The sequence below is a fragment of the Plectropomus leopardus genome, chromosome 21 (genome assembly GCF_026936395.1).
Source record: "Plectropomus leopardus strain MGB_pleo_1.0 chromosome 21, ASM2693639v1, whole genome shotgun sequence".
Taxonomy (NCBI): Eukaryota; Metazoa; Chordata; class Actinopteri; order Perciformes; family Serranidae; genus Plectropomus; species Plectropomus leopardus.
In genome coordinates this window covers 3,553,273-3,697,451 of record NC_142196.1, presented here as the reverse complement: position 1 = coordinate 3,697,451, position 144,179 = coordinate 3,553,273, and the positions used below count along the sequence as shown (strand labels likewise).

Sequence of the window (144,179 nt, the reverse complement as noted above, 5' to 3'; positions counted from 1 at the left end):
AGAGCTGGGTTACAATCAAGGAGCCTTGTTAACTCTTTATTGCTGTATGGAGGCTGCACTTTCTCTCTGGCTCATAAACTCCTACAATCGGACACACAAAATATTATAAATTAAGTGAGGACATATAACTACTGCAGATGCTTCCATACATGGCATTGCATGGTTCTATGTAAAAAATGACATGAATTATATGGCCTTCACAGACACCAAATCTCAACTGATCACCTGTGCGTTTTTTTTGAGCCATCAGCCTAGCACTATCGTCACTGACGTACTGTTCTGGCCTGTTCTCATTCTGCAGTCCGCAAATACCGCTGCTTTGACAGTGCTTTTAGCATACAATCCCAACACCAAAAGCCACTTTTTTCGTTTGCATGATACACCCCTGGACGACATCAGCTGAGAATGTGGCTGAACAGAACCAGTCGCCACCTGCCATGGCAGCATGATATGCAGATAGGTATTATTATTATTATTAAAAATTACTCTGAGACAGTCCTCTTAGTTTGAGTTATATTTTATCAAAATGACTATTGAAATAGATCCATATATTCACACCTTAAACTGGACTATCTGGTTTTTATTTTACGTTCTCATTTTAGGCCAACATACTCACACTTCTTTAGCACAAAGTTTTTAACAAGCTTTTGCTTGTTTTTTATTTGTTCTAGCATGGTCTCACTGCACCAGTTTTTTAAAGTGATCTCTATTTTGCTCAGGCAATGATTCATTCCAGATTGTGTCAGTGAACTGTTACAGAGACTTTGAGGTTGATAGGGTTGTTTAAGGTTTCACACTAAATAATCCTTGTTTTTATTTATGTCATTTACCTCATTATTATGTGCTTAAAAGTGCAGACATTAAAATGGTGACACCACTTTCTAATAAAGCTGCCTTTATAAAGGGTTTGACCTCTGACCTTTGATTAAAGAGCAGCAGAGCATCTGGACCAAAATGTGTTTATGAAAACTTATTGACATTTACACTGCAGACTTAATGAATAGTTATGACTAACTTATTCTGTTGGCCTTTAGACAGTGAAAACAAAAAGAAAACTGTGACTGCTGATGAATGTCTTGATATAAGTGAAAACTTCAGAACCTTTGTTTATCATCAGCATGAGAGAACTGTTGAAGTCCAGCAATCCAGATGACTTTTGCATATATAGACTCTAAATGAACTATAAAGCATTAGTAAGTTATTTATTTATCATAAGTTCAATTATTAGTTACATCTTATACCTCTACAATGGAGGGGAGTGGGACTGATTACCCAGGGCCTCAATGGCTTTTGTTTACATTTAATATTACTGTTGTGTTTCTTATTGTTATTATCGTTATAAGTCATTATTATTATTATTATTATTATTATTATTATTATTATTATTGTTATTGATATTTTTATTATTGCTAAGTAATTGGTGCCATAAATGAATTAAAATTCACTGAATAATCAGTTGAGAGTGAACCTTGTTTAAAAAATTAGTGGAAACTCTGAGGCCCCTCATAGCCATCACAAAAGGTGCAAAATAGTTTATTCTGCCCCTACACAAGGATTTGTCTCTTAATGCAGCTAGATCCAAGTGAATAACTGCTTCTGCTGCTGGATGACCAACATACACTATCAGAAAGTCTGTGACCTGGCTGCCATGATGAATAAAGTGCAACCAAGCACCACCCACCGTCTACACCAGTTTTCTCATTTTACAGCTAAACAGTACACTTTTCAGAGCCATATTTTAGAGTATTGTTAAGCCACTTCTATAGATCATGCTCTACGTGTCTTTGGATGCGGCAACAGTGATGTCAACACAAGCACATGGTGGGATTATGCTGCATGTGGTTATGGTTACGAAACAAAAGCACATGGCAACCAACAGGAATTTCAGTGAATGCACATGCTGGCGCAGATGGCTGCAGGTGTAATATAACACTGCAAACTGTTTCTATCTGCCTGTGTTCTCATCTGATGCTGCAGAGCCATGTTTTATGTGCACATGAAGGGTGGCTTTTGGCATTGCAAATTTACGCCAAAGGCACTGTGGAAGTGGCAGTATTTTTTGAGTTTGAAATGAGAATGGGCTGGTAAAGGTATACATTCTTTTCACAGATTATCTGTCTCAATTAGCGCTATGCGAATATAGTGACAGTTTAGTTGAATAAATTATGAATAAAAGTTATGAACTTGGCTGACAGGTTTAAGCTCATGATTATTACTTGTTAAATGTGGAATAAACAGTTTATTAGTGACTGCCCTAATAACCATACAGACTGTGTATGGTTGGTGGCTCAATGCTTGAAAAAGGAAAAACAAATAAACAAACAAAAAAAAAATGTATCAAGAGAGAAAGAGCAGGGGATATAGGACCCTTAATTTGCTGCTACACCCCTTCCTATGAACACTTAATAACAGCAGTATAGTACCATTAAGTCTACAACTAAGATACATACATATTTACAGTAAATGACCAATAATATAACTCTTGTTATCATTCTTAGTACTTAACTGTGTCACTGAAACTCACTCATCCACTATTCTCAATCACCGTCTCAGAAGAGTCCAACCAGATGATAATTAATCTCCTCAGTTGGCTTCAAAATACATTTGATTTCATTACATCTTCTCGCCTTCTGCTACATGTTGCTCCATATTATTTGATTAAACACACAGAGCTAAGGCCTTGGGTTTACGCATCAAACTGACAAAAAATATAGTGGGCTTGCTGAAATCCACCATGGTGAGACAGGTAATTAGCATTAACTAAGAAATTGTGTCATGATTTCCATGCTGCTATTAATTACCCCGTCGCATGCGTTAGCTGGGAGCAACATAATGCCCGAATGTGTCCCTCTAACTTTGCTGAAGAGATTATTTATCATCATGGGTTGTAATTATGCCTGGGGCTTGGTGCATTCAAATGGATTTGCTGTGGAGCTGATATCATAAATGTTTGATGAGATGTTTTCATTGATGTGTGACTGGCTTTGCATTATAGCCAGAGAGAGGCTTACAGGTTTCCCCTCATCACTGATAGTGTTTGCCTCAGTCATTGTCGATAAGATCAAGGAGCGGCAGAGCGGGCTTTGCACAATGCACTGATTCCACACAAATATCTCATTTGTCAAAGGTCAGCTGTGTGAAACAAGTTGAGAGCAATTACCGTCTACAACCCTGCATTCAATCAAACGGGCCTCATGGGTCATTAAAGTGCTGCTATGACAGAAAACATTGTGTCCTTTTGTGTCCTCAGGTTTGTCCCAAGTTAAGTCAATTTAAATTCTATCGGACAAATCACAAATCTGCCATCTGTGAAAAATAAACTAATTTTTATATGCCGTCCTTTGATTTAGAAGAAAGCTTTATAAAAGGATGACCAGACATGCAATACGTGTTGCACATGGAGTAGATATGGGCAGCAGTAGAAAAACTGCAATATAGTATAACTGATAATGCAAACATCACTGACATAGTAACATTTGCTCTTAAGTGGCTCATACAGGTGATTAAAAGGTCCCATAATATGCTCATTTTCAGGTTCATATGAATTTTGGGTTTCTACTTGAAAATTCTTACATGCTTTAATGTTCAAAAAACACATTATTTTCCTCATATTAAATGCCAGAATATACCTTTAATCACCCACCCAAATTCCCATTCTGCTCATATTGGTCAGTGGCTCCAGGTCTTCCACATCTGCGCTCACTGTGTCTTTGCATCATCATTGCAGCTGAGAAATGACTGTAACAGCACTGTAGCTGCACTTTTTTTTTTACGTTTATATGTAGTATAGTTGTTGTTGGTCTTTTTCTGGAGTTTTTCCTTGGGTGATGTGAGGGTCTAAGGGCAGAGGGATGTCGTACACTGTAAAGCCCTCTGAGGCAAATCATGTTTTGTGATAATGGACTCTATAAATAAAATTGACTTGATTGACTTGACTTGTGACATCACAACTTTACATAAGTCCGAACAGCTTTTTTAAAAGGTACAGTCTCTATATACGGACTGTGTGCATTTCTGTGTGGATTGTGTGTTTTGATACTTTTGCAGTATTTATATAGCACCTACTTTGTAATAAAAAAAAGACATGGAATCTGACTTTTTAAAATATGGGACCTTTAGAAGAATTTTGCACTTTTTGTCCCCTTCCACTTAGAATTTTCTCCCAAGCAAGACTGAATCAAGAGGCACTCCTGGGAATAGGATAAGAAGTATTAAAATGGCTATCAAACATATTATCTAAACAGAGTAAAGAATAAGATTTAATTAATACAATAAAGACCAGAACAGATTGGTCTCACCTTTATTGTATGATTATATGATATGATTAATATTTTGTTTTGTCTGAAATTATTTTAATGTATTATCTAATTTTACCAGCTTTCTTAGATTTATTCATCTTTTCTATTTATTGTGTAACTATTGATTTTGATGATTTTGACTGATGATTCATTGATTCATTCATATATTTCTATGTATTCATTTAATCATTTATATGACAAACTGACTGACTGACTTGTTGAATGAATGTGATTCACCAGAACAGAGTTTTAATGTTGAAGTCACCTCTTAGACACTATTACCGTAATGCCTCTCAAATACAGGAACCGCTAAACAAGCTGGCAGCTCATTAGGCCATCTTTTACGGAGTGGAGGCTGGCTTGACTGCAGTAAGAAAACACTTACATTTTAGCCAATTTTCCAACACTGCTGATGGATAGCTGACTCCAGTGAGCATAGGTATATATAAAACAGCCAGAAACGTAACTGAGCTGTGTGCATCATTAATGAATATCCTCTGAAAACACGTCTGTTGTGTTGTGATTTGCAGTGCATTCTCCAAATGCTGCACATGTGTCTTCAAATTGCTGAAGAGATTTTTGTTATTTGTTTGTGTTTTGTCTATTTGCAGCGCAGTTGCTCCTGTTATCCACAGTACTATAACCAAATTCACAATATCAAGTAAATGTCCAGGTGTTTGGAGTTTAAATATAAGAAGTTTGCAGTCACTTTTCAAAACTAACTATTTTACAACTTTTTTCAGTTTTTTACAACAACAGAGAGTGTGTCTATTCCAAAAGTATGTATTTTAACATATCAAAACAAAACAAAACACACAATAACCTAAATTGAAAGATTAAGAAAGGACTGTGTGTGTGCGTGTGTGTCCGTGCATACGTGTGTGTGTACAAGTGTGAGAGAAAGTGAGAGAGAAGCGCTGCAAGACAAAGACAATGACAAGATTGCTGTCACATGAAAGAATGTGTATGCCTCTATATGAATTAAGAGCACAAGCATGAACATACGTGTGAGGTCTGAACACTACAGCTTTTAGCTTCCGCTTGATATATTACTGTGTTGACGGCCAAAGGAATATTCAGCTGATCTGTGTAGGATAATAGTGCAGGGTTAGTTTGCATGCACGACCCCCCACCTTTGAAACGCAAACATGAACTGTGAAATAGAGAGGAGACTTTTCTGCTGCTCCGTGCAGCGCAGAGGTGAGGAAGAGATCAGAGGAGGGGCCGACAGGTCCTCCTGCAGCAGTGACCTTCCTCTGTGGAGAGTCCAGACAGAAGAGAGGAGAGGAGAGGGAGCTGTGGTTTTGTTTGGCAGGGTTCCACACATAGGTGTGAAAAATGGGGTGTGGAAAACTGAATTCTTTCAGGCAAAGGTTTCCATTTCACAATAAAAGTCCATTTCACACGAATAAAAAAGGGCTCCCAACAGTGATCAAGACCTGTTGCACAAGTCATCTACACAATGTCCGAGATTCGCCAAAGGGGAAAAGCACTTAACTTAATTAATTGCACTTTATTATTGCTTGGCACCCAACCGCAAGTAACCTGTTTTTTCTTTTTTTTCTGACCTTTTTAAAACCCAATATTTAGAGAAGAATCGATGAGGTCATTGTCATGAAGTATCAAGGTGATAAAATATTGTTAAGTCTTCTTTTTAACTGTTACAGAGGACCTCAGGTCTCTAGGACCTCACATCAGACATAAGTGTTAGTTAAGAATTTCCAATTAAGAAAACGATATAAAGCAAATTGGCTTGATTCCTTTAAAAAACAGGGGAATAAGGCAATGAGCAACAAAAGAAGAAATGACAAATTAATAAATAATCATAAAAATAATAATAGTAATTCATAGAAATTCTTTGAAAAGTTTGAGGACATAATAAAAAAAGAAAGAAAATTTAAAAAGAAAAGAAGAAATAAGAAGAAATATTCTTGAAAGGCATCTGAAAGCAGCAAAAGAAAGTGATTTTGCACCAGGTTTCAAAGAGTTAAATTACTTTCAATTAAAATATTTACCAAAATCATCATGAAATGATGAAATGATGAAAATACAGTTTGACGAAAAACTAATATTTCGTTGCAAAAATAAATAGAGAGACGAAAAGTGAGAAGTGATTTTGCATGACAGTTTACAAAGTTCATGGTTGCTAGAAAATGTTTACAATCCAACAGCCACCTAAGGTCAGACTCTGTCTCAGAAAACATCCTCCTTCATAACATCCAACATTGTTAGAGCACCTATAATGGAAAATATTCTCTCATCCATCTCTGTGACTGTCACATCCCCTTGACCGTCCAAGTCATGGACGAGCTGTGGTAACATATTTTCATTTTTGCAGGCCCCTTAACACCACCACTCTCTCCTCTTACTCTTTGGTGACTTTGAAACAATGACACTTGCCTGCAAATGGAGCAGAACAGGAAGCCTTTCTATAGCAATTTGAGGGTGATTCAGTTAATGATCAAACTCGAATGTAAACCTACTTACATATAAGTGGTTAGTTCTATCAAGCAGTTCACAATAATCTAGTGCAGTAAAGTGCTGATTCTGTCTTGGGAATTCATACGAGTGTGTCTCAACTGAGAGGTTTAGGAGAGAATATGGATCAGAAGAAGTCAAGCTACATCCAGGTGCCACCAAGCACAAGAAGAAACAGGATCACAAATCCTCCTTTGTACAATAAAAAAACACACAAGAGACAATATTCACAGATACACATCACACAGAAGAGAAAAGAGATGTTATGAGAGCACATGATGGAAGAAGAGTTATGACCAATGGTGCTGCGTGACTTCCCCTTGAGGTGGGGCTAAGGCACTACAGGTAGCTGTGTACTTTTTAAAAATCTGTATTTATATTTTAAACATTAGAACACAAGTGGTTCCATCTGACTGCTTAACAAACTGATGCCACCCGACAACATATCATGCCACTGCAATAGGTGGCTTTTCGAGTCAGCATCCTACACCAAAATCACTGATAAAATGGCAGTTTTTGTTGCCTTTGGAAACCCCTTAGGTTCACAAAATTCACTAAGATACTACAGACATTTTTCTGTTAACTTTAGTCGCATTGCTACAAGCTGGTCTGATCAGCAACAAGCCAGCAGGTGCACTTCTGGTGGCTGACCAGCCTGGTCAAGTAGCCTTCTGCAGTGCTGCCAGGTTAGTTCAAAACATTATTATTAACCATGAGAATATGCATTCAAAATTATCAACCAAAACAAGCCCATTTTTACTTACATAATCCATCCTTAAGCTGCGCAAATGCACATCAAATTGCCCAATCTGGCAGTGTTTCTTGGGCATAAAATGTTCTCCCCGAGATAGTTTTGGTGTGTACTGTCAGCCAATCAGAGGCCGCCAGCAAAATCCAAAAATACTCAAGAGACAAACCAGAATTATCCTTTAATTGATTGAAACTTTGCAGAGAGTGGCAAGACATATGCAGTCAGTAGAGAATAATGATGCAGGATGTAAAACGTTTCAGTGGGAGATCACCACTGGAAACCAAAATATTAAACAGAGTGGGACATCAGGACACTAAGAGGGCCCATGAATTTTTCATGCAACGTACTGGGGTCCTTTTATACCTAAACATATTGCTCAGAGCACACATGCCTCGTTCCCCTGATGGTGATGATGACCCACATGATAATCTATCAGTGTCTGCTCTGCAGCTTAGCCATAGATCCAGGAAACATTCCACATGCAATAAAAGCCTCTCATTGTAAAGGTCATCTCGCTTTGCTACCACACTGATTGCTTAAGTGATCTGAGTTGCTATGCAAAGCCATGCCAAACATGCTGAGATGCTGGATGCTCTTGACAGAAAGAGATGTGTACAAGCATTTCTTATTTAGAGTTAGACAAAAACAACTGTAAGTCAGTGCCCTTGTTGTCTGAAATGACAAGTGTGGAGATGCTCAGTTAAATATGGGTTAGCTAATCCAGCATTCTATCCATGAATGTAGTATAGGTGGCACTGTGGTAGAATTTTAATCAAATTCTAGTTCTTTTTCTCATGAGCCAGTTACTATTTCAATCACAGCTGTATTATCATGTGTTTCTCTTTATTTATTTATTTATTTTTTGTGTACAAAATGCTGTGCAAACATTCCATTGGAAGTTTGCTGTTGGAATTCCAAGTGGGGATTTGTAAATTCTCAGTGTTCAAAAGCAACTCAGTCACCTGATGAAAATTGTTAATTACAATGTATGTTCCATTTTCTTGTTTCATACATATGATAAACATTTCTGAATTGATGTAGTATATGAGCTGACTTTGACATTGCTATGTGGAGCACCATGTTTTTATCTGAAGTCGTCACATATCGCCGCTTCATCAGTGGACTTTTACATCTACATAATATGCACAAGGCATCCTTCTGTGTCTACTGTTGATTGTTTGACAAAAGCACATCATTAGTTTTAGAAGAAAAAAAAAGTTTGACTCAACCTTCATACGGTAGGCAAACATCAGGCTTGTAGGTGAAAGTCTGGGGTTTGGTGGACCCAACAGCCACCCCTTACACCCTTATATCATGCCCTCACCTGCAGCATTTCAACCTGATGCCCTAAAATGGCGTATGCCCACAAGGATGACCTGATGCCACCTATCCGTGTATCATACTGCCACATACAGGTGCCATCCAGCTGACTGGTGGCATATCATAACAACGCACAAGGTTCTATCTGGCTGTGTTATAGACCGATGCCACCTGGTGGTGTATCATGCTGCCATAAAAGGTGACTTTTGGCTGTGGTGTCATGATGCCAAAGTCCCCGAAAGAGCAGTGGTATCTGACTACTTTGGAATGAGAACAGGCTGGGTGGAGGGGATGGTAGATGGAATAACACAAAAGCCAAATGCCTACCCAACTGCAAACCATTGTTTGCAACCAACGAACAACACAAACAGTTGTGATTAGTGAGGCCCCGCTGCATTTCTTGCCCAGATAATGGTGCAAGAAGTGACTGTTTTTTACTGAGACTTGCTGCTTTGCCGGTGGGGATTGTGCCCCTATAACCAAGTTTTATTAGCCAAAATATGATCTTTTTTCTGTTAGAATGTAAAGTTTCAACATTTCTTCTACATAATAACATGTAAATCTAACTTATCCGTGATTTGCAGAAACATACAATGCCAATATTTTCTCCTGCAATTTGGCTGTCAAAAAACATTATTGCTGGACTATCTCAACTCTCTCAAAAAATATATTTTCTAACAATGAGTCAAAAGACCATGTATAAGTGAAAAAGTGTTTCCCGTAGTGATGAATCCACAAGGTTTTCAGCAGTATTAGCAGCTGTTTTCAGGGAGAAAGCTCACTGCACACTACCTCCCCAACACCAAACAGCAGCAGGTGATTACTAGCTGGTGATCATGGTGGAGCTTTTAGAAACTAAAGAGGAGGTGGACACAAACACAACTCAAATGAATGTTGGTCTTTTCTGCTGAAAGTGTATGTAAATTACACCGTGGTCCCATGTCCACCATAATACCTATAAGCTGATGATGCTGGGATTTACATTTTGTGATTCTTGTAGAACTGACTCCTTTGGCAAATAAAATAAATTTAATGGTGCTTTATATTTTGTACTGGCTTCAGTTGCTGCTGGTTATCAATTTTCTCATCATGGACATAGTGCTGTTAGTCATGTTCCCGCATCTAATCAGACTTTAGTTTATTTTTTAGCTGTTGTTAATGATTGTGACACAGAATGAACTCAAACCCAAATGCATGACGCACAAACTTTGAGAGCAGTGTTCAAGTTTGTGTTGGCTTTTTTCCAAAAACAGTGGTTAAACCAGAAAAGGCAGACTTAACCAGGCAGGGGGCAGGCAAAGCCTTAAACGTCCAGGGGGCAGGCGAAGGTTCAGGCAGGCAGGATCAGGCAAACAGAGAAATAATGCTTGAAAGCCAGAGTGAATGCAAACTGGCAATCGAGCAAAGACTGAATGGATGTGGGCTGGTATATATGCTGCAGGTCTAATTGGGGAACAGGGAGCAGGTATGTTGTTGTGTATGTTGGTGCCGGAAAGTGTGGTGATGGGAACAGTGGGAAAGGGGTTACTGCAGGACCAGGGAAAAAGGAAGGATTTGAAATGACATGGAGAGTCAGGATGTGGCAGAGAAACAGAGTAAACAACAGACTGAATAACTAGGAGCTGGATGGAGTTGTGACAGCTGTTAGGTTTTATTGCCATCATACCACCTCATGTGAGGAAGGGCAGTGGGGTTGTGGAGTGAGTACAGCAATTGAACTGTTGGAGTTCTATGTTGCCTGCAAGCACTGACTCTGTCAAAGTGAACCCTACCAACTAACAGTTTGCACAGCAGATTGACAGTGGTTTGAAGCTCTTGTTAAAGGAACAGTGTATTTAAAATGATCTACTGCATCTGGTCTTATCATATTATCATTTTTAAATAGAGCCACCTTTTCTGGAAAAATACATTTCTGCTTCTTAACCTTTTGAAACCTGGGTTGCCATCAGTTTTCTTGTTGTGCATTCAGGCACCTTTCACAAGCTATTTGAATTTTTATAACCTGAGGAAATTGGTATAAAAATCATGAATGTCCCACAAATTATACAAAAATAATTTAAAAAATGTTACAAAAAAATAAAATAAAATATAGAAAATGTATTCATGGATAATTTTTCATTTTCAGCACTTATTTATGGTATTTTCATGTTTAATTTTTGATTATTTTCAGGTAATGTTTTTGTAACTTTTTTCTATATATTTATTTATTTTTGTGTTAATTTTTGGGTCATATATTGGTCAACTTCTTGTTTCTCAGGTTTAAAAGGGAGCAAATACATCCTTCCTAGAGCTATGGCTCCTATGATGTAAACCTAAGGATATCCATTTAACTGAGAGTATATTTGGGGTAAAATGCAGCTGGAGTACTGTCTGAGAGGCTTATCTCTTATGTGCAGAGGCGTGGTAGTAAAACTGCTAACCACTGAGTGATGTCAAGGGCTGATTTTCACACTCGCAGAGACAGCAGACACGACAGAACTCTCTTTGAGTAGGTTGCAATGGTTGTTTGGAGCCAGCAGTGAAGCAGATGGTAGCAATGCAAACTTTTGAACATTCAAGTGCAATGAAGGTGCCTTAATGAGTTATTATGACATGGTAGTGTTCTTTGTTCCACTACAGAGACATACGATATTCTATATTTTTCGATAAATCTCATGAAATGACTCACTCAACCAGGAATGTATCATCCAGCAAGTATTGTGAGTGTATCAAAGCCTGTTATATCTTCTTTTCTCTGTACCATAGTGCTTCATTTTTGTCAAAACAAATCAGACAGCAATGACTGACACTTTCTATCATTACCATAAACACACACATACACACACACACATACACACACACTTCAGATTATTTGGAACCAATCTCACGTACCAACACGTTCTCATCCCAAATCGTCACATGTTGACACTTTGCAGTGGACTTGCATGTCTACATTTTATACTCTAGGTATCCTTCTGTGTCCGCTGTTTATATTCTAGGACGCTGCTTCTGTGATGTCAACAAATGCACGTGGTGGGATTACATGGCATGTGGTTATGTTTAGACAACATGAGCACATGGCAACCAATGCTAAAACTTCAACAAAAGCACATGTTGGCATGAATGATTAGGATCACACTACAAGAGCATGGATAGTTATGATTACAGGAGTATAGTTAATATAACCTAACAATACTCTATTTAGGCTATTTCTCTGTTGTTTTAAACATGACAGCTGCACAGTCTGCAGCTCTCAAATTTTGAACTTGATGCAGATGATTAAAACACCGTAATCAAGAACTGAATTTAGGTCTGACTGTGTTCTTTAGCCTTGTAAAAGATAGACATTAATCACTTTAGTTTTCGGACAAATCAAAGTTAAATTAATTTTACTGGTTTAATATTTGTGATTAATAACAACTGACTAACATATCAGCTGTAATATACCAGCAGTGTAAAAACAGACTTCAGCAAATCAGAACTAAGCATATAAACACAACCCATATTGGTAACTGTATGGTATGATATGAAGGAATTACACCACATTTGCAAGTAACATCATCCTGATTTAAAAACATAATTGAACTGTTAATGTTTAATGCTAACTGTGATTTTATAATAGCTTCTTGTAGAGTCACTGTGGACAAGAACACTACAGACACATTCAGTAGTTCAGTGAGAGCAGCAGAGGCCTTGAGAATAAAATTAAACAATATTCTTGCTGAGATTTTCTGATAAACGATGGGTTCCCATGTAAAGTAGAAAAAATGCAGCCAGATGCATACATTAGGTGCTAATGAAACTGCACAGCCTTGTTCAGTGGTATTTATGTAATTTTATGTTTCAAAAAGGTAGATAAGTGCATTTCTAAGTTTTTTCTTCTCAGATGACAATCTGTATTACTCATAAACTGACACTGATTATAAAGTGATGCTGCTCTAAGATGTTTTGAAAGGAGCTTCTCAGGTGATTTCAAGCCAAAACTCGGAACATGAACTGCTCCTCACCGGGTCAGCTCTGCAGCATAAGTTACTGTGGTGATCTACGAGAGAGCCCCCTTTTTAGGACCGAAAAACTCTGGCTTTTCGTTTCAACATACCTTACTAAAAGACTAATCACGCTTAGGCAGGCTTAGCTAGGCAGGCAGGCTATGTCTTACAGCATCCATCATTCCCTCCACCTCTTGATGACAAAGTCCGCTCATATACTGTTGATGATATGCTGCGTTGATGATCCTCAAACGTGCAAATGTTACCTATCCCTGGTTTGCAGAAGGCCATCAAATACTGCCACTTTGTCAGTGATTTTGGCATGAGACACTGATGCCAAAAGATACCTTTCTTGGTGGTATGATACGCTGCTGAGTAACATCAGTTTGTGATGGCGCTGGACAGAACCTTTCACAGTGCTATGATACTCCATTGGTCGGCTTGATGACACAGCAATATGGTATGCAGACGAATGGCATCAGTTGAAAATGCGAACTGACGGAAGCTGTCTCATCCAGCCACATTGATATGTTCGTGTGATATGCCACTAGATGGAATCAGGTTGAAACGCTGCCAGTAACAACCGTAAAATAAGGAGAGTCCCTGTAGGACGCGGGAGCCTGGTGTTTACTACCAGTATGAATGTAGAGCCAAAGCATACTTTATTTTAAACCTTACCACCTGTGCCTTTGTTGCCTAATCCTAACCATGTGCTTTTGTTGACAGACCTGTTTGTTGCGGCATCCCGGAATGTAAAGAGCAGACACAGGAGGATACTTACAGCGTAATATGTAGATGTGAAAGTCCATCGACAAAACAGCTATTTGTGACAACAAATAGACAACACAATGTCATGTAACACCTAGTTTTGTTGTTTGTTGGTCTCAAACTGTTGTCAGCAGTTATCTAATGTTTAGCCACCTCCTGATATCAAAGTCAGCTCATATACTGTACAAGGAATCAGAAGTATATCATGTCAGGAAAACTGATGATTCTATGTATGAAACGTAAAAATGTTTCACATCTTTGGTGTACAGAAATGTACAGAGCCAGCATTTTCTTCAGGACACTGGGTTGCCCTGCTGCTTCTGATAATCATGAGAGCACCAAACGTCTATTAATCCACAGCTGAAAATAATCCCTGACAAATGCACTATACCACTGCAGTGACCGGCTGATTAGGAGAATCAGTCTTTTGTTTCAATGAAACTATAATTTCGTGAGGTGCTTTTAAAGATTTACCTCTTCAATATTGTTCAAAGCGTGCTTTGTTGTTTGATTGACAGGTGTCAGCCTGTTGCTGTCAGTCTTGATGGCAATTTATCCCATCAAAACTTTCTTCACAAACTTGCGGCTAACATCCCGTGGAACCATGGCTTCAAAGATCAGACAGAGCATGTTTTGCAGGTTGTTGCATCTTTCTGTTTCTATTATTGTTGCTAGGCAACCACGCAATAACCCAAGCTTATTTGTTATTTTAGTATGAGGTAAACTCCCAGATCTGTACTTTAAAATCTTCATTAAAAGATGGACAGGTGGGGGCGTCCGGTGGCTGAGTGGATGAAGCAGGTGCCCTGTGAATAAAGGCGGTGTCCTTGCTGCAGCGGCCTTGGGTTTGGTTCCTGCTTGAGGCCCTTTGCTGCATTTCATTCCCCCTCTCTCCCCCTTTCACGCTACTGATCTGTCCTGTCTAATAAAAGCTAAATTGCCAAAAAATAATCTTTAAAAAAAAAATTAGTAGGTGGAGGCACTTGCTCCGGCTCTGATTGAGTACTGGCTCAGATAGTAAGTTGGACACAGCAACACAGAGATCCGAGTGAGACCCTCAGAAAAAGGACTAATCACAGCCCTGAAGGCTGGTCCAGGAGCCTTGCCTGGTTGATGGTTTAAGGCTTATTTTAGGATGAGTCAGGGACAGTTTGACAATCTGCTGTCAATCGTCTGGCCTAATTATGGTTGGTAAAACATTAGAAAGTAGTTGAGGCGACAATTTGTCAGCTTGCCTTGGGCAAGAGTTAAAATGAGCGCACATCCTTTTTGACAGAAATCTTTTCCATTTTAACCCACACCATAATCTGTTTCCCAAATCTATCCAAGAAAGGGTTTTCTCTCCCAAAGCTCTGAAGGCAAACTTCTCCCAACAGTAAAGTGAGCTAATGTGGGCTGAGTACAGCCATGAACTGTTAGGGTGAGTCCATTATGACATCATCAAATATATCTGCTCTGTCAGTGCGTTCAGCCAATGAGCCACCTTCAGCGTCCACCTGGAACATGGCTGGACGGCGCTGAGAACACGGCTGGACAGAATCGGTGGTGCTGTTATTATATACTGGTGGATGGCCAGACGGCACCCGGCACATCCCTATGATACGCAATAGGTGCTGTCACTTGAGGAAGTGGCAGGATGGAACTGGGTGTGTGCGCATGAAACACAGAAAGATGTCTTTAGATTGAACCACTGACGGTAATTACTTAATTTAAGGGGTGCAAGAGCCCATATACGATGTGCAGGAAGGGTGGTGGATGGGTCCCACAAACAACTGACTTTCATGCTGGAGTACATCATGTTCTCATTCCAACTCTTCACATGACTGTTAGTGACCCTCCACTTTGACTTATGACATTTTAGGCATATGCCTGCGTCAGCTGTTAACACTCTGGGATACCGTTACAGTGATGTCAACATGGTGGGATGAAGCAGCATGGTCCTTATGTTTACATAACAGTGCTGACTGTCAGGATGGTTAGGATTAGCTACCAAAGTCACAGACGGTTAGGTCTAGGCAAAAGAGGTACACGGTAAGGTGTAGAGAAACAAAACGCACACATCAACATGGGAAGCAAACTCTGGACTCCAGCGCAAAAATAAGTTGTTTGTGGGACCCATCCGACTCGCCAGCCCTTCGTCCAATTGCACTCTTTCTATTATGTGGTAACCGGCAGTGTTTCATGTACATATGAGCGGTTCCATCAGGCCAAGTTCTCAAATAATGGCACCCATGCCTGTTGTATGTGGACGTGCACGGTGCCGAGCACATCCGCCTATTGTGTCCGAATGTGTTCTAATCTGATGCCATCCAGTTGTATTCTGGCTGGATGCGGAAGGTGTGCTTTTGGCGCCACACACGTACGACGAAAGCACTGACAGAGCGGAGTCATTTGACAAGTTGGGAGTGAGAACAGACAGGTTAAAACATGTCCTGTCTGATCAGGGCCTGCAGGCTGTGGTTGACTAAAGGAAACCACAAGTTCAATCCCCTGTGCCTCAGTGGTGTTTTGTAGCTGACCCTGACCTCTGACCTTCCAGAAAGACAAAAACAGTATGTTCCCACAGGGACCAATAAAGAAAAAAGGTTCCATTAAAAGTTCATTGGCTTTTATCCTGTATTACCCCCCCCCAGCTCAACGCGTTCTTTCAGAGATGACATTCTCCATGCATCAAAGGTAAAAAGATACTACAGGCTCATCTCACAGACCTCTCACACTGCTCAAACACCAAAGCTGCATCATCCTGACATAAGGCTGCTGCAGGAAGGATGTGACACTGAGCTCAGAGGTTGACGATGATAAGACCAACTGAGACCCAACCTCCTTTAAAAAAAAGATAAGAGCAGTGAGGCACAAAATAAGCAGTACAGGTAAATTCTGATGAACTTTAATTGTGAGTTAATACCTTCTTGGTGTACCCAATGCACCAGAGATACTCAACTTGCTTTGGGGCCACTTTCACAAAATGCCAGGAGGCCAGGGGCCAATCACAGCAGCCCCATATATGTCTCTGGGACATGTCTAGGATTTTAGAACATTTCCTGGATTTTAGGACATTTTTCAGATTTAGGCAGTTTTAGGATTTTTCAGATTTTAAAGCATTCACTGGATTTAAAAACATTTAAAGGATTATAGGACATTTCTAGGATTATAGGACATCTTGCAGATTTCAGGACATTTATCAGATTTTTGGATATTTGTAGTATTTTGGGATGTTTGTAGGATTTAAAGGATTTTAGGACCTTTCTTGGATTTTAGGACATTTCTCAGATTTTAGAACATTTCTCATTTTACAACGTTTCTTGGATTTTACAACGTTTCTTGGATTTTACAACGTTTCTGGGATTCTATGATGTTTCTAGGAATTTTGGACATAATGCGGATTTTAGGACATTTCTCAGTTTGTAGGATGTTTGTAGGATTTTGGGATGTTTGTGGATTTAAAGATCGTTTCTAGGATTTTAGGACCTTTCTCAGATTTTGGGAAATTTCTCAGATTTGAGGGTGTTTCTAGGATGCTGGGACATATTGTGGATTTCAGGACATTTGTCAGATTTTAGGATGTTTGTAGGATTTAAGCACATTTGTAGGATTTTAGGATGTTTCTAGGATTATAGAACATTTCTTGTTTTATGCACTCTAGCACCTTATATGCACTAAAAGTACAAAAACAATCCATAATGTGAATCTCCAAATTTTTTAATTTGAATTAGAGCATGATTTAGGGCCAGCTGGCACCCTACAGGGGGGCCAGCTTTGGCCTGCGGGCCATAAATTGAGTATCACTGCAATACACAGTAGTGTTGTAGATATTACTCGCTATGTACTACTATATGGGCTTTTGGGGGGGCTTTGGCTCTTATTGGTATGCTTGTTGTTCTCCACAACCAGATACTATAACCATGAAAGCTTGGGAAGCAAGATAACGAGAGATGAGACAGTTTGGTAGAAAGCATTATTATTGTGGCAGTCACATTAATGAACATTACTGAATGCACAGGCAATTAATTACTGCTTGCATCATCACCCTGGAAAAAGTGTTTAATTATTTTTTGATGCACTCTGTTGCACTCAGCGAGCTTCGTGGAGTGTGCTCAGGCTGACAAAATGGATGCTGGCAGGGAACCAGCTAAACTGTGGTTTCACTGCCTAATGGCTATTGTACTGGCAGGGCAGATGGTATTTCTTGACAGTGGAGATGCACTGAGGTCTGCTGCAGCAGAGGTGACACTGCTTCGTTTTAAAGGCTTTTTTTTTTCTTGTCCTAATGATCAATGTCTGCAGCAGCTGAACAGGGCAGCTCAACACACCGAAACATATCACACTGCAGATGTGGATGTTCTTTCTCAAACTGAAGAACAAGTCTGAACAGGAAAGTAGCCAGGATTTTAGACAAACTGAAGTCCAAGTTCCCTCGACTTCCAGGGAGACACAAAAAGTGATTAAAATGTATTATTCATCCAGTTAATTGGAAATATTGTCTGCAAATTTTTATTTTGCACCATGAAGGTTAACAAGACTGAAGGTTTCTACACACTGACAGGAAAGAAAGAGATGCTGAATCCTTTATTTTTTTTATTCCTCTTTTAAAATTACACTCTCACAAATCACCATGTAGAATAATTCCCATGATCTGCCACTGCTATGGCCTAACCCCTAACCCCTAACCCTAACCGGTCAGAACGTGACACGAAAGCCACTTTGTTAGGAATGGATAATACTGTTGGGTTCATATACCTACCCTGAAAGTTTAGGGAAGCATCGAGTTCATGGTTAAAATAAACCAACTACTGACTGGGGGTAAAACAGAGCCGAAAGAAAATGTTGGCATTCTGTTTCTACAAACCACTGAATACATTGGTACCTTTCATATGTATCCTATCAACGTTTCTAAAGTGACAGTATATGAACTGACTTTGTCATCGGGAGGTGAAGGGGATGGTGGATGGCGTGTCATCTAAGTGAGACACCTGCTGAGCTGCTGTCTGTTTGAGACCAACAAACAAGAAAAGTGGTTGTTTTTTAGCAAATCATTACTGCATCTCCAAGGGCCCTTTAGCCACCACCACGTTTTTTAGCGACCCGTTGTGTTTCCTTAGCTCATTGTCACTTTGAAGTCGTCAAATAGCTCCACTCTGTCTGACAAACATGACGCCAAAAGCTACCTTCCATTTCCTGCTGGAGTGCTGGATGGCACTGGGCGTGTCTACATGCAACACGTACGGGCGGCATCACTTGAGAATGCAGCTGAATAAAAACAGTCACGTGGGCATGAAACACTAGAGGACAACATCAGGTTATAATGCTGCCGGTAACCAAGTAATATGAGGAGTGTGAGTGTGTGTGGGGAGGTGGTGGATGGTCCCACAAATGACTTACTTTCGTGTGGGAATCTGGAGTTTGCCTACCATGTTTTTTTTTCTACACCTTACCATTTGCCTCTTTTGCCTAAACCTGTGTTTGACTTTGTTGTCTAATCCTAACCATCATGAAAGTCCTGTTGGTCGCAATGTGCTGTTTTCTACAACTCGCTATGTGCTTCTTTAGCCAAAACCTTACCATCTGTGCCTCTTTTGCCTAATCCTTAACATGTGCTTTTGTGGCCTAAACATAACTTTGTGCTTTTGTAGCGTAATCCCACCATGTGCTTTTGTTGACAACAGAGTGTCAATAGCGGCGTCAACAGCAGATGCAGAAGGATACTTAAGAGTGTAATACATAGACATGGTAGTCCAGTGATCAAGCAGCAATATGTGACGACATGGGATGAGAACATGTAGGTTTCCTGCGGCTTCTCACACCCACTGCGTTTACTTTCTCAAAGTATTCTTGCAGAGAAATCTACTAATTTGTGGGACATTTTTTAAGTTGCTCACTGAATGTTTTCCCTTTTTTTTAATCAAACCAGTTTCAAAGGGTTCAATGGGTTAATCTGGCCCTGGGTTTTGTGGATTTGTAACTTGTCGCTATTTTCCGTCTTTGCTCATGACAGACAAGAGTGATAATTCATAGCAGCTGCTGGAGGTCCTTGTCAGCGAGCTAAACGTCAATATATGTCATATTTAGGCGTGTTGAACAAACAACAGATGCAGTTATTTTTCTTTAATTTTTGAAAAAACAACAGATTTAAAGAAAACAGAAGGATGGAAGCAGAGGGACGGAGCTGAGGAACAGTAACTAGATCGTGTGTTAGAGCCCTGATGTGACACACAGTGGCTCCAGTCTGCTTTGGCGCTTTGTTTGCTCAGAATCCAACACTGAGTCATAGTTTTAATCAAACAAGTCTGACATGCTGTATCAGAGTACCGGCATACAAGATCACATTAACATGTGACGGTTGAGCAGAGGCTCTCTTGTTTTCACAGCAGGGCTCCACATCTGTCAGGAATTTCTCGGTTTTTTTTTAGAAAATGAAAAGATTTTTTATTTTGAATGATTATAAATTATTAGCCTGGAGGAGATTAACGGCTGATTAAATGAGTCATTATGTGCCAAAACTTGATGGAAAAAATCCTTCATTATTGAAATTATTTTGCTCTATGGTCAATTTGACAACAATTATGCAAAAAACTAACAAACTAACAAATAAACCTCAAATAAATATTGTAATAACTTTTAATTAAACAACAATGCACCACATTGGTGTCAAAAGTAATCAGGCAAACCTTCAAATATTTCTACCGACATGTTACAAGACTTCAAGACTTTTCTTCTTAATTCAATAAACTCCTCAGCACTTACTGAGGAGTACTGAGGTTCTCTCTCATTTTTATTTAACATTTGAAAACTTTCAGGTACAGATTTATTTTTGACTTTATGCAGGATTGCCACTTTTTTAGAAAATCAAAAAGGGTCAAATGTAGTAAATATATGAATAATCAGGAAAAATTGTTTTTGAAAAATAATAACAATGTTTTGAAGTTTGTTTCAACACCATGGTCCCTTCTGCTGAAGCATGACTTTTCTATGATAGAGAAGTTGTGTGGGGTTTGGAATGAATGCAGCAAACCGCGAAAGGATCCCCACAAACAGCATACGCTGAGCAGCCAGTCAGACCAGAGGGGAGAAATTAAACTGAAACAACAGACGAAGAGAGGGAGGAGAGCTGGCATCAGGGTGAGACTGACCTGACTTGGATCGAGAGCTGTTCCTCTACCAAGCCTTCTTCTGACTAATGTCCAGTTGCAGGAGAATAAACTGGATGAGATGTCATTGAGGCTCACTCAGCAACGGGAGATCAGAGACTGCTCTGCACACATCTTCATAGAGACATGGTTAACCCCTAACATCCTGGATCAAGCTGTTGCACTGGATGGGCAGACCTTTTTGGAAGCCATAAGGACACAAGACTCTAATGCATATTCAAAAAATGCACCTTGAATTGAATGATGCCATCAGCAGCAAAATGCTGAAAGAACTGGATGGAACCTTCATAGCAGCTGCTGATTTTAATCAAAAAATCAAACAAGTAATTTATAAATCTACCTTCTACCTTCTATCTACCCTAAATAGAGTTTTGAACAGAGCCATGGTGATTTTTTTTTTCCAGACCACTTTTCCATTCCTCTAATAGCTAAAAGAGTTAATATAAGTTTAAAATATTCCGATCATAATGAGTACTACCACCTAAGATATCTAAATAAGTTAACCCTTTATTACCTGGTCTGATATCAGCTTTGTTGTGCAGACAAAGCCACCTTTCACAAGCATTTAAAACGTATGGAATCAGAGAGAACTGGTGGTTTGATTTTGTTTGAAAACATGGAAAAAAGGGCAATGAGCAGCTTGGCAGAAAATGTTCTGGAAATTAACAATAACATTAATAAATTACAAGTTATGGGCCATTTCTTGTTAAGCTGATGATTGCCTTCTTACCATATGTTTGAAAGAAATCAAGTCATTTTGCCCTGGTTTCAAAGGGTTAACATGTAGTTCAAAGCATTTGTAGAAGAAGCTATAGGAAGCGCAAATATTTTGCTGTAGATCTAACCTTCTGATTCAAATGGAATATTTCATTACAAGCTTTAAAAATAAGAATCAAAACCGTAATGTCAGTTTTATGTTGAATTTTTATATAGTATGTGAATATGTGATTCATATGTGAGGTCAATAAATTAATAATCTGTGTTGACATGAGAAATGATGTAATGCATCTTCAATGAGAATTATTTAAAGACAAAGGGATCCGTATAAAATATGCCTCTTTTTTGTTATTTGCACACAAAAAAAAAGAGAAAAAATGTCTAACAATGTTTTGTCTACAATATATCTGTGGAAATTAAAATATATTAAAAGAAGATCAGGTACACTATGGATGAATCAGGTAAGTGAAAATTAGGATTTGTTTTCCTTTTTTTAAGGAAAATATATTATTTGCAATGCTGTTTCATCTTTTCTCTCCAGGAGTGCGATTGCATGATGGTTGATTTTCTTTGGTCTTAATGGAAAAGCTTAACCTTTAGCACCCACATATAGCTTTGCATGACAGCCTGTCACACCAAAAATCAAATTGTTTTACAATCCACATCTACTGCAAAGTTTCACATGAACATTGTGGACTTCATCTTTCAAATGTCACCATCGCTGTGCTTGTATATGCTGAGGAGTCAAACTGATTCCAAGGTGACTCTTAAAGTGTCCTCATCACATTGTGACATGCCAGCCCTCTGAGCACAAGGAACCACCGGCTATCACATGTCACCATCTGACTTCTCTGCCCAGATGACTTTGACATGGCAAGAACCACAGTGCTGGCTTCACTTACACACGCAGAGCATGACCTGACAAAGATTTAAAGGGGACAGTTCAGGGGTTGTTGTGTATTGTGGGATTTAATGGATTATTTGCAAGTTTAATCAAAAGGCAAAAAGCAATAATTCTGATCAAATATAAATACTTAACCCCTCACATTCAAATTACAGTTGAGCAGGCTTTGTATACCCGAGGAGAACTTTGGTCAACTTTCCCCTTTGTTGTTATCCTTACATATGCAATGTGCTAGGCTCATTTTGTAAAAAGAAAATATTTTGGAGATGGTTAAATAATGTGGCCAGGTCAAAGAACTCGACCAATTGGTGTCACAATATTCATGGAAATATTTTATTATATAAGGCTTAGAGGGCCCCAGGGATGACGTTTTTCTTTTGGCCAACCCGGAAACTAACGTCTCCCCTCGTGGTATTACAGTAAAACCAGTATTACTGTAGGACAGAATTTTTTAAAAAGTGAACCAATCCATTTACTCTTTGAAACTTGAGTGAACTGGTTTAACTTATATGAGAAAGATGGGGAGAAGGTCATGAGCAACAACAACAACAACGACATGGCCCGAAAAATGGCAAAGAAAGGAAAAAAATTGCAAGAAAAATTACCAGAAAATAAAAAAGTTAAAATAAAAAAATAAGAAAATGAACAAGAAACCACTGAAAATGGAAAAAAGTATTTTCAATATTTTTTTTGTATTTTCTGTTAAATAATTCTAAATACCTTTTTTTCTAATTATAAATATAGTTTTCTGGAATTTTTCCCCCTATTCTTAGGGGTATGATCTTCTCATAGTTCTTCCCTCTTTTTAAAAATAGATCATTAATGTAAGGTCATTTTCTTGTTTACCAATGTCTTGCAGATTTGCTCATTGCTTTTTTCCCCAATGTTTTTTGAAAGAAATCAAACCAATTTGGGTTCTAAGGGTCAAAGCTTGTCAAAATAATCTGGATGCAATGGTCAATGGATGTCAGTCCAGGTTTCAGAGGGTTAATATGTTGATCATGTCAATGCCATGTCTTAATGCAGAATCCTTTCTTTCATGCCTTTTCACTTTGTCCTCATTCCTTGTCACTTCTCCACTGTCCCCTATCAAAATAAAGGCTGAAAATGCCTTCCCAAACAAACTTTAAATAGAATTACTGCACTGATGATTGCTACAATTTATCATAAGGAAGTGGAAAACTATTGAACACTATTCCCCGACATAAAACACATTTCAGAAATTAGGGAGCTACTTGCAGTGGAAGAAAAAAGACTGGTGTTGCAATAACTCTGGCAACAGCTCACAGAAAATCTTATTAAAAAATACTTGCAATATGAACAGTCTGTAATCCTGGTGATTTGTTTGTGTTGTTTATGTTTTCCAGTTTTAAACTGTTTATAGCTTTCTGGAATTCCAGCTCAGTTTACACCAGTATGAGTACATTGCTCCACGCCTGTGTGTCATTTCAGCAAATGATTGTGTCGTAGAAAATTATTATTTTATACTACTGAATGACGTAATCATGAGTAATTGTAATTGTATGTATCCGTGATTCATCCATGGTCATGTTTCAGAGTCCTTCACTGTCTGCATGCAGGCATGTAAAGAGGCTCCAGATGTCTGAATGACAAGATACTGCAAGAGCAAAATGTGGTAGATGTTAAGACTACAATGAAAGACAAATCTGTACTGTTTAACCCCTTAAAACCTGGATTGACATCACTTTTCTCTTTCTGCATTCAGACACCTTTCAGAAGTATTTAAACATTTGAAGCAAATTAGATTAATATCTTCTAAAAACATAGGAAAAGGGGAAATAAGCAACTCGGTAAGGAAGATTGGAAGATTGCAAAAATTGGTAGATTTGGAGAAATATTTTTAAAAAGCTTGGGAATATTTTGCCGAGAGCTAGATTTCTGATGATCACAGTCAAATATTTAAGATTATTTAAAAATATTATTTTCCAGAATATTTGTTTTATATCATGAATTTACTGTGAACCAGCTGATGGCTGGGACAAATAGTTAAAAAAAAAAAATTACATACAGCTCAGAAAAAATAATACGAGCCACTCAGTCACCTACCAGGGAAAAGTGCAATTTTTAAAATGCAAGACTTCGTTAGGGTAATGATCCTTTTCTTTTGAAGCCATAAATCAGTGGAATACCAACAGAGATAATAACATGCACCAAGTTTTAAAAGCTTTTCATATTTGACAAAACGATGGGTACTATGGCAGCAAACCTGCACACATTTGTGAATTAATGTGTGTGTGTGTGTGTGGCTGGGGTTCAGGATTTGGGATTGCACAGCATCGCACATATAATTAAAAAAAAAAAATGTATTTCAAATTTTGCACATATTTGTAAATGTTGGGGGGGGGGGGGGGAAACTGGTTTTAGGATGTGGGAATGACTGTGCCCTGATAATTTTATAGCTGCAATGTTGCACAAATTTGAGATTTTTCATGATTATGTGGGGTGGGATATGGGGATAATAATGTTTGTAATGTTTGTCCTTTACTCAATCAAATTCTGTCATTAATGTATTTGTTTTTCGGACAGAAAAATCAGCTTTTCTGAAACCTGGTACAATGCATCTTCTTGTTTTATATGTTTTATTGTGCACTGTCTCTGTCTAAATAAAATTACATCACATCGCATCCAGCTGACTTTAGAGCAGTCACTTTAACACCTCAGCCCACACACACTTTAGCTGATGGGAGAGAAAAGTGCTCCTCCCAAAAGGATGATCCCTGATTGGTCTCTGAATTAATTAAGAGCAGATATTAGGAGAAGCACAAGTTGTGCCCATTGCGACAAAAAGGGCAAAGTGTTCTCAGTGTGCCCGGGAGACTAATAATATTCCAGCAGGATCTCTTCTATCTTAATGACTCGGGACATGCTATACCTGCCCTGCACTTGCCGGGTCGCTGCTCCACCCCCCCCCGCCACCACCACATCCACCACAACCTCCACCCCCTCCCTGTATGCTCCTATCTAATGCTACAATATTGTTTTATAGCCTCTCAGACGAGTGACTGCATAAGCACTCAAGAGTTGGACACACCCACACTAAATACGCACACTTAGAAAAAAGATATAATGTAAAGGGGAAGTTTTCTCTTGTGCTTGTCTCTGTTTTTTAAGGCCTGAAAAACATCTGTGATTAAAAAAAAAAAGAAAAAACAAAAAAGTCCCGCACAGGAAACAAATTGTAACATTCTGCGCTCATAATAAATATTTCAGAATAAAGACTGCATGTAAAAGATGCATTCCTTTGTTTTTGGATGCAAAGATTCGCGCATGTTTGTATCAAGCGGTCAAGGTGACAGCGAGGGGCCGGGTGAGGACTAGATTTGCAGAGGTGTGGAGTGTGTGGATGCCACAGTGATCCACTAGACTGACGTCTCTCCGGTAGCGCAGACGAAGACCGCAGCCCGGTTATTTTACAGACTTCAGTACAGCCAAGCAGTCGACAGTCTCTCCCGCAGAGACACAGAGAGGGGAAGAAGAAGAAGAAGGGGTAAAAAAAAGAGAACTTCAGAAACGACAAGCTGTAGTTTTGCAGCATGTTCAACCTTCGGCAATCTCCGTTTAAACACACTCGCCCAGCAACTGTTTGATTTTGCTGGTGTGTTGGCAATTTTGGGAAACCTTCGCCTTTTTATCCCCCGTTCGGCTGATGTGAAAACCCCCTCTTATATTGGAATGATGTGGACCTCTCATGATACTGTTGGATTTGTTTTCTTAGCCGGATTTTGCGTGCAATTTGGATTCTCCTTTGAAGGTAAGACATGCAGATTTTTCTATCTCGGTGTCATCGTGTCGAGCTTGCTGCCCTGCATGGTGGAAGCAGCCTCGGTGGGAGAAAGTGTTAAAAGTGCGCAGTGTTTCCAGAAATGCAAAGGAGGCTTTTTGGAGGATAAAATGTTTAAAGCGAGATGTGTTGTTTAAAAACAAAAGCCCAGAAATGGGGGGAAAGCGATGGAAGATGAAGAAGGTCGCGTTTTTTACACCGCGATGACGAAAAAAATGCAACTGGTGATTGTTTGAAATCAAGTCATTTCACATCGCGTGCAAGAGAACCGGACGGCTGATTTTTTTCTCTCATATTCTCTCATGCCAGAAATAGATTGGCCATTATAGAAGTAGAACTTCTTTTTTAGGGAGCATAAAAAGTGAGCGAACGGCCGGTGATTTCAGCACCACGGACAGCTGCAGCATGCGGCTGTCCGTGGTGCTGAAATCCTGAAATCCTGCCCTGCTCCATGACTGTGATTCTCACTTTCAAACTGCCTCTGTGATCTTCTTTCTCCATCTATCCGCATTCCAAAATCACTAAGTGCGCACAAACCTTTAGATGATCTTAACTGGACTGTGCGTGTAATTAAAATGAAGGTTTCGTGTGAAAGTTTGCATGCATCGTCGCCACCACTCTCCTTTAGGCGAAATTCCCTTTTTAGCGTCCCCCAAACCAAACTCCTTTATTATTTATTCTGTTTTTCCCTTTTTATGCTCCTTTGTGTTGCCTCATTCTGATACAATCAAGTTTAGTATATCATATTATCGCGGATACAGAGAGCCCCAAAAACGGCCACACACACACACACACACACACACACACACACAAAAAAAAACTCCCCTAAAAATACCCCCCCCCCCCCGCTCGTAATTAAGTGTCTGAATAATGTAGCGATGGTGCAACTGTGCGTTATGTAAATTCCCAATGAAGACGCTTCGGTATCTGTGACTGGGGGGGAGGGGGGGGGGGCGCCATCTCCTTCAATTAAAACAAGAACGCACCTTTATCAAGCGCACAGCTGCTGCGGCCGCAACTCTCACGACTGCGCTCACAAGCAGACCGTTTAAGTGATTAATTCATGGGTATTTCTTTGCGTGCACAAATCACACAACTGTCCCCCCATCATATCATATCTCCCTCCCTCCCTCCCTCTCTACTCCTTGCTCCCTTCTTTTTGTCATCTGCAGGTCGCTTCACGGATCTGCCCTCCAACATGACGGTTAAAGAGGGACAAAACATAGAAATGGCGTGCGCTTTCCAGAGCGGAACCGCGTCGGTGTATTTGGAGATCCAGTGGTGGTTCGTGAAAGCGCCGGAACCCACTGACAGCGAGGAGGAGGTCGATGCTGAAGAGGTACAAGGGATCTTTTTTTCCTTCTTTCTTTAACACCCCCCTCCCATTTCCCATCACAAGCTAAGCGAGTTATGGTTAAAGCACACCCACTCATAAAGGAAATAAGGCCATCCAACAAGTATCCGCGCTATTACGCGCCTTATGTCATCAGCGGCGTGCTGGTGGTGCAGCCCTGAAGACAGAGCCAGGCGCTCATGGTGGAACTTTTTATTGACCTATTTTCTAACGAGGCACGGCGTGTAATGACCTTCAAATATCTTAAGCTACTGCCCTGAAGTCATCCAAAAAACTTAAGTGAAAAGTTAATATCCCCTTAGATTCCCATCATAACAGAGGCAGATCGAGTTTATTAAGAACTTATTATCAAGGCTTTTAACCATTTGGAACGTGAGCAAATTGGCTAGATTTCTTCCAAAAACATGGGCAAAAGGCAATGAGTAATGAAAGAATAAATTACCCAATAATTAGCAAGAAATTATGAAAAAAAGTACAAGAACAATACCTGAAAATTTGTTAAAAAAGAAAAAAAGAAAGAAAACATGGAGATCACCTGAAAAGTATTTTTGACAAGTGTTTAAAAATTAAAAAGAAATATATATATATATATATATATATATATATATATATACAGTATATATATAAATGTGTAACAATTGTAATTATTATATTTTCCCTAGCCTTTTCCCTCTTTCCCTAGACACTTTTGATATTTTTTCCTTATTTTTTTTTTCTTTTTTCCCTAGACACTTACCTTTGGCTTAATAAAATAAATCTTTAAAATCCACCAATTTCTTGCAATTTGTTGAATATTTTTTACCAAGTTGCTCATTGCTTTTTTCCCCATGTTTGTTGTTTTTAATTGCACGTTTTGTTTAGTGTTCAGAGGTTTAAAAACTTGTAAAAGGCACCTAAAAGCAGGACTAGAAAAGTGATGTTAATCCCTGTCTCAAAGGGTTAGGGTCAATTCTATCTAAAATCTGGATAGTCAACTTCTATTTTCATATTTGATTTGATATTTTTTGGCTTCAGTCCACTCAAACAGTTCAATTAATCCCCCTATACACTGAAAGGAGAAATCCCATCAAGAGAAAGAAATATGAACATTAATCAAGGACTACTGTGAGCTCGTTCTGGATATTAATTACATGATAAATGAAGTAAATGAGCCCGGCTATTCACGAATGGGGAAAAAAAAGTGTATGAATCAATACAGCCAAAGCATATTCTTGTATATTGCCTCATTAAACAGTGCATTGGAAGCGCTTTGGCATTTTTTGTTATGTATTGCCGTTGCATTACTGCCTGCTATGACAGCCTCCCTCGGCCCAAATAATGATGGGCTGCTTTAGTGGATGACAGTGTGTTTGCTGCATTCAAATGGATGGAAATGACTCGCTTATGTATTGTGTGGCAGGTAACTGCATGTCAAGATTCGGAAGGGTTGGTGTATTGTCATGACAGACATCAAACAGTGCTCTTTCTATTTCAGTGACAAAGAGGCAGTGAGATGTGTGTGTGTGTGTGTGTGTGTGTGTGTGTGTGTGTGCATTACAGGGGGTTGGTTCGATATCCATGTGGCTTTAATTATTGTTCCATTGTTGCCCGGCTTTCATAGTGGCGTCGGCCAGGCTTTGATGTGGGTTTGATCCCACGTGACTCTTGGATGTTGGGCTGAAGTGGGCTATTGATGCAGACATCTCATTGTTACCCACATTTCTTATCATGGAAGGCCGTTTGAAATGAAAGCCGCTGCGTGAGTGAGTGTGTGTGTGTGTGTGTTTGTCCTGCAGTGTTGCAGTTTGAATGGGAACAGAGTCAAGACTGTGTCAGAGATGCTGCTTGGGAAGCAGCTGGTCTCCTGGAAATTTAGAGGAAATGAGCGCCGTGTCTTCGAATGTAAATACGTATGCAAATATAAGCTGCGTGCACGAGAAGTTAGGGGTTGTTGGGTGGTTGAAAGGATGACATGAAAAGAGAGACGTGGAGAACACAGACACTGAAATAGAGCTGCAGAAGGAAAGTAGAAGTCGGGCGGATGGGTGGGTGGATACTTTGTCTTCAACTCTCAGCGACCCAGGATCAGTTCTCAACTTTACAAATGAATATACTGTGAAATTTGATCTATTTTTGGCCTCAGCTCCAATTTTTCTTATTCAACTTTATCTCTTTTGACTGTTTTATTTAAAGCTTTTCAGTCATATCACAAAGACAAAAACATCAAAAACTGACATCCTGGCATCTACCCATACTGAGCTAAAGTATATCCACAGCCTAAAACAGGATATCTGCAGAGAAGTTATCATCTCTTTGTTTTATTTCACACATGGGTCCATAGTATTGTCTGTGGGAGCATAATTTATGGGTGTACCCAGAATCCCTGCAGTATTCATGGAGTAGAAACTGGACAGCAATGTAAAAATGACCATGTAGACAATGAAAAATGTACTACACACCCATACATTAATGTTAAACAGGTTATTAAGTTTCTTTAAAAACATAAATGAACATTATTGATCACTTTTCAAATGTGGTACCCAGTAGGTGAGAAATGGATTCTGTATATATATAAAAAAAACATTACATTTTTTCAGCTATGTCGTATCTACTCTTTTCCAGGGTACTTAATTCAGTCAACCACTATTTAAAACATGATGAGTTTTTATTCCAAAGTTTTAGAGTTCAATAATTAGCTCCAACCTTTAAAAAAATACAGTCTGCTCATTTTGGTGACTAACCATGGGTTACATTTTTTGGATCTGGGGTGTAGGTTGAAAATTGAGAATTCTCTGAAAAGAATACTTCAACATTTGTTTATTGCTTAATTTTTGTGTTTCACCTTGAATTTGTGAACAAAACTTGTTTTTCTTGTATCCCTCCATAGTGAATGAAGAATCCAAAAAAGGTGATCGTTCTTCATTAATTGAGGTCATTGGGGACCATCTGTTTATTCACACAACTCGCACAGTTTAATCCAAGTCTCATGTTTCTAGCTGTATCCTCAGTGCTTCCCAAAAAACATTACATTGTGAAACAATTTTACCTGTGAGTAGCTTTTGTTGGATTCTCCATTCACCTTGTAGGCATGTGAGAAAAACAAACTATTTACCAGTGAAAGTATTTAACGATGTAGCATTTTAACATATGCATGTGTTTGGGAAGCACTGAGGATACAACTGGATAAATGAGACTTGAATTATAGTGTATGAGTTGTGTGAGTTAATGGATGGTCCCCAATGAGTTGTTTGCCTTTTTTGGGATTCTCTGTTCACCTTTTAGGCATGTGCGAAAAAGATTTCTTTACTAATTTATTGTTTAGCGAACACAGAATGCAAAAAAGCCAAGCATTCTGAAAGAATTGAATGGAATTGGGGACCAATCCATTTTACAAATTGTCACACAACTCATAAAATACAATCTAAGTTTTGTATATCCAGGTGTATCCTCAGAGCTACCCAAAAACATGCGTTTGTTAAAACGCTACATATTTCGACTTTTTTGGATTCTCCGTTAACCTTGGAGGCATGTGAGAAAAACAAAGTTTCCTTCCCTTATACAATACTCAGCGAATGAGGAATCTTTGTTCATTGAAGGGAACAAAAAGGTTTTTTTCAATAATTAAATTGTAAAACACAATAAATAAGTGATCACCAAATGGTGACTTTGCAGGTGAAGTATTCCTTTAATTGATAATACTGAACAATTTCTACATGATATATAAATAAGAAACACTCCATGATCAGTTTGTGATGTTGTGCATGAAATCCAATTTGTATTGGAGGAAAATCATGTTCATGTAGTAATGTTTGTCCTCACGTGTGCTCTGGACATGGATTAGTGAAAGGAAGCAAAAAATACAAACAAACAAACAAGTCAATAGAGAAGGCTGCTGTTTGGCTCCGGCTTCCACAACAAGTGGTAAATGATTCTCCTCTCAGATTATGAATGACACGCTGCCAGTTCATAATTATGCACAAACACAGAGAGACAGAGACAACATATTCACACCTCCATGACAAAGAGGATTCATGTCGCTGACGGGATTTTGCTACACTTGTGATGTTGTTGATTCAAGTCATAGAGTAAAGATACACAGAGAGGAGGCGAGTGATGGCGGAGAATGAGTGTGAGCTGATCATCTGCTGTTACAGAACACGAGCAGATTGCTGTGGAAGCAACAGGCCATCACTCTATATGGCATTTTAGTACAAGTACAAAACGAGGCAGCGTGGGGCGTGATAACACATAATTATGTTGTACTATTTGATATTCTATTGCATGCTCTGGGACTTGTTTTTATGTGTAAAATATCCCACAAAGGCTGGTGTGTTTTTAAATTGTACTGTAACTTTCTTTCTTTTAAATATTCATTAGTAGCATGTTTTGATTCTTGTTTGTTTTTATCTCTATTGTCTTTTTCACCACTCAGAGCTTGCACAAAAGGAGTTGCTATGTAGGCCACCTGTACTGCTTGTCTGTACATGTACAAATGGCAAAATAAACTTCTTGAATCTTGAAAAGATAGCCCTCAAAATATATAGAAGAATACAATGCTGAGTTTAAAATTTTAAAGAAATACCTTGTATATCAATTAATCACTCCGTGTTACATTGATTTTTTTGAAGAAATTTTTCTAGCATGCCTCAATGGTGAACGAAGATTCCAAAAAGGGAGAAAATTCTTGATGAATAGAAATACGGTACGTGTTTAAAAACAGCAAAACTACAATTAAACCTCCATTTGTTAAATCTCACACTACTCATGCAGTATAATCCAAGTCTCTTTTATCCAGTTTTATGCTCAGTACTTAACAAAAAGACTCTGCCTTGTTCAAAGGGGAAACTGAACTGAAACTGAAACTTATTTATGCTCTCTTCAGACTCCATTGGCAAAAACAATAATTTTACCTTGCTGAAAATGGGAGCTGCTGGTCTACGGCTGCCTTGATCTGTATATAGTTTGTGTTATTGAGAGAATTTGTTGAATCCAAACTAATCCCAAAGTCACACACTAACACAAACAAAATTCCGATTGAGGCAGTGGTAGACCAGCAGCTCCTGTGTTCAGTGAAGTAAAATTATTGTTTTTGTCAGTGGAGTCTGGCTATGAAGAGAGCATAGATAATGCTGCCTTCATGTGCTTCTTGGAAATGACATATTTACTATATTAACAAGGTATGAGCATATGAAAGGCCCTCCTAAGTCATAATTACAAGTGGGAAATTGGGAAATTTTAATGATACCAGAGTTGAAGTTTGCATGTTGTTTCAGGGCGGCAGAAATGGCAGAAATCATGGAAATAGTGTCAACAATTGATGATAAGAAAAATTGTATTTAATTATTTTGTTCATAGTAGCTATCATTTATCTTTAGTGGTTGCACATTTTAATATATGCACCTATTAGCTGTAGCAAGCAAGCAAACTTTGAACTATAAAGCATGCCAGGTGAGTATACTAACATTGATGACAATGTTAAGTCAGCCAGCTAATGTTAACATTACAGCAATTTTTTTTCCTGATTTTTAGATTTTTCATTTACCACGGAGGCATGCAAAAAAACCCCAAAAAAACATGGGGTTAGGTCTTGATATGTAAATATGGAGGGCATATGCAGAATACACGTTGAAATCCACTGTCCGAGATGACAGAACTACAGTTAGAGGTGTAGTGTGTCGTACTGATGCAGCAGAGTCATGTCTCGGAACATCCAGCATGCTGTCCTGCGGCTGCGGCTACAGTGGGCCAGTAATGTGCCACTGGCTACCATATAGTCTTATTGTGCTATTGAATTACACCAACATACAGATTACACAGAACTCCCCACTGCTTATGTACTGTATTTGTAAATGACAAAAATACCAAAGATAATTAGGAATTAGTCATTACACTGAATAGGTTTTTCATAGTTTATTTATAGCTCATGTACTACAAGCATGGATTTTATAACTAATTTTGTCATAGTTTGCTACTATGTCCTAATCCTTCAAAACAAACATTAAATCATTTATTGTTTTAATTTTGTAGTATTGTTGTAATCTCTCTCTCTCTCTCTCTCTCTCTCTCTCTCTCTCTCTCTATATATATATATATATATATATATATATATATGTATATATATATATATACACTGCTTTTTCTGTGCTATTTTAATCCTGCTCTGTGAGGCCCTTGGGGCTGCATGATTGTATGAAAGGTGCTATACCTTTAAATTGCTGAGGAGAATCTCTGCACACCTCAGTCTATAAACAAAGTGAAAAACTCCTGCACACTATCCCATCTACTGCTGACATGTACTAAATGTCAAGCAGACCTTCATCAGGTATGATGGCAGTATCAAAACTTCACATATATACAAACATTTTGAGGCAGTCTATGTTTGTACATATGTAGAAAAGTGTTGATGCTGCCATCATACCTGATAAAAGTCTGCTATACCGATTTTTTTTTTCATTCAATAAACATGTCAAGTGGAACAGTGTGTAGGAGTTTCTCTCTATGAAAGGTGTTATATAAAAAAAGCTTGATCTGATTTATTTAAAAGAACAGTGATTTCATATGCAGCAAATAGAAGCATTTTTGATTTAGTCTCAGTTCTCTCTTGGCGATCTGAATTACTCACAAGGTTGATTCCTGCGCGACATATTGTTTGACGGCCTACTTTCTATGGGCCCCTTCACCCCATGGGCCCCAGTACAACCGCCCTGCCTGCACTGTCTATATTTACACCCCTGATGCTGTCCATTCTTTTTGGATACTCTCCATCTGTTTTTGGTAACCTCCTGGAAAGCAGCCATCCAGGTTAAATTATGCATTTCATAACAATTAAAACATGTCACACTCCTCTTGTTTAATATCTCAGGTTGCATAATATATTATTGGCTATTTTGCTTTCACTGGGCTGATCAAATCCATTACTAGTTATTTCACTTATATATCAGTGGTGTCCAGCCTTTTTAGTTTGTGACCCCTTGAAGTGAAGCAGTGTGTACTGACATCCCAAACTCTGTCTCCCAAAAATTACATGACTAAAATGTGTTGCCAGAATTATTTTGAAAGGAACTCAATTGCTGCCTGCTAATATGTCAACTTGTAACATTCATTTAACAGTCAGGAGATCTTGATCTGGGCGAAATATTGATTTAGTAAACACTTAATATCTTGTGCATAGAGATATTTTTGATTTTCTTATAATTCAACCAGGACTCTCCCCAAACTTAATCTGCTGTGAGTGCCTATCTGCACTTTAGCTGTGTACAGATGTCACCTCAGGGAGACAGAGCTGACCTCTCATCACAGGGGCCTAATGCTGATTTGAGTGTTTTGGACTGATTCTCCCCTTTGGTCTGAAAATAGTTAGAAACTGAAAAGATACTCAAAGATGAAAAAAAGTGAATACAAGTCAGAAAAAAGAGCACAAATGTGTGCACACTTTAAAAAGTAATATAAGGAACCTATCACCGTCGCCTAATTAAATGCATGGCTGCAGGATAAAAATTCAAATGTATTGATCTAGACAAAACCTTTTAATTTGCAAACATCATTTTGATGAGTTGTTATGACATAAACATGTTGACAATTACATCAACTTAGTAATGTGAAAATTGAATGTGAAATTTAAACTCAAATTTGTGTGTTAATTGTTTTAAAACCAAATTTAATTTGTAGTAAGCCAATAAAATAGGCTTGGGAATTCAACTTCTCCACCTTCAGTTCAGGATTTGAAATCCCCTCCCCTGACCACTAAAAATGCCTGGAGAAAGTCAAAGACAAAATCAGACTGTCTTAGGAACCTGCAGGCCAATAACATATGACACAAAAGACATTTCTTGCTTAAAAACTTGTTTTGCTGTCAGTTATTAAGTTGACGATACTTAAAAATGCCTTTGATTGTAGAGGAGAAGCTAATTCCCTTAACTCAATGAAGTGAGCTCATTGGATGTGATTTAATTTCCAGTCCACATAATTCAAAAAGATTGATGCAAACTGTTGTTTTTGTCATTTTTTAACCAAATAGTTTGATTTTAGAGTGTAGGAGAGCAGTATTAAACACATTGGGCCAGAACTGACTCTTTTATTCTGTCTCAATCGTGTTTAATTCTGTTATTAGTACTATTATTTCTGTTTACTGCTAACATTCTTTGAACTGTATTTCCTCTAATTAGTATTGGTTGTGTATTTTTGTTTTGACACCCAACCTGCATCTGCTTTGCCCTGCTTTGCCTTGTTTGTCAAAACACTTTGTAAACTCTGCTTTTAAAGGTGCTATATAAATAAAGTTAATATTATTATTATTATATTGGGGGGAATCCAAGGTCACCATAAAACACACGACGGTCACATCTCTTCCTCGTGTTAATACTTGGAATGGATAACTCGACCCACATCAGTGTTTTTTCTATTTATTTATTTTAATGTTGTAAAATCATGATAAAAACATGTCTGACTTTTTTTTGTAATGACACATTTTTTTTAAACTTTTGTCAATCATCATTATTATTTTTTTTAATTTATTTTTTGGCTTCCATATTCTTTTAGCTTAGTTGTGCAGATTTTAGGCATATGAAGCATTTCAAGAAACTCTAAATAACATCACTATGAGCAAAAATACAGTGCAGAGGGTTAAAATAAGATAAGAAAAAGCAAAAAGTTTTCTGACCCTTGCTGTGACCCACTGCAGAGAATGACTTTAGAGACCCCCCCCAATATGTTACAAATCATGTCTGAAGGGGAGCTCATGTCTTATTAAGAGGAGCCAAGCTCCCCATGGTCTGCTGTGTTCGATTTTCTGTCAAACTATCATGTGAGTGTAACACAGTTTAACGGCTGACTTGAAGTCAGTGATGATAAACTGAAAAGTGATGATGATGTAAATCACCCATTGAGGCCAGATCATCACCATGACCCAATCTAACTACCACACATCAATCACATCTGTGGCTACAAGTCTGAGGTGAAAAAATAATGCATGCTCACCGGTGGAAGCCATAAAATACACCATCACTAAATACCCCGAGGCTGTGGATTTGTGCTTTGCTTCTTTGACCTCCATCATGGAATAAGAAAGCATAGGAAGAAACAGAATACTGCCTCCTGGGTAATTATAATAACTGAAGGCTATGCCGCACATGGTGGACAAAAAGCCTCATTTCCATGTTTTTCAATTTAAAAATACATTAGTCAATTCCCCTTTTGGTTTCAAACCCTAAATCCCTCTTATTCTGGAGAGGTGGATTCTTCCCGGGGTTTGATCTCTCTTTTTTTATCCAGTTAATCCGACCACTATTGTTTGTCATAAGATCAATTTATTGAGTCAATCTTTACAACCCTGTCCACTGGTAATTCTATTTGGTGTGGGATTATGTTTGCATAGAAGGAAACAAAAGGAGGAGAGCTGAGTTTTATCTTGGAAGGTAACTGTTCTGATCCTTTCAGCCAGCGCTCAGCGAGTTTGCCGTATTTATATTCCCAGCTAGAATAAATACATAAAAAATAAAAACAGCTTAGAATCAATTTAATGCCTCTTGCGAGTGGAGGGAAATCTTTGCATATCTGGAGTATCAGAGGAGATACACCTTGACAGTATGAATTTTCGCAGGTGGATCAAGCAAAAGCACAAAGAATCAGAGATGCTGCCGGAGACCCAACGCGTATGTGCACTCTTTAAAAATTCATACTGCATTTCATTCCTCAAATACCGCCCGGGGTGCATAAATGGCTTGGCTGCCGGATTCAAACCAGGATTTACCTGACCTGAGATATGTTAAAAGATGTGTCTGTAAAAAGTGAGATGAATTAAGAGAAGGTAAGCGGACATGATGCTAGGCTGCCTTCGGCCATGCCCGCCAGTGAAAACAGGGATCAGCTGCGGCCTTCGGTCAGAATACAAACGACCATTACATAAAACATCTGTCGGCGCACTTTGACCAAAAATGCACTCAAGCCACTGCGAGCTTTACCTCTCTTAACAAGTGAGTTTATAAATCCAGTGGGTGTAACAGCAAGGAAGCATAAAATCCATTGGCTGCCGTGCTCTCTGAGTGACCTTACTGTCTGCCTCTCCGCCCCTCCATCACTGCCTGACTGCAGCCCGTGCATCCTACTCCGACACTCTCGCTGAGATAACTGCATCAGGAGTCAATACGATGCACCAGGCAGCCACGGTCCCCCCGGTAACTGCTCTCATCAGCCACGTCGCCCCCATATGTGCACGCACGTCCATAATGATTGTAATGGTTTCCAAAAGGTTTGCAGTGAACACGAGTTCTCCACAGGAGGCTGCTGTTTGTGTGTGAGCACGCACCGGCACATGAAAGAGCCTGCTGCTTTCATTTTCGACTAGTGGACTGTGGACTGTTCGCTGTCAGGCTCCACTATAGTCATCAGTCATGGAAGAAAGGCTTCCTTGAAATCACTGAAAGCTGCTGCATTACTGCATTGTGCTGCTGGAACACTGGCCTCATGTTGCACTGCACCACTGTCACACTCTCAACTTTTCTGTCTCAAAGAAGGAAAAAAATCAACTCTTTTGTTCACACCTTACTAATATGAGTGCAAGTAACTCTACTGCACACTCTTATGGCCTTTATTTCAATCAGCTTAACCTTTGTGATGGCTCAAAGTCCAAGTCACACCTCCAGATCAGCCAAGTCTATAGCGGAGATACACAATTTGCTTTGGTCAAGGGCCACTTTTGTAAAATGACAGGAGGCAAAGGGGGACAGTCGCAGCAGCCCCATGCTTGTTTGTAGGATTTTAGATGTTTCAGGGACTTAAGGACATTTGCAAGATTTTAGGATGTTTTTAGAATTTAACAACATTTCCAGGATTTTTAAGATGTTTCTTGGATTTAAAGACATTTCTGGGATTTAAGGATATTTCGGAGATTTAAGGACATTTCTGGGATTTAAGGAGATTTCTGAGATTTTAGGACATTTAGGAGTTTAGGAAATTTCTAGGATCTCAGGATCTTTATAAGAATTTAGGACATTTGTAGGATTTTAAGACGTTTCTAGTATTTTAGGACATTTTTAGGATTTGAGGAGGTTTCTGGGATTTTAGGATGTTGTTCAGATTTTTCTCGGATTTCAGAACTTCTTCCACCTAGGAGGGAGGCATATCTGTGCCTAGGTAGTCATCAGTTTTTATGATAAAGAAGATGTTTGCACATTTATGTCCAGAACACACTGCCTGTTTGAGTGAGCTCATTCGCTGAACTGCTGCAGCTTGCAGGCTTGCGGTGTTCACGCAGCCAAAGTTGTTGCTGTAGTGCTCCTGCAGAGCTGCCTGCTTCTATAACTACTGTATTTCCACAATTAAAAGCTGATACTCCACTACTTTAGGGAGCCATGCAAGCCACTGCATTGTCAACAACATGACACTGCAAATATTTCATAATAAAAAGACTTTTGTTCACTAATAAAGGGATTCTGTCAACAGAAGCATTGTAAGAGGACTTTTATTTTGAAATGGAGACAGGTAAGGTTCAGTTTAAAAGTTATACTTACATGCTTTTATGTCTGTGACGATAAATACATTCAAACTGCAACGAAAGGCAGTATAATGTAAATATGATAATCAAATCACGATTTTTACTGTCCATTTTTGCCGAGAACCATGCATGTCACGCAAAAAAAAGTAGTCGAGACTCCGAAACTCTAGATGTGTCACAGCGGAGCAGCAGCAGAGCTGTGCTAAAGCAGCGCTGCTAACACAAGCAGTGCTTACCAGGTTATAGATTTATGCATTGTTTCACTTAATGTTGAAAGGAAGAAATGAAAAACAATGAAATGGGATATTCATCAGAATTGTTCCTCTTGCCTCTGAACCTTGAGTACTGTGGACAGGCTGGTGCAAGCATTTTACTGATGGCTGACAAGGACTGAAGATTACAGACTAAGGAGACACAATGTTTTTATTAGCGGTGGGACTGAGGAATAAAGGTCAAAACATTTGAACTAAATGGATTGATTATCGATATTGATGTGAGCAGTACAGGGCTGTCCCGTTCCCTACTAAAGAACACATTACATGTTTACAGATGTGCTAAATTAGCTAAAAAAAACCAATTGGTAAAGAAACAAATGTGTTTTTTGTAAAACTTAGTAGCTCATGTTGAGTGGCAGGCTAATTTCTGGCTGTGTAAATATTTTTTTAACCTTCAAACAGAGGGAAATGGTGCATTTGTTTGGGACTATTTTTTAGTGGTGAATGAACCCACATAGGATGCACTGGCGCAGACGTTACCAAATGGCGGTGCACAGTGCGGACCCAGACCAGGGAACAGTTTCTCATAAACGGATGAGAATAGGTAATAATCTTCATGGGGTGTTGTTTTTTTACGATGGAGGAGAGTGGGCGCAGCTAATCCAGTTACTACAGCAATATCTTCACTTAATTGGATTGCTTACTGTGTGTAGACAGTTTTCTAGAGAAAATAACAGCATGAGAGAGATGTCAGAGAGATGACAGCATGAAGCATGAAGCAACTGACTTGCTACTTTCTGGCCACAGACTGTTTTCTTGGGTCGTATGTAGTGCTACCAAAGTAGCACTACATACCTTGAACACTTTTGGATTGAAGTACAGCTGTGAGTCAGCTTTCTCCACTATAAACATTGTAAAAAAAACCAAAGGCCATTCCAGGCTTACCAACAAGCACCTACTCATGAATGAGAATGGTACTTCATTGATGCCACAGTTCAAACTACCAGCAGGGCAGCCACAAGACTACTTCTATCTCCAGGAAAGGAAGCAAAAAACATACAAAAATGTTAGGGAGATTCTGTCTTGTTTCATTTTACTTGAAATGTCAGCAGAAAGTTCCATTCAAGTGATATTCAAACGTTGTGCAGCACTTTAATGTTGCAGCTGGTAAAACTGAGGTAATATTTATGTACTTCATGTATTGCTGTTTCTTAATCCATAATAATACATTCTCGTGTGTTAATTGATTTATATTTTCACATGATGATCTTAAATCTGCAAAGTATCTTACCAAGCTGCAACCTCCAGAGCTGGAAAAACAAAGTCAATGCAGAAGTGTCCCACACTGCAGTTTCTCTAACAGCCACTTGAGGCTGGCTCCAAAATAGAGTCAATCCCCATAGACCACCGTGTTAAAATGTCTAACTTTACAGCAGAAATAAACATGTTTAAAGCCAGGTACAAAAACTGTTTTTGGTCTTCGTAGCTAATTTTCCCATTTATGACAACCATACAGGGAGAGATTTTTACCTTTTTGGCTCCAAAAAAACAAGCTGGTGATGGTCAAAATGTCAAAGTCAAGGCTTCAGACTGGGAGTCAACAAACCAATGGGTGACGTCAACAACACAATCTGATCCCAACTCATCAAATTTTGCCATTTGGTCAGTGTTGTTTAAGTCTACATGTGACCAGCTAACTATCCTCCTGCATCTGTAGTTTATGTGTTATGATGGCATGTCAGTTTGTGCCTGTTAAGGCATTGTGTCTTTTCAAAATAAACTTCTGTTTTTACACAGGAAATGGACAGTTTCTGCTCACTTAATGCAGTCTTTTTCAAAAATAAACTTACAATGGTAAAACAACTTGTAACAACTTCCATTTTTATTTTCTTTTGCAACAAATGTACTTGGCTATGTTTAGAATAAAAGTTTTGGTTTTGCTGAACACACACACACACACACACACACACACACACACACACACACATATATATAAATATATATATATATATATGTGGGAAGAGAACAGCAGGCTCCAAGGTGGACCTATCCAACTCACCTCCCACCCACTCTATGTGGACTTTCCAGCTCCTTATATTATGTTGCTACCAGCATTGTTTCACCTGGTGTTGTCCTGCAGTGTATCACACGGCTGCAACAGATGCTGTCAGGCTAACCAACAGTGTATCATACGACCATACAAGGTGGCTCTGGCATTGTCGGATGCCTAAATCACTGACTAAGTGGCGGTTGTTAATGAGCTGGCACAGCTGACCACTAGATGCCACCAAATCTGCCTAAATCTTACACATTGACCATATGTCAATGATTTTATCTGACAGATTTCAGGGTAAGCTACAACTTTAGACAGTATGGAGTTTAAACCATGGGAAATTTTGCAACTGGACTTCTTTGAATTGTATTCCCTTTTTTCTAGTGTTTGGAGCAGCAGGTAGGTGCATGTGGGATTGAGTCATGGTAATAAAGAAGCATTTGACTCAGTGCAACAGTGGCTCATTGATGTATTTTTAATAGGTTTTGGACAACAATGGAGCTCCATGAGGCAGAGGAAGAATATATATCAGGTTTTGGATACACAGTTCTTGGTAGTAGGATGCATTCTTTTTTGGTTTGGGCTTTGTCATGGTCAATAAGTGACTAAACCAAAGAAAAAAAGTATATATTTATATATAATGAAATGTGCCAAGGTGCTCTGGTTAGAGGGCATTTATTCTCTCACGATGGCGATGGAGGGTTGCGGAACATGATTGACTGCTCCTGTGTCAAAGAGAATGACAGACAGAGCTCTGTCAGCTGACTCTGCAATATTTCAGGGAAAAAAAACACATCATTACTTGGCCATATTGATAAATGTCTTCTTTTCTCTTCTTTGAAAAGCAAAGCTCTAGAATGACTCATTGGACCATCACACAACACAAACATAATGCGTTTTGAAATGTGAAGGTCACAGGGAGGATTTTTTTACTCTTTCAAGGATTTTATTTGTGTTTGGATTTGCACATTTTTAATTTGGAGCGCCTTTTATGGTATTATGGGACTCCTCCAATCCTGTAATTTGGGTACTTTTTGCTCTACACCATGGCCTGAAATCACATAAAGATGTGCTTTTCAGTGTTATTAATAGGTTAAACATTAAAATATTTTGCATGCTATTTGTCTTTGGTCTATTTCTGCATTTCATATCTGTCTTTTCTTTGACTTCTCCTTCCAATCATGCCAGAAAAGCCCTGGTGTGACTTTAAATGACTGTTATTAGATCCAGGGTAGTTTCAGCCATGTTGCACCCACTCACGTACTGTGGAGGAATGAGATGATGGAGGGAAAGATGAAGGGACGGGCAGATGGAAAAAACATATGGGAGGTGTGATGCAATAAGGATACAGGATGCCTTTGGGGAAATATCTGGAAGAGATTCATACATGCATGCAAAACAAATCCTCATTTACTGTCCCGTGTGGATCTACACAGCTCTGTATATTGGCAAGGCTGCATGACATGATCATTGGAGACTCACAAGGCAGGGACTTGCTGTTTCATTGAAGCGAGCTATCCATGCTCCTTTTCGATAATGAGGGGAGGAGAGCTATCAGAAACAGGGCGTCTTACATTGTAATCGTATCGTGTTACCCGTCAGCTGCCAAGATCCTACATTTTAAGCAAAATGTGTATTTTATTACTTGAACAAATTAATTCCCTAAATGTTTAATTTTTTTTTTTTTTTTAAGATTTCAGAATTAAACATTTCATGATTCTGCAGTGCTTTCAAAACACACATAATATCCATGTAATACTCTTGTGATTCTGTTCTTGGCCCAGTCTCAAGTATTCAGTGTCTGTGGACAGGTCCACTATGAGTAATTTCTCACTTTATAATTATGTGAGTAAAACTGTGTAGCACTTTCAAAACCAGGGTTACAAACTCCTTCACAGTTACAGAAAGAAGTAAAGTAATTGACTCAATAAATAAATACACATGCAAACATTTACCAAACAAAAAAGGGCAAGGAATAATCGTTTATGCCTTTAAGAATTAATAGATTTTGTCATGAGATTTAAAACACTAAAATATAACCCCTGATGTTAGCATGAAGCTACATGTAGCGGTGTACCTGCAGGTGAGTGACTTTGGATAGTCGCATCTTCTCCCAATAATCACCAAAAACAAATAAATCAGAAATAAATAAACTTATCTGGGCATGTCCCACCTGGAATATGATCTAAAATCGGAGGGAAATTATCACAGGAGCCAAGACTATATGTCTCCCTGACATTAGCATATAGCTCATGATCTCATGATTAAAGCAGAATTATACATTGGCAACAAGATTCCATGTTTCCTTGTAAGAGAAAACAATTTGAGGAAATCTGTCAGGATCTGATGTCATCTTAAAGCAAAGGTAGAAAATATGTTGCAAACATAACATTCAGAATGGTTTTATGCCTGAAGTATCTTTCCTCGCAGGGATTACTTTTACATGTAATCATTTTCTGAATCTTTGACCACCTTTAATGTGACATTGTAACATTATTTATATGACAGAAAATAGGTACAAGGTAGATTTATTAGTCATTTTTAAAAGGTAGTGTAAAAAAAACAAAATTAAAATGTGTTCTCAAATCCTGCTACATCTTTTGTAGGAACAAGTAGGGACTACTGTACCCGTGAGGAAGCACCAACTTACTGCTGTTTGCTGGAGCCAAGTTGTGCAGTGCCTTAGAAGTAATCAGAAGGGTTTTAAATTCAATTCTATATTTAACAGGAACAATGTGGAAAAAAAGCCAGCACCGGGGTAATCTGAGAACACTGTGGCCTGGGGTCTTTGTTTGTAATTGTGCAGCAGAATTTTTAGCTAATTGTAGATGCGCTATGGCTCCTTGGCTTAAAGAAGAATACAATAGTACATTACAATAGTTGAGACAAAATAATTCATGATTTGTTCAAGCTGTTGGAAATAGAAGAAGGGACACTATTTGGATAACGTCAGGGAACCTAAGTGCTGCCTGTTGACGTCATAGATCTAATTCGATAACAATAAAACATTTTTGTGATGAAACATGTGGGCACTAATGTCATTAACACAACTACAATTTAAGCAAATGACCACTCACACTGTAACTGCATCATCCACTATCTGGATTTTATCCACATATATTGTCAAATTGTGTTGAATATTCTTAACTTGTACATGTTATGCCTTTTTATCTTAATGTTATTTCTCGTAACCGTTGTACATACTTTATCTTCATATTTATTATGATTATGATTATGATTATGATTATTATTGTTATTATTATTATTATTATGGTACTCCTTTAAACATCAGGCAAGAGGATACCAATGAAAACTAGCTTCCCAGCTAACTTTGGTGTATTTCTATTTCTTTAAATGTGGATTTATGTACATTGTCCCTTCTTAAATTAATAAATTAAGAATTAAAAAGGTTCTAAAAAGAAAGAGCACACCAGTTGATTTATGCCTGAAAAGAAGGCCTAAAACTAGCCTGGTTTAGGCCAATCTGGACTTAACATTTAAAGGTGTGAGGAAACCTCATTTGCAGAGCACTAATTTCCTTCTTTCCTGCCACATTAGTCATTGTTTGACCCCTAAGATTTATCTTTTAAACACATATGTCCACCAGCTGGTGTCTTATTTTGTGTGTTTGGTGATGAGCAGGTACAGCAGGTTTATCAGAGCTTTAAACTGACAGCTGGATTACTAAAACAGCACGCTTAAAACATCATGCAGAGCTGAGAGGAGCTTGGAGTTGTAGTGTTATAAGCTCCATTGTAAATATAAGAAATATTAATTAGTATGCCTTTACAGGAACACTAGGTGGGTTTCCATTACAGATTTGCAGAAAACTATTATTTGCAATTGAAGGCGACATAGTCGTGTTATATGAGTGATAATGGAAAGACACGCCCCTTATATGTGGAAGCGACCACATATGAGGGATTTCTGGGAGGTGATAGTCCACGATTTAACAAACAATTATGGATTCAAAACTTCTAGGTGATCTGCTGAACTTTTGAAGAATAATGTGACGCAATAACAGCTCTTGTAGCTTCTGCTGCATCATCAGGGAGCCAGTTCATACAGACAAGCACATAGCCATAGCTTGATGTGACCTAGAAAAGCCCAAAAGCCCATTGCAGTTTTACGATATATGGCTTTTTTCGAATCACCTGAAATACTGCTAGTTGCCTCCAATATATCCCACACACTGGACCTTTATTGTCCTCAGAAAAAAATAAAAAACTAAATCATTGTGAACTGTTCAAAATTCAGTTTGAGATCAAAATTTTTGCATGCTTTTGTCTCCTTATGCTTACAAGCAATCACTTGACAAAGTTCCTCTTTTGTTTATTTTATACAAACTATATTCCTTAAGTCTTTAAACCTGAGCAAATTGGCTTAATTTTTTTTCAAAAACACAGGAAAAAGGCAATGAGCAACTTCAAAAAGAAATGACCAAAGATTTATTAAGAAATATTAAGAAAAATTAGGAGAAAAAAAACTAATAAAGATTGAAGAAAAAACAATACAAGCAAGGAATTGACTTGAGCAAAATCTGCTGAATAAATACTGTAATGTAATTTCCAATATATAATTATGATAATTATACAAATAGTTTAATGAACATTTTCCCCAATCGATTAATTTCTTACAATTTGCAGGACATCTTGCCAGGTTGCTCATTGCTTTTCCACCCATGTTTTTTTTTTCAATGTCGTCAAACCATTTGCATAGCCTTTATTCATTTAAATACTTGTGAAAGGTGTCTGAACACCACACAAGAAAAGTGATGTTGATCCACTTTTCAGAGTTAAGCTGTTTATCTTTTTTCCCCTTTAAAATAAACTGGTTGGCACCTATTTTGAACATCAAAAGTAAAAGCTTTTACAATCATCGCTGAAACAACCAACATCGATGTTCAAATGTCAAGAACTTCAAACCACGGCAAAGCCAAACCTCTCAACCCCACTTTTCCACGCACATTATTGATCCTAAATGGAAAGAATCCACACCAATCACTGCTGCTCTCACAGGACTATGTTTTTTTTTCTCCTACAGCAAATATATTTACCAACAGCTTTCCCATAATCCACCATATTCCTTTTGGTGCTTTAATCAGCGGCAGATAATGACCAGTGATGGCAGAAAAAGAGCTTATATACATCACAGTGGGACAGGAAATTAAACATGGATTAGGGAGATGGTTTATCCTTGCTGTTTGATAGCAGAGGCAGATTAGAATACATGCGTAATGATGGAGGTGTTAAGGTTGGCTGTGACTTTAACACCATGGAAATCAGCTTATATCCACTGACTATTTTTCCTCACATTGATCTGAATGCAAAAGCTCTATTTTATATCTTTTATTGCTGATATGGCAGCAAGGATTAGGTTGGAAATAGGACCTGCTGCCGCCTGATGTGATGCTTGGATTCAGTCAAAATATCTTCACTTTCACAGTGGTTTATTAGCAGCATTTTCAACCCCCACTCTGGCTCAAAAGCAATCCATCAACCTCTGTGGTACACATAAATATGAAAAAAAAGAAGTTTTAAAATGCTTTTTCTGTACGTCCTGAGCTGCAAACACGTCTTCTCTCCTATCGGACACAGACTTGTTATTTTCTTGCCAAAGCGTGGCATCATATTTGTTCTCCGTGTACACAAGGGTGGAGAATCCACTGTCACAGATGCGTGGTCGTAAACAGCAAAGTCACTTTATTGCTTTTGATGTCAGCCCCAGTAACCGTCGCAGCAGCCGATCTACAGCCAGACAAGGAAGACACGGGAGGGAGGGCTGGATCTCATATCTGCCTTTCTCTAACAGCCACTACAGATAATTCAATCAACCGATCCTTTGCTGTCACTGTTCTTCTTGACCCCTCTGTTACACTGTCACCAAAAGGAAACTGAATCCATTTGGTGTCACAACAGCAGTTGTCAGACTCAGAGAAGTACTTTTCAAATTGAATCAGAGGCTCCTCCACATGCCTGCAGATGATGCCTTTGATGCCAGCCCTGTTGGGGACTCTCCCATTGGCGGAAATGGTGCCAAGTTGCAGCCATTTGCTTGCTGTTACTCTGTGCTGGGCTAACTGGTACAAAGATACACTGTTTTGCTTATTGCACAATCCCTTTTCAGTATGTGTTTACAAAAAATATTTTTTTAAAATTTTTTATCTTTTAAACTTAATTTTCAAATAACTTTTTGGACAAAAGTTGACATGAGCAGCATTATATATGTAAACGGCAGTGGTGTAATAGCACTTAAGTATTGTCGGGGGGTATATGTAGTTTACTAGAGTTTTTATATCTCTGTCAACTTTCTTTTTTCCTAAATAAAAAGTATACTTTTACTCCACTACCAAGCATCTTAGTTACTTACTACAGAATAGGGAAGGAAGGGACAGATGGATGGAGGAGGAAAAGCTGGACTGTGCTTTTTAAATCTTTTTAAACTGTGAAAAACTGTTATGTATGCTCCATTTTTATGGTAGTGTACATGATGAGACAAAATACAATTTATAGTAATGAGAATTTTGACAGCTTACCTTTTTTTAATTACCAGCAGTTACTTGCACTTTTACTTTGATTAAAATTACATTTAGTGCTTAAGTACAATTAATATCAGATACCTACAGACTTTTAAGGTAAATTTATTTATATAGCATATTTCGTTTGCAAATACAACCCAAGTGCTTTACAGATTAGTGAAGTCAAAGTTCACTGTAGGCCAACCCCAAAGCATGCCCCAAAGTGCTGTACAAATAGTTATTTTAATTGGATGGACAGACTCAAATAAATTACATGTGTACAGAACAGATTCAAGTAACATTTTAATAAGTTACTTTAACTGTGACCAAAGCTAGTGTTTGGAAAGAAATATGTACTTGTTAAAATATATTGCTTAAGTTTTGTGCAAATCTGTAATGGAAACCTGCCTATTAACAGTTGTTTTAAAGTTTGCCTGTAGCCATTTCCGTGTGACGGCGTTCTTGTTGGCAGCCAAGAGCATTTAATTGCGGTATTCATTTATCAACCCAGTCACCACAAGAAAATGTTGGTATTGTATGTTTCTGCATACCATGAATGCATAACATTTGCACTTTTATACCTATATCAATATTTCAAAAGTGACATAGTATATGAGCTGACTGTCATTGAGAGCTGGAGGGGAGGGTGGATTGGCACCTAGGTGAGGTGCCAGCAAAGCTGCAGACCACTGTTCGAGACAACAAAACAGGCAAAATCACTGCAAACGTAATATAAATATTTCAGTTGGTATTGAAATGGTTGAATCCACATTTCTTTTTTGTGAAATTTGTTTAGGAAATAGATTAGTAGAGAAGGAGAAAGAACAGGTGACACCCAGACAGAAAAAAAGGAATTGCATGAAAAGATATTTTTTGATGTATATATTTTAATCACATTTCACACATAATTTGTATGGTGTCTTCATATCTGTTTCTATGATGGTTGTATCGATGTTAACATATAGAGTATATTGGATAATCTTTAAACTTTTTTTTACTAAATGATGTCATTCTATTAATATTGAGTTCAGAAAGTTTTTGTTCAGAAGTGCTGCTTCATCTTGGTGAAATCAGTTCCAACAGATCTTGCAGCTTGATGCTCATTAAACTCATTAAGAGCTCAATCAATCTTAGCCATACCTGTTGTCACAGTAAGCTTAATTCATACAGGGATGCTTTTAATCAACACTTGCTCTGTTGATGTTTTTTCCTCAGCTATTTTTTTAATGATAAAATATCAGCATAAACAAGAAGTTACTCAGTGTCTTCGCTTGGAGCAAAAATAATGACTCTAATGACTGAATTTTTACAGAAAATCTTTCTTCAGTTGTGTAATCCGTCACCATGAGAATTAAGTCCATATTATTTCTATCTACGCAAGTCAACATCACTGCAGAATAATGCATCACATAGTTTTCAAATTAATCTGTGCTTAAAATGTAATTTAAATACAATGTGGATTAAAAAAAAACAACTATCAATGTTCAAAGTAATAGATAACAAAACTTGAATAAGTTTCAAGAGTCTGCTAACTGACATTTTTTAATGATCCTAAACTGAATGGAAATCAATGGTTGTCTGAAACACCTTTAAATTATGAAAAAAAGGGTCCGTAACAATGTTAAGTATTTGCTATAGTGCTGTGGAAAGTTTTCAAGGGCAGGTGTTTCTCTCTTTTTCATATTTTGTATCTCATGCAGATACAAGAAGATGCAAATGATGCAAAAACACAGATTATAGTGTCACATTTTCTACTGATCAACAGTTGATGGCGTTAATTTACTGAGAAAAACAGCAGTGTGCCAGTTCAGGCAGGAAGGAAGAAGTCTGCTTGCCAGAATAAAATTAATCTTAACAGTGCAGGTTTCAGAATATCAAACCAAAAACAACCAAAGCTTTTCAAGTCTTTTTGGAGAAACCCATTCAACATGCTTGTTAGTCCCGGATAAAATTCCATCATGCAATGTTGTGCAATCATACAATGTAGTAAATTATATGATGACAGAATTTTGCTTTTTTTTTTTTTTTTCTCAGCAATGGAAGGGATAAAAAAAAGCACCTTATAAATGAATCTCATCACTGGAGAATTTTCAGGGTTATATCAGCAAAGGGGACAGTGCTTCAGAAAAATGAATGAATTAAGAAATAAATGAAAATAATAATTAATTATAATAATCACTTTATTTATACAGCACGACGCATGTATAAATACATTATGTTCAACACAAAGTACTGAACATAAAAGAACATAAAACATCTGTGATATAAAAACATAAAAATAAAATAATAATAAAGAAGTACACAGTAAAAGAAAAAAAAAATTCTTCCATGTGGGAAACACTGATATTCACTGTTTAGTTCACATAAATATTGCATGTAGACAATGATTGATGATTGTCAGTTTGGTATATGTGGCACTCTGGGAGCAGCATTGGTTGTACTCTGACAGCAGCAGGAAGGAAGGAGCTGCAGGATCTCTCCTTCACACACTGAAGCACCCTGTCACTGAAGGAGCTGCCCAGTGCTGTCAGAGTGTCCTGCATGGGCTGGGACATGTTCTCCATCAGTCATGAGAGCTTAGCCATCACTCTGCTTTCTCCCACCTCCTCCATCAGATCGAGGGGGCATCCCAGGACAGAGCTGGCCTTCTTAACCAGTCTATTAAATCTCTTTCTGTCAGCTGCAGCCCCAGCAGACCACTCCAAACAAGATGGCAGATGATGAGTCAAAAAAAAAAACAAGGTCCTCAGGAGTTTCCACTGCACTCCAAAACACCTGAGTCTCAGAGTCTACAGAGCATTTGTGTTGTCTACCCTTTAAGTTTATTGTTCAGAGGAAAAAAATTGCCCATTTTTTGGGGCCACTAAGCCACAGGAAACATGGTAATGGGTCCCTAAAAGACATACACTTTCAGGGGCAGAACAGCCACTGGAAACACGGTGATGTGTCCCAAAAAGGCTACTGGAAAAACAGCCACAGGTCAGTGAACAGCACCTACTTTAAGAGGCTGAACAGTCACTGAAAACACAGCAACTTATCCCTAAAAAAGCTGCTGGACAAATAGCAACATGTTGCAAAAAAACCCTCCAAAAACACAAAACAAGACATCCATTATTGGGGTGGCAAAACGCCACAGGAAACACTGCCACATGTCTATAAAAACATCCCAATTTTGGGGGCTGAATAGCCACAGAAAATGTAGTGACTGGTCCCTAAAAACACCCACTTATGGGCAGTAAAAAGTCACAGGAAACAGGTCCCCATAAAAAGTGAAAATCAGCAAAGGGTTCCCAAAAAATCTCCTTGGAAAACAGCAACAGGTTATCAAAAAACACCCGTGTTTGGGGGCTAAACAGTTGCAAGACAAACAGTGACAGGGTCCTCAAAAAGCTGCTGGTAAAACAGCCAAGGGTTACTGATAAACAACACAACTGGTGCCAGAAAAATCAGCTGGAAACACAGAAATGAGGCTTTAAATCATAACCATTTGTTGGTCTCCATCAGTAGTCTGCAACTTCGCAGGTATCTCACCTAGCTGACATGCTATCCCCTCCACCTTTTGATTACTAAGTCAGCTCATATGCTACGTCATTTTATAAATGTTAATATGATATGAGCAAGTGTTGAAAACATACAATGCGACTTGGCTGGCTGGCACACAAAGCCCTGTGTCACTTCTCTCTATGCTGTGTTTGCAAGTTTGCCTTTCCTGGGAAGAAGAAGGGATGGCATGCCCTACTCTTTCTATGACTGGCCACTGCACAATGTCATCATTGATTGGGTTTAGGCAAGTGGAGTTTGACTGGTTAGGGTAAGAGTGCCAATAAGCCTATCAGAGGCAGAGTAAATGTGCAATAATTGGTGCAATAATTACAGCAATTATTCAACTGAGCAATATTGAGTATCCTAATTTATTCCCACCAACACCACTCTTGAATGCATTTAACATCACACACATACATATTTCTTAGTCAAATTTCTACCGTGTATCTGTTGTTTTTGTACACTGTGGAATAATGCACATATTTTTATATTTCTAAAACTCTCCATACTAGTTGCAATGTGTGCATCATATATTTTGAAATTCTATATTTTTTCACACTTCTAAATATTATAATATAAATAAAATACTAAAATAATTGTAACATTTTTGAATACTGGTGAGAGATTACAGCACAAGGCACATTTTTTTTTATATTTATTTATTTTTTGCCCCTTATTTCAGGCGGCATGGTGGCGTCGTGGTTAGCACTGTTGCCTCACACCAAGAGGGTCCCTGGTTTGAAATCTGGTTAGAACGGGAATCGGTCCATGGGCAGGGGCCCTTCTGTGCGGAGTTTGCATGTTCTCCCTGTGTCTGCGTGGGTTCTCTCCGGGGTCTCCGGCTTCCTCCCACATTCCAAAGACATGCAGGTCAGGTTAAATTGCCCTTAGGTGTGATTGTGAGTGTGAAAGGCTGTCTGTCTATATGTGTTGGCCCTGCGATAGTCTGGCGACCTGTCCAGGGTGTACCCAGACAGCTGGTGACAGCTGGGATTGGCTCCAGCAGGACAAACGGGTTACGAAGGACGTGGACAAATGGTTACGGAAAATGAATGAATGAATGCCCGTTATTTCTACTTTAAATTTTTCTATACGTGGCATAGCACCAATTGTAATAAATCACAATTTTCACCCAGGGTTTCCGATTCTGATTTTAGAAAAAGTCCATCGCTATACTGGGAAATGTAAATTTGTTTGCTGTTGTCCCTGTATGTTCAGGCAGAGACTGAAGAGAACTGTTGCAGATTCAGGTTGCAGTCAGCTGAGTTGTGCCTGCAGTCTGCAGTGTGGAGAGTGAAGAGGAAGGGAGCCATCTCCATGGGTGCATGTCATCCTCTTTATTTCTCCATTCCTATGCAACACCCTACTGTCAGAGAATGTCGCAAGAACAACATGAACTGAGTTCTATGTGTTTCATATTTGTTTTCTCTCTTCTGTGTTTAAAGAGGTTTTGAAACTCCAGCTGGAAGTTAGAGGGCAGGACGACCTACCATAAGGAAGACAGCATTGCTTTTAGTCATAATGCTCGCAGGCTATTGCCAGTTGGAGAGCAGAGGATGATTTGTTTCAGCTAACAGGACTCGTGGCCCATAATGCTTTCCCCTGAGGAGCTTAGATCTAATGTAGAGGACTTTTATTGGCTCTCATGATTAATTTTTCTAATTGCTTCCAGTCCCCTTATTCACCTATCGTCAGTGAGATAGAGATAATTACATGTCCACTGCCAGAATTTAAATATGTGCTGTAATTTTTTCTTTTTTAATTTAGTAGAAAGAACTACTTTTAATAGCATCTCCACATTTCATATGTATAGTCCTAAAAAAAATTAGCCACAGCTGCCGAATTACAGTGAAAAGATGCAAGAAATCTTTGCCCAGCCAAAACAAAATTTATAATTTTCTTTGACTTTGATTGGATAAGTTGGACACACGGACAAAAGACAGCAAGTGACTGTAGAAAGAAGCAGTATGCATATGTTTTTTCCACCGATATATATCTGGGTAATGCAATAAGACTTTTAAAGATTAAAAAACAAAAACAAACAGTGCATAACCACATGTGACAAGATGAGGTCATTACAAAAATTAACAGTAGCAGGGCTGGATTAACCCACCAGGGGAGCCAGGCTAAAAACAAAAAAAAGCAACTGTCAGCCTCTATTGACTGTGTACTTTCATCCACTCTGCATTCTCAGCGTGTATATCAGAATACAAATACATTATTCAGATATGAAGAGATAATGCACTCTGAACAGCATTCAAATGTATGCAGTCATTTTCATTTTTTGGCACGAGTGGTTGTATTTTGCAAATCATACCTCAGGCAAATCTGAAGACTACAATCAGCAGGACTCAGTGTTTCCTGTGAATGTGAAATGTCCACGAGTATAAGCCCATAAATTAGCTTGACATTTTTATTTTTAAGCTGGTCTTTATTACTTCAGATCTTATCTCACCAGAAGAGACTTTTACTGCAGTTCAAACCATAATGAAACACCTGGAAAACACATGGAATTTTCTCAATCTCATCACATTTTTTTCAGCCCTGGGAAAAGTCATTAAATTTATGGAATTTGTAAAACTGATTGAAAGTTTTGGAAAAGTCATGGAATTTTGCTGCATGTAATGAAATTGTTACAGTAATCTTCAGTGGCTAACCGTCCATGTAAGGCAACATTATGACATTCATTTTCTGTGGCTGGCAGTGGAAGGTTCCTCTGATGTACGTATGAGTGTTCTTTAGAAAATTACTGGCTGGCAGTTATTGTGTGTATGAAATAGAATCCTGACCAAAAAAAATCACAAAAACCACCTCACCAATCAAAGATACATCATTATGTAAATGTTTGTAAAACAGCCCAGTCACAATCAGTGTTGCCAGATTGGAGATGTTTAACTTTCCTACCAGAAGCTCAAAATGATCGTATTTTCAGAAAAAAATATCATATGCCAGTCACAATCACGAGAACAAATAGGTTAAATTTATAACTTTAGTATTCAAACAACAGCTGATTTTTATTAATTTTTTTCAGCATGATGACTGATACCATTTGGCTATACGGAGATCATGTGAGAAGTGACATGAGGGAGCCAGGAATGAGTTTAAATGAGATGTGTAAACTAAACTAAGTGCTTATTATAACTGTCACAATGGTCAATGTCACAGCAGCCCTAAAAGGACATCTTTCTATACATTTTATTTTTTCTGTTTTCTCGTGATAATGGCATATTTCTCGTTATTTGCTCGAGATCATGACTTATTTACGCCATTATCTCAAGAGTATGACGCTTGTTATCTCATGAGAGTGACTTATTTTTCTTATTATCTCCAGAAAACAAAGTTGGTTTTCTTGTGATAACTGACTTATTTATCTCGGGAAAACGAAGTCTGTTTTGTCAAGATAACAACATCATTTTCTGGTGATTAAGAAAACAAAAGATCCGGAAAAATGTCGTTATCACGAAACAGAGTAAATAAAATGTATGGAAAGATGTCCTTTTAGGGCTTCTGTTCAAATTATCTTAAATTTAAGGCAATTTTGGAATTCTTGACCTTACATTGTACAGAGAGCAAAATTAGCGCGCAAATACAATAATTATCGTACATCTGGCAACACTAGTCACAATAAACTGACCTATTTTGCTTGACCTTTCATTGTATTTAAAAGACCAGGGATAGAAATACTTGATTCAGTCTTGTAGCAACACCATGGACCAGCCTATTATTAATGTGACTGTATGGAATGTTCCCAGTGACAAGCAGGATGTGACTGGCACACTGCACCAAGCCTATACATTCCCAGGATAATCCATGCAGCATGTTCATTACATGCATAGATAAGATGCTTGTCTGGTAACAATGCTTGCATGTGTGGCTGCAGGCTGCAGGACCTGCTACACTTCATTAAATCTACCTACTGACAGTGGAGTGACAAAAAACATGCCGGTGCTCTACAGGAAGTGTGACTTCCTCGGGCAGCCTCCTCATCAGTCAGCCCTGTCTGTCTGCTGGCATTAAGCTCACTAACCACCGTGATGCTGATGGACTGTTTAGACAAAGCAGCGCAGGTGAGCGAGATGAGTGTGCCATGTTATTCTCTCAGACTGACACCTTACATTAAGTACACTTGGTCATTTTCACTTATGTACATATTTGAAATGGCTAGTTTTTCATTGAAAGACATGGATTTATGTACAGTACGTCTTTTATCAGTAATGGTTAGAGTGGATTTTCCCTTCATTTGAATAAATACATAGCAAAGACCTTACAGGGGGATTTGTGGGGATTTTCTTACACCATTAATGTAAAATACCTCATAAAATAGATGTGACAAAAGATATCAAAGACTCAGCAGAGTAACTATGGTAAAGACTCAGCATGTCAAATTTGGCCATTTCTACAAGATAATCAGGCACTATTGGGCGACCATTGAGCATCTGTGGCTGATTGCTGCTTCCGGCTCTGGCAGTGTGTTTGGCATTGTCTGTTGGCTGTAGTCAGCTCTTATCAGAGGTTATTCAGGCAACCCATCATGTTGAATCAGCAGCAAAGGCAGCCTGTGAGAGGCAGCTGTCTGACTGACTGCTCATATAGGGACAAATTCAAGGAAAAATCCTAATAAATTGGAGAAAAAACAAAGAATGCAGATGCTTTGAAACAAAACCGAATTCCTTGCTGAATGGTTTGATGTGTATAAAATGATGAGAATCATATACTACTGCATTTGCAATCACCAGATCTCAGTGATCTCAATAGTTATGCATCAGTTTAAATACTACATGTACTTGGCATCACTGCCTGTGGGCTACGTGCGCTCTTGCAGCACCACTTGTTTAGGTTTGTGAACTTGCAAGCATCTATTTATTAGAACATTTGTTTTCTACCAACTGGCCCAAATTATCTGAGTGTGCTTTTATGGACTTCAATAAAAAACGCTGGCTGCTGAGAGACCTAAGCATTTTTCACTTTTATTTTAAATGACATGCAAATAAATCTCCCTGACACTCTATGGAAAGGGCCTCTGAGCTATAGGAAAACTTTACAGTGGCAGTTGCAACTTTCTGATATAAGAAATATCAACAGGTTTTCATCACATATTGCAGCTTAGTCAGTGGGCTGCCATGTCTACATATTATGCTCTCACTATCCCTCTGCATCTCCTGTTGGCATCCAACATTGGGATGTCAACAAAAGTATGTGGTTATGTAAAGGCAACAAAAGCCCATGGCCCTGTAGGCATGCTTGTGCTTCTTATTTTACATCATCACTGGCAGCAATTCAATGCGAAGCCGTCCAGCGGTGTATCAAACAGACGCACCAGGTGCCATCCAGCCAACAGACGGCGTATAATAACAGTGTGGAAGCTGACTTTTGGCATCATTATCTTATGCCGAAAAAAAAACCACTGACAAAGCGGCGGTGTATGATGACTTCGGAATGAGAATGGGCTTGTGTGGGCTTTTTCTTGTTTCACTTGTCTGGCGTTTTTCAAGAATATCAGATTCAAACTCTATTCAAACATAAGTTCTGCTAGGGGCATACCTGAAGCCAGTTTCGGAAAACTTGCGGCCCTTTCTGGTCAGTTAAGAGGAATGAGTTATCAGCAGTACATGACGGTAAAAATGGTCAATAAAGTAATTTCTACTACTGCGAATTACTGCAACCATGCAAGGTCCTTGAGCATACATTGCAGTCATGAATGTGCACTCAAAATATTAGGCTGTTTGGTCCAGCAGTATATGAAATGATCTACAAACAGACAGATACACACACTCAAAGTTTCAAGGTTTCAAGGTCAAAGTGCATGATCCCCTCCAAGCTTATGCCTGGCGGAGAAAGTAAAAAATGTGATTAAGCAAATATGCAGAGCTAGAGGGAATTCTTCTGAACTGCTTACAAGCTCAAAATAACTAACCTCTGACTAAAATGTCTTGGAACTTTATCACCTAATAATTAGCATCAGATTATCATTTTCTTTACAAGGATCTTCAAAATGAAATTAGTCGGCTTTTAAATATCTGTTATTATATCCCAACATGAAGGTCTAAAACCCATTTTACAGTTATCTCCTCACTACCAGGAATACACTTAAGGTGGGTCTAAAAAGAATGGAAGCCGCCTAAAATAGATATTTTTAAAACTGAAGAATGTGAATGCCAAAACCCCTAAAATTCATCCCCCAAAAAAGACATGACCTTGATATCTTCAGTGTCACTTGGTTGATCGGCTTAGTGTCTCTGGGTCCTACATGTTAAGCTGCAAAAAAAGTAAGGCAGTGAAGTTCTGAAAGATTTATTTTATATAATTTTCACCCCTACTGTAGCTACAGTAGTCAATGAAGCAAATTATTATATGTCAAAATGAACAAATGCTGGTGAAAATCATTCGGGCCTGTGGTACCTTAGAGGACCAGAAGAGCCTGAGCACATTAAAGAGTGCGATTAGATGAATGCGCTGTCAGTGCTGATGTGTGGCTGACATTGATGGGGTGGATTTCACCGCTAAAAGACTGATGCTGACAGACGGGCAAGACAGAACGAGGAGAGGCAGGTAATGGAGGGAAAAAAGTAAGAAAATACCAGAAGGGATTATTTTGGACACAAAGACGGTAAGAATGTTCTTGGCAAAAAAAAAAAAAAAAAAACTGAGGGAAAATGGCTGAAAATGTGAAAGGTCAGTGTATTATGTGTGTGATAGTGCTGCGGTGTATCTACTCCACTGCAGATAGTTAAAGACGGATGAGAGAGAATATGTGTGTGTGCAGCAGACAACAGGGGGAGGGAGAGGCAGAGAAATGGGACTCCACAAGGCCTCCTATATCCAGGGATAATAGAGCTGTCACAGTGTTTTGACTCAGGGCATTGATTCTGCCTTTAATTGCTTTAGGCCTCCGCTTGCTGGATGGCAGTCCAAGGATATTAAATGTAATGTATTGTTGCACTAGAACAGTTATGACACTGATCACACACTGATATGTACTCATGTGTTGTCAGTGCCAATAATCCTTTTATTGATCGGGGCCGCCTCCAAACAATTACAGCGATTGTTTAAGGGCATCACCCATGCTCTGTTTCCATCCAGCATGGATATTTTATTGAGCCAAACTAATGATTTCCCGCATCCCTGCCTTCTTCTGTTTTCAATATGATTCTTTGACCACAATGATTTTCAAAGGACAAACATTTATCCAACGATCAGCATCAAGTGCCAGTAGTGCATGAACCCTGGGTACTTCCTTTTTTTGACCCAAAGACTTGCAGATTTTCTTGAATTCTACCTTTTTTCAGTCAGCTCTAATGATTCTGGTTGCTCAACATGTTCTCATCTAAAGCTGTCACATATATCGATCTCGCTTTAGGTATCCTTCTGCATCTGCTGTTGACATTCCGAAGATGCCGCTACTGATGCCAGGATGTCAACAAAAGCGCATGGTGGCATTACAGTATCATGTGGTTATATTTAGGCAACAAAAGCACACGGCAACCAATACCGGGACATCAATAAAAGCACATGCTTAGGATTATGCAACAGGCATATCATACAGCCACAAATGATGGCTTTTGGTGTTGGGATCTTACGCAAAATCACTGCAAGTTTCTGTATGTCCATATTTGACAACTGAACAACAGATTGTGAACAGGCTGGGTTGCCAAAGAATCTTAATTACATTCATTAAAACAGTCTAAAAGCTGGGGCATGACCGAAACAAACTAGCTCAATCAAAAGTGTCAATCATCAATCAAAGGCTAAAGGGGTTCATAAAGGCCAGATTCAAAGGTAGGGTGAAAAACGTATTGTTAGATAGAATTATGATGCAAAAGTCTCTCAAATGGGGATTAAATCAATCAAAGCCAGGTTTTTGAGGATTCAGTAGAGGTAGGAATCACCAGAGGCCCCAAAATACAATATAATCACGATATTTAAGACACAATACCATATTATTAAAAATTTGAACACGCTGCTATGTGCAGTGTGTGAGTATTGGAACAACATGTATAGATTTGATATATAACATATATTGCTATTTGTTAATCTTTTTCAACTGCAAATTTTAATTCCAAAGAAAAACTTTGTCCATGTCCATTTAATCTAATACGACAAAGGGTCCTGTCTGTTCATCTCACTTCAAACCTTTTTCATGCAGCAATATTTATCTAGTTGACTGAAAAAGCCATTGAATTTTGATTATAGTAGGCTACCAAATGTTTAATTTGCATTTGAAATATTAATAATTCATAAAAAAATTAAAAAAAATCAGTAGTAATATTCAGTGTCTCAGTGTGATATTGCTATACAAAAATAATGCAATTCTATGCTGTATCAATATTTCCCCCCATCCCAGTTATAAACGTGAACACAAAATATTAGGCTGATTGGTCCAGAAGTTTGTGAGATTAGCTGCGGGCACACTCACAGTCACACATGCAAACAACCAAACATATGACAAATGATTTGTATCAGAAGGCAGTGACAGGCAATGTCATCCTACTCACAATCCTATATGCTTCATTTTTTATAGGCAGCGAAAAACAATTTCCTAAGTTTGAAGGACTTGTTGAGATATAGCTGTATATTCCACAGTCTGACAGTGAGTAAACCTGACAACTTTCAAAATGAGACGAGACTTTTTCCAATAAAAACATGTTCTAGCTAACAGCTGCTTGAAACACATCTTATTGATTTTATGGTCATATTCTTACTCATATCAATAGAGATGTAAGGTGTGAAAAGGACAGCTTTAGTGTTGTCTGAGGGCATTGTCTTACCTTTATGCTATCACTTTCCGCCTGCTTCCAGGCCCTGTGCTGAGCTATTTGTGTGGTGGATGCCCAGAGATGAAAATTATATTGATCCTCTTATCTGACTCTGGGTAAGATGGCAATCAATGTGTATTTCCCAAAATGTCAGACTGTTTATTTTGAAGCTACGCTAGGCCATGTCTCACTTTAGCAGACCTAAATGACAGCAGGAGATAGCAGCTGGTGTTTTAAAGTGTTTTGATTGATTTTATTAGCCAGAACTGTGAGGTTATTACATGCCCTCCTCTCACATTGTGTCCAGTGCCAATACCCAGCTGCACAGTTTATTATTCATAAGCAGGGTGAATCTGTGAAATACTAGGTAGGGGGTTAGGACACTTTTCTCTGCTGCAAGACCACTTTGAGATGGGTTGTGTCTAATAAAAGAAACAACTTTCTGAGCAACGTAAGCATCCTGTTGTTGTCTTCTGTCCACCTGATGAATGTATCAGTCTCTTTGGCTTGAATGATGCCAACCTTCTTGCACCAAATATTTTGACCCTTTAAAGCTTATAGCATACACTCACACCAATATTAGGGTTTGACCTATATTGGTTTTTTAGGGTCAAACCTGATACCAATTATTAGTAATTAATGTGGCTGATGGCCCACATATGGAATCAATATGCATTTACAATAAAACTGAAAATGTTTCTGTCAATATTTAGAATTTGGATATCGCAAACTCCAACACTAAACATTGTTTAAATGCCTTAAGCAAATATTTAATCAAAACTGAGACCTTCAACATTTTATACATCAAGTTCCCAGCAACTTTTTTTTTTATTTAGTCAAATGAAAACTAAAATGAAAAATGACTAAATAAAAGTATCTGTCTGAGGTTTTACAAAGTAAAAGTTCCTCCCATGCTGACACTTTCTTTGCACTTTTTAATCAATTAATCTTGTCATCAATCATTAAATTAAAATGCTAGATGATCGGCAAAATGATAAATACTGGCCCCGATAATCGGCCAGGCCGATAATGTCTTTATAATTTTAATAATAATACATTAAATAATACATATTATTTATATTATCTGTCCAACCAAAAGTTTACAGCCCTACCTTGTAGACTGAAACAAATACATGTTATTCTTATAATTATTAATGTATTTCTTTTTTCTTGATGTTGCTGCAATCGTTAATTTTTTTTTTTTTTTTTAAACAAGATGTATAAGCTTCAGTGAGCATGAAATCATAGTCCCTAGTATTTGCCTCATTTCCACCAGTGGCTGAGTTGCACTTTTTCTCTTATCTTTCGGTCTTTGACTGAGCATGATGTAAAAAGTTCTTTATCATAATATTGATTTAGACAGCTGTTTGCCTGATTCAAGGTTAGGCTGTATGACTGGAGGGCTCTGAATGGTGGCTTTATTGTGTTTCATCATGTAGTCACTGTGTAAATACACAGCCTTGAACACTATAATGTGGACAAGAATGGAGATATGAAAGGCCTACATAAGGTTTTTTGTAGAATACAGGTGCTTGGCCAGAAAATTAGAATAAAAAAATCTAATTTAGAAAGATGGAATATGATGGGAAAGCAGCTAAACCCTAGGAATCACCCACAACTATTGAAAAAAGAAGAAGAAAATCTTTTAAAGCTTTAATGAGGTAATTATAATTGCTCATTTCAGTACTCAACTGTTTAGTACTGTTTTCATCATGCTGCATTGGATATTGTGGCGCTTATAATTGCTCTACACAGTTACAGGCTAATTGTTGACTGTAGTTAGCTAAGGTTAATGTAGCTTTCTAAATTAAGCTTCATACTGGTTGTTGCTCATTGTTTACAGTGAGGGACCCTTTTAAAGAGAGGAGACAGAGAAGACAAACTGAGTGAAAAACTAAACTAAATCTAATTAAACATTCCACACTCATTTTGACCTGGCATTAGATATGTACAGAGTTTTTATATACGGAGAAACTAACAAGATACAGTAGACTCAAAATACTTGGTTTTGAGGATGGTGTTGATGCCCACCTAACATTTTTTGGTTCTAATACATTCTGAGAACGTTTAAATGCAATCACTGAAGGTTTCAAGTTTTCTTTGTGTTCCCAGAACATTACTCTTAAAGTTTAGCAACATTTTCTATAAACGTAAGAAAGTGTTTTTTGTTTGTTTCTTTTATTGTTAATATTACACATTACATTTCCATCTAAAAGAAATGTCTGCAATTTTAGTCCATGTAACACTGTGGGAAAGTTTCATTAAAAAGAACACTATGATCTGTCACCTCTCATCATCACCAAAACATCCTCATAATGTTGCAGCTAAAACTTTACATCTTAATTAGCATTTAACCTTACAGGAACATTATTTGAAATGATAAACATCCTTAATACATTATGTGAATATTAGATCAAAATGTTTTCTTTAAAACAATGTTGCAACTTGTAGGGAACATTGTGGAAAAGTTCCCTGCTAGCTGGGTAGACCAGACATCTGACAGGTAATCAGATCAACCAATCAGCATGTTAATGGTCTGCAAGAAAGACTTGATATCTGAGGTGTGAGCAGCTATGTATTGGACTATAACACCTGACATAAATTGCCATTTCTTTAGCAGCTAAACTCTCAACTATATTCACTAGCTAGATCCAACTGTGTCTGTCTGGGTTTATCTGCTTCTTGAAACAAGGTTTATAATGGTGAGAGCTGTAAGAGTTAACCAAAACAGAAAAGTTACACGCCATTAAGACCAAAACTATGACCTGAAACACGTTTAAAAGCTTAGTAGAGCTGAGCGGAACTGCAGAGTTCAGTGATCATTCTTTGTAGACATTCCACTATGAGTGGCCCCTTCCACAACACGCAATCAGAATCCGGTTCATTACCAAGTATGTGGTCAAATATATGGAAAAAGCTTTGGTGTATTGGTGCATAATGTACATAATAAGAGGAAATGAAAATAAAAGTAGGTATTATTATTTATTGTGAGCAGTTTCAAGATATTGAGCTTCAAAGTGTTTGCATTCCAAATAGCAAAAAAGACATGGACCTTTTTTATAGTCTAAAATGCATACTAAAATAACTTAATTAAAGAAAAAATAAAATATTTAAAAGCTATTCAAAAAAGCTTGTGTCTGAACTTCCTATTTCCATTGGATCCTTTTAAAAACACAGCAATTTTTCTTTCCTGAAAAATAGCGATTTTGGAGATAAGAGGTTTGCGCCTGACACCAGCGATAGACAAGTGTGGAGACATTAATGTTGCATGTAGTGAGTATGGGTGAGAGGGGTTCAGAGTCCATCTAAGTTGGAGTCCCAGGCCTTGTTGATGAGGCCAGCTGTACTCAGGAAGGAACTGTTCTTGTGACCTGAGGTTTTGGTCCTGATTGAGTGCACCCTCTTGCCAGAGAGAAGTGTTTGAAGTGGTTTGTGTCCGGGGTGGGAGGGGTCCTTCACAATCTTTCCTGCCAGCCTTAGGGTCCTGGGGGCGCACAGATCCTAGAGGGACAGAATATTGCAGCCAATCATCCCTTTAGCAGAGCAAATGTTACTCTGCAGTCTGCCCTTGTCCTTGGCAGTGGCAGCAGCGTACCAGATGGTGATGGAGGAGGTGGGGATGGACTCAATGATGGCAATGTAGAAGTGCACCATCATTGGAGCTGATTCTCAGCTCCCAATTGACATCCTGGGTGATGATGGAGGAAGTGGGAGGACTCTGCAAAATTGATGGGGAGTCATAGAGGGAGGTGGGGGCAAGTAGGGCTACATTATTCCAGAAATCCACAGCCATCTCCGCTGTCTCCAGAGCAATGAGCTGCAGGTTGCTCTGCTCACACCAGGACACCAGATGGTCAATCTCCCACCTGTAGGTGGACTCATCAACACCACAGATTACTCCAACAAGGGTGGTTTCATCTACGAAACATAAGAGGACAAGATACTGAACTCCAAATTGCTCCCGATGGCTGTTCCATTGCTGTGTGGGCTGAAAATTATATTGTGATTTTTCTAGATCTTGACACACTTCTCAATATTTTTATATATTTTTCCAAAGCACTTTATTATTGCTAGGACTGGGAGAGTCTTCATTTTTTTTTCTTATATATATATATATATATATATATATATTATTTATCAAATTCCCTTTTTGATGTGACAGTATTGTAGGAATGACTATTGGTACTAAAACAATATATTAACACAATACCATTTTTGATCAATAATCATTAGTATTGTAGTTATAATGACTAAATGGGTAAAGTATTAAAACAAATACATCACTTTACTGTAACGCAACCTTTAAAATTAAGGAAAAAAATGTTTTCCATATCACCATACAACATATCATGATACAATATAATATCATTACATTGTCCAGCCCTAGTGAACATGTATAATTACTTGTACAGTAGCCTTGGCCACCATTGTATGAATGTGTGTCTGAATGAGTGAATGTGACTTGTAGAGAGAAAGTGCTTTGCATGGTCGAATGACTAGAAAAGCACCATACAAGTGCAGGTCCATCTGCCATTTGATAACAGGCTCCGGCCCCTTTTTATGTAGTATTTTTGCTCGTTCCCTGAACTGACTCATGTCCACTCAAAATGTCGTAGCATGACCCTTAATGCAGTTTGTATGGGCCAAGAACTGAAAATGATAAGCCTTCATTTGTTAAAAGTTCGGCAGGGATGCAAGCTGTTATTTCCCAGTGGGTGCACAGTAGCAGCAGCCCCTTTAAATTACCTACAGAGTCACTTAATTTAATGGTCATACCAAAAATATCCCTTAATGGAGTTTTATTATACACTGAATGAACCTTAAATCAGTGGGTCAAGGTCACCTCAAACACAGATGCCTGTTCTTTTTTATTTTTCTGTGGTCATTGTGTTTTCTTTTCCATTTCGGCAAGCTGAGATAAGCTTAAAAACCTCCATCATCCTGTGACGCTGCCTCATCACCTGAGTCTACACATTCACTCCACTCTAATTCCTCACAACTAATTTAAAAGGCCACTTAAATCTTGACTCATCCCGTGGGTTTCTGTTTGAATTATATTCAGCGTGTGATTTTTCTTTCTCTCTTTTTTTTTTGTACCTCTTTGTCTGGAACAATACTGTTACCATGGCAAATGGAGTAACTGTCTAGGAAAACAGAGGGAGAGAACAAAAAGAAGAGGATTGCTGTTGGTGTGGAGGGGTAGTAGAGTTGTCACAAGCTTGTACAACAGTTGGATTAACATTTAGGCAATTTTCCACAGCGTGCTTGAGATGATGAAGCGGCAGCACTTTTGCATTCAGAGGCCTGAAATTACACTCCCGGCGAGTTTTTTTTTTTTTTTTTTTTAAGTATTATCTGTGGTCTCCACTTGAATAACCCCAGATGAGATGCCACAACACTGACATGTGTGCTGTCACGGTGCTACAGCGGCAGGAAATGTGACTGTAAATTACACAAGCCACATGACAGCACTTTGTGTCCATGCGGAGGAAATTGAAGGAATAATTCAACACAATAAGATAAGATAATCCAGTCGTGTCCTCCAGACCGTGTTTATTCAAATTCCGCAATTGCAGTGAATGAATCGTGGCTGGCTTAGAGAAATTGAATACTCCCACGCTGCAGACATCCTATTGACAGGGCTTTATCAGTCTCAGGTCAATGACAGAGTGAAGGCCAGCATAAACTCTGAAGGAGGAAAGGAAGAAGTTCTTTACATCACTGTGTGTGTGTGTGTGTGTGTGTGTGTGTGTGTGTGTGTGTGTGTGTGTGTGTGTAGCGGCAGGAATGACTGATTCAATATCCTCAGGTGGAAGCAGACAGAAAGCACTTTGGGTGAGTAAAGGAAGTCATTTCGAGCTGTCAATCAAAGAGAATTGCTGACATCTGCTCTAAGATGGAGGTATCAATCACCCAGAGTGCAGCAGGGTATATACTGGTAAAGCAGTGACATTAGGCCCAAACTGAGGACTGGTTACTGGGTATCACTCTCTGTTCACGCAGGAATTGAGAATCAGTCGAGCTGCAGTCTGCCTCTTTAAACCCAGCCGGCAGAAGAAACTGTTGGCATTGCATGTTTCTGCAAACCATGAATATGTAACATTTCTGTGTTTGAAATGTATCACATCAATGTTTCTAAAGTGACATAATGGAACGGTGGATGTGATACCTGCAAAGCTGCAGACCACTATTTGAGACCCACAAACTACAAACTAGGGCTGAACATATGGCTTTAAAATAATATCATGGTATTTTTAGGCTATATCTCCATACACAAAATATACATCTTAATATTTTGAAATCTCTAAACTAAAATACAAAATTATTAAACAAACTACAGTTACAAATTTTAGCTACTGATGTAAAATAAAGTTACATGTACTACTTTTAAAGAAAAGTTTAATAAATACTGTTAACATGTAAAGTATCAAGATAAATAAAGTACTATTACACTAAGGTTGAATAAATTATTGTTATAATTAAAGTGGAATCCATAGTGCTTTTATTTTGAAGGACCTGGCTTGGCTCGTGGAAGTGATGTTTTTGCTGCTGCTTTTGTGTGTGTCTGTGAGAGGCAGAGAACCATAGAGGAGAGAGGGGAAAATGAAAAGCTGGAGAGAGTCTAATGGCATTTTGCCAAAAGCACAATGAGACAATTTGTACTTGATGTTCGTGATGAAGTCCTTTTACACATCGCAGCTGGAACAAGCCACGATACATTGAGTATATTCATATATTCACCCACCCCTAGTTTTGTGTCTGACTTTTCATACCCAAACCATATCCAAACAACATAAGTCATCATTCTTTTGGTTGAAAGATCCTTCTTGTTTTGAGTCATAGCTGCTTTTTCCAGTGATTTTTTAGCCACCAAACATAGGTGTGGATAGTGCCACAAAAAGCTGCGACATCACTGCGTTTCCTACCAGAGTAGTGCCCCCAAAATTGGGTATGACATGAAACGTGGCCAAAACATGAACTTTTCCTAACCACAACTAAATTTTGTGCCTAAATCTAACCACACATAACCACAGCACTGTTAACTGCATAAAGTTACCGCAACATAATAATGTAAATTGTCACATATCCGTGGTTTGTAGAAATGTGCAATGCCAACATTGTTTCCGGCACCTGGGTTAACCCTTTCTGCCTAGTATTTATCATTTGACATTCTTATTACTGATGCTCTCCAATCACAACACCTTACATAGAATATTGATAAATACTAGCTACATCGGTTGATTATTGTCTCTAGCCAAATTGCAGGGTAGTGTATCTGAAACAGCTTGTATGTCCAGTTCTATATTTTACATTTAGATTCATGTTTTATCATCTTTACTGGCATCTAACATGTTCATATTTTTTATCATATTACTATAGTCATGCTAGCAGTTCTGTTAAGCTGAAATCAAGGCATTGGACACGCTGAAATTTTGACCTAATGATGGTGAAGAAAAGGGATCCCCAAATTCTTTACAATTCTTCCATGAATATGTATAGCAAATTTCTCAGCAATAAATTTAATTGTTCTTCAGATATTTCATTTAAAACCACAACTTTCAACCTCATGGTGGTTCTACAGGAAAGGTCAGGGGATCACCAAAGTCTAGGCTATATTACCTGGGGACCATAGACACCTATACAAAATGTTACTGAAATCCATCCAATAGTTGTAAAGCTAATTAGCCAAAAGTGAGAAGAGTCAAGTTAAAGATGGCACTAGAGGTCACCAAAGTCATTAGGATTAGTCCTCTGGAAACCATAAATGTCTGTATAAAGTTGCTGGTAATCCTGTTTTGTAATTGCTGGGACATTTCAGTATGGATCATGTGTAATGGACAAGCTGATACAAAACCTCTGCTGTCCCATGCAGCCAAATGTGTACTAATCATGGTTGGATTAATGTGTTTGGGGGCCCCTGTTGCCTTCAAATTCCTGGCAGGTACAGTGCACATAGAACATAATAGATGGCAGCTTCATTATATTTTGCACAGAGACCAAGAAACTGACCAGTACTCCTAAACTGAAATACCTATTACCAAGTTTTCTGTTTGTCAATTAAATAAATGGTAATTTGGTGACAACAAACTTTGGAACTGCAACAAAAAAATACTTTTTCTCCAGTTAAGTGATTAATTGTTTTTGGTCCCCTTTACTAGAAAGGTCAAAAAGATTAATACATGAATAATACATGATCATTTTGATATTGTACTTTGTTTGTGCAAATGTTCAAACTAATTTACCAGTAATGAAATTACCAAAAAAAACACTGACAATCTGGGACTCTTAGTCATCAGACCCCTGGGGCCAAAGCAATGCAGGCAGTTACCTGCTGGCAATGGCATTTAAAAACTTCCACCAGCACAGCAGTTCCAAATGCCCAATATTTACCTCATTATTTTCTGCATTTGTTTTACACCACATCAGCAGTCCCAACAGTAACAAACAGACGCTGCCTTCAAATACTGGTAGAAAGGTTGTAATTAGGAGCATAATTATGAGTGCATGTTCTCGAATGGTCCGATAAAATGGCAAATACAATTGGGATTTTGCAATTCCCAAGATGTCAATGTACGATTTCCGAGTCAGGAAACCTCACTTGCAATCCTTTACCAAACATGTTCATGTTGCAGCACAAGGTAGACATTGCTTTGTATTAAAAAAGTCACCATCAGAAGGTTCTATTTTCAGTCCATTGTATTATTCTGACTAAAACTATTTTTAATTGACGAGCACTATTTATGCCCTTCAAACTCTGATGTAGAAGTTTCTAAGAACAGCAACAAGACAAAACATTGTCAAAATGTGACACAGTGAGGCAGGTGTACAGCAGAGTAGAATCCAATCAGAAATTTAAAACTTTTAATCAGAAAAAGTAAAAAGCAGGAAGAGTCGAAGGATACGAACGAAGTGCAGCAATGTTTTGTACTCTATTGAAGTGTGTTAGTTAAAAAGAATGTCTCCTGTTGATGGACGGTTGGGAGATAAAGGTTCAGTTTTGCTAAGATAAGGGCAAAGCATCTGATGGCTGCTGACAAAATCACTGCTATTTCCCAGGACAGTGTGAGGTGGGCCTGAAACAACAGAAACAGAAGCCGTACATTTCAACAGAGCTTTGCTGTCGTCTCTAAGGCAAGAACTGCATTTATAGTACCTTGTCAAACACACAATCTGCTGTTGCCATGTTATCCTGAGTTAACTTAGTCAAGGTGAAGGGTATGGAGAGAGTAAAAATCATGGTGAAGCTACAAAATAGACTGATAAATTGATTGATTTTATTGTCCTTAAAGGGAGAATTAGTTTGTTACAATCAGTGCAGACAGCACTCCAGTAGTCTGATGTTTTCTCGACCTTGAAACTAGTCTTTCCTATGGGAGGAGGGCTTTAAACCACTGGGAGTTTCATTCAAATGAGGCAGAGCAAAGCAAGATGTTGGGATTTGGTGAAAATTCAGTCTTAGAAGTTGTGTGATTGGCACAAGTGTATTCACACTATGAGACATGTTCTGGCTACCATCACTACCTATGATTTATATTTCTTATACATCTTTTGCAAACAGTATTGCTGGACATAGATGAACTGTTGTACTTGGATGCCAACACAGGCCATGTATCCATGATTAAACACTTTGCACTGGTTTTTGGGCCTGTGCCAATAAATAGGTACCTCACTCCCTGTTCACACTCAGGCTCTTATGATATAAGCAGTTGCTTAAGCCCCCTGGTCTCTGGGCCCCTTAGAAAAAAATTATTTTACATTAACAAATGACAATAATGAAATAAAATGTGAAGTTTCATATTTTTTTGTCAACAAATAGTGGCAAGACAATAAGCTCAGAGATGGGCAAACTGGACAATATAAGTAGGCTAAGTAAGTCATTTACTGTTCCCAATCACGTGATACCAAGTGAACCAAAGTGAAAAATAAACAAAAAAATCATATTTTGCAGTTGCATTTGATAAATAAAAAAAGAGAAGAAGAAAAGAGTCAACACAAACTGGAATAAGTGTCTTCACAAACCATTCTTTGACAGTGTGTCAGCACTGCAACCGATGATTTAAATGAAATACTGTAAATTACATTTGGAGGTTGGTTTAAGACAGTGGCACGATTCTTTTTAGATTGCATTTTGTGTATTCCTTTTGTCTTTCTATGTAAATTGATGACTTTACCAGAGTTTGCACAACATTATTAGTTATTTGCTCAAATGGATTCTGCATTTGCAAAAAAAAGAAAAAAAAATGTTATGTGAAATCAATATTGTCAGACACATTCCAAGCAAAAGAAAATCACATTAAATTCCACAGATTTCACTGTAGGTCACTACTAAGAAGATGTAAAATTAAAAATAAATTAAAATAAACAGCAGATTTCATTTGGGTCTGGTTATTTGTAATAACTATGTTCCACGTCATTTGGTTGCTTTTTGCATTTTATCTTTTCTGTCGTGTCATGTCCTGACTGAATACACATGAATATAGGTGATATTTAAGCCTTTCCCATGAAAACATAAGACTAAAATATGCATCAAACTTTGATCAATTTACTTAGAACACCCTAGGAAGGACCATTCTAAGGAGGTTATAGACTAATCATTTATTTGATATAGTTTTATTTAAAGTCAGTGTTGCCTCAAGGTCAAACTTTGGTCTTCATGTGCTTATTTGTACATTATGTGTGCCCTCAAACCCAATCTTGCTCAGGGACCTCAGAAGTTTAGGGCCGGCCCTGGACCTAATGAGCTGTCCGTTTTGAGCACATAATTAACACACCCAGCTCCAATTAATTTCTCCACTTATGATAATACCTGTGCATGACTAAGTAGCTCATTTTCCTGGATGGGATGCCCAAAGAATAATTTCATACAGTTAAACCTTTCTGAACTTTAACAGGTTGAACTGCTAAGCAACTGAAGTCCTGAGTTATGGTGGTGGTGCAAGATTTTGTGCCATGGTTCAATTGACAGCTAATGCCATATTGTTTGAGCTGGTATGCGTGAACGAGAGTTTTTATCAGAGAGGGGCTAATTTTTGCACCAGCGGAAATATTATACAGGGTCACCACAAACATTAGGATTAATCCTCTGGGGGGCATGAACATCCATAGCAAAATGCATGGTAATAAGCCAATAGATTTACATTGTCATGGACCAAAGTGTTTTCAAGAACAATTTCCCCAGTTGTATTGCCCTGCAGGATTGGATATAACCAAAGTCATAAAGACTTATCCCTCTGGAGACAATAGAAATTCACAACAAATTTTATGGCAATCTGGACTGTAGTTGTTGAGATATCTTACTCTTTATAAACGTTTTGGACAAACTGACACATGTACTGCTTGAGCTGTCATATAAACAATTCTTTCTTTTAAAATTCTAAAGGGAGTGCTTAGGCTGCACCACTGGGGGACTACAATTAATCAATATTTTCACCATTGCGTCATTAAAGTCAAACTGTCCCTGTTGTAGCTGTAACATCTGCAATATAGCTATTTTTTTTTCACAGTTTATTTCTCTCCATCTGGATCCCAACGCCCACACCTCTGAAGCCTCCGCTGACTGCCGTGATCGTTTACCTCATAAAATTGATTAAGACACTAATGTCCGCCTGTGAGAGAGTTGAAGAAGTTGTCCGAGGCTGCTGCTCAGATTGAAATACTATCCATTATCCACGCAACATGCAATTAAACTTTACAGATAGATGGCTGTCAGGTTGATGGGTGTGGGATTTGTGGGTTTGGACCGGAGAGGGCTCATCCCTTGTGATAGCTGGAATGAGGGCTTTAATACATGCGGTATAAAAGTGCATGCTCTGATTTATGAAAATGTTTAACAAATAATGTTTTAATGATGTACTATAAGCCAGATATACTTCATCCAGGGAGTTAATTCTTGCATGAGCAATCAAGTTCAGTTTTAGCGGCTTTACAATCTTTTTTTAAAGGAATATGACTTCTAAGTGCAATTTCTCCCCCCTCCATGCTTTCATTTCTCCCTTTTAACTTTGGGAAATTTTGTGATAACTATTTCATTACCTTCTGAAGTCAGGCATCTGAACTTCAAAGCTGATATGGATTCATGGCAGAGTATTCTGAGGAGACTCTCTCTCCCCCTCTCTCTCTTTCTCTCTCTCCCGCAAACTTTTTATCTGCTTAAAGAGGTCTATTGCTCATAGAATCAAAGCGCTGCTGGAGCACACCCCCTCAATAATGCAGCACACACACCTTCCCCGACTGTGGTTCACCCCAGGAACAGTGAAAAGGTTCGACTCCAAACCCCAGAGCAATTGTTGAATAACATTGAAGCACCTGCCGTTCTATTGCATTCGTTTCTACTCTGACAAAAACAGCGCAGTGTCTCCGCAACTCTGACACAACATCTCTATCTCTATCTCTATCTCTGCAGCTTGTCAAGACGTTAATATGAGACTCCCACTGTCATCCTCTATTAATCTTGTGATAAAATTCACTCTGTTTTGAATCGTGATTAAACTTGTGAATATAGTGCCCATTAATACTCGTGACGTGGAAATGACAGATATGGGTCTCCTGAATTTTTGATTGATGTGCCAATTAATTTTCATCAAATTAGATAATATCTTACACTGTTATTATACTCTGCATAAGTAATAACTATCATATAATTATAGCAATGATTCAGCATGGGTGTGATGAAATGTCTTAATGACACAAGACCCCATTTTACATCTTTGCATGTTAGCACCATTAATAGCATGCAGTATTAGTACTCCCTGATTGCAGCGTAGCCATGGATCATAGACTGTATATAAAGATGAACGACATGCTGCCAGTTAACCGGGCTATGCTTAAGTGAGGCTAAAATATTGGGATACAACCACTGCCACTGCCAGTTCCCGCCAAAACACCTGTCCAACCAATTGCAAGCAGTCCCAATGAATGCGAGGGCACAGATTGGCTGTCACAGCTGTGACGTGGCAGAAAACACCCTTTTTGTAGAGTTGAATAACTCATTAAACCAAACTTATCATACAAGCAAACACTTGAACAAACATCAGAGGGATGAGAACTACCTTCAGTGACAGAAACCATATTTGGGAAAAATGTATTTGGCGTATACTTTGAGTTTTTAGTTTGGGCTATGTCCCATTCACTACCATGGAAGGGATGCTTTATGACCTACAGTATATGTAGTCAGACACCAGGGGGCGAATGAGTTTGAAAAGCTACACTTAAGGGGAACTGTAATGTTGTCCATCTTTATATACAGTCTGTTCCATGGATGCACAGATACTTGCTGCTAAGACAGCCTGCAATTATGTTGTGGCATTTTATTGAAGTAAATACATGTGGTGGAAGTTGATTGTAGTGAGAAATGGCATTTCTTAGATAAAAGGATGAGGAGAGATTGACATCAATGCTGCAGCGTACACCGAGGTCACTAAACAAGTATTCAGATCCTTTTCTGCAGTAAAAGTACTAATGATACAGCACTGTAAACGTATTCCAGTACAGGTAAAAGTCTTGCATTCAAAATCCTACTGAAGTAAAAGTAACTAAGTATTATCTGCAAAATGAACTTATAGTACATATTGTCAAAGTAGTCACTGCAGGAAAATGCTCCCTATCAGAGTTTTCCTATTCTATGTGATGTTTCTGTATGAATATTCCTGCTGCATTAATGTATCTGTTGTATTTTTCTGTTGTAGATGTTTGAGGTTGTTCCAATTTTAAAAACGCTGGTGGTGGTTTGGAAGTTCTATCGACATCATTGCATAGTATTCTATAAGATCATCATATGCTTGTAGCGTGGCTGTCCTGTCCTTTTTTAAGAGTGTTTACACACACCTGGAGATACATGATTGTTAGTGGACAAGAAGAAATGACGACTGACTGACAAACCTAGTGCAGGACAGACTGCAGAAGTTTTAAGTGTAAATTTGCATATAATGAACCCCTCTCACCCCTCCCAATAGGAGAACCCTCATTGGTTACTGGAAGAATATCTTATAAAGGTTCCACCCAGAACCACCTATGACAGGTTACACAGAGAGCCTTTCTATGGTATAATGGTTCAACCTAGGACCATCTCCACTGTCTAAGTTGCTACCAAACAGCACGCTCAGGGCATTCTAACGAGAACCAGGGGGGGGGCTCTAAAAATGGTAATTGACTACATTACCCACAGGTCTTTATCCCGTTAATTACGGTTTTAGTGTAACAGGTTTGCTGGTCAGAGGAATCAAAGGAATAGACACACCATCCAGCATTTAAAGAAACATGTTTTACATTTTATAATATAAGACTGGCAATGGACCTTCACTTCATTTAGTTTCTTATAAGAATTGTTTCAAATCAGCAAACCTGATTCTGAATTTCTCTGCAGTAGTACCACCTGCCTATAGTTATTATGCATCAGTGTTGTCATATAAAATATAACGTATACACAGTACATTAAAGATGATTTCTATAACCTGCACCAACTAGTGCTCACACTAACATTAGAGGCCCAGCAGTGGTTAAACTGTTGATCCAAGGCTGCCTGTAGTTATTTGCAACAGTGACTTTAAAGAAATGGTTGCTTTCAGAGCTCTGCAGCACTGCATATCTGTAATGTATGCTTGATTGCGCACCAACCCTTCCAATATCTGATTGGATGCATACTTCTCTCACTGAGCTGCCACTGGTCTTTGCATCTGATTTTCAAATTGGAAAAACACAGCAGCTGTGCTAAAAATGTCAATTCTTCTTAAGTATCCATCCATGTATGTGTCCAAATAAATTTGAGGAAAGAAATAGGTCACGCAGTTGCTTCATCAGGAGTTTTGCGATGCACCAGCAACAGCTCCCCACAGTTCACTGACTGGCCCAACACATAACTGAGCTGAATCACTTCTTGAGTGGATGATTTTTCATTAAACCTCAGAGTGGAAACTGAACTTGCAAGATGTAGATTGGTAGATTAAGCTTTGCAAGGCTTAAATCTGCATTCAATTATTATACTCAATTCTGATGTATTTCTGAAAGCACTGAGTGCACATAGACATTAAAGAATGTACTAGCATTAGGGGTAAAATACCTGAGAAGCCTTTAAAAATAATGAAAATAAGATAAAGGTCCATAAATCAAATTTGGGAACAAGGGAAGGACATAAATATCTGCACCATTAAGGCAAGACCACTCCAATCAGCCCTGTATGACTATAATGCATAAGCTACTGAGCGGCTGTATTTGAGAGAGATGCAAGTGCTTTTATAGCACACCCAGAACTGTGGCAGAATAATCTACCTGGGGCAAAAATTTGCTTAACAATCGCTAACCTCCAGGACTGACAACCAACACAGAAGTCGGACTTCAAAATAGGATTCCACAAATCAATGTCTGAAGCCAAGGTAGCCATGTCAATTATTTTTACAGTCTATGGCTCCTGATTGACCCTGTTATTTTGTAATATGGATAAAAGTAGATTTGTTAATGGATGCACACATTGTTAAACCTAAATCAACTGAAACACAATAATTATGGGCTCTCTGACACCCCTTGGACTCTAAGGGTTAGTGACAAAGGTTATGATTCAATGTATCAGGAAACACTCCAATACTGTAAATAAGGCAATACATTGTTATGTTTTGTAAATATAATTTTAAAGAAAACTACCATAGACACCACTCTCACTCTTTACAACCCCTGTAAAGCTCTATGGAATATGTTGTTAGGTTAGAATAGCAGAGTCACGTGACAGCACTACTCTCTCGCAGTTGGGGGTTTAAACACAACACATGTTAACTATTAATTTATAAGAAAAAAATACTGTATTAATTGTCAGAAACACTGTATCACAAAATTGTGATACTCAAGAGTATCAATATTTTCTTTACACCCCTACTTTGCTGTAGCCATGTCCGCTACCTGCTGTTAGGTAACCATATGTTTACTTGTTAGTTGTCTGTTCATGAATACAAATTAATTCAGCCTGTGTAGTTCCTCCTTTGCACATGTCGACAAACTGCGATAGTCCTGCCATTGCGAGACAAAAAATGCATACTGATCTGGCTTTATTAACCAATAATGTGTGGGTCCACATATAGTACAACAAGCCATAGGCTTTTTAAAATCTGTCCAAGGTTTACAATTGGCCCCCAGGCCGGACTTTAGTCATGCTTGCCATAAAGGCTGGGGACAATTGGTCCAAACTGCAAAGTCAAGAAGATTGGCTCCATAATAGTAAACCTAAATTGACAGTATGGAAAACCTACCAACTATGCATGAAGTCATTTTTTTAGAAAATAAAACAAGCAGTCTGAACCAAAAGGGACCTTGATCCAAAATGTAGCTGATAAAAAAACATTCAAGAGTTAGAGATATTAATCAGCGACTGGAGAGATAAGGCCAGAGCAACAAGGGACAACAAGGGATCCCACCTGACCTGATTAACCCAAATATAATTGGAAATGACCCAACTGGGGTCCTCGGTTGACAGGATTGCTGAAAACCTCTAGTAGATTAAAAAAGTGTAAAAACATAAAATTAATTCCTTCCAGAAGGACAGAGGGTGTTGTACTAAAAAAACCCCACTAAATTACATTTAAGTACCATCCATATTACTGTGAATTATTCATCAGTCCTGTTACGTTGTTGAATCCCCTGTAAGAAAAGATTACCATAGCTAAACATGTCCTGATCCTTGAGTGTGGGCCTAACCGCCGGCCACAGATCCTGCAAAAACCAGTAATAACAGCCATCAGTTCCACATGACACTCCCCATATGAGAAATGGGACACAATGAAACACCAGGCCTCATTTTGTCCGTACAAACTCACATTGTTGGAAATGACAACTGCCAGGAAACCTCCTCAGAGAACAGGAACTATTGAAAGAACACATTTTATGAGCAGAACAGAAAAAATACGACGTATGAAGCTACCTCTGAGGCAGAAATTTTCACTTTTTGTGGAAAATGATAGATACTTTGCCTCTCTCTCTACCTTTTTTAAAATCATTTTTCTATGAAGCACGGCACATCAGCCTAGTTGGTAAACATGAGCATGCTGTGTGTGGTGCACTGCACTTTTAAGTGATCAATAGTGAAATATTTACCCCTTTAGGGTTGTTGAAACTACAACTCACAGCTTAACTTGTCAGGCTGTACGGAAATACACTATGTTAAGCTTATGGTGAAAGGCTCAGTTTGCTTTTCTGAAGAGACAAAAATATGATAAAAATGTGCCAAGTGTTTCATCCTCCCTAGTCTCCAATGACTCGGTCTGCAGCGTCTATATTTCATGCGTAAACTAGACAGTAGACAGTTTAGAGTGGACAGACATATATTGGTCCTGCTGAATCTCGTCTCTTTGGAAAGCATTTTAACTTTCTGCTCTATTGCCTGCTATTTTTCATTGTCCTGAATAATAAAAACAAACTGCATAAGATTGTCAATATGTCCCATGCTCTATGGGACTGTTCCGTGGTACTGCCGGTTTGGAAGATGCTACTGCAGAGCCTTGAAGGGCGGCTATCTCTGTTAGGGGGAATATGTTAACAAAATGCCTCAATTTATTAACAAAAAACAAACAAACAAAAAAAAAAAAAACACTTTTGGTATTATGTCTTTTTTATATTGCAATAATTAATGTAATGTAATAGAAATCCCAAGATAAAAATTGACTTAATGAACTAGATAAACAAAACTATATGAATACAAATACTAGCAAATATAGTAACAAAATCAGTTTAAAATGTGTGGTTAAAAAAAAGAAAAGCCAGAGTAAATCAGGTTTATCATGATGAATAAAACCAAAATACCCTTTTAGGTAAAGACATAATGTCTTTATTTATATGCCAATTTTAAGATAAAACACATAATTCCATCTAAAAAGGAAAATTGGTGATTTAATGTTACATTATGATCTAATGCAGTGTTTATGCTGAGCCAAAGATAGCATCAAATGAGGAGTCACACATTTTTCCCTCTGGTGAAATAATAATACATCATACTGTCATTTTGTGCCATTCAACAAAAATTATTAGGGTGTCTAGAACATGAAATATGATAAGATTTTTCTCTGACTTCAACTTTCATTGTCACTTAAAGTCCAGAGAAGAAGAGCAACTTTTAGTCAACTTATGATTTTTTTCTCAGCTTTGAAACAACAATATCTTTTTACAACATTGTCGCCCAGTGGATATAATCATTATTACACATAAAAAAATCAATTTAAGAAATAAGGACAAACAGCCAAAAATAGGGTTTGCCAAGTTTTTAGTGCAGCAATTTGATCACAAAAGATGTAAACTGTGCGGTTACAATGCCTGTTAAAGGGTTATTGAGTTGTTATACGAAGTGGCTTAAACATCACAAGGAACACAATGCCATACAATCATTTGAGATACAAACTAAAGTTTAAGTCCAAAGTCTTGGACAACAATATGTTTCTCTGTGGGAAATTCTCTACAGGATTCCCAAACTAATATAATACAACATGTGACCAAACAATCTGATTGTGTCAATACGACATTTAATATGTTTTCAAATCATAATGACAGCATGATGTCCTCATAACTTAAAATATTACTTCACCATTTCCATGGTAACCTTGTAACTGCTAAAGCTGGAGCAAAGTAATGAAGGCAGCAAAACTGCTACAATTTTTTTTGTGTGTGTTAATTTTGATATATTTTGATCTGCATGTCAGACTTAGTTTTAATCACTTCACTTATGATGGAAACTATAAACTGGCAAAGATGACAATAACAAGCATAAACCACCATGTCCTGAACAGACACATTACAAACGCTGTCAAAAAGTGATATTTGGGGTTTTGGAAAATAAAACTAAAAACTACTCAGTCCAGCACTAGGCATGGTGATAGATCACAAAGATTAGTCTAAGCTATAGTCAGACAGTCAGACAGCCTGATAGATGGTCAATTAGATAGAGAGATAGATCGATAGATCTATAAATCAATATATAAAAAAAGAATTACAAGGAGAAAAAAATCCAACATGATTCAATTAGTATTACTGTATACAAATATGTCAATATAAAGAACAAATGTGGTGGCATCAAAACTATTCAGGAGACAATATTTGCATTTACTACTTCCACCTCCTGAACTCAAACATATACCACCTGTCTAAACTACTGAGCTGTGGTTCGGTTTTCAAGATAGAAAGAGAGAGAGAGAGAGCGAGAGAGCAATGGATTGAAAAACAGTGAGCAAGAGAGAGACAGATTGATGGATCTATAAATCGATAGATAAAAAGAATTACTACAAAAAAACTTACACAAGTGAAATTAAATATTAAACAAAGTCAATATGAAGTAAATAATAATTGTATCAAAACTATTCAGGAGACAATATTTGTATTTACTACCACCAGCTAAACCCAAATATATACCACATGTCTGAACTACTGGGCTGTGACTGTATGTTTTGGTTACAAGATACAATATATCAAGCTAGACACTACGCTGTCTTGGAGTCCCTGGATGTATCAGGAATGCCACATTTCCAAGAAGACATCCAGTTAATTGTTTATTTTGGACATGAGGCGCTCATAGGAAGCTGATTAGGGTGTTCAGCCTTTCTTTATAATTTGGAGGATCACTCTCTTTCTAATGTCTAAGTACGACCCTTTACCAGTTTTGCACGGTTGAATAAACTGAAACAAATGTAACTGAACCTCTGTGTGTGAGGATGCAGCGCGGATGACAAATAGACCTATATAGCGAAACATTATTCTACAATATATTGATGATGAGATTTTTTTTTTTTAATGTTTGCTTTAGGTGTTGTTGTAGTTGTTGGTACTAGTTTATTTATCTGATGATGGCTGTACAGTACAATATATCCATGTGTAAATAAGTGTAAGAGGTGTCAAGCTTACGTTTTGTGTTTATGTTATGATATGTAAAGACCAATGCTACACACTGGAGCTATATTGTAACAAGTATTATCCAACTCATGGCACAGTAAGCCAATTAAGGCCTAATTATGGCCCGACTGCAAAACACATCAGAATACCTTAAATTACAACCAAACCATTTTCTGATCTACCCAAAAGAGACGCCAATACACCAAACCATATTCAAATATGACATAAGCCATCAAGACAAGATAGGTGTCAAACTAGCTCGCTAGCCAGACATGACTGATGATTGGCAGCCAACACCAAACATTACCCTATTACAATGAAGCTAAGGTTTTCTAGGCTAATTTTGAAAACCAATGCTACATACTAGAGCTATACGGAAACAAACATTTCCCCAGATTTTGCATGACGACCAAACCAAGGCACACTTAAGGTGCGATGGCCAAAACACAGCACATTTATGGCACGGCGGCGGACACAAGGCACACTTACAGCATGGCAGCCAAGACACAACACAGCATAAAAAACAGAGAAAATTAAAACTGCGCTTACCATTCGAAGATCTTTCTGAAAAGGAAGCCAATACACCAATGTATATAAAGATAGCAAAACAAAGGTGTGTTCAGATTGAACGTAAAGCTAATTTTGGTACAGTTGGGTATAAAGCCAATGGGAAGACAAAAGCTGACATGAAAAGACATGTAAGCTTGTAGCACTGCAAACTTTAGTTTTTAGTTTTCTTGTGCTGTCATACAGCCCACATACACACACAGTCAGTTTGTCAGGTTAGTTTGCAAAGATTAGCTTGTGCAGGAAGTGCATTGCCTTTGGAGCACATAAGCACGGACTGCAAAGAGAACTGAATTCAGATATACAAAAATGTAATAAAGCAAGGCAAAATATTAGGTCGTGTTCAGTCTGAAGGCACCTGAAGAAGTCACAACAAGCAAATGTGTGCGACTAGCAAACTAAAGTGTTTCGTGCATGTGTGCGTGTACCTGAAAAAATGCCAATGTCAGTCTGAAACCCAACAGACACATTTCCCCACAAAGTAACTTCTTCAACAGCAGCAGTTTGGCTCAGCATCCACTTAAATACAGCCGACACAAATTCAAGACCGCACATGAAGCAAACCCACAACAACCAAGGCACCTAAAGCCCAAACATGGCATGGCAGCCAACACACCAAAAACAAAATGCCAACAGATATGGGCCAGCACAGGCGCAGTCATGGCACGCCAGCAAAGAAAACATAAGCATAACACAAACTTTACACACACAAAAAAAGGGTCCACACCATTTCCACGCCAGCATACTTGCCTGCAGTCCTGCAGGCCAACACTGTTGTTTGTAGTGGTGGAAGAAGTATTCTTTTTTTTATTTTAATTTTTTTTTAACTTAAATAGAATTACTAATACTGTGAAAATAGTCTGTTACAAGTAAAAGTCCTGCACTGAGAGTGTTTATTAAGTAAAAGTAAGTAAAATCAGGAAAAGTATAAAGTCAAAGTACCCAATGCAGAGAGATTTATTTTTAAAAAAGGCCTAAAACATTATATATATATATATATGTGTGTGTTTAATTGGGAGAAACACCACAAACCTCAAAATTGAATACCACTGAACACCACTTAAATTAAAAAAAACAAACTTCATTTTAAAATTGGAAAAGAAAAACACCCCCACATTCAAAATTATGATAAAAATAAATAAATAAATAAAAAAAACTTGATTGGAATGATAGGGAAAAATAGGCCAATTAAATAGTTGCCAATTAATTTTCTAACAATCACTTAATTGGTTAATCAACCAATCATTTCTGGACTTAATTTACAATGAATCATCATATTTTAAAAACTCTTCCTAGGTTTTTATGCAAAAATCTGAATTTGGAAAGTAACTACAGCTGTCAGATAAATGTAGTGAAGTAGTGGAGTTTTTTCAGCTGACAGAAACTTTAGTTGGTTGACAGATTACACTCCAGTTAAACAGCTTCTTCAGTCCTTGCGGTTATGTGTGCACCAGCAAACTGAAATGGAGCAGACCCAAACAAAGATTTGCACTTACTATTTGTTGTTCTGCTGTAAGTGAAGTCCACACATAGCTCTCCATATAAAGGTTTCTGTTGAAGATGTCCTCTGTCTTTCATCAGAAACTCGATCGCCAGAGCTGAAAAGTCCTCCTTCCTTAGTTTTATGGTTAAGGCAATTCTCTCCACTGGTCATAATCTTAGTCCAAAATCATGTTGCTGGCATGCATACCAGAAAAGCCTCTCCTTACAGTGGAATATCACCTTGATTAAGTTTTTTTTTTTAAATTCAGTAACAAAACAAGATCCTTCAGGAGCAAGCTGGCATGTGCAACAATGTGCAAAAGAGTTTTCTTCACTCTCAACATCTCACTTCGTTCTCCTGGAGGAAAAAAAAAAAGACTGTGCACCTTTGTTGAGGAAATGCTGCACAAATTGGCAGGGCAATGGGCTCCAGCCAGTAAAGCCCTGACAAACATTTCTAAGCAACCAACTGATGTCCTCCCCACCGACAGCATGTCTGAAAAGGAGATACCTCCTCTTCAGGAGGTAATTAAGCAAAAAGCAGCACCTGGTGAGACTGCTGGAATTCTGCTTTAATCATCTGACACCTGAGCAAACTAGCCTGAGCTCTTTCAAATACATGGGAAGTTACAAGTTAAGTTTCAAGAAAATGAGATGAAATTTAGAAAAAAAAAAAGGAAAGGAAAAATGTAAATAAATAAATGAATACAATTTTTACTATGACTACCTCCTACTACTACTACTATCTCTAATAAAAATAATAATATATACAACACTATTTATAATGATAATAATAGATACAACTTTTTACTATGACAGCTACTTCTACTACTACTGCTTCTACTACGAATAATGACAATAATATGTCAGCCCTGCGATAGTCTGGTGACCTGTCCCGGGTGTACCCCACTTCTTGCTCAATGACAGCTGGGACAGGCTCCAGCTCCCCGCGACCCTTACAGAAACAAGTGGTAATGGACAATGAATTAATGAATAATGATAATAAAATGATAATTATAATAAAAATAATAATATCTGGAGATCTTTCCCTGTTTTATTAATTATTATTATCTTCAAATAATTTTCTCTCTGTCTCGCTCATGGGAAATCTCTTGCCAAGTTGCTCATTGCCTTTTTAGCTATGTTTTTGAAATAAATCAAACCAATTTGCTCAGGTTTCAAAGTTTTAAATGCATGTGAAAGGCCTCACAAGAAAACCAGTGTTGTTCCAGATTCCAAAGGGTTAAAACTGAGCAGAAAGAAAAATCTCAGAATGTCAAATATATATAGTGTATAAATGCACAAAAGAAAATACTATATACAAATATTATACATGCATTTTTTCCCCAACTGAATTTGTCAAAGGAGACATTTGGACATCTGACTAGGTTTTTTTAAATGTAAGTGTGTTGGAAAGTATTACTTTAGTCTTGAGGAAGTAGGATCTTGTGACTAGGTCCCAAACAATGCCAACATGCAACTGTAGAACTTATGGAAATACAATTATTTTGCACAAACATGTCAGCACAAAATGAGCATAAGTGAGCTCTAGACGTTTAAGTGGGCACAGATTACTTTTACTGGTGGTATGTATTATTTATTTTTTAACATGCTGCTTTTTTTTAAACTGTGTTTTTTTTATTATAGATTTTTAGGTTATTTAATATTAAACAATAATTATTTTTAAGCTCTATTTTAGCTAATAACTTTTATTCTGTATGCTGCTGGACCTGGGTAACGAATTGTTTTCAACATGTTTGAATGAAAATAAACTGAAACTGAACTGAGCTGAACTGATTCTGCTTTTACCTGAGAACCATTCCCAAACAGGAAAACTTTGGTTTATGCCAGAATTTTTGTAAAAACACGAGTTTCAAGAAGAAATTTTTCCTCAAAGCTACAGTCAGTAACAATTATAAAATTTCATTTTTTGTTATATTTGCCTGAACTGTCACAATATCCACATGGCATATGATGGATTTCCAAAAGGAGAAATATATATCTACAGTATCTCTCTCTATATAATATCTATTGCTGTTAAAATGCATTTATCAAGGATGTTGCTATAGGTAATGTTACAGGACTTTGAATGGGGTGTTTGGATCCTGATTCTTAATGGGACAATAGAACATCAAGCTTGCAAGCAACAGCGCAGACTCATTCACCTTAAATTGCCTTGCAGTGATGTCAGAGCAGATTTTTGTTAAAATGAACATGTGATGAGAAATTTGCCACACCCAAACCAACACATACAACTCTCTTCAGTCACTTACCATCTCTCATCCTTATCATCTTTTTTTGGCATTATGTCACCTATTAGTGAGAAAAAAACAATATGCTGTTCCATTCTGCTAATGTTAGTTACTGTGGCTTTCTTGCTGAACTCCTTCAGTGTATTTACCACTTAGCAGTTCACATTACATAAGAGAATTTAATGGACACATTAGCAAGTGAGAAATGGAATCTGGCAGACTCTTCATAGCCATGGTGATGACCTTGGTAGAAGTAAGTAGATGTTGGCATTGTGATAAATGGTGTTATGTGTGTAACATTATACACAGATCTGGAGAGGCGCCTCATTTCTCTAGGTTCTGCATTCACACAACCATGGGCAATGTGAAATGTAATGTTCTCCCCAACAAAGACACTACAAAATCCAGTGAGGAGGTTTCTACTAAACAGACATTTATTGAACTTAAATATGTTTTGCAGTCTAAGTTTCGCCTTTATTTGCCCCAAACTTTATGCAGTATGAGTGTACTGGAATTAGCTGTAGCTAGCTAAGTAGGTAGCCTGTTTTGTTGAGTGTCAGTGTGTATACTGATGTCAGGTCAGTCTAACTGATCGAAGAATCACCAGAAACTCCAATTCTGTCTGTTATTTTTCATCAGTTTTTCTCCCTTTTCCTCATGTTTCTGTTAGTTCATAAATTCCATTCATAAACTTCAACATATATGTTCATTTTTCAGCAAATTTGGAACATTTTCAACTTGTGCAGACACATCTTTGCCCCACATCTTTACATTGACGTTACTGGCAATGCAGCCTCTAAAATTAAATCTTTAGCATGAACACACTTTAACTAATGAATATTGTTGACTACTGTGCAGCTTCACCCTTTATATTCTGCTGGTGTGCTACATGGTATTGGGGATACTGGGTCTTCCTTGTTTGGATCTCTTGGTTTGGGGTACTATGAAACAGGATCTGCTTTTGTTGTTGATGAAACAAATCATAATAATAATACTGAGCAGTTAAGCATAATAACAGAACAAAGGGGTTTTGTCCAGTGCAGCTTTTATGCCCCATTGTGCTTCTGGCCTCAAAGTATCTGCTAAATAAAATGAGCACACACACATACATCACCATTTTTGGCAGCTGTTTCAGACATTGTGGGTTGAGGACTTTATGACTTTGAACAGAAACCAGTCTGCATGGAGAAATGACTGAATTGTAGATTGCTTTGGTTTTATTGTGCTGGTGATGGTGGCCTACAATCATACTTCCTACCCTAGGTCATAGAGCGTTTGGTTATAGCATTGCCCAATTCTCTTGTAATTCTTGAGGCTGCAGTTTAATCTATTTTCTACCCTGACAGTCAGTTTCTATTTGCTACCACGGTTCACCTGAGGCAGTGCAGTTTGGCTCATTGTTTCGAAGAGATTTTGTTCAGTAAACATCATACACCCAGTGCTCAATTGAGGCAAAAATGTACCTTCAGTTGTAGGGTCATATAACAGTCAAACTAGGCAATGTATCCTTATACAACAGTTCATGTAATATTCCACGAATCAGCACTGCAGGAATTACGTTACACCCTCAAAGTGAAGTTAGGTAACTAATGGAAAGTTACCGAGGTAAAGTCAAAGAAAAGAAACATGGGTGGAGGTCTTTAGGTTTAGACAAGCAAGGTTACTGTGGATAGTTAAAGGAAAAGTGACAACGTAACTTAAATTGACTCAAAGTTCACATGGTACGGTCTCCTGGGGGAAAAGTCCCGAAGAAAAGTCTCATATTTTGTGACCACCACCCCAACCTGCCTCCTTACTTGATTGCTCGGGACTTTCTTCTTTACTCCCGTGACTTGACTGGTCACATGATTGCAGCCTTCCAAAACACACATGGTTTGACCAAACATTGGCTCATCTTTATGCAGGATATATATCAATTTTATCACATTACTTTTTATAGGAAAATGAGAATAGCCTGAATCAAGACACATCATGTAGTGTGCATTTTGCATTTTGACTTTAAGCCGAACATCCATTTGTTAATATGAAATACAGCCAAAAGGTATGAAGGGTTTGAAAAACCTGTTGTGTTTATGACTAGCTCTCTTGCAAGTCAGGACAATTTGTAATCTAGATAATTATTACTTTCTTCATGCGGCTGTAAAAACACATTCTGTAGTGACTGCCAAACTTCTCCTCTTTCTCCCCGCTGACACATATAATGCTAATTGTCATTCAACTTGATATAGCTCGCTTGCGTGGCTGCATTTGTAATTGTGATCTAGTTATTTCAAAGACCTTTTTCATGTGCTGCTCCTATTATTGTACCACCCCTGTGGCTCTTTTTTAGCAGTCTCACACCATTACTGTAAGCAGACTACAGCCATCTGTAGTGCTTTGAACACAGACTCTCCTTCTCCGCCAGTCTTGTGGGGTACGCGTCAAATCTTTTTAAGTTTTTGTGAACTCATTAGGAATCTATCCTGTGCACCTCAATGTGTTTAGAATATATTGTGCTAAGATCATCTGTAAGTGGGTCTGATGTATAAGTGATCTCATTAGTTTTTTTTGTTCGATGCAGATTGCTGACATATTCCAGTGAAAATAAAAATTGATTGGATTCCTCACAGACTGAGTTTTTTCAGAAGTTGGAAGGCTCGATGTGGAGCTGTAATAGGCAAAACACTGACGTAAAAGTGACTTAACCAAAAAGTGAGACTGCAAGAGAAAAGGGGCTTCCTTTTAATTGAAATGCTGTTTCACCCCTTTAGTCTAAATTAAATGCTATTCACCATGCTGTCACTGATGGAAAAGTCTCCCCACGGGAGGAGAGAAATACAAGCTTGTCTAAAGGTGTCACCCGCACAGCAGTGAGCAATGCCCGGTCCAGATAAAATGGGACAGACCACTGGCTCATGTCACCTTTGAGGATTTTTGGGCATTTCAGTTCACTTTTTTTTTTTTCCCAAGCTGTTGTCAGCTGGAGCTGCTGATGTACAAAATGGCCTAGTTGAGCTTTAAAAACTGGACTAAAGCTGTCACAATTCAGCATTCTCCTCAAATGTCACCTCTCGACTCTCATTAGGCATTCCCGTTGCGAGTAAGTACTTTGTCATTCCGCTAGCCGTCGACTTGAATTGACATTTCACTCAGTGTCTCTCATTTCATTCGGTATTCTTCTGAGACTGCCTTTGCCTCTGTCCCCTCATTTCCAGCCATGCCATTTCACCTTTTTGTCTCCCTGGAAATGGATTAGCCAGCCAGGACAAAAATTAAACTGCCAAATCAATTAAAGCTTCTTCAAAGGTGCAGATTCATTTTCACGCTTGTTCATCACGCCCTTTTCTACGCCTGTCTGTTTCCATCCTCGGATTATTGGTGGCACTTTTGCCACGCGCCAACCTACAAAGGTAGACGTTTAAAAAGGAGAGATGCTGAATATGAAGAGGCCATTTGCATGAAGGGCTTGTAAAGAGCACCAAAGTACCCTATTCAAGTTCGGCACTGTAGAGTTTGTTTTAGGACAAGATAAGTAGCTCCTTTACAATCCGCTCACAGTAAAACATTTTTTTGCAGTATAAAAAGACCGACTTCAGCGTGTGATTATTAGAGGGGATGCCTCTTTTCTCATAAAACAAAGATGTCTGGACATCAGAGAGGATGAATAGGTCGACAAAGCATATTCCTTGGAAATGGGAGACAGTTCATTTACTGTGTCCTCATTTCAATGTCAACGTCTGTTTTTTCTCACCATGGCGACAATCTTTCCCCAACCTTGACCAAGTTTGCATGCCTAAATTTAACCCACCTTGAAGTTACCTACCTTAGAAATGTTAGCTCAAGGGATGGCAGTGCATGCTGTTGGTTGATCCACCACTTTGACCCAGACAGAGTAAAATATCTCACCATCTACAGGATGGTTTGCCATGACATATGGTACAGATACTAAATCCCTTGAAGATGAAGTCTATCCTGACTGTGACCAAAACAGAATTTGTTACAAGGCTAAATTCTACCAGAACAGGAGGCTGCTAAATATGATCTGTGGCATTTTTTGGGAGTATATCTGAGCACATTTTTTAGCTTAATTCACATTCTCAGACAAAAATTGGTTAACTTCTTTCAAAAAGAAGGCAAAGAGCAACTTAAAATGAAATGACCCAAAATTTGACATGAAATATATATATATATATATATGTATATATATATATATATATATATATATATATATATATATATATGTGTGTGTGTGTGTGTCTGTGTGTGTGTGTATGCAGAATATTACCTGAAAGTTTAAAAAAGGCTAAAGAAAGTAAAGCAAATAAACAAACAAGGATAAGATCTGAAATAATTCTCCATAACATAATTTAGAATATGTAAATATGGTTATTATAAATGTAGTTATAGTTATAAATTTCCATAGATTTATTCTCTTCCCCTAGAAATGAATCCCTAGCTTTTTTTTTTTTTTTTTTTAAAAATAGATTTCTAAATCTTGCTCATTGCTTTTTTCCCCTACGTTTTTGAAAGACATTGCACCAATGCACTCAGGGTTCAAAAGTTTAAAAAATTGTGAGAGGTGTCTGAAAGCAGCACAAGAGAAGTGACGTTAATCCATGTTTAAAGGGTTAAGCATGAGTAAGTAAATGGGGGGATAAGATTTTGAAAATAATCCATGGATGGATTACCGAAGGGGTATACCTGGAAGGGGCCCAGGGGCCTTCATCTGCAAAATGTCACTTAAATTAAATTTGACTGACCTTAAAGAGACTCAAAATGACTATGAAAAGGTCACAAAATATGCAAAGGAACAGCAAAGACACAAAATAACTGAGAGCTGCAAAAATAACTGAAAGATGCAAAACATAAAATTACCTCTAAACAGCCAAACAGAATACAATATATAGGAAAAACCACCACAAAGTCTGTATGTCTTGTCTTGTCTGTGTAGGAAGGGCCTTTGCTTATCTGTGCCCAGGGGCCCATTGTCTCATGATCTGCCCATGGGGACTCTTCCCCTCTTCCCCAGTTGAAATTACACCTCAGCTGACAACTATAGGATGGATTACTTTGGCATTTGCTACAGCTATCCATGGCTATCCATCTGCCTCAGCTGCACTTTGTGTTTAGTGCTAATTAGAAAATGTTAGCATACTAACACAGTAAACTACGATTGTACCTATAACACCTGCTTGGTGTCATGTTAACGTTGTTACTGTGAGCATATTAGCATGCTGTCATTAGCGATTAGTCTCTGTGATGTCTTTATAGAATGATATACAGTGGAGACAACTTGACATCACAGATGTCCTGTCTTTTTTATCCCACTGATGCTGGAGAACAGGTGTTTCACCGAGTACCTCGTTATGACCAGTGACATAACTGCTCTCATTAGTTGAATGTTATGGGAGGAAAATGTCTTCAGGACAACAGTCAAAAACCCAGAAGTCCAGATAAAAAATTATAAAAAAGTATCTAGCTCTAATATTGTGACTTCTTTTATGAGTGAAACAGGATGAGCAGGTGGGATATGATCGTTGAAAAGTGGGCATGGCCCAAACACTTTAAGCCGATGGGAAAATGTATCCATCAGGGAGAGAGAGACAAAGTCCGTTGTATACTCCATTTAAGGTTAGTTGCTGAAGCAGTTCACTGTAAAATGCTTTGCACATTATCTGGAGCTGTCACTTCCTCCAAGTGAAGCACGCTGACACAGCATGCTGTGGCTAGCTAGCTAAGTTATTTCTTAGCTCCTTGAGAGGAAAATTGCAGACTGATGGATGGATGTCACAGTATTATTGTTCAAAATTGGTTGGCACTAGCTTATGTAAGCACAAATCATATGTTGTTTTGCAGAAGAAAAACATGATTGAATTTTAATCCAATACTGCAACTGAACTGTTTTTTTTTGGAATATATTATTAGGGTTCCATTCAACGAGGTGACTCTTTTTCTATATGCCAATCCAACACATTCTTGACACCATCCAGCGGCGTATTGTGCAGACATGAAAGGTGGCTTTAGGTTTCGGGTTTCGTCTTATGCTGAAATCACTGCAAAAGTGGTAGAATTTGACAACCTCAAAATGAGAAGGAGCTGGTTGATCTGACGGAGCAGAGGACTGGGGAGAACAAGAGAGGAGGGGTGTGCTTTATGTGACATGGGAATATGAGATGCTGTACCTTTCCTGCTGTTAATCATGGCCATAGGCTGTTTATAGGCGGCTGCAGAGTGAAGTCTCTGCCTGTGTTTGGGTGAAGCAACTATGCAGCCATCAAGGTCGGAATGTGTGGCCAGTTAAATCATTTCACAACCAGAAACCATCGATTATGAGAACCATAAAGCAGTAGCCAAAAATGTAATTCCCACATGACAAATGATTGTTTGATTGATTGATTGATTAGGTGCACAGTTCAGCAGGGGGTGTGGTCTAAAAGGGTTAAAAGGGCAACTTTCATTTAATCTCGGCTTCAATAAGTGATGGCTCATCAGTTTTTTTCTTCCCTTTATATGCTGCACAAAAATAGACAGTTCACGGTCTTCCTCTGGAACCACATAATGTGCACAGGATTTCTGCAAAGTTACAGAAACATTTTCATAGCCTTAGAAGTCACTGATTGTGTAATACAGAGTGACCTTGATTTGGGCTCACAGGCCTGCACATTTAGCAGCAGGAGCTTGGTTATAGGGCCATCACCTGGACTTAATGCTGCTGCCTCAGATGCAGTGGCATCTGGGAGTTGTGTTAGCAGACGAGTCGTGCTCAGTGCACTGTGACTGGGGCTCTAGAGAGGCTTCTCATGCTGGCTGCACTTCATTTTCTTGCACAGTTTTGTGTTTGCTGAATTTTACATTGCACTCTTGGAGCTTTATCACAGAGAATCAACTAAGTTCATCTCATCATCTATTTTAACTCAGTTAATTGCAATGTTTGGGATCAATAAAGTTGTCTGAATCTGAACCTGACTCTGAATCAAGAAACCTATTGTTATGCTGGTTTCCAGCACACTTTATGATAATGATATAGTGAAGATGTAATTAATTCCTGCATCATGAAAATGTTTCGTATTAGTAGCTGTCTGCTTTGCTGCCCCAAGAGGTCAGTGCACATACTTTTGTGTTGCAAAAACTATCATGTAAGTAATTTTTGTGACAGGCATTTTGAACAGGTGTTAAAAAGCACAAACAAATTATGTAATGCTGGCGATAAGGCTGTCATTCATATGGATCGTTTTGAGGGTGATGGCAGGTGATATAGTTTGTCATTTATTTTGCCATCATGCGTGTATGTGTGTGTGGAATATTGGTCTGTTTTTCTCTGAATCCAAAAAGAGAGATGTCAACTCGAAGTCCATATTAGTGAGTGGTTTATTGTAAAAGTGTCATGAGGGGAAAAGTAATAAATCAAACGATTTTGCCTGCATGTAGTATTTATTTTTTTTTATTTCTATTTTGGAAATATTTGCCTTTATTTCACAGGTGATAGCGGAGGGAAGCATGTGGGATGAATAAGATATGAATGACATGTACCAAAAACATTTTACACCAGAGGACCTTTGTCATAGTTCCAATCCCCCCTTCTTTGTTTTCTTAATATGCATTTTTGAGGGATTTTTCTAGCTCTAATTTTCTAGTCGGTTCTTTCCCATCACTAGAAAAACTATGACTGATGTGAGTGTAAGGTGATTGGTCAAACACAGCCAATGCTGAACCAGCAACCTCCATTTATAATAAACCTGTTAGCCATGTAAAAAAATAGACAACACAAAACAAATACGGCAGCTTTTAATGGAGAAAAAAAAGGAAGACATGTGGACAACTGGACAGACTGTGAAGTTAAGGCTTCACTGATAAAATATGCAATTATAACAATACAACACAGTTTTGACTCATCAAAATGAAATAAGCAATGACTGGCTCACATCACTTGGGCATCCCTATTGGTAGTGCAAAAGCAACCAGAATAAAGCCCTTGAAATTATGTAGGTAACTGTGGACCCAGTGGGCAGTTCCCCTCAGGGGATCACCAGAACTGTTTGGCACATAGATCAGTGTTTCCATCAAAGGCTTTCGTTATCGTACCTTTGGAACCAAAACGATCACCTACGAACAGGTATCTAGAACCTAAATCTGTATAGTTTCCACCATAAACAGTACTCTTTCATGTGGGTGGGGTTGTTGTGTCCGTCCAGCAGCACTCACTGTATTTCATGTTCACAGCTGACACAGATTGAAGTCTGCAGCCCGTTCATCATCTGCAGAACAGGGCAACACAAACAAGAACGTGCTGCAGTGAGAGTCTCTCTTTGGGATTTTTATAAATAGCGGGTTGTGCACCCACTCCTTGTCAGGCAACAACAGGGGTTTATTCTGCCCGAGCACACCGAATGAAGCTCCGACAGTCCGACACTTTTTTTCTCCAAGTGAGGATTAGATTCCACCTTATTAGTTCTCGGCAGTCGGCCCATTTAATGATTTTTTTTCTCAGGCTACAGTTGCTACTAGAGGCTGTAAACACTTCCTTTCGGAAACGTTCTCACTCTGAAGTTATCACACGGTGATGGTTGGTCAGTGACCTTTCACGTCAACCTATGACATTGCAGAATGCCACTAGGGTGATGTCAAGAAATGCACATGGTGTGGTGATGCAGAACCAGATCTGTGTGCTAGCTACCCAAAGCAGAGGGGTGACCTAAAATGGGAAAGATTCCAAAGTTACTGAAGGCACCATCCACAACTTTTCACAATGGGAATGCAAAATAATGCATACCGAAATGAACTGAACCATACCAAGCTGTTGGTGGAAACACCCCATTACGGTGTCCATCTGGAACCAGAAGGTGCACTTTCATCCGAGCCTGAACGTTGTTGAGGACTTGCTGATTTCATCACTCTTTTAGCATGTGATATTTCCACAGTATCTGACAACTGTCACTCATGAATGATGAAAGAATTCTAGTTAAGCTAAGAAAAATTGCAATTCTTATCACAACTTAGTGATTACAATTTTGAAAATGAAATGAAAAGGAAGACAAAAGACAAGTGCAAAAAAAATGCTGCGTAATTACAATAATGAGTAATTACAGCTGTGGGCAACAATGAAGTTGCCAGGCTCCAGTCTAAGTACTTATGAAGAAAAAATCAAAATGGTGTAAGTGGATTCTCTCATAGAGGGAGTTTGTTCTCATTATCTAAAAAGACAAAAGTGCGGAGTTAAAGAGCTTCTTTTTCTTTTCTTTTTTCTGATGTTTGTAAAGCTAACATGGAAGGTTATCTTTTTTAGATGTATATTTGAAGGTGAAATTTGAGGAATTCTCCTAAAATACAACAATAATATAGATGTTGCGGCATTGTACTTTCTGCAAACCACTAATACGCTATATTTGCACCCTCAATAGATACCACTTGCATCTGTAGCTTCTGGAGCATCTGTAACTACAGGCAATTTCCCCTCAGGGATCAGTAAAGTATTTCTCATTCTGATTCTGATTGACCATTTCTAAAGAGTTTTTTTTGGGGGGGGGGCTTTTATGCCTATAATGTATAGGAAAGACTTAGCGTGAAAGGGGGAGAGAGAGACTGGGCAACATGTCAGCAAAGGGCCAGGGCCGGAATCGAACCCGCTGCTGCTGCGAAGAGGACACAACCTCTGTACATGGGGCGCCTGCTCTAACCACTGAGACACCGGACACCTGACACATGACCTTTTCTAAATTGACATAGTGTATGAATTGACTTTGTGACGCCAAAACTGGAGGAAATGTTGCATAGTGTGTTGGCGAGAAACCTTCTGAGCTGCAGAGGACTGTTTGAGACCATCAAACAACTGGCTGTGATTTAGCAAATCATAGCTATGTTTCCAGCAGCTTTTTAGGCACCACATTGGCGTATTTTGTAGTCACTGTGTTTCCAGCAGGGGTTGTGCACCCAAAACTGGACATTTTAACACTTTAAAACCCAGAGCAACAGTTTCAGTTGCTCTGGGTTCAGCAATCAGTTTTGTGCTGCATTCAGAAGCCTTTCACCCTTATTGAAACCTCTGAAACCTGAGAAAATTAGTTTGATTTTTTTAGAATATGGGAAAATATGCAATAAGCAGCTTGGCAAGAAAAAAAACCCAAAAAGCAGAAAAAAATGTAAAAGGTGACAAGATAATGACCTGAAAATTATCTGGGGGGAATATTAGATAGCCACGGAACCTGGGGGAAAAATACAGAAAAGTTATGATTAAAAGCTGACATGTACTAACATTTACTAATTTCTTTACTAATTATTTTTTGGGTCATTTCTTCTTGCTCATTGTCTTCATCCCATGCTTTTGAAAGCAATGTAGCCAGTTTCCTCAGATTTTAAGGAGCCAAGCCTAAACATATTTTTTTCTGAACAATAACCAAATGATTTATGTGCCCAAACCCTATCACATAATAAGCACATTGTTTACATGTTTAAAAGTTCAAATATCTGCTATATTTTATTTTGCAAATAACATACCAGTACCAAGATTTTTGTATTCTTATTTTTCCTGGTGACTTGGTTGCAAACTTTACAAAGTGTTACCAATAATTCCTATATAGTATCCCTTTAAGTTTAAAATTAAGAAGGCTGATAAAAGTCATTTTGTGCATTTTTATAGCACATAAAGACAGTTTAACCTAAAATGTTTAAGATGCATGTGTTTAATGCACAAGTTCATTTTAGCAAAATTACCAAGATAATTTTTATTTATTTTTTTAGAAAAGCATTCATATTTCTGCATGTTATAAACTGGAATTCTTTTACATGTAGGAGACAGAAGAATTTCCAGCCTAAGTGCAGCAATTTCAATGGAACTTGAAAGGTGATGGAAGAGCTGAAAGCACTCCAGCAGCCCTTTGGGCCCGGGCAACTAATTGTAATTCGTGGAAGCTAACGCTGTGGGATTGTGATGCGCCAACACAAAGAGAGTCAAGTGCATGTCTGAGGATGTCTGCACAGCTATTTGCGAGAGCAGCAGCTGAAAAGAGGACAAACCACCAATTTTTGACCTCGCTGTTGCACACTGGGGCTGATGCGTCCTCATTCCAACACTAATGTGGCTGCCAGAGTGTGTATGGGCGTCATGAATAGAGCTGAGATGATAATAGTGATGCAGTGCATAGGACTGTATGGCATTTTTAGGGTCAGCCTGAAGAACTGACTTGTACCTCCTCTTTCAGTTGTGCTTTGAGAAATCTCCCAGTCCAATAAGAGCGCTCCTTTGGTCTTTAATTCCTAACATTGGCTTGTCAAAGGATCATTTTCCCTTCACTGGATAAAGTAATGGAGTAATTGTGTACAATTGAAGCACTTTCATGTTTTTTACACGCACAATTGCAGGCTTTACATGTAATTAACATAGCTCTTGTCATAAACCAATGGGCTGTGAAGGGGATTAGTGTTTGCATGTGAATGGGACCCCTGTCAGCTGTGGGATGTAATTAGGGTTAACAACTAAGCTTAGACCCAAAACATCTTCGAGCGGGAGTCAGTGAGCATTGTAATTAGGAAACACTTTACAGGGCATACTACTGTGCTTTATGTACTCTAACTTTACACCCACTGTGGCTTCACTTTGTTCTTAAAGAGGGGGGCACGCTGCCACCGAGGGCCGCAGCTGGAGGATAAAGTGAATTTGAAATGCATGGAACATTCATAGCTCATTATCGGATATGATTAAGTTGTCCTGGCTGTAATGGATCTCGATGGCACCAAACACCAAACACATCCATCATAATTGGAGATGTGTCAAGGAGTATCAATACACTGTCAATTTGTAGGTGCCTTACACATGCAGCGTTTACTCTTCTATTGCATTGCCCCGGAGGTTTGTTGATACGTATTTATAAGATGAATGATCTCACATTGAAATAAGTAAACAAATGAGTGAGTGTTGTGCCTGCACTGGATCGTGAAGAGGATTCATGAGAGAGCTACTGTGGTTCTGAGTTGAGAAAAGAGCACATCAAATCCGACGTTATACAGTTCACAGGATTTTACATGGAAGATTTCCTACTTTTTTTTGGAACGGTAAGAGAAGTTCAGCATCACAATGGCAGAACAAGTGTAGCACAGCTAAACCTTCACAGATTTAGCAGCAGAACTGGTAAGGTTCTCTTTGGTGTACTGGTGCTATGACGTGGAATAAGCTGCCTCTTGCATGGACAGGTTTGGAATTTTTTTAAGCAAGAGTCACTGGAGGCTGAAATCATTCCCCTCGTCTATACTGGTTGTGAGGTGATCTCTTGGCCTTCACTGTAGAGAAAGAGAAACTTTACTGTCCCGAATTTGTGCAAAAATGTATTATGAACTCTTGTAGAGGCAAATATTAAGCAGTCTGTCATATCCAGTGCTTGAAGTGGAAAAAAAACAAGTGTTGGTATTCCCCTTATTCACCTGTTGGCGTGTGTGGCCTGTGTTGGCAAATCATTACGTATTATATTCGGATATTCAGCAGTGAATAATAGATACTAGAAGGTAATGCTCATTTTTCACAACACAAATTTATTAAACAAAATATGTTTAATGTGTCACAAAAAGGAAGAACCTGCATCAATGTGCTCAATGTCCAGTTTTCCCTCAGGCTATATATAAACTGTTTAAACTGAGAATGTTGTTCATGCTTCTGAAGGCTCGTTCACATTTACTGGCCGACACATCGTTAACATCGAAGCTGGCTGCAGTATCAGTGACATCAGGGGTTGCTATATTAATAGGCTCTTTGCTGCTAACAGAAGCGCTAACATTGGTGGAATCACCAGGATAGCCCAGAAGGTCCACGATCAGCTCTGGAGGCCACGCCGTGGCCGTAACTGGTTCACTTTAGGGGTAAGTCTTTCCATGTTGCTCAGAGAGAGAAATGGCCTGACTTTGGAAATATTTTTTAAATGATAATGAATGCTGTTTTTGTGATATAGCGTGTATGTGGTAATTAAAATCAAAATCAATTATGACTCTTAGATTTCTTGCCTCTTGGCTCAGGTTTAGTCCAAGTTCATTTAGTTTAGAGAACATTTTCTCTGTATGAGCCTTTGAAAAAAGTACCTCTGCTTTGTCCCGGTGAAGCTGTAAAAAAGATTTTGTGACATCCAGGCCCTTATATCTAAAATACAGTTATCATAAAGTATTTGCCATAGCTCCAGTGTTTTCCTAAAATTAACCATATATATTTTTGCTATTGCAGAAAGTGAGAATTCAAAAAATATTGACATTAGAATGAAAATATTTGTTACCTAACATAATACAGTGTATATTAGTTTCTAATTTCTGTCATTGTAGTTAAGAAGGAAGTGTTCATAGGAAGTATGGCCTGAATTTAGCAACAAATACAATAGGTTATGTAGGTTATATGTATAGTATTAAGACTGACCAACTCGGAATAAGAATCTGATGCATTCACTCCATTTTTGATCAGTTTGTCTTTCAGTTTGGCTCATTTAAGATGATGACATGTATAAAAAGTTGAAAATTGTATAAGTACCCATGTCAACATTTCTGTTTATTATTTCTCAGTATTGGCGTCTCTTGCTGGCTTACAAGTCAGACTGCTTGTCTTTTTTCAGTATTTACCTCTGCTTTTATCATGGCAGCTGTCTATTTTTGATATTCATCACATCAAATCAAACCGCCTCTTTCATTCTGACTACCCAGCTGCATTTTTTACATGTATTCTTTCACGGCATCAACACCAGTTGAAATAAGATAAAAAAGAATACCCTCAGATTCTCTTACATTGTTAAACATCATACATTGGTGATGGTCGATGTGTCAGAGGTTGCCTCATCTACCTCGACTTGAGCTTGTGATTGTCCTACATTCCGCATCAACGGGCCATGAACTCATTGCCTTCAATCAAAGTGGGTGTAAGGGCATGTAATTAGCTCAAAAGTGGGAGCATTCAGTCGCGAGTTACATTTGTCTTACGCAAAACATACCATCATATTGCTGCATCAGATGCCGGTCTATTTTCTGCTGCTGTGGGTGGAGACGCTGTTATCTCGACCTCTTCCATGATGGATTTCTCCTTTTATCATTATTGAGCATCAGTGCAAATGGCGGCGCTACAAAGAAAGCCTTGCTCTTTGATTCTGAGAGACTGACACCACGACACGGTGTTTCAGATCTTTGAGACATTTTGTGCTTTTAAACCCCCGTTGATGCTGCTCTGGAAATATCCTGACATTGTGCCACAGAGTGTACGTTTGGCCAGTTATATGACAAGAGAGACACCAGCTAATAACAAAATGGATCCAGATGTGCATGGAGCACAGCCAAGTGCTGTTAGGTACTTTAGGTGCAGGATTTTTTTTCATCTAAATATAGTATGCACATGATGTCCTGTGCAGAGCATTAAAACATCAAATATCAGCTAATAAAACAATTAATGCAAATTATCACAAAGGCAGACACAACTAATATAGATTCCAAGGCTTTACTTTTTTCTGTGTATATGTACTGATGCATGCAACTATTACAATTAGCCTACATGATCCTACATGCTCCAAAATGTCTTTATGTGCACCAAAAACATTTTACTGAATGGTTTGGTGTATTTTTTTTTTCTTTCTTTTCCACTTTGCCAAATTTTCTATGTAGTGTATATATATATATATATATATATATATATATATATATAGACACTGTATATAAGGCCAGGTCTGTATGATTGCTTGGGAGTGACTGAAAACTAAATAGCAGGTGACACCTTGTACAGTAGCCTTGGCAACCAGTGTGTGAATGTGTATGTGTATCAGTATGGGTGAATGTGACTCGTGATGTGAAAAGCGCTTTGAATGGATGAATCACTAGAAAAGTGCTATACAAGAGCAGGTTCTTTTACCAGGTCCATTCAAATATGAGGAACTTATGAATGTTATCATGTAAATTGAGCTAACTTTCCCTTGAATTTTCTCTAAAACTGTACACTTAAATAGTATCAGATTTTTACTTAGTCACAGTCAGGGTCATGATGAAAAGAATTACATTAAAAACATTTATTCATTTCATTTAGAAATTAGGATATTTTCAATGTGTTACAATTTCATTTGAGCCAACATCCATGTCTGGTAATGTGCAGGGAAACTGCTTTAAACAGTGAGATAAGATAATCCAATCCTTTATTTGTCCCACAAGGGGAACTTTGCATTGGTACTGCAGCAATGGGATATCGAAGCAAACTATGTACAAGACAATTGAGCAAAAGAATCATATGAAGAGTAAACAAAACAAGACAGACAACAACAAAACTAGAAATAGAAGAAGGAACTGAGCAAAAACATAGAAATAGAAACATAGAGCAAAAAGAACAAGACACATAACTCAACAGTAAATTATATATATAGAGCAGTGCTGGTTGTGAATGTATAGGAACATAGGAACAAACAATGACTTCCATCCATGTCCAAGGCGGCAATGATTATATGCTGAGAAGCAGGGGGCACCTTGTACAGTAGCCTCAGCCACCAGTGTGTGAATGAGTGTGTGAATGTGACTCTTAGTGTGAAAGTGCTTTATGTGGTCAAAAATCACTAAAAAAGCACTATACAAGAGCAGATCCATTTACCATCCATTTCTGCCAGCATGGCAAACAGTGTACAAAGGACACAAAAAATCAGTCAACTTTGAACTAGTCTGCCCCAAACCACTTAAAATGAAAATTCTATAGATCACCAAGATTAATCTAACGATTTGTTTTCACTCAAGGCTTATGGATAATCAATATGCTATATCTAAGGGGTGAAACTGGGGTTACATTATATGTCATGTTCACTAAAACTTCAATAATCCCATGAATGACAAAACAAGCTCTGCATTTGTGTTTGTGGTACACACAGAGAGAGGGATTTTTTTAATGAAATAAGGCCAGCTAGCAGTTTATTATAACACATCAGTTGAAAACTGCAGGTGTTACAGTAAGATTTGTGTAGGTGGTGAATACAGTATCACTGCCAATGCACAACTCATTAGGATAAACTCACCTGCTGCTGAGCTCTACAAAATATGAACAACATAGCCGCCATGCTGTCTCCTGAACTAACCTGTTTACCAGCGGGGCTTTGTTTTGTATTCAGTTTTGATGGAAAGTCACGCTGCACACAAATCTCCTGTTTCTTTGTCACTTGGATTAAGCTTCATGGGAGTTTTATGGTGAAAAATCTGCCAAATGTGATGTTTCACCTGTAATAGTTCATTTTTCTGCCAACTGTCGATCACACAAGGCGACACCAAGGTAAGAGCAGTATGCCGACTCTGCCAGACTTAAAATTTATGGTCAGACCAAAAAGAAAAGATAAGAAATATGTAGGTTAAAAAAACTGTATGTGCCTCAGTTTGTGGCATTTCGACAAGCTGATGGCGAGACAATTAACACTAACAACGATTTCCAAATTCACAATTTTGAGTGTCCTGTTCCTTAAAAGGTGATCTAATTTGATTCTGAAATTAATTCTAACTCTGCATGCACTTTTACCATGTAGAAAATGTGTGCATCAGTGCACTCAGTGCTCTTTTTAGTATTTTATTATCAAATGCATTCCATTTGCTTGTGGAGAGAATGCCCAAATCAATGAAACGTGTTCATGTTTTCACTGCTATCTTGCAGCCAGGCAGAAACTCAAACAGCAAGCACACTTGCACATTTGTGTGCCGCAAAGTTTAGGAACTGATGTATGGATGCCAGGTAGCTGAGTTAATATATTTTACATGCAAAATGATCATTTGTATATCAACTTGGCACCACTTATTTCTAAGGAAAACTTGCATCTCTTGCATGCCTCTCCAGTGAACGAAGAATCCAAAGCAGGTGAACGTTCCTCGTGAATCAAAGGAAACACGGTCCACATTTAACAATGCAAAACTATATTAAAACATCAATTTACAAACTCTTATACAACTCGTGTAGAATAATCCAAGTCTCATTTATCCAGTCGTGTGCTCAGTATTTCCCAAATGTGCATTTTCACTAAAAGCTACAAATTTTACTTTGTACTGCTCTTATACAAAAAGAGCAGGATTAATTATACATACAATGGACTCAAGAGAACACACCAATGGACTGTTCAAGTCAGGATTACTCAAAATTCAAGATCTAGTTGACTTACAGACTTTGTTAGTTATGTTCAGGGCAAAAAGCAGACTTTTACCAGAAAATACACAAAAAAATTGTTTGTTTTAAGTTCGGAGGAAGAGAATCATAGAAGGAAATTTAATTTTAAAGATCAGTATGCAATGTAACAGATAATTTGTGGTTTTATTATAATTTTCTGTTCCATTAGTGGAATAAAAAAGTGAAAAAAAAAAAATCGTTACATTTTCAAATATACCAGTATAAACTGTCTCATGTAGTCCGGCATGTTCTCACTCTGAATGCTCCACATGGTGCAACTCTGTCAGTAACCTTCTGTGTCTACGTATGGAGTTTTAGGTATCCTTCTGAGTCAGCTGTTAACCCTCTGGGATGCTGTTACCGTGATGCTGTTACCATGATACAGTTAACCGTGATGTCAACAAATGCACATGGTGGGATGACCCAGCACATTACTATGATGTCATAGCATGCAGAAAGCAGCATAGTCCCTATGTTTACAAAACAGCATGGACTGTCAGGATGGTTAGGGTTAGGAGACAAAGTCATGGAAGGTTAGATTTAGGCAAAGGAGGCACATGGTCAGGTGTAGAAATAAAAAACAAACACATCCACATGGGAAGCAAAGTCCAGACACGAAAGTCGGTTGTTTATGGGACCCATATATCTCACATCCAGCCCACCCTATGAGTGCACTTGCCTTCTATTACGTTAGCATTTGTAGCTGATGTTGTCCTTTAGCGTTTCATGTGCACGCCACTGGTTCCACTTGGCTGCATTCTCAAGTAACGCTGCCCGTGCGTGTTGCATGTGGACACACCTGGTGCCATCCAGCTGTCCGCTGGCATATAACAACAACGCCATCGGCTCTGTCTGGCTGCTTTCTTAGCTGAAGCCGTCCAGCTCTGTTACAGGTACACGCAGAAGGTGGCTTTCGACGTAATGCTCGTACACTGAAAGCACTGACAGCGCTGACGTAGTTAAGAGTTCAGAATGAAACCAGACAGATAATCTGGTTTTGAGACATAGGCCTGAGATCTCAGTGATTCTTCATAGTAATGGACATGACTGGAAGATAAATGTTTTGGAAAACACATCAGAGCACTTTGATTACAGCTGACCTCTCCACTCAATTTGAAAACGTAAGAGAAATTCAAACTAATTTTGGCACTTTTAGCTTTTTAATAACTTCAACTACGAGATATGGGGTCAACCACTTCCTCTCGATGAAATTATAAAATTGCACCTGTAATTTTCTCATGCTAATAAAGCCAGATAAAAGTATCAAACCACCTGTTAACCTTTATAAACCTGGATTGACATCACTTGTCTAGTGCTGCGTTCAGATGCCTTTAATAAGTATTTAAAGCCTTGAAGCCTGAGCAAATGGGCAAGAAATGAAAAATGCAATTTGCAAGAAATAAGAAATGTATGAAACTGCTTTTGAAAATCTGAAAGCTGGGGAAACATTTCTAACACAAATATATTTATAATTACTAGAAATATATATTTGAAATTATTTTAGAAAATTACAAATCATTTTTAAGCACTTCCCCCCCCTTTTTTCCTGCCCATTTTTGTGGGGTTTTTTTTCTTTTCTTTTCTTTCTTTTTTTTTATTTATTTATTTTTTTTTTACAAAGACCCTTTACTATATAGTACTGAATTGTGGCGTTAGACGGTTGACTGTTTTTTCACCATTTTCCTGTTTTAAATTTTTTTGGGGGGGCCTAAAACCATAGCTTGATGATGCAATGGACCTATACTCAGCATAACTTCACCCCTGACAATGTAGCAGTACAAAAACGAGAAGCATCATTAGCATAGTCCCGAGCTGGGGCGTGTCCTCTGCTTCTCCAGCAGACACGCCCCCAGAGTTTCAGATCAAAGAACACTGTGCATTTTTTCATGATTTTGAGACCTTCTTCCTTATTTTCAGATAATTCTTTGTACTTATTTTTGACATTCTTTTACATTCTCAACTAATCGGATCTTAAAGTTGCTTAATGCCTTCCTCCCTTATGAAATCAAGCCTACTTTTTATTTCTAAGGTTTCAAAGGGTTAAAGGCACCAGAACACATGACAGTAACTCATAAACATTTTCTTGCGATGCCCACTTGAACCCCATTAGATTGTCCTATATATATTCCTATAATTCCTACTCCTATAGTCCTATAATATTTTCAGTGCTTCCTATCCCCATGCTATACATCTTGAGCCTTATTTTGACATGTATCACACCAAAGAGGAATTTAAGTGAAATATATTGCTCCCTATCATATCCCAAGGACAAAACTGGCATCGTATTGTGGAAACTGGTGATGATAAGTGTTTCACAGCAATATACTATATATAATGACACATCTCCACCCCCACCATAGCTTAAGATTACAGGGTTTAATGTGTCATTTGAAGTCCACGACCTGAGTTTAACCTCCTCTGAGTGTTTGTGCTTGTAAATCCAATGATTGCCGGATAAACTCATTTAAATGTTGCCTCTTTTTAATATGTTTCCATCGGTCGTGCATGTCTATCATTCGGAGGTCAGCGCTCTCACATGAGATCCTATCCTGTCACAGTGAAAGCTGTAACACAATCACTACCGTGCAGGGTGGCCCTGCTATATTTCATCTTAAATGATAACAATTTTTCTTCATGTGACGTTAATTTAGTCGCAGCAACTCAATGGAGCTTTTTTTTTTTTTTTTGATGCCCATTAATTGCAGAGCACATTTTACAAGAAGTCAATTTGAGATTTGCATGAAGAATGGCAGTGTGTCATGGTGGAAGAGTTTTGCAATAAAGAGACAAGCGATTGAAATTGAGATACTTGCGAGCGGCTGCAGCTTTGGCTCAGAAGCCACTCATGCGATAGAAATGAAATATAAATGGGAAAATAATGGAGGTTTATTCCGACAGTGTCATTGAAAACTTTTACGCTGCTGTCACAGGCTCCAAACTTACTTCTGCCGTGATTTGTCAGGTACACATTTAGATAAAGAAAAAAGTCGTTCTTGATGCATTGGAACATGTCTCTGATTGTTCTCTATTAGAGCTTTGTCTGTTCTTTTTAATGACACGCAGGGGCGACATCTCCGTGGCAGATAAATGCCTTTTCTTTACAGCCGATGATAAATGCCGGGATTCTGAACCGATATTGGACATTCATTATGTCACAATTACCTTAATTGCATTTGCACAGCGCTGGGTGACTAATGGGTTCACACTCATAAAATACTGCCTTTTTTTTTGTTTTAGTGCCTGCAAATCCAAAGAGTCAATTTGGATAAAATATTTAAACATATTTGAGAGGCAGAGGTGAAAGCAGCAATGGATTTATTCTCAATATGTGAACAGGGTGAGCACAGTCAGCTGACCTAAAGACCCAGCTTGGAGATACAGTCCCTAAAACAAAAAGTGGTTCATATTGTCATTCCTTTTCTCCTCCCCCTGTGCTCCCACACACGCCTAGTCACAGCTTTAGCTCCTTAAAATACTGTTTTTTTTTTTAAAAAAATGAATCTGTGCCCTAATGCTTGTCTTGTCTTACACAGTGTGTGTGATGTCAGCCGTGCATGCTTCACTGTAACCCTAATGAACCTTGAGGGATAGCTCTGCTTTTTTTCTGAGCACATTGACTTGATTTCTTTCAAAAACATGGGAAGAAACTTGTATAACTGAAATGATCTTGACTTGAAATGGTGAGTTGAAATAGTGTGGAATTCTATGTTTATGTGACAAGGTAAAGCAAGTTTCCTGAATGGATAATGTAAAACAGTTACAACTCACGGTGTCAAGTTAAAACAACAGATGGTCATTAGTTTAACAACTTTTGAGTTAAAACATAGCTTTTCTTGAAGTTCATTGTATTCATGTTTTTATGACAGCAGGTGAATTTTCATTTCTAAGTTTAACCAACTTGAAATTTATTGCAAGAAATGTGTAAAAAGAAAAAAATTGGTTAAAATAAAATTTAAACAAAAATCATAAAACATACATTTTCTCGAGCTTTTTTTTCTTTTTTTTGCGCATAATTTTCTTACACGTTTCTTACTTGTAGAACATTTCATGCCAAGTTGCTGAAATGTATTCACATTTTTATGGCAACAAGTGAACTTCCATTACTAAGTTTAAGTGACTTGAAATTTATCACAGTAAGACAACAAGCAATGGAAGAAGAAATGACCCAAAATGATGAAGAAATTTCCTGAAAAACAGAAAAAACAAACAAAAAAAGTAAAAAAAAAATCTAGGACATTACCTTGAAAAAGTCTTAAAGATTATAATTTTCTCCTTTTTACCACATAACTTCATAAATCTACATATTTCTTACTATTTGTGGGACATTTCTTGCCAAGTTGCTCACTGGCTTTTTTTCTCATTTTTTGAAAGAAATCAAACAAATTTGCTCAGTGGTCAAACGTTTAAGTATTTGTGAAAGGAATCTGGAAGCAGCACAAGAAAAGTGATGTTGCTCCAGGTTTCAGAGGTTGAAACAAATTCATGTCATTTAAAAGGTCAGTTGGTCAGTTTGGCTGAACAGACCAGTTGAACTTCTGCTGATGATTTTTCCTGTAGAATCTTTACTGACACAAACACACACACATGCACACACTCAAACAAAAAAAGTGCTCTTCTTTTGCAGCACAGTACTCACAAGCTGCTAGTACATACTTTGTTTCTTTTACTCACAATTAGGGCTTGACAATATGAAAAAAAAATCCAAAATCACAATATTTTTGACCAAATGCCTACGTTTTGACATTGCAGTTATCTTGACTATTGGTGCTTTTACCAATTAATGTGGATATTATGATTAAGTTGCCGTTTACATGGCACGATTCTTGCATGAATCATCACTTTTGTGTCAATGGCCTTTTGTTCACATGACAACAGTGTTTTGGGGGCCTGAAAACACAACCTTTTGAAAATCCAGATTCCAGAGTGTTATCTAAAATGCAATCCATTCTGTCACTGCACAAATCCTGTGAGATTGGTGATGTCACAGCTGCACTTGGCACATGTACATGGTGTTCTTCTATGGTGTGAAAAGATTTTTAAGCATGGCCGTTCTCATGTAAACTTGACCTAAGTGGGTAAAGGCAAATAATAGAAGAGCTGATAAGTTCAGAACATTACATGACTTTACTGTGACGCAGCCTTTAAAACCAGGAAAAGACAACATTATATTAGGATTATCTAAAATTTAAAATTATGTTAAGATAATATGTATTGATATATTGCCCAGCCCCACTCTGTTATATTGAATAATAGAAAGTGCTTATATTATGTATTGCAAGCGTCTTTTGGTCTGATTGGTGGTTACATCATCGGCCGACACAGCATGACATTGGGTTGTTTTTCTCCAAAAGTTGATTCTGTTTTAAGTTTTCTTTTTTTTTTTTTCGGCATCCTCTGCAGTCCCATAACTACAACCTAGATGCACCTCCAACATTCAATGGGTGGGGTGGCGTTTTAACTGGAACACCAGATTAATTGTGAATGCAGCCTAAGCAATGCCAGCAGTCTAAATGTGATTTGGACGTGACGACTGATGGGACCAAGGTGGACCGGTTCTGTTCAGGTCTTGGTCAGCTGGTGCAGACAGTCGGCAGAACAAAAAGATTCTTTTGAACATGTTTGGTATCTGGGACTGACATTAACAAGCGATGACCTCACTTGTTTGTTGCTGCGGGAGACATTTTGGTAAATAATGAAAAAAGAGGAAAGGCAATTCCTCCTCCTCCCCCTGAAGGCTTTACATCTGCACTCCCCATCAGCCTTTCCATTTATTGACCCCTCTTTAGCCTTTTCAATGCAAATGTCATGCTGCAGTAACAGTTTCTATTGTGCTTGTTTTGCTACGAGAACACATGAAACCTGACGTTCTCTATAGATTCACATTGTTTTTTTACCTTCTGCACTCCTGTGGTTACTGACCAGCCCTTCAGTGTCTTGTCAAGATTTTATTATTAAAGAATAAAAAAAGGTCAGCTTTGACTAGTCAGAGACAGGACAAGAACCGCAGCAGCTGCTATCAAAGGCAAATATTTATTCAGCCATGCATCCTGCAGACTCTCACACTGTACTTTTCACTGCACCATATGGATGGAGACACAGAGGGAGGACTGGCAGCAACAGAGAGCCCTGAGGGAAAAAGCAAGTTTTAATTGATCTACAGTTTTTCATTCAGACTGTAAATGCATCAACACACATGTTGAACTGCATTCACAACTCCATATCACAGGGCAAGGCTGGTGAGTTTGGTAGGAACACAGGTTCAGGCAGGTTTCCAAAAACAAGACAGAATTTTTAAATCTTCACAAAAACTGATCAAGATTAAAGCTGAGATGATGCCACTGAAGGGTTCACAACAAACTGGAAAATCAGATAGCTGACAATTAGGGTAAATGATGAGAAGGTTTGTGAGGAGCAGCAGGTGATGTGTTCAGCTGGAGAGCAGAGTGTAGGTCGGCCACGCCTGGCCTAAGAAATCCCCTCCTGAGAAACACGGGGGAAAAGACAGAGTACTGCAGATTCTAATATCTCGGGCATGCACTCGACCTCAGAGCTGCAGCTCTGCTCTGCTCTCTGCTATGTTCACATTTAAAAAAATGTCATTAATATTTTTCTTAGTAATAATAAATTATTTCACCCATGTGCAACACATTCTTGTGTGTGTAACTAGCACAGAGTTTGCATGTTGTGGACCCGTCTGTGTGTGCATCTTACTATCTGAATAAGCAACCATTTAAACTTCAGGAAAATATTTTGTCTGACTTTAGACCGGGTTGTTGTTAGTGAATGGTGTTTGCCAAGGCAATATGTGTGTTATGCAGGTGATAATAGAAGGCAAGCCCCTTATACTTGGGAGCGGCCACGTTGAGGGATTTCTGGGAGGTGATAGCACACAATTTCACTGAGGAATCGTGGATTAAAAACTTCTGGATGACCCGTTCAGTTTTTGAAGAGTTATGCGATGCAATAACATCTCTTGTTGCACCTGTTTTTTTTTTATTGCTGTGTTTCAATTAGGTGTATTTTAAATTCGCAATTTCGATTTGGGATGTAAAGTAGGGCCGGTCATGTGCCGACAACAGAATAAAGCCAAAAGCGTGTGACCATGGGTCTTGCAATTTAAGCAATAATATGAAGTGAGTGGGTCATTTTCGGTTTTGCATTGGACCTGCATGTACACAGTGGCTCAAAGAAAATATGAGAGGAGGTGTAAGTGAGAGAATATGTTCAGTATGTGTATAAATACAGAAAAATAATGTCATGGAGAACACATAAAAGGCTTGGACTACTTTAGATTATGTTTCAAGCTTCTTCCTTAGTAAGCATCAAAAGAGTTTGCAACGATAAAGAGAATGACGAAATCAAAGTGACAAACACAGTGTGGAGTGGAAAGATGTTTCCAGGCAGTGCTTAATTATCACTAGTTAAATAATGGGCTACAGAAGGCGTTTGATCAGTCAGAACAGAAAACTGCAGATTGTAATAATCAATGACAACATGTTGCTGCTTTAATTAAAGGATTTTAATAAAAAATAGAGACAAGTTCAGCTGCACAAGGAGCTATATTTTAATTGTTCGGGAAGCAATTATACCATTGTCCCACCCATCTTCTTTGCTGCTTTGTTTCCTGAACTCAGCGAGTGTCTCCTCGAGCAGATCTCTAACTTTATCCTCCTCAGGTGACAGATATAGACTGCACAGCCAGCCCATATAACCACTGTGAAGTTTGTAAAAGAGGAGGCTGAAATTGATGACTTGAAACAGTCCGACGCCAAGACTGGAAGACAATTAATCCTGCCTCGCCGTTAAAGACGTCTCTCTGATACAATAGAGAATGCCAGGTCCATCTGCGGAGTCAAGATGTAAGAGTCATGCATACATGCAGACAGAGAAAACTATGGCTCCTAATTCCGCTCATTAATCACCTGTCTGCCGAACATCCTCCGGGGGGAAAAGCGCCCGGTTCCTCTGAGGTAATTACAGCACTTGAAGGAACGCTCTCTGCTGCAAATGCTCATAAGTAGCCATCTTATCCCTCTCCCACCCTTCCTCGTTTTGTCTCGGCCTTGCTTCCGCGTCCTCTGGAGAAACCTCCTCCTGCATTGCTTTTGCTCCTCTTCAGCTTTGTAGTCAGCCTTTTTTTGGTCCCGGGCACACATCCATTTGGCATCCGATGTGAGATAAATAAATTATGGCCTCTAAAATCAATGCCCAGTCCGTGATGTAGGCTGTAGGGCTCAGTGCTTGCCACAGTGCTAGAATTATGCCACCAGGGCTCAAACGGGCATTTCTCAAACCCCCTAGAGCTATGCCGCTGCTCAGGCCTTTTTGCGCTTTGAATTTCTTTTACTAGAGAGCTATTTCCAGGGCCTTCTGACATTTTATTATTTGTCATAAGTTTTCATGGATAATATAAGTTTTACTGCGGCAAATGATGGAGGTTTTGAGGCGTAATTTGTCTCCAGAAGCTGTTTGCATCCTCTTGATTCACTGCAGCATGTAAGAAGTGTCTTTAATTCCTCCACAGAACCACTCAAAGAAATCTAAAAATAAATCAAAAAACAGTGGCAACATCTTTCTGCATTTATTTTTAAAGGCAGAACAGTAGCAGTGCAGTCTGTAAACTGTGTGTTGATGTCAGAATGAAAGATTTATGAGCGTCAGCGGATAGATGATGCCTCTTTTTTTTTTTTTTGGAAGTTGTTGTAGTAATCTGGTAGCTGGTTTCAGGGAGGCTTACACCAGACTTGCAAAACATACATATTTGAATGTGTCCTGAGCTGCAGGAGGCCACTATCACTCTACTAATGCTCCCTTTCTCCTCCCCTTCCTCTCTGTGTTCCCCCAGATGGAGATGATACCGGAGCCCGATCCTGATGATGAGGGGACAAAAATAAGTGTAAGTTGAAGAGCACATCATGCATTGCAGCCTCGGTGCTTCTCAAAAACGTGGGCCATCGCTGTGACGCAAGTTGGCAGCGTGTCATTCCGAGCAAACACAACAGCGGCTGATTTCCCCCAATAATACACCTTCAGCCGCAGAAAGGAGCTAATCAGTGAAATCAGCGGCAGTGTATTATTACTGTCAGAGTGGTTCCCTTCCTGTGCTCATGCCCCGCCAACCGTTCTGCCCCTTTTTCCTGTCACTCTGCATGTGCACTCTGTTCCCAGCGAGGCACACAGAAGGCTTCCCCTACATGACCTCACCAGAATCCTCAGATAGTCATGTGCAAATGTTTAGCCGTTCACCAGTATATAATAGCAATACATTCCATTCTCATCTGACACTGTTCAGTCACGTTCCAGTAGGATGCAGAAGGTGGGTTTGGGTGTCAGGCTTGTAAAACACCAACAGAGCGGATGCATTTGACTAGTTTGGAGTGAGAACAGGCTGGTAATTCTCTCAACTTTTCAGTTTCGGTGTCTATGCACGACCCTGCAGTCTTGTGATAATTTATGTGTATCAGTGGGGTGTTTACCTGTGCTAATTAGGATCAACTGGCACATGCTTTAACATTCCAAGGACAATGGCATTCATCATTATAAGAGCACCGGTGCAAACTGCAATTAGAGACCATGAAAGAGACGTAGACTTTTCTTAGTGCCAAAAACCTTAGGATTATAGAGTAAAATAAAATAAAAATAAAATAAATTAAACAAATGGGCCTCATTCATGAGACCCAGTGTTTTATTTTTAACTGAAAATCAGACTGCAAAGATGCAAATACTGATTGCACTGTATCCGCATTTGGTTAAAGCTGAACAGGTTAACAGTAACCGTATGCACCTGGATGCATATTGAACCAAAACCAGTACCTTTTATTAACCCTACATATTTATTATTTTTTCTTTAATTTGGTGTTTAAACCTAACCAAATGCGAGACTCGTAGCTTAAACTCCAGTCTGCAGCATCAAAATGATGTGTTGTGTAAGCCCATTATTTACTCACCTTCCAACGACCTCTGTGAAGTAGAGAAGCATAGGTCAATGTGAACTGTTGAAAAAAAAAGATGCCAGTAAACTTTATTAAGGCATAAATTGGCATGTTTCCTTCAAAAAAGTATTTTTTATTCAGTTGTGTTTAAATGTAATTTGAATTTTGGAGCCGGATTTGGCATATGTCAGTGAAAATCAAGTACCACTAAATATTCATACCGGTTCCCAGCAGCCTGACCAGTTCAGCTGTCCTCATTAACATGCACTGGTGAGTGAGTTTGCTGCGCTGCTCTCAGAGCCGTACAGGCCAACACAGATCACTTCCTCTCCACTTATTACAGTGATAAATGTACACATGAACAGTTGTGGGTGCAAGCACACTCCCAGATCAGAGTTTAGGTGTTAAATGGTTATGAGTTTTTGACTGTTTGACATTTAATACATGATGCCTGAGTTGCTTTATGAACTTTGATCATGACCTGTTTAGTCATGAATATTTAATGTTGACTTGTGTGAAACTAGTTTTTCAGGGGTTGTGCCAAATTACTTCAGTTAACTGTACGCCCCCAAAAGGCCAAGATGAAATATCCTTTTAAATATTTTTGGTTGTAAAAAGTCTTCACAAGCAACATTGCAAAACAATGAGCAGGGTTTACAATATTGCTGTATTTCAATTGATTCGTTTCATTTATTTAATCTAAACAAGTTTCTCAGCACACTTTCCATAATATTATATAAAAATACAACTGAAAACTCAAAATCAATTACACAAAAGGTAATGTGACAGAGAATTTTATCTAGGTTGCCCATCTCAAGACATCACTAGTTTTTTGCTGCTTAAGCCAGTAAGTTTGCTTCAGTGCCACCAGGTGTTCAAAGGTGGTCCAGAGCCCTCAAGGTTCACCACAAGATGAAAGGAAAACCTATATATGCTGATGACAACCAGTTTAAAAAGTAAAAGTTTCATCAATTAATGGCACCCCATTAGTGTTCTGGTTTGATTTGCAGATTTTTGGGACTATTGGCCATAGAGATATTTTTCTACTCTCAAATATAATGGTTTTGGGTGGGGTGGATGGATGGCACTCTCTTGTGGTGCTCAAAGCAACCGTAACATGGCACAGTAGGAAGCATGCATCTAGCGTCAACATGAGGTTTGTGCTTGTTCGAGGTGTAAACATTAATGGCATATTTTCAACTGAGCTGTAATGTTAGCTAGCTCAGTGGTGCTTGGTGACCCAGCAGAAGATGCACACTTTTTATGCAGGATGATTCAGTTGGCTGGTGTAGTTTGGTAGGAAGAAGACCATGAAACTGCTCCAAGCAGGGTCTTTGGAATATACTGGGTAACCAGGTCACAATTTCTGTAGAGACAGTTCTGCTGAATTTTTCAAATGTATGTTTTGACACTCGAGCACCCCAAGCCGAGTGTCTAACTCTAACTCATCACAAGTCATCACATATTGCCTCTTTGCAGAGGAATATTACACTCTAGGTATCCTTCTGTGTCTGCTTTTGACGTCCCAAGATGTCAACAAAAGCAAAAGGTGACATTATTCAGCACGTGGTTATGTTGAGGCAACAAAAGCACATGCCAACCAACGCTGGAACAACAACAAAAGCACATGCATAAGATAAGCCCACAATGTCACGGATGGTTAGGTTAAGGCAAAAAGGGAACATGGTTAGGTTTAGAAAAAAAACCAAAAAACAATCACATTCAGACAGGAAGCAAACACCAGACTCACATGAAAAGTCTATGGTTTGTTGAACCCATCCATTGGCCCTTAAGCCCTCTTTATGGGGACCTTATAGTTTCTTATATTACGTTGTTACCAGCAGCGTTTCAACCTGACATCATTGAGCATTGTGTGGTGTGGACGCAACAGGTTACATTCAGCATTCTCAACTGATGCTGTACGTCCACATATCATCCTGATGCAGCAGGTGCCATCCAGCCACCTAGCGGCATATCATAACACCGCAAACAGTTCTGTCCGTTAATTTCTCAGCTGACATCCTCCAGCGGCATATCATACAGCCGGGAAAAGTTACTTTTTACATTGGGATCTAAAGATGAAATCACCTCTACAAGCAGCAGTATATGATGATTTTGGAGTGAGAATGGGCTGGAGTGCCCTCAAGTTCCATTTTATCGGAAATAAGGCAGACATCTCTACGGCTGATATCTCTATAATCCACACCAAAACAATCTATACTGATAATTAGCACTACAGTCAAGAAGAAAAATATGTGTTTTTTTTATATTAGAGTGAATATATAATAATCATAGTCATTTCTGTATGTTTATGAATCCAACTTCTAAATGTTTATGCGAAATGTCACTATCACTGTCATACAGCATGATGTGGAAGAGTGTCACGTTTTGTCATGAAACCTTGTGTTGTTGCTTCATACCTGCCACTGTTATGACACTGTGGTCTCTTTTTATCACTCTAACAGACAGTGAAAGTCCAGGGCAACGACATCTCACACAAGCTGCAGATCTCCAGAGTCAGCAAGAGCGACGAAGGACTGTACGAATGCCGGGTGACACGAGCTAACTACGGAGAGATTGTGGAGTACAAAGCCCAAGCCTGGCTGAAGGTCAACGCCACGGCCAGGCCACGACGACCACTGCTGCCTCCCAAGAAAAGCTCCCCGCTGCACCTGACAGACAAGAAACCGAGAAAGTCCAGCTCGCCTCTGGGTCAGGACAGCATGAGTTCAGATCAGAGGGTGGCCTCCACCTCCACCTCTCACACATCCTCCAATACAGCTAAACACAACCCCGGCTCAGGTAAGGCCCTGGGGGAGGGTTACATAAGTCTTGTGTAGTGAGAGTTTTTACCAGCAGCGTATCGTCTGGTCTGCAACCTGTCTGATGTGTTTGATGTGTTCATGAGTCACCTACCTGAATACGAGTTGTTTGGTTGAGATCCAGAACAACCAACATCAGACATTGACATGGATTCTGTAGCAGTCAAGTGTAAAATGACAACTTCAAAAACAGACCTGCCTTACAAAAAGGCAGTCTGAAAGAGACCAATGCATGCGTTATTCACTCTAATGATTAACCCTGCAGCTCCAAGAGCATCTAATCTCCAGTGCCTGGTGGCTCTGAACAGCTGTGTGGAGTGTATGAGTCTCACTGAACTGTCAGTGCAGATTTTGCGAAACAAGAGTACGAGCAGGAAAATGTAATGTGAGAGCCAGAATTCCGTTGGCCAAGGACTTGATGAGTCTTTTGCATTGATCAACAGCCCTATCAGCCTCTGTAAAAAGCAAATTGTAGCGTAACCTTTGGTCACGACTTGCACCAAATAGCTTAAATGCTTTATATTTTACCATCTGCTTATTCACAAAGCTGGTAGACAAATGTGAATGTTGACATCTTGCCATGCTAAAGGCTCTCTACCAGGATGGTTGTATGGTTTTCTTGTTGGGCTGTACAGTTCAAGAAACAGACCTGCTTCACAAAAAAGTGGGCATTCACTGTTATAATTAACCCTGTGGTCCAAGAGCGTGTAATGCCTGGTGGCTCTGAGCAGTTTTGTATAGAGTATCAGTCTCACAGAACTATCAGAACAGATTTTGCAGAACAAGATTACAAATAGGAAAATATCATATGAGAGCCAGAATTTGGAGAAGTTGGCCAAGTGCTTGATAAGTCTTTTGCATTGATCAATGACCCTGTCAACCTCCCTGAGAGGCAAAGTGTAGCATAACCTTTTGTCACAACTTGCACCATGTAGCAAAGCTGGTAGTCCATCCAATCTTCCTGATGAGATCGTGATATGATTTTGAGACAGTGGTGTACAGTTCTGGGTGCACAGAATGCTATGAGCTTTTCCTCGATCACTTATGGCTTTCGGGTAATGTCATACTGTCATGTGACTGGTTGCACATTAAAAAGGTCATGACAAGCATCAAAGGGCAGAGGTGAATCTGACTGAACTTTGAGCGCAGCTGCAGTCTTTGAGAGGCTTCAGAAGGACTGTCTCCGGAATTCCATATCTGTTTCAATCAGTGTTGCAGTACTCAAGATCAGTCTTAGTCTCAAGACCACTTTTTGAAGGTCTTGATCTAGTCTCAATCTCATCTCAGACTCAGTCATCTTTTAACTCAGTCTTAGGGTGTATACAGCGGCAGATCAGAAACAGTTCATATCTGTATAAATGTCACAACATAACGGCAGAGGCATAATATACAGCTGATATGATGAAACATACTCACTAGTGATGTACAACTTACACAAATATGACAATAACCAACAAAAACCAACAGAACAGACACATTATCAGCACTGACAAAAAAAGTGATATTTGCTTTTTGGAACATTAAACAGCAAACTATTAACTGCAAACTGGAAACAGGCATGATGGGGAATGTGGGCGTTGCTACAGTACTTAAATACACTAAATGAGTGTGACAGCGTGTACTTTAATGTTATTTTTGGAAGGCTAAATGCCATCATTGAAGCCATCATTTGTATTGAAGCTGAATAATTCATAACAACATGTTGTGATTTTTTTGTAAATGATTACATCTATCTTTTTCCCATTCATTTTGACTTTTGAACTGCACCATGCTCTTAAGGTGTTGGAAATGTTTGGTATCCATCAGCCGTATATGCTATAAATAACAGTTATTTATGAATAGTCCAACTCTAAAAATCTATTTGTGATGACAGTTGTTTTAATTTTGATGGTCTGTCACAAAGAATGTGTGGGAAACCCTGGGGCTTCCTTTGGCAATGATATCACACGCTGGTGGGCGTGACAAAGCTTCAGTATTTAATGATCTGGTAATGAGAGGGACGAGAAAATACTCAACATCACAAGCTCCGACGTATAGCTCCAGTTATGCAACTGGTCATAGTGGAAACGCATGTTGATGAAACCCGGGGTGAGCGTTGTCACTGTATCACCAACAATGAATCAAAATCTGAGAGCCTACTATTGACCTTTGTTTCTTTCTCACAGTACAATCTGCTTAACCCTTCAAAACATAGAGATGATGTAACTTTTCTTGTGTTGCATTTAGACACCTTTACAAGGAAACTGTCTAACCCAGAGCAAATTAGTTTGAGCAAAGAGCAAGAAATGCTACACAAATTGTGCAAATAATTTGTAGATCTGTAAAATTATTTTTTAAAAAACAAAAAAAAAGCCCCCAAAATTATATTTACATTTATTATAATTGTGTATTTAAAAATATATTTCCTTCTTCTTTTTCTTCTTCTTCTTCTTCTTATTATTGTTATTATCATTATTATTAATATTTTGCACTTTTTGGGTCATTTTCTCGTTGCTGGGTTTTTCGTATATTTTGGGGTTGTTTTTTTTTCAGATTTTGGGGAAATTTACTTGTACTTTTTATATTTTTTTTCCTAATTTTGGGCTAATTTCTTCTGAATATGCTAACTGTGTTCTTCCCGTGTTTTAGAAAGAAATAAACCCAAGTTGCTTAGGTTTCAAAGGGTTAAAAGAACACTCCTCTGTATTAATCTTTATAATAACTACTGATTAACTATTGAGTGATCGGGGAGATGCAGCCTTGTGCTGAGAATCAAAGCCAAAATTAGCTCTTTTTTTTCAGTCACCACAGATATCGGAGAAGTCTGTGGTTTTATTTCATCTCATTTGCAGTGTTGCAATTCTCTTTATTGAAGGATCAGCTATAAGTCAATTGGCTGCCTCCAGCATACCCAAATCGTTCCTGCTAGGCTCGTAACTAATTCTAGGAGAGGAGAACACATCCCGCCCTTTCATGCCTCTCTTTTCAGGCTGCTTGTGAGCTTTTAAATTGATTTTAAGACTTTACTGTTAATGCTGAGGCACTACACGGCCAGGCTCCCAGCTATATTTTAGAAATGTTCATCCCTCATGAGCAGCTCCTGAGCTCCTCAGGCAGGCCTCCTCTGGTGCTTCTTAAATCTCACCTTATTACCGAGGGGATTCTTGCTGCAGGCTCCTCAGCTCTGGGACTCCCCACCTAAGCAGGCTAGCCCAAATCTGCACCATCTTTCTATATTATTCCTCACATTTATTTGGTGTGAAATTCACCGCTCCTGAACTGTTATTCTCAGCTGCTTTAAACTTTGCTGTGGGTAGAATTTAAAAATGTTCTCATTGGTAGGAAGACTCCTCTGGAAACTGAAACAAAAATGGCCTGGAAATGGAAAGGAATGCTACATATGCTGACTTACTTTAAAAGTTTATTTTCAATGAATTTGAACAAATGGAATAGATGAGATTAACTGCAATATGTCTCCATCATGGGAATCTAATACCCAGCCTGTAATTACATTGAGGAGATTGCAAAGAATATCAATGGTGCCTTTGTCTTTCATCGAGCACAGTGAGGATGAATTCCTCTCAGAGATATGTGCAGTGTGATACCTATTGAGTTGTCTCAGTGAGCGCAACATCATCAGCTTCTGCAAGAAATGGAAAACGTGCACGCCAAGCCAGTGGAGGGTGGTTTAACCCTTTCATTATTGCTGAGGTAAGCTGAGTTCCCCGTGGGCTCCTTTAACAAACATGGACATATTTCTTCTCTTCAAGGAGTCCCTTTCTTTAACCCTTTGAAACCACAACATAATTTTTCTTTTTTCAAAAACATGGGGAAAAAATCAAGTAATTTCAAAGTAATCAAAGTAATTAGGAAAAATAGAAAAGTAAGGGGAAACTATATATATAATGATCATATTTAAATTTTATAAAACATAATAAATTATGTAACAATATTATACTCAAAGCATTCTTTTTCTATTTTTTTCCCTTTTAAACCAATTTTGAGGTAATTTTGTTTTACATTTTACTTATTCCTTCCTTATTTCTTTGTCATTTCTGCTTTCTCACAGATTCCTAGAAATTATTTTAAAAAGCTGGCACAAAATGTCAAGGGAAAATAGAAAAAAAAATAGGGGAAAAACTTACAATACTTCTTACTTTACAATAATCATAATTCCATATTTGAAATTGTATTAAATTATTACAATTTTTAAGCATTTTTGGCTAGGTTTATATTTTTATTTTTTCTTAGCTTTTTTCCCCCTTCAAACTAATTTTCTGTTCATTGCTCATTGCCTTCTTCCCATGCTTTTTACAAGAAACCAAGCCAATTAGTTTAGGTTATAAAAGGTTAAATAAGGGGAAATATGCAGCAACCATCTTGCTGCAACAATGATTATTCATTCATAAAGCGCTCACTATCTCCCATCAAACACTATAATTAAACTCTATTTTTGTCAGCTGAAATAAATAGCACTTTTTGTAGTGAGTGAATTTACACTGATAAAAAAATGCTAATAACATTACTATAACAAAATAAGTGTGTGAAAAATTAAATAAGACCGCTAATTAGTCACTTAGTTACACTGAGCAAACTTAAACGTGTGTCATTCCAATCAGAAACGGTTACCAGCAGCACCCTAAATGGAGAGTTGATGTTTGTTGTACGCTCAAGTAATTAGAAAACAAATGCATTGTAAACAACTAAGTGTCATTCAGAAGTGATAAAACAATGAGGCATCATTTAATAATTTGCGTCATTTCAAATACCTCAACCGACAGAATAAATGTTGGCATTTTGCATTTGTGCAAACCACAGATATGTTACATTTGTATGTTATTATGTAGCAAATATGTTGGAACTTAACATCATTTTTGTGTTTAAACAACGCTGTGAGTAATGTGCAGCACAGAAAAACAACAACCCTTGAATATGTTAGGAAAGATCATATTTTGGCCTAAAATACTTGGTTTTGTGGACTCAATGGAAACACAGCCATGTTTCTGTTTAAAAAAATGTTTTAAGTGGAACTATTCCTGCTGGAAAAACAGTGATGTTTAGTTAAAAAAATTACAGCTACTTGTGGAAATCTCCCAGCAGGAAACACAGATATGCCTGAGTAAAAAAACAATCATATTTTGTGGGAATACCCTGGTTGCAAACACAGCAACAACTCAGTAAAGATATATTGCTTTTTGTAGGAAATGCAGCAATGATTTGGTTAAAAAAAAGAAGGAAAATGCTACTTTTGTGGCACTATCTTGTAATAAAATGCAGAAACATCTTGAAAAAAATGTTTTCCATGGCACCATCCCAGCAGTTAATGCAGAAATATCTTGAGGAAACCAAACAATTTGTGGCACTACTCCAGCAGGACATGTAGTAATGTGTCCTGCTGGACAATGTAAAGAAAATGTAAAGTAAAAAAAAATATTTTAGCAATATCGTCATGGGCAACACTATGACAGGTTGCTAACAACATTTACGTTTGGTGGTTAATAAGGCTGCTGGAAAAAAACAAACTACCTTTATTGTTGTATGTTGGTGTTGGACAGCGTTAGATAGTCTGCAGCTTGGCAGCATCTGGCCTAGTTGTCATGGCATTCACCATCCCCTCCACTTCACTGATGACAAAGTCAGCTCATATACTACATCACTTTAGAAGCGTTAAAATGTCATGCATCAAACATACAAGTGTGATATGTCTGAGGTTTGTTAAAACATACAATGCCAACATTTTCTTTTTCTTTAGGTATTCTCTATTGACATGAATGTGATGTGCTCCTGTGTTTTTGTATTTGTATGGATTTGATTTAACCCTCTGACAGCTGAGCAAAATTTGGTTTCATGCAAAGACCTGTGAGGGAGATGAGCATCCTAATAAGAAAGGGCCCCCATAATAGCAATAAATTAGTAATAAGTTAAAGAAAATTAACTAAAAATGAGGAAAAAAAGACAGAAAGAAAGAAAAATAAAATAAAACAAGCAAAGAAAAAAATGCTTAGCAAACTGTTTTGATTTCTTACAAGAAACTGTGAGGGGTATGTAAATTACAAATGGCTCCCAGAATAGCAAGAAAAACCTAAAACCTAAAAGAAAAGAAAAGAAAAGAAAGAAATCAAACCAATTTTCTCAGATTTGAGAGATTAAATGCTAGTGGAGAGAACTGTCAATCTAGGTGTTAATGGCTGTGAGAACGTCATGCATGTTGCATATGTCAGCATCCTAAAGCCGATGGAGGAAATCTGTCTTTTATCTTGACGTTGTTCAGCCTGTAACAGTAAGGGTGTCTGTGTAGCAGCCTTTTCTTCCCCCTCGGCTGGCTCAATTTGATCTCATTAACTCTTTGCATCATTTTCATTTCTACGACTATCAAATTATGCTACATCTGCACCGCACCTCTTCATCTACAAGCATCAATCATTTTCTTCCTGGTCAGACGGTTCAAACACTAAGTCGACCCCGCTGTGGGCTCAGACAGCCCTCTGCACCCTGAAGCGAAACACAGAGAGATATTACTTGCCACTGAATAGAGGTAAAAAGTTGAATAATCCCCGGGGCTGCAGAGTCAGAGATTATGAGGCAGCCAAATTATGCTGACAACTGTGTTGCAGTGAGTCCTCTGTGCGGTGTGTCTGACACTGATAAATGCCTCTCCGTGGCTGCTCAGGCAGCCTTAACCACCTTCTCCGAGCGGCGCAGAGGTGTTACGGCTGAGGGCGACAGAGTTCTATTACTGCCGCGCTCGGGTTTTGAGGCAGATGAGCAACAATAGGTAAATAGGCTGAGATGAAATTAAACCTGGGAGAGTGCAGATATTTTTCCTTTTCCGCATTGCTGCATCTGTAAACAATGAGGCACTTTCCAGATGGGGGAAATGTGACTGTGGCGGGTGTAGCGGCTGCAGCAGCAGCAGCAGGAGCAGGAGCAGAGTGGTTTGTTCACAGCTACTCCCCACCAGTGTGTCAGATGTTGTTAGATCACAGCTCGGCCTCCATCGTTCCTGGCAGTGTTGTTCTCTCAAAGCTCAGAGGTGACCAGAGCTGTATGTGAGGAGGGAAAAAAATAGAAAAAAAGAAAGGATAGAAATATGTCCCCGGAGCCAGACTTGTCCCTCCACCCCTGAGGCCAGCCTGGTTCCTGCATGAAAGAAAAACAAATATGGACTGAGCTTATTGCATAAGCATTCATGCAAACAAGAAGAAAAAATCACTGACCTTGTTTTTAAGAACCACCATCTTTTTTCAAACTGCCTCCACTGCATATGTCTAAGGAAAGAACACCAATGAGTCATCACTCCAGTAGGTGGTTAGGAACCGCAGGACTGCTGTTCATGACTGCATTCATATTGCTCAAGCAGCCTCACGCAATGTCAATGTGTCATTTCAAGTTCATGTGGATGCGTCTATGGTCCTTTCCGTACTCCTATTTTTGTATTTTTGGGTGAAAATCTGGCTGTAAATGTTCAGCAGGGGGGAAAAACATTTCCACTAAAGCCTCACAGATGTGGCTACATGTCTGCAAAAGTGGCAGTTTGTGTCAAATAAGCGCAGACATTACTGTGCATGTTAGAGAGAATATACAGCACAACACTAATATGAAGTCAGAGAGTGTCTCCAAGAACTTCTTTCAGCAATACGTGTCCAAAACAGCCAGGTCTCATTCTCAGGTCATTAAATACTGATGCTTTGTTACACGGCTCTGTGTAGCAGTGCTGAGGGCACACTCTCAGACACACAGGGCTTTCAGCTTACTCCTCTGTAAAACCATATGCAGCAATACCTGATGTTTAGAGCAACTGACATAGTTTAAATAACGTGAAAGTCTACGAAAAGTGGGAAGAAGGGGCTGAGGATGAGTAAAAAAAAAAATAGACTTTCACCCAGGAGATCAGTGTTTGTGCCCCCTGTGGAACCACAAGTCAGTGTGGGATTAATGTAACATTATGTAATTTACTTGCATCACTCGTGAAGTATTTATGCCATGTTATATATTTATTTAATTGAAAACATGTTTTAACCCTATCCCCCTAACCTTATTTATTTATTTATTGCTTCATTTATCAATTCATTTTTTATGTATTTTTTATTTATTTATTTTATAGCATGCTATGCTTTTAAATACTTACAGGTCTGCACAGTGAAAATTTGCTACCTTTCAAATATTTCAAGTCCCTTTCACCATATTTGATTGAGTGATTGATGAAAGAAACATCAAACAGATACCATGGAGTGATTTTTTATGACAAATTGATTTTACCCTCTCCCATTTCTTTTGGGTGATTTATTGCCATTAGTAATAACTGAATTAAATTGAATTAAACTGTTTATACAAATTGAAATAAATATGCACCCATACATAAACACATAACATTTTACTTGTGTACTAGTGTACTGGAGTGTTTTTCTATATGTAGTTTTGAAAATTGTGGATTTTACACCATTGTGGATTTTTAACACTTACATTATAATTATTTATTTAGCACTTTAATTTTAGAACTCACTTATTTTTTGTTGTCATTTTTTTTTTTTTAAATTAACCTCTGGGTACTTGTTCCATTTTAAGCATGTTTTCTATTAACTTTTTAAGGCATATATTTATTTAGTATTATGTCATGCTATCCATTTCAATTCAAGTAGCACTTATCTTCCCTTTTCAAAACAAATCCCTTCCGTAGTTAACTGTTATTTATGTGTTATTTATTATTTAAACTATTGTTTTTTAATTAATTGTCATATTAACGGTCACCAGAGCTCAAAGAGCTGGTTGAGAGACCACAGCAGCATTAAACCTCATATTCTCGAATAATATAATTCGATTTTTTAAAATGATTTTATAGTGAGTTTTTATTAACCAGCTTGGGTCTTAATGAGGAACTTTTTAGTTGTTTTTAACATCTATACCCATTTGCCCGAGCTCCTTGTAGCGCTCATTTAAAGCACCGCATTTTAACCCAAATGTAACCCTTCCTGACTAAGACGTTCTGTTGCCTAAATGTAACAGCAACTATATGACATCACTAACCACATGTAACAATCTGTTTGACCCAGAACACAGCTGTGAGCAACTTATAGATATTAAAGGGTACGTCTGGTGTTGGTATCACAAGCCGAAGAAGGTGAGAATGAGCTGGTACTGGAGGGCCTGGGATGAGATAATGTTGTCCAAAATGAACCCTGTAGATTAGAAATTAACCTACCATGAATGGTGTATACAACTAAAATCTGATACTTTACACCAGGCTGCAGAATATAATCCGTTTGTGACAATGCTTTTGAACATTTTATCCCTTTCACAGATCAATATTAAACCCTTTCCAGGTTTGCTAAATGATTTTAAATGGATGTGTTTCCTGCTTATAGGTAGTTATTATTTTTGATAATTCCCAACAGTCTTAAAAACCAAATTCTAAGGAGCAGCTACAGCCCCATTTACCATTGTAAATCAGCTCCTTCAGGTTCGATAGCTGATTACCTCAAAGAGTTCGCCTCCCCCAGACCTCTGTATGTAAACTGAGAATGAGCGGTTTCTCCTTGAACGTAAATATATTTCATACTTCATTTCCTCAATCTGCATTCCCTTAACTTCGACACAAGCATCACCAGAAAATGGGAGGCCAGTTTTGCTTCTAAATATATTGTGGATGATGAGAACAAAACGGACACCCGGCTGCCCCTGCTGTGTATGAGGTGTCAAATGGAAATTGAAATTCACTACTTAAGGCTGTGTATATTTATTACCAAATTTGGGAGCATGATTGCTCAGGAGATAAGTGGCATAATCTAGATCAAAGTTAAAAAGGACCCCTATGTGTTTATTCTTGCTTTACCCTCTGAGGAGCGAATATTACCTCGTCTACACTCCAAACTCTGTGTCAGACTGAAAATAAATATAGCTTAACTGGACAGAAGACGAACCATCTATGGCCAGACTGTGGTACAGGAAATCCTCAGGGCTCTCCACTGTTATAGTTTTAAATGTAAAAAGAGGTCCTTCACTAGTTTGTGCTCTCCCTTGTTGGACTATTTACTGATTACTTGCCTATTTAGTATTACATTTGTATTAAAATTAACAAGTTTTACAGCCCGTACACCTCATAGGTTGCATAACTTTGGGCAAATAACAAGTATCGTTTAATGTGTATAACATTGTAAAACAGACACACTAAAACTGCTTGGTTAAGTTTATCAAAAAGATCATGGGTTGGCATAAATAAGGTATGTTTTTTTCATAATAATGAAATGTAATCTATCTTTTGACCCTGTCATGATATTGCAGGCAGATGAACCCAAGTGCCAGAACAACAACAAAGCAACAGTAACTTGAAGAAAACCGTAGTTTAACCCTCTATGGTACACATTATGATGCCAGTTGTTATATAAAAAAAGAAATGTTTCTGCTGGTAATGATTTTTTTGTCATAGAATAGACCAAGTAAACATAATTTAAAGAAATTTTCAATATACATATATATATTTTGGGGTACACTTTTGTTTTGTTACCCTAAAACAACACTGTACCATAATGTTCAAAAATGAAAAAAAGAGGGTTATCAGGATGCCCAGTAGCTCACAGAGTGGGCGCCCCATGTACAGAGGCTATGTCCTTGCCACAGTGGCTGGAGGTTCGATCCTGATCTCAGTCCTTTGATGCATGTCATCCCCTCTCTCTCTCTCCCCCTTTCACGCTTAAGCAGTCCTATCAAATAAAGGCAAAAAGCCCCCAAATAATTATCTTTTAAAAAAGAAAAAGTAGGGTTATTGCTTCCTGGTGTGTATCTTCCCTGACATATTCTATGTTGTGTTGCTGCTGTGTTGCTAGCAGTTGGAGCTGAACCATGCGAGGAAGGCCCCCAAAGAAGAACACAACATGGCCTCCAAAAAGTAATAAAAGAGAAACAGTGCTATTGGTTTTCTTAGGGCTTGCCTCTCTATTTAAGTATTGCAACGCAATTGTGAATGTACTGGGATTGTGTAAACAGCCAAATTTGGGTACGTTACCTCAAGGCAACCCAATAACATAGAGGGTTAATTTCTAGTTTCTTGAACAGACATCAAGGCAAAAAAGGAACAAGCTGGCTGGATATGTAAACAACATACACACACAACGCCGGGAGCATAGAGAATGAACAGACATGTAAAAAAGGGAGACCCAAGTTTTATATACACTGAGGTGTAATCACACGAATGAGACCTAGGTGGATTAGGCAGGGACTCAGGTCAAAGGAAAACACAGGGATTGGTTAACAACAAGGGTGTGGCAGGGATCACTCTGGTGATAAAAGCAAGACTAATACTGAGCAGGTGTGCAGGGAAGACTCTGGAAACAAGGAAGGACTAACGAGACTGATAGAAGGCAACTGTGACAGAAAACAGGACACAGGGAAACCACAGAGGAAAGTGAGAACGGTGGTTGGACTGTAGGAGCAGTGAGGAACAGGTAAAACTACTAAGGGAAACATTAAGGCGGGAGAACACACAAAGACAGAAAGTAAAGCCAGACATGACCGTCCATGACATGCATGACAGAGAGGTGATTCACAGATTTAAACAGGTCACACAACATGTACAATGTGAAACAAGGAAAAATATTACAGAAAACCTAAAAACAAGGGTCCACAAGATGACACAAAACCCAGGACCATGAAACACCCTCAGCATTATGTAGTTTATCTTGTACATACCTGCTTTGATTTTCCTTTCTTTAAAAATATAATATTATTTCCTTGCTTTAATAATGCAAATTTCCATGTTGTGAAACTAATAAAGGATAGTCTTATCTTATCTTATCTAATCTTATACTAATTCATCACTGCCTCATGGTTTTACACAGAACAAGAACAGCAGCCTCTGGGATCAAAGTCCTGTGTTTGTATGACCCATGCACTATATCCTGCCCTAAGCGGACTTTGTCACTCTTTTACTACATCAAAGGCGAGGCAACTTTATTGATAGAGCTCAATTTATTACAAAAAAACAAACAATGTGCTTACATTTACCATGTGGATGGCCATGCTATTTAGGATTAGGCAAAAGAGGCACATGGTAAGGTGTAGAAAAAGAAAAAAAAACACACATCCACAATGGAAGCAAACTCCAGACTTGCGGACAAAAGTCAGTAGTTTGTGGGACCCATGTACCTCCCGACTGACCCTATAAGCACACTTGTGCTCCTTAAATTACAAACACTGGGCTCCTGAGTGAAAGTCCTGGGTTTGGTTGACCCATCCACCACCCTCCCTATAGGGACCACCCTAAAGGGACCTCACAATACATCATAACAGGAAGCATTGTAACCTAATGCTGTCTCATGATGTATCATACAGACGCAACAGGTTCTGTCCAGCCGCATTATCAGCTGTCGGCGTATCATACTGCCACGCTAGATGCCATCTGGCCAGCTCCGTATGGCCACCATACAAATTGACACCACCCATCTGCGTTTCATACCATCACATCATTTGATGACCTCGGATTGAGAATGGACTGAACTTTGGGGTCATAGTTAAAAAACTGTTCACATTTGGCTGGACTGTCAAAAAACTTTTAAACCATTTTTCTCAGTTTCAGTGTAAGCGTAGTTACTGCCTTTGTAGGGCAGTATATATACCTTACACTTAGTGTAGAACACTTATGGTTTTGAGAACTATATACACCACTTTGGCTGTGATGGTTTAAGTCCACAGCAGGCTGTTAGCAGCTCAAGCATTAAAATTATACATGTTGAGCTGTCCGTGGTGCTGATCAGAGGCTTATTTGCAGAATGAGAGCAGCACTGCAAACCTCTCCATGGTGACATTGTCTTCTTTGCAATTGTCTAGAGTGGTTGTGTGTGTGTGTTTTACATTAAGGGTGAGGCGAGAGACCAAGAAAAAATATTTGCACTGGAGCCAGTCACAATTATGTTAGGCCGCTGAGCCCTAATCAGCTGCTTGCTCCTCATGTCAGTTATGGACGGCATAGACTGCATATTGCACTTTTCTGCCACAAGCGACCACTCATCTCGAGCCAGCACTCACCCACTCACACACACATTCACACGGCAGTGGCAGAGGCTACAATATGGCTAAATTGTTTGGAAAATGGTTGCAGTAATGTCAGCTAAAACACACAGAACTGCTGGGGTGATCCTTTCAAAAAGTGGTGGATGGTAATTTGGGAGCTTTTTGCATTACCCACTAGACTGTGTTATCACATTTAACCTCTCTCACAGTTGAACAGTCAAGCTGCAAGGTAATGACATCCAGTTGTATTTAACCAGTCAGTCAGCCAAAAATCCAGTCATGGTTTCGGCAGCCAGACAGTCAGATAGAGAGTGTATCAGTCAACAAGCAAATGAGACGGCGGGTTTTATAACAGAGCCACCAGGCAAGTAAGGAAGCGAGTCAAAGAGACAGTCAGCTAGCCAGTCAGCCGGCCAGGGATCAGCAAGAATAGATGGAACTGGCACTAAGCCAGTTTGAGCTCCCTGTGGAGGTGCTGTGGTGATTCACCTCCCCGCCTCGCTGAACCTGACTGCCTCACTGGCCCGGAATTGATATTCCACATCACCATTTCAGCGAGCCAAAAACATTTTGGCAAAATGTAGAGTGTTGTGTTAGGTTAAGTAGGACAAAATGAAGAGTATTCAGCGCGGGTCTATTCTATCCCAGCATGCACCGAGAGCGCCTGAAAAGGTTTCTGCTAGCTCAGACAGATACTTGCGCTCATTATGCCTACAGAAAAAAAGTCAGTTTGCAGTCCCTCACACTGCGGTGGAAAGCCAGGGAAATACACGCAGAGAATACAAACTCAGAGGCATCATGTGCACTTCCAAAACCCTGAGACATTTCATAAAAGTCAGACGTCTCCAAATCATATCTGCCATGGAAACCTTTTTCCCCCAGCATTCACTTCCCATCTCCAGCTGAATAACCATGCGAGAATTCAGCTGTAAATTAATCCAAAATGACTTATAAAGACACAGTGACCTTGTCAACCAAACTGTGACAGGAAGTGGGTGGAGATGCTTTTAGCCACAGTGACGGATAAGAGAAATAATAAAACTCCTGCCCACATAAAAGGTAGATTTTCTTGTGTATTCAGCTGTATTTGCATAGGACTCTCTTTTTGTGTTTTTTCTTTGCTCAGCAATTAAAATGCATGGCAGCGTACAAAAAACAACAATAATTCACAACTGTTCTCCCTTTGTTGTTTGCTAAAAATAGCACAGGAGCACAGAAGGTACCTTTACCTTTAGTTTGCTCACTGGCAAGGTGAGTATTGAAGTGGAAAACAGCTCACGCAAATAAATAGCTGAGATAATGTGTGATTTACTTCAGAATAATGGCTTTAGACGTCCTGCTGCTTTTATGTGGATGGCTCATATGCATTTTCAGTGCCCAGGATGGAACAAATGGAAGCAACCTGACACCAGATGCATGCTAATAGGTGGAGTAATACTCGCATATATGTTCTAGAAGTATCATTTAGAATGGAAGCTGTATTTCAATGCACTCACAGAAACACTTGCACAGTAGTTCAAATAAAGAACAATTTCTGTTTATGACATCTTGAAATGTGTTTTTGGAACAGGTGCATGCAGGTGTTAAAAGTGACACTATGTTAGTGACAGTAGTGTTGCTCACTCACCAGCACGGTCAGCAGTCAGAGTAGTGGCAGCGGCTGTGACACACAGCTCATAGAGGTAATTAAGATACTTTGAAACACTCAGCGCCTGATTACTGCAATTTGCAACAACAATCGTACTCCCTCTCAGAGTCATAACTCAGTCAGATCTAAACACACAAGGCATGATACCCACATTTAGCAGCCGCCACAGCGGGGCTCGTATTGTTTTCACCTTGTGAGACTGTATTGGTGTGCCATCACGGCATAAACATGGTGCTTATTGTAGTGGGAACTATCAAAGAAGTGTTTTTTTTTGCCAGGTGTTTAAGTATCTACTGGTGTGTCTATGGACAGATTTTGCCACCATGATATCGTCACAACCATGCATGGTGCAGTTCCGAAACTTTTCACATGTGTAGATGAGATCAAAATGAAGACCATAGCCTAATTCCCACTGCATGAAAAACCTGCTAACAACTGCTAACTTCTGGCTTTTGAATGCAATGCATATGATTGGCATTCATACCCAGGTCAAATGACTCTGCAGGGGACATGGGTATTTTTTGCCTCCAGCTCTGATTGGCACTGATGGAAACACAACACCCAGGTGAATGCACTAATTTTAGCTCCTTAACCGGCAACATGAAATGACGTGCCGTCACTAATTACCATCTGTCTTCTCCTAAGCAGTGCTCAAACATCATTCTAAGTTAGCCTGCACCGAATTTGAAATAGAAACTCAATAATAAGAGATACAAAAAGAGAAGAAACTACTGAAAAGTTTTCAGAGACCTCTGTTTCTACCGCTGTCTGCTGTTTTCCTGTTCTCCTGTCTGTCCGTGATGTCACACAGACACACCAACAGAAAGGCAGACTCATCTGCTGCAGCGCTGCATTCACAGGTAGTGTAGTTATCTCATCACATTTCCCAACCAACAATGGGGCAAATGATCTCTACTTGTAAGTCCTTTTTGCAGAGAGATTCTCTATAACGCCTTTGGATTTGTGATGGATGGATGGGAAAGCAATAATTTAATGTTCAAATTTCAAACAATAGATGGAGTGACACTTTTCTGTTGAAATTGTGTCAATTTAGTCAAGTGACACTCATTGATAGTGTAGGGTGCTCTACCATAAATCAGGCTTTAGTTATAAACAGTTTTAACAAATATCCATAAATGTGAAAAAATTAAATGAATAAATCCTAAGTGAGAGACACTCCTTACAAGAATCGCAATGTTTTTATGAGACCTTCAGTATCATAGTTATCCAGTAATGGTGCAGGACCTTTTAAAAGCTCATTCTGCAGACTTTTAATGGTGCCAATTTGCTTAGATGCAAATGAATATAGGATAAAAAATAAAGTGCTCATGTTGTAGTCTGGGAGGGGATGCAATAGTCCCACGGGTCGTTCACACATACAGATTAAAAAGCTGGGACAACAATAAGCTTGTATTCAGTGGGAATGGGACCTGGCGGTACCCTTTGCTGAGAGATTTAAAAGGCGCTCAGCAGCACTACAGGGGGAAATTGAGAAAAGCTGAACTTTATGCAACTTATACAACTACCTCGAGAGTAGTATGGTGGCCACATCAAGAACAAATTGTCCAGTCAGAGCAGCGTATGTAAATTCGGCGCTCAGGGCAGCAAACTCACACTCAGAGTTACAGCTTACTTTGTATCTTTACTATTGATTGCAGCATAGGTTTTGTCTCAGGCAGGGAGACTTCAAAAATGCTCCAGATGAACTACAAGCAATTGCAAAGCCCAAAACACTTAAAGATAGAAGATCATTTCTTTGTTTTGTTTTAGTTCAGTCACTGTGGCATCCCATCATAGTCATTAACACGTTTTGTCGCTTCCAGGTTTGATAAAACTGGGCTCAATTTAGCTCACAGCTACATAGTGCAACATTTTGCTTTGTGTTTACATACCCAAAAACATTGTGCAAATGATAGTTTCAATATTAGGAGAATGTTTATACTCCAAGATGAATGATAATACTAATAGGAGTCATGAAACCCACCTTGCCTTAATTTCCTGCCTGTTCTCACTCCAGACTTGTGAAATATGACCACTCTGTCAATGCTTTTGGCGTACGTGTGTGATGTCAAAAACCACCTTCTGCATCCAACTAGAATACAGCAGGACAGCATCAGATAAGAGCACGCTTGAACGGAACCAGTGCATTGTTATTATATGCTGCCGGATGGCCGGATGGCACCAGACGCGTTCACATGCAATGCCACTTGTCAATGTCACTTGAAAACGCGGCTAGATGGACCCGGTCACATGTGCATGAAATGCTGAAGGACAGAGTCAGATAATAATGCTGCCAATAACAGTGTAATGTAAGGAGTATGAGTGCGAGTTCTAGGGTGGACGGTTGGGGAGGTGATGGGTCCCACAAACAACAGACTTTTGTAAAAGTAAATGTTCAAAGATGCTGCCACTCAAGATAACAAGATCACTCTTAAAGAATATGCATCTTCTGTGGCATCATATGTCAGCAAAGGTACTGATGACGTGGAGACCACAAGGACGGTGAGATCATTCCCAAACCAGAAAGCCTGGATGAATGGGGAAGCAAAGGCTCTTCTCAGAGCTAAAAGGACTGCCTTTCAGTCAGGGGACAAGGAGGCATACATCATCACCAGAGCACAACTGAGAGCTGACATCAAGGATGCTAAGAGGAGACACCAGCAGAGACTGGAGAAAGACCTCAACAGCAGCAGCACTACAAATATGTTGCAGGTGATTCAAAATGTCACAGGCTACAGAAGCAGGAGCACAGCCATCATACGTGAGGCCACACTGCCAGGCGGGCTGAACACATTTTACGCTTGCTTTGACCTCCTCAATAAGGACTCAGCTGTGAAGTCTACTCTGCCTCCAGAGGACCAGCGACTCTCAGTGACCACAGCATATGTGAGAAAACTCACATAGATACTGAGAGTGAATATAAACAATTCCACAGGCCCAGACAACACCCAAGGGCGAGTATTAAAAACTTGTGCTGATCAGCTTGTTAATGTTACAACCAACATTTTTGACGCCTCACTCTCACAAGAGACTGTCCCCTCCTGCCTCAAGAGAGCCATCATCATTCCTGTAACCGAAAAGGCTGCTGTGTCTAGTCTTAATGACTACCGCCTGTGGCTCTTAGCCCTATCCTGATAAAGTGCTTAGAGAAACTGGTTCTCCAGCACATCAAAGACAACATCCGTGCCAGCCTGGACCTTCACCAATATGCTTTCAGAACCAACAGATCAACAGAGGCCACCATATCTACTGCTCTTCACTCAGTCTTCACCTAGCTGGAGAACAAGAACAGCTACATCAGGATGCTGTCCGTTGAATCAGCTAAGCATTCAACACAATCTCTCTCATGAAGCTGATTGGAAAACTTAACAGTCTGGGTGTCAGTTAAACACTGTGCAACTGGATACTGGACCTCCTCACATGCAGACCCCAGAGAGTTAGGATTGGTAATCTCACCTCCTCTACATTAGTGCTCAACACCGGAGCCCCCCGAGACTGTGTGCTCAGCCCCCTCCTGTTCACACTGTACACCCATGACTGCACTCCCAGACATCATGGGAACTCTACTGTGAAGTATGTAGACGACACCACCATCATTGGCCGTATTACAAACAATGATGAGAGTTCATACCAGGCGGAAATTGACAATCTTGCAGAGTGGTGCACAGAGAACAACCTGCTGCTCAAGGTCGGTAAAACCAAGGAGCTGATTGTTGAATTAAGAAAGAAGGAGGAAAAGCCACACACCCCTGTCTACATCAGTAGAGCTGAGGTGGAGCAGGTTAACAGTTATAGGTTCCTTGGAATCACTATCACTGAGAACCTATCTTGGTCATCACACATCACCACCTAGGTTAAAAAAACACAGAAAAGGCTCTTCTGCCTACAGAAACTTAGGAAGGCTAAATTCCAGAGCAGGATCCTAGCTAACTTCTACAGAGGAGCAATAGAAAGCATACTGACTGAAAACATCTCGAACTGCCATGGTTCGTGCACAGCCCAGGATAGGAAGGCTCTACAGCGGGTGATTAAAACTGCCCAGAACATCACTGGTTCCCATCTACAGCGCATCAATGACCTCGGTGAAGTGAGGTGTCTGCACAGAGCCCAAAGGATACTGAAAAACAGCAGCCACCCCAACCACAGTCTGTTTACCCTGCTGCCATCTGGCAAAAGATACAGAAGTATCTGCTGCAGAGCCACCAGGCTACAGAGCAGCTTTTTTTCCCAGGCTTTGAGACTACTCAACTTTTCCTTTGATGCCAAAAGATGTAGTATGATTTAGGATCGCCTTTAAATTTAATTTCTTCTTAAACTACATTAAAGAAAAATGACAATAAACTTACATCATACCTTGTACCTTGTAAAGAGTCTTGAATTTGCTTCCTGCGTAAACGTGTGTTTTTTTTTTTTCTACACCTTACCATGTTCCTCTTTTGCCAAAACCTGACTTGCTTGCTTCTTATTCCCATCCATCATGACACTGTTGTATAAACATAAGGACGATGCTACTGCATCCCACATTGTGCATTTATCACCATAATGGCATATATGGCCATAATGGTTTTCATGTCTTCAGCCTTAGTGATATGAAAGGAAAAATAGTAAGGCCTACTTTTGTGTAAAATTATTTATTAGTGTGTCATCATTCCTGATATAAATGATGGCCTTCAGGTAAAAAATAGAGCGACCTGACATAATTAAAGTCACATGACACACTGTACTGTATAATAAAGTGAATTGTGGCAACTACATAATTTGTGTTCAGAGACATTATGCTGTCATCATGCTGGTTTGTCTGCAAAATCATCACAGATGCCCTTAATAGAGTTTTGGCTCTGACTGCATGCATGTAAATGTAGATTGTAGAATGTGTTGATGGTATATGTGATGTTTTACAGTTATCCTTTGCCTGATTAAGTCATCTTCTTGCACCTTCTTTCACTTTTTGTGTTCTCTCCGACAAACCAAACTTTTAAAAACATTTCTTTGCGAATATCAACTAAAGCAATAGAAACCACAAACAGCCAAACAGCAAATCAATAATGCATGAACAACAAACTCCCTGCTGTACAAGTGTGGCTTCATCACCACATTCTAGAGAGTGCTGCACTAGTTAGAGTCGCTTCAATGGATTTTCAAAAGTACATCTGGAGGATATGCTGACTGACACCAAAGGAATGAGCCGGCACAGCTGTGCAGCAGCACTGACCCATCATGTTAGGTTATACCCACAAGGAGGTCACTTTGACCCAACACCGGCCCTGCCACAGTCTCCTGCTGCTGTATTTAGTCTTATCTTGAGAAATATACATGTAGATTTAATGTTTACAGAAATGTTTACTTTATATCCAGTCACCCTGAACTACTCCCAGCTGTACTGCAGGGGAAGCAGGTGTACGTCCACTCGGTCCTCCTGCCCGCATTGTGAAAGTGTCCTTGAGAAAGACGCAAAAACCCTAGATTCTGTCCCCAGTGAGCAGGCCAGTGCTGAACTTCTTGACCTCAACATGAGATCAGCTGGCAATAAAAGGGCCGACTACTAGTGCTTTTGTGCAGTAATATGGATTTAATGACCAAGTGGATAAAAGCAAAAAATAGAATAACTAGAACAGTTCAGAAAATGACATCTCTTTACTGTAATGCAGCCTTTAACCATTTGAAGCAACATCACATTTGTTTGTGCTGCTTTCAGATACCCTTCACAAGTATTATACATTCTGAGCTCTATGCAAATTTGTGCAGTTTCTTTCAAAAACATGGGGGAAAAGGCAATAAGCAACTTGGTTAGAAATCTTTTTTTTTTTAAGCGAAGGAAGATGTTTTTTTTAGGGATTTTTTTCAATTTCAGTTTTCAATTTTTTTATCATTAAATTTCTTGCTATTTTTTTCTGTGCATGTACAATCCATGCTTAACTGTAATAATGCCAGTGTTAACGCACATTTTTTTTATTAGCAAAAGAATAATACTTTTAATACAGCCAAAATGTTGAACAAGGCTTTTGTTTGGTGACCACAATGTAACAATTAATCTTAAACTCTATGAATCTCGTGTTACACAATGGTTACAGTACCCACTTAATGTTGTTGCAGTGGTAGTGGTCAACAGAAAGCGTCCACCTGTCAATGAAGGAACATGTCACCCTGAGCAACATGGCTCATTTATGATGTTTTTAATAGTTTCTGGACAACAATAGAGCTCTATGGCACAGAGGAACAAGATAAATTAGTGGCTTGATACACAGACAATACTTTTAATTGGATGCCTGCGCTGTTGATTTAACCCTTTGAAACCTGGGCAATTTGGCCTGATTGCTTGCAAAAACATAGAGAGAAGGCAATGAGCAACTTAACAAGACATAGAACAAAATTTTAGGAAGGCAAAAAAACCCCATTTTTTTTAATTACTGAAGCGAAAAAATGAAAAAAGAAAAAAGTTCTGAAAACTGAAAAAACAAAATAAAAGTAAAGATTTTCTTTGAAAATGTTGTTTTGTACCTTTGGTATTATGTAATCACAATATTACATTACAATAATTATTAAAATAGGTTTCTGGGCATTTTTTCCTATCTATTTATCTTTTGAAGTTTTTTGTCACCCTTTACCAGTTTCTTGCAATTTGTGGGACATTTCTTGGCATTGCCTTTCCCTCCCAATTTTCAAAAGTAATCAAATTTAAACAGGTTAAATAGCTTGTGAAAGTCATCTGTGTGCAGCACAAGAAAAAATGATTTAAATCAAGGTTAAGGGTTAAGTCTCTTGAATAAATTGGGTGCAAATATTATTACTGATCACTGATTATTATATATTAATATGCTATATAAATAGCACAACATAGATATCTTGAGTGTGCCAAAAGTGCAACATATATTGTATAATTTTTTTTCTGACATCAGTCAGACATGGTTGTGAGATTCCTTTCCACAGTGCACATTAAATATCGACCTAAACAGTGTTGCCCTGAACTGCTTAAATCATACATCATGTCAAACAAACTGGAGAGAATATGAACACTTTGCATGGGGGGAGAAAAAAAACAGAAATAGAAAACATTTGCTCGTCTGCAGTTTAGCAAACACATTATGTGATGAAATCCACTCTCATCCTCAAACAGTGCAATGTGGTTGGACATTTTTGCCTCCAGATCATAAGGAAGTTTTCCTGATGCAATCTAGAAACACAGTGACTCAAACAATGAGCAGTCAGTGGTCTTACTGTTAATGACAAAGCAATCAAAATTTCACAACACATGGAAGTAAGTAAACCAGGTGATTGTCTCCAAAGTATGAACAGGAGTTGTGAGTCGCCAAAGCAGCAGGACTTTTCATCGTGATTTAATTTGGTTCAACAAACAGGCTGTAGACTGAAAGCCTGGAGGTGTAGACACGTGTGAGTTCAGACATTCAGCAAGGTTTATCCCCCAAAACTTTTCATCATTCCTACCAGATTAGTCATGCAGAGCAGGATAAAGCTTGACTGATGTTGCAAAGTTGTTATTTTTACCTTGTAATCCGACACTGAAGCTTGACGCCTTGAAAACCTTGCAGCACTCATCAGTTCATTGTTCTTATATGATTAATTTAGGTGTGGTATATGGTTGTGTATTATGCACACACAGTATGGCATGAGGAATAATGATGGCAGTGAAAAGTCTGGATGATTTCCTACAATGTCAAGTGCATATAGCTTTGCAACCCTACTACATGGAGATATAAGTCATAATTGTCCCTCCAAATGGTACGCCCAAAACAGCATGGGCTAGATTAACCAAATCACCAGAGGAAGATGTTAACATTTTCCATGTCTGCAAACCATGAATACTTTACATTTGTACATCTTATATATTGAGAAAATATCGCTGAAGTCTTGCACAAATCTGCAATGGAAACCCGCCTACTGTGTTTCCAACAGGTTTATTGCCACCAAAAGGGATTGTTTTTATAGAGATGTAAAAAGCATTTTTTGTTTGTCAACCAAGAAATCGTTGTGTATCATGACAGGATTGTCCCATGAAAAGCTGTTGTTTTTTATTAGGACATCACTGCATTTCGAGATAGTGCCATTAAAAGTGGGTATTTTTCAAAAAACACCATCTTTCCTGGACTATAATCAAGTAGGTTTTTTGCCCAAACCTGGCATGTCACAGCATGAAGTTGGAAGAATAACTAAAATGTCATATGTTGGCGTGGAAGAGTTGGAGTGAGAATGCATTGGCTTAAGATTTCATGCTTGAAGTATCCAAAAATAAAAAAAGGAAGGAAAGGACTGGGACAAGGTCACATTCATTCTCTGATAATTAAGAGGTTTTCATAAAAATAAAAAAAATAAAAAATATATATACAGTATATATTTATTTATTTTTATTTAATTGTACATCTTTTACATTGTTTCTGAGTAGATGATTGTAAAAAGCTTGCTATCAGAGAATCAGTGCATGTTTTTCCGTGTATGGTGTTATGTCGGGTCTCTCTGCGCCTGTGTCTTGCTCTGACTCGTAGCTGGAGGCTGATTAATTATTCTCTGTGTGAAGGATGTTTTGGCCCAGAGTGATTGCTGCTCCTCTGTGGCACTCCTGTTCTCTGGATCACCTCAAGCCAAATGAGATGTGGTGGGGAGGAATAAAGGGTCAAAGCCCTCCCTCTCTGCCCCCCCTCCCCCTTTCTTCTACCATCCCCTCCCTTCATCTCCAAATCCCTAGCAGTCCAGACAATCCAGAGCTGGGCCGCAAGGTGCAAAGTGTCCCCCTGGACGATTTCCCTCTTAGAACTGCAGCCCGGCCTGACACAGAAATCTAGTCAATGTCAATATGATTTAGGGAATATTTCATTTTCTATTTGTAGAGTCCTGCCTTGTTTCACAGGATTACAACTTCTCTCACTTTTCCCTCTTTTCAATTTTCTCAAATCTTTTCTTTCTGCCCACGGATAGCAAACGTTTTTTTTTTTTTTTTTGTCCACAGAATTCTGCAGCATAGGATTGTACACTTGTCATCAGTTACTTTGGTCTCATCAGTTCTGGTTCGATGTCCCCGAGACGCAGGCGAATCAAAGAGTGGGCTGAGGAGGCTGTGTTCTAGTTTGCAGTTGTTAGTCATGTCAGATGCTCGGTAAACAGTCAGAGCTGCCTGCAGTAGTGATAGCAGTTTGTCAGGGGCCAAGGCAACAGTAGCTGCCCATGTAAATCCTTTTCAAAACACTTCAAAGGCTGTTTACTTTGAGGGAAGGGGGGTACATTCGTAGTTTTCTGTGCTTGCTTGCTAAAGATAGAGGAATTTATGTGAGAGTATGAGGCTGAAGTCCACTGATCACAAGCAAGTGGCCAATTTTGGAACAGTTGTTTTTCTTGAGTGATGTGCCAGGTTCATTGAGCAGCAGCCTCAGCATGATGTATGTGTGTGAGGAGATGAATATGTAAATCAGGGCATGACCATCTTCACATCAGGTTTGTTCGAGCTGAACTGCGCCTCACTAGACAGCGGGCGAGAGGTGGCAGTCGCAGCAGGTGGTGGTGACAAAAAGCTGCTATCAAGTCGGACAATTTTCTGACTTTTCCAGCAGCCTTCAGTTTGCACAGGAAGTCACAGAAACATCCACATTCTAATAGATTTAATCCAAATTCATTCAGATCTGAATATCAGTTTGTTCACAGTCTCTAATTATTGCGATTATGACACAGCAACGGCTTTAAACATTATACAAGTGATCTGTCATTTCTGTTAATGGTTCAACCTATATTTTACACAAATTTTCATGTAAGTAGGCATCATATCAGTTTGCTGCTGGATATTAATCAGCTGAGCGCACCTGTCACAGTCAAACTACATCAATAAATGAAAAATATCAGTCTCATATTAAAGACACAACAGCTCAGCAACAGCAGATCAGTCAGACAGCCAGCAGTCAGGGCTTAGGCTTCTTACCACAAGTCTTTAAACAGTCCTACTTAAAATAATTAAAACAGTTTCATGTTAATACACAATAGACTACATATAGTTCATTGTGAATGTATTTAGTCCTTCTGACTGCAAAACATCGTCAGTCAAAACATGTATTCATGTGACAGAAAAAACCTTCAAATAAGACTAATAAATTCCACATTCAACAACAACAACAAAAAAGTTGATCTGAAACATCATATTGTTGAGTCAACATCTAAATCAATCAGTTGTTTGATCAGCTGAGAGCCAGGCATTTCCCATCATGCCCTGGGCCTTGCAGTCGGTGGAGAGCAACTACAGTGCCTGGATCTAAAATCTGCGGATGCCTTGATGTTATGAGATCGCAGTCCACTTTTGCATGATGTGTGAGCAAGTCAGAATGAGGTTGGACACAAATCTAACCGGCATACATTGCTCATCAATCTCTGATGCAGAACTGACTAAACTTGAATGAGCCTATTAAGATTTTTTTTTTTCTGCATATGAACCTGTTATGTTAAGCAAAATTAATGGTAACTGACATGCCTACTCATTTTCCCACATTTCCTTGTTGTGAGAGTGGAAATGAAATACAGTCAATAAAGTCCCTTGATAAGAAAGACAATGGATGAATGTTTAATGGTCTTGTAATATTTGGCATGGTAATAAAAACAATGTAATGACTCACACAATGAAATAATCTGGATGTGTTTTGCAATGTTTGTGTATGAATCCACGCTCTGCAGTGAGGCAGTGTTCTCAGGCTTTATCGGTGACTGCAGCCTTATGGACCAAACTTAATGAAACCATATGGTGGAGCATTTGGAATGCAGAATAGGGTGAAACACAAACAGGCAACCACATGTTAGATAACACACATTAAAAAAAAAAAAAAACCTAAACTCATTGTGTACCACTGCATTTTATAATGTGCATTTTAGAATCTGAGATAGTCACTAAAGTCACTTAAGTCACTCTTAAAGGATCGAAAAAATAGCACTGCTGGTCAATGTGAGTGCTACTCTAATGCCTAATGAAATCGAAAATTGCACATATTAATGTATCTGACTGTTCTGTTTTGCTTTTTAACTGGAGGTTGTGCACGCTCTTTGTAATGTGTGACAGATGTAGTTTTGTGGTGCATGGGTATGCGGCGTGTAAAAGAATGAATCTCATCACAGACTGACAAATTTGCATAAATACCAAACCTATCTAATGTGTGTTCTCTCTTTTGATCTTTTCTCAAAATGAAACCTTAGCTGTGTTTGAAACCACTCACTATTATCTATGTTGTATGTATTAAATAGTGAACTATATAACCAAACAAAATTTCGGACAATACACTGGAATTTTCTGAACATCATTGCGTTAATAGATGCACCAGATATCTGTGTGATGCAGTGGGCGTGCCCAATGCCATGCAGACAAACTGAGCACTCAGGAGGACAGATAAACAGAGGTTATATCAATGTTGCAGTTTTCTGTTAAATCCCTGATTAATTCAACCTTCTTCTTCTCCTCCGGAAATACACAACCGATTTGCATTATGGTATAAGGGAGTAAAATGAAGGTACATCAAATGTACACTCATATTTGCTGTGCATTGTGTGTATTTTATAATGCAATATATAGTGGATGAAATTAACCTCTGAGAATTCAAACACTACTGCAAAATGGCAAACACACTATATAGTGCACTATTTCTGTGATAGGAAACGGTTATAATCACAGCTCTTGACTATCAACATACTGCGGATGCCATGCAGTTTCAGGTTCTCTGGTATTATATTTATGCAAAGTTACTTGCAAGCTAGTTGTGGGTTTGTCATACAGACATATAATTTTTTCATGACCTAAGGTCGGCGGAACAAAGTCTCTTATGGTTGACATGACTTCATATCGACATATTGCTCCACCCTATGTATAACTCAAAATAAAATCTAAAAAAAACGCCAATATTTTATTCCTCATTGTTCATTTTTTTAAATAATTTGTGTCTTCTCTTTTCAGGTACAAGAATATCATTCAGCTATGGACTGGCTGTCCTCCTTCTGGCATGTGGTTTGGTGAGGGATGTCTTGTTATAATTTGAAGAACTGACATGGTCTGTGCCCTGATCTCGCTCTCTCTCTGTTTGCTCTCAAAGCGAACGAGAAAATTGCCTGTTTTATCCCCCTCCTGCCCCCGCCACCGCCACCCCACCATGCGGACAGCACAGTTGGCCCTCATTTCCCTGCCACCACTGCTCTTGCACCCAGCACATTGTTATTAGCCACTGTAAACACCTGTCACCTTTAAAAACCAGTTGGATTACCTTTTGTACAGACGTCGGTTCGACACCATCCCGAGGTGCAACGCTTCCGGTGTGAAAACGGACTCTGTCTCTTGTTGGATAACTCTCACAGAGAATGACTTTCTCATGGTTTCGCCGTTCCAGTTCATGTGTTTATTGCTCAAAAGTGAACAAGAAAAAAGGAGAATCTATATTTGTGTAATATATATGATTCTAGATATATATCTGTTTTATTTGAAACACCTAGAATTACTGTATGTGCTGTATACATAGCTACACCATATTGGCCATGGAACTTCATTGTGAATACTGGCCCTGGCAAAGAAATGAAAGAAATTAAACTACATGTTAATTTAGACTGTTAACATTAACCACACGGTCAAAAGGGTTAAATTTCTCATTCTTCTTCAGCTATATTGGCCACCGAAATTATCTGAAGTGCATAGTTTTACATCTACTTAGTGATACATACTGTAAACTGGTGTGCATGCTTATTGGTCTGACAGCTTCAAAGAGGGGATCATCGGATATTTGAGCGACACAATTCAACATTTAAAGTTTAATGTTACAGTATGTTGACTTTATTTTTAATGTGCTAGCTTTGGTGTGAATAAAAAAATGTCCCTTGTCATTTTAATTTGTAATGCGTCCTCAGTAGGAATAAAAAGGATGTCACAATTTATGAGTCATGGAAAATCCTGATATGTGACCATTGGATGATTAATTTTAATTGACCTGCACCATTTTTAAATGGTGTGCTTTGGTTGCACCTTTCTGCTATGTGTCATTACTACAGAGGATGAATGAGTCGCCTATTTACCCACTTTGGATCATGAGTGTTTGTAGTTTAAATTACTTTGATGCCAGCATATAAACACACACATTCGCACATTTTGCAGGTAGAGTGGCTAGGGTTAAGGTTAGGGTTAGGGGTTGAGGCAGTGTAACACAGAGAGTAGACCTGCTTATCATCAACATTGTATATGACCCATGTTTGGGAGAAATAAGTTAGTTTTGTTGAAATCTTCTCTCTTATATCTTACAGTAATATATCTTTAGCTTTATTTTCAGATGATATATCATAGAGATTTTTTATCCACGCAGAGCATTTATAAGCAAAACGCTTTGACAATCTGACACAAATGCGGACAAAGGTGTTCTTTTTGGTTTCACAGTGCAACAACAGATGCAGCATAACATCTAAAATAAATGGGATTATTTCGTTGCTGTTAACTTCTGAGTGAGTATGCACCATCCATCCGAAATGCAGATGTTCCTATCCAAACAGAAATATTTATGAATGATAGAGTAGTTGATTTATGTCTCAAGAGTCACCGCAAGCAAATGTTATCCAGCAGGAGTACCATGCTGCCAGAGTGCAGTGGTTGCCCTGCAATGAGATCAATATTTTATTTTGGTAGACCCCGAAGCACATACTGTTTTTTCTGCTCAGTTAATGCCCAAAAATGTACACCAACTCAACATGAAGCATGATTATGTAGTTTCTCATGTGTTGTACGGTATAATCTAACATTCATACATAACATACATGTAATTGCCAACGATAACTGTGCTGTGTGTTCTCAAAAAGCGAAAATACTCACCTCCCTTCGAGCTTTTATTCCGCTTTGCAGACAAAGCAAAAATCCAACCCCCTCCCCCACCCCTGTATAGTCTTACTGCATTCCCAAAGAACTGTGGAGGGAAACTTGTTGATTCAGCACTGAGGTTCAAAGGCTGGCAGTGCTTGTCGTGCTTTGGGATCAGACCAGAGACATCTACTGATCAGCAGCTTCCAGCCTGGGTACAAGATGTGTGGGCGATAGAGGGCAACCCTGTCTAATCCCTCAAGTTCCAAATAGCTTCAGGGTGTATTTGGACAGTTAATCTAGCATCACTGTCATATATATGCCACTCTGCTGTGACTGGAAATCAATTTCTGTGTTTTTGAAACGAGAACATGTTATATACTATTATTCCGAATGTTTAGTTTGCAGAAAAAGTACAGCTTATTTTAAAAAGGTATGGAGAATGGGATTCGGATGTCGATTCTGTTGGCAATGTGTGCACAGTTTGAGTGGACAGTTTGTCCAACCCTCATGTAAAAAGTTACAGATCTGTACAACTTGTAAATGAAATAATCAGCATGTTAACATTTTTTTTTAAAATATCCATTTAAAAAGGCAGAGGCCAGTGATGTTCTGTACTTGTAACAATGGTGTCATGTACTCATATTCAAGTGTTAACAAGTCCAAAGTGGGTTTTCACCTCTTCAAAAATGAACTTGGATAAAATGTATTTGACAAAAAAAATATCTATATGTATTAGAAACATCTCCTTTATAAAGCTTTCATCCTAATCTAAGGGACTTGCTTGACTGTGGGTCCTTGCAACATAATGAATAACAAAGAGGGGGAGATTAGAGCGATGACTGATTCGATTTTGTGATGATGCTTGGTTAAAAAAAACAAAAAACTGAGTCATGAGTTTGGGTTGAGATGGTGGCTGAATTGCTTAAAAATGACAAGGTCTCTTACTGAAGAGGAGAACAGTTCACAATGACGGCTAGAGCAGCAGTTCCTTCATCCAGGATGTTAGTTCAGACACACAGCCATTCTTCTGTTCTGTTTTATATGCCACGCTATTCATCCACTCTAGATGTATTTGTTTCTTCTAATGTATTTCATTTCAATGCGGTCCTGTCTGTTTGTTGAGCTGTCAAAAATTCTGATGAATTATAGTTCTCTTTTCTTTGGTATTGTGTGAGGCTTCTGTACTGGAACATTGCAACAGTTTGTATTATAATGACAATATCAGAATAATATTTAAATAAACCATTTTCACAGATGAAATTCAAACACTGAGGGATTCCATCTGTTTGCTTGGTAACACACTGAGCTTTACAGCGAGTGAACTGGAGAGAGTTCTGACTACGCCAAAGACTGGCCCAGTTTCCAACTCGGAAGAAAAGTTTATCTTTTTGTGTGTGTATGTATGTGTGTGTGTGTGAGCTTAATCAGTTTTCATTTGATAGTTCTGCTAAATGTGACTCAAAATCAGCCAGCCCTTCATTTATGTAACCACTCAGAGATGCTGAAATGGAGAAAGCTGAATCAGATGACTTACGCAACACTAGAAAAGCATTTCCTAAAGAAAATGCACATGATTGCTGTGTAAAGATGCTGATTAGCATGATTTTTGGATGACTTTATAATCTCATTAAAAAAACTAACCGAATGCAAGCAAGGGTAGGAGGTATGCTACTGGAAAAAAATGGACCA

The 144,179-nt window shown here is 38.6% G+C and overlaps 1 protein-coding gene across 1 annotated transcript; it reads left to right on the top strand.

Annotated features, from left to right (window-relative positions):
• The first annotated feature begins 25,526 nt into the window (after positions 1-25,526).
• Positions 25,527-143,756, top strand: vstm2a (V-set and transmembrane domain containing 2A). Its single transcript, XM_088072181.1, has 5 exons — positions 25,527-26,121; positions 27,324-27,490; positions 110,152-110,202; positions 113,704-114,040; positions 140,616-143,756. Exons 1-5 carry the CDS (start codon positions 26,043-26,045, stop codon positions 140,690-140,692), a joined length of 711 nt encoding a protein of 236 aa, XP_087928307.1. The 5' UTR covers positions 25,527-26,042; the 3' UTR covers positions 140,693-143,756.
• The last annotated feature ends 423 nt before the right edge of the window (positions 143,757-144,179 follow it).

Excerpts from the sequence above, each read along its gene's own strand:
- vstm2a (XM_088072181.1), top strand. The coding sequence starts at position 26,043 with ATGATGTGGACCTCTCATGATACTGTTGGATTTGTTTTCTTAGCCGGA. Across the intron at positions 26,122-27,323 it reads ATTTGGATTCTCCTTTGAAG|GTCGCTTCACGGATCTGCCC; the intron begins GTAAGACATGCA and ends TGTCATCTGCAG. Across the intron at positions 110,203-113,703 it reads ATGAGGGGACAAAAATAAGT|ACAGTGAAAGTCCAGGGCAA; the intron begins GTAAGTTGAAGA and ends TCACTCTAACAG.